This window comes from Theobroma cacao, chromosome 10 (assembly GCF_053813885.1).
Source record: "Theobroma cacao isolate CCN51 chromosome 10, ASM5381388v1, whole genome shotgun sequence".
NCBI lineage: Eukaryota > Viridiplantae > Streptophyta > Magnoliopsida > Malvales > Malvaceae > Theobroma > Theobroma cacao.
Window position 1 is genome coordinate 25,223,771 of NC_142648.1, and position 122,222 is coordinate 25,345,992.

The following is a 122,222-nucleotide window of genomic DNA, read 5'->3' on the forward strand; positions in this document are numbered from 1 at the left end:
CTATCTAGAAAAATAGGTACCATTGTTTCATTTCCTTAATTAGGCACAAGACTCTTTCCACTGCCACAAAACCTATGATTATTACCAGGCGCCAACCGTTTCCATTGCAAAATCTTTAATTATATTGATAGGGGTTGCCTCCATGCAACAAACATTAATTTAACAATTTAACCAATAATAAAATTATGATCACCAGTACATCAACCAAATTCAAGGTTCAATGCCAACCTCGAATTATGACGTAGATTATGTTAGCAGATGACAAGTAAATTTAGTGCTTTTCTTATTTAGTTAGGAGTCCTATTAGAAATTATAGGTATAATAAAATTTACTTTTTATTTTAATTTACTTGGACGATAAGTAAGCATAGGTTTAGGAATTAAGTTTTCTTGCACTTTAAGGAAGTCTAGGGTATAATACTATTTTATTTAAATTAGTTTATTTACATTCCAAGTTTAGGTCAAGTAGGATTAGGTTATTATAAATAGCACATTTAGACTTAGTTATTAGATAATTTTTTTTTGAATTATTAAATAACATTATATTTTTTCTCAAATTTGAGTGTAAGTTTCTATGTTTGAAACTTGATTATCAACTATAAAGACTCTATCCAGTGTTAGTCTTTGTTTTCACGTTAACTTACTATAGCAAATTGTGCACATCAAAAAGTACCTTATGGTTTTATTGCTATATATTGGCTATCACATTCAGCACTGAATTCACATTCTCTGTTGCGGATGCCATGGCCAAGCATGGGACGCTGCTTAACAAAGTTTAGTGACTTTTCAATCACATAGTATATTGGATGTTGTTTAAGGGAAAATTTTGAAATGGAGTTCTTTAAGTAAAGTTCTTTGAATCTCCAACTTAAAATAATTAAAAATTAATTATAGTTTAACCCCAAACTCCCTAACCTCCAACCGACAACATTTTTTGTGTTGTTTGTTTTTTTTCTTTTTCTTTGTGGTTGTTCTCGGTTGCTAGAGGATCTAGGGTATTTTCTTTGGTTTTTGTTGTGGCTAGGTATTTTTTGGTTGCTGGTTCTTGCTAGGGATTTTAGGGTTTTCGATTGCTTCGTCCCTTTTCCTTGTAGCTACAGTGTTCCTTTATATATCGGCTCTCAACCGGGTGTATCGTCTACACTACCTTGCCAGATGTAAGTTTTTGACGTCTGGCACTGATGGTGGTGCTTGACAGGGTGCGTCCGCACCCTGCCAGACGTACGTCTTTCTCTCTTTTTTTCTTTTTTCATTTTATTTCATCATTTTTTGTTTCATTTTCATTTTTCATTTTTTCATTCATTTTTTTATTTTGTTTTTTTTGTTTCTTATTTGTTGTTTTTTTTCTTATTATTTATTTTTTTGTCTGTCTAAGTAATTACGTATAAAATTAAAGTGTCTACAGAAGGGAGCAGGAAATCTCTTTGTGAGAGAACACAAGCCACAGAACAAAGAACTCAAAAGACAGAGGACATTGGCCAATATACCTCCCTTATGAACTGGGCATATTTTAGCAATAACCCCTGAAATGAAGCCAATATCGGGCATTCAAAAGGAGCTTCCCTGCCTCAAAAGAACAAAAGCATCACCAAGAATAGTCCACCCAGTCCTAGTATACGACTAGTTAGTAGCTGAGCAAAAAAAAAAAAGTATTAGTAGTTAGTAGTAAAACTACTAGTAACGAGTAATGTCCTCATTATTTAATATGGTTTATCAATTCTTCAACAATTCAGTTTTATCGATTTTTTTATTTTCTATATTTTATCTTCTAATATCAACTTAAATGTAAAATTGTGATGCATCTTTTGATGATTGAGTTAGTGGATTGGTGAAGACTATACTTGGATCATATTGATAGAAAAAAAAAGTAAAATTGACTTAAAATTAATATGAAATATAGAAAAAAATTAATAAGACTGGTATAAATATTCAAAAAAGAAAAGTTGACATAATTTTGTAATGATTTTAAAAAAGTGGATATTCAATTTGAAATAGAAAAAGTATATATTATTACATCAATTATTAGTTTAATAATTTATTTTCACTCAATAAGTAGATAAAATTTGAAATCAAGATGATATTTATATTGCATCGATCAAGAACACTTATTGTTTGTTACATATATACATATGTTTAATTGAAATTCTTTTCTACACATCATTGAAACAATATTTGGCCATTTGCAATTAATTTAAAATTTAGAAATGTTATTTATTTATTTCTCAGTATCATGTCTACTTTAAATATGTTAACTCATCACAATACTTTTTTACAATCATACCAATCATTTTAAATTACATTTCTACACATTAATTACATTTTAAATTCAACAATAAGATGTTAGTAATGTTTCTTGGTTCTTTCCTACTATCGATTACTTGTTGAATAGTCCATCCAGATATCTTGAATCTCATTATTTTCTTTTTGAAATAATAATTATAAGTAAAAGAATTTCAATTACAATCAAATAACCTTCATGTATCACATTCCATCTGTGAAAAGAATTAATAAATGTATCAACATATTAACTTAAAAGTTTTAATTCTTTTTTTGTTTAAACTTGGGAGAAGGGGATTCGAACTTTACTCTTTAAATGAAAAAATCATGTATCAACCAATAAGCTAAATTTTTAAGTACAAGTTTTAATTTAATAGATTATTCATTCGAATATTTTACTTAATAGTAGGTGTATGTATATATTCTCAAAGAGTTTATTTCCAAATTCTTTTCCTCCCTAATATATAGAAAAATAAATAAATTTTAACATATTATCAAACAATTTACAAAAATTTATTTCTTTATTTTCATTTATTGAGGGATATTAATAATTTTTTGAATAATACTATGTAATCTAACGTTATTAAATTTTGATTATTTTTTTTGAATTAGGAACTTCTTGAAACTCCACCTAAGTACTATCCATCTTTTAATATGTTGTTATCATTTATTTTTAATATAATTTTAATAATAAATCATTGTTAATTTATGCTAAGCAAGTGTTATTCTCCGTGTAACAAATTTAGAGATGAGTATGAATGATTTAGTGTTATTCTCCGTGTAATAATTTATGGCTAAAGATGTCCGTCAAACTGTACACACTATTTTGCCAGAGCAATAATGTCTAGACAGCTCGAAGGCTGAGAGCATGGTAAAAAATCTGCAAATGACTGGCAGGTATCTACGTGATGTGTGGTGATGATTACCATGAAAATACAAAACAAAAAACCATATCATGTGGCATAAAAGTATTAATTATGTCATAACGAAAAGATTTATTAAATTCAAAATAAAAATTTAAATATTTAATAAAACGTAATAAAATTGTAAAAATGTAATTGATTTTTTTATATATACAAGTAATAATATAAATAAGAATAACTTTTTTGGATTTTTTTTATTTTTATGTAAATAAAATTGATTATGATCTTCTATTTATGAATAATTAATTTTACACTTTTAAATATTTTTATTTTATATGTAATTAATATTTAAAAATAAATAAAAAATATTCAAATAAATAAAAAAGACAAGATGGGTAAAAAAGCATGTAGGACCATTCAATAAATTTGGAGAGCAACGTACAGCTACTGCCCTTTACCAACCCCACTTCAACAGTATGTTGGTCTGAGTTTCTCGGTTGTTTCCTGCTATCCACACATCTTGACTTGACGTCAACTCCAAAACAATATTCTTTTCTAATTAAATTCCAAGTAAAAATTTTCATTATAGTCAAATAATTTTCACATATCACATATTACATCCATAAAAATATTAATAAGCAAGCCAATTAATAAGTATAAAAGTTTTAGTTTAATACATTATGCATCTAAATGTTTAATTTAATAGTAATGCATGTCTCTGTTATCAAAGAGCAGAGTTTACTTTTTTTTTTTGGTATTATTGATATGAAACAAGATTTATCTAATTTGTAAATAAAAATTTTAATTATATTGAATGATTTTCATTAATTGTTTTATAAATTTATATTATAAAATCAGTTATATAGAATTGAAAAGTTAATTTTCTTCTTATATTTAATTATTATTTGAAAATAAATATTCACACGCGAGAATAAATAACAACAAGTGTAAATATTATATTATTGGAAAGGGTTGATGGGAATGCACAAAAAACTTTCCAACCAAATTAGGCCCAAAGAAAAGCACAACGCTTGACATGACTTGACTTGCTCAGCTTGTCTAGAAACTGGTAACTCTTCACAACCACATTAATTCCCTATGATTTTTTCTGTAATTCCTATCATCACCCAACCTCAAAAATCTAGCAACCGAATTAGATCCAGAAACAGTTTCCACAATCCATTTTTCTTCTAGTCCAATATCCTTCTCTTGGATTTTCTCTCTACTTCAAGTCTCTTGATTCCTTTCTCAAACATATTGACCATGGCTTTCGTTGCAGAGGCTGCTCTCTCTGCTTCCTTTGACTTGTTGTTGGCCAAGATTTCCTCTTCCGACTTCAACTTTGTCACTGAGAAGCGGGTTCGCGAGGAGATTGAGAACTGGAAAAAGACATTGGAGACCATCCACGCAGTCCTTGCTGATGCAGAGGAGAAGAAAATGAAGAACAAGGCTGTGAAGATTTGGCTGGCTGACCTCCAAGACTTGGCTTATGACGTCGATGACATCTTGGACGAGTTTGCCACTGAAGCTTTGGGGCGTAAGTTGATGAAAGCACATCAGGCCAGCACTAGTAAGGCACAAAGATTTGTTCCTACTTGCTGCACTAGTTTGCATCCAAGTTCAATCATGTTTAACTATAAGATGATGTCCAAGATCAAAGAGATTACAGGAAGGTTGGAAGATTTAGCAACAAGAAAGATTAACCTGCAACTAGAGAAATATGTTGGAAGGCCCATGACAATACCAAAAAGCAAGCCAAGCACTTCTCTGGTGAATGAAGCTACTGTACAAGGCAGAGACAAAGACAAGAAGGCAATAATTGATCTGCTTTTGAGGAAGGATGGCAATGATGCTGGAGTTTCTGTGATTCCCATCACCGGCATGGGAGGGATAGGCAAGACAACCCTTGCTCAGCTTGTCTACAATGACAGTAGCATAGGAGATTATTTTGATCTCAAAGCATGGGTATGTGTTTCTAATGAATTTGATGTTATTAAGATAACGAAAACAATTCTAGAATCGGTCACTTTCCAGTCTTGTGATATACATGACTTGAATTTACTTCAAGTCAAACTAAAGGAAAAGCTATCGAGCAAGAAATTCTTGCTTGTTTTGGATGATGTTTGGAATGAGAATTATGATGATTGGACAAAGCTTCGATCTCCTTTTGATGCCGGGATTACTGGAAGCAAAATAATCGTAACAACACGTAATTCTAATGTTTCATCAATTATGAGAACTGTTGCAGACCACTCATTGCAAATTTTATCAGATAATGATTCTCTCTGTATGCTTGCTCATCATGCATTAGAAAGAGGGGATTTTACTGGGCATCTAGACCTGAAAGAGATCGGCATGGAGATTGTGAAGAAATGTGGTGGCTTGCCTTTGGCCATTAAAACTATCGGAGGACTATTGCGCACTAAGGTGAATCACGATGCATGGAACTACATATTAAAGAGTGATATTTGGAATCTACCTGAAGAGAAAAGTGACATAACTCCAGCTCTATGGTTGAGTTACTATTATCTTCCTTCGCAATTAAAGCAGTGTTTTGCATATTGCTCTCTAGTCCCTAAAGATTATGAATTTAAGGAGGAGGAAATAGTCTTATTATGGATGGCAGAAGGTTTTCTAAATGGAGCAAACACTAAAAGGAATATTCAAGATTTGGGTAGCAAGTATTTTGAAGAACTAGTATCAAGGTCATTTTTTCAAGCATCTAACAAGAATGAATCCCAATTTGTAATGCATGACCTAATTAATGATCTAGCTCAGTTCGTTGCAGGAGAAGTATATTTTAAAAGGGAAAGGCATGATGATATGAACGGTCCAATTAATCGCACTCGCCACTCCTCTTATATCATTGGTGGTTATGACGGAGTCCAAAAGTTTGAGACCTTTTTTGAAGCAAAGTCTCTACGAACCTACCTGCCCTTTAAGATGATGCAGCAATGGAGATGCTACTTGAGCAATAACGTTCTCAATGATTTACTGCCGGCATTAAAATGCTTAAGGGTGCTCTCTTTGAAAAGGTACTACATCACAGAAATTCCTTCTTCTATTGGAAATTTGAAGCATTTACGCTATCTAAATTTCTCTTATACCAAAATAAAAAGTCTCCCTGATTCAATATGTAGTCTTTATAATTTGGAGACTCTTTTGTTGAGGTATTGTAAGAATTTTGAAAAACTACCCCTAAAAATAGGGATTTTAGACAACTTATGTCATCTTGATATGACTGATGCAAATTTAATAAAGGAAATGCCAAGTGGAATTGGAAAATTAACAAATCTTCAAGTGTTGTCTAATTTTATTGTGGGTCAAGGTGATGGATTGAATATAAGAGAGATGCAGAATTTGTTAAATCTCAAAGGTCAGCTTTGTATTTCTGAATTGCATAATGTGGATGAAGCTCAACATGCATGGGAAGCTAAGCTATCTAGTAAGCTTGACTTGGAGAACTTAGAATTAAAATGGAGTAGAGATTTCAATGAAAATTTAAGAAGGAAGGAAGTTGAGAAAGAGGTGTTGAACTCGCTTCAACCTCACAAAGATGTCAAAGAGCTTGCCATCAAGTATTATGGTGGAATAGAGTTCCCGGATTGGGTGGAAGATGATTCATTTAAAAATTTGCAAGTTTTAAGACTTGAATATTGTGAAAATTGCACATTCTTACCAGGAGTTGGAAAATTACCACTTTTAAAACATCTCTATGTCAAGGGGATGAGAAGTGTGATTAGTGTTGGCAATGAGTTCCATGGAGTGAATGGGCCAAATGTATTTCCATCATTAGAGACTTTGCACTTTGAAGATATGCCAGAATGGAAAGAATGGAAACTTTATGAAGTTGATGAACAAGGTAAGAAATTTTGTTGCCTTCGAGAACTCTTTATTGAGAATTGTCCAAACTTAGAAAGAACTTTGCTTGATCAGCTTCATTCTTTGGAGAAACTTGTAATTCGTAAGTGCCAAGAATTGGTAGTTTCAGTTTCGAATCTTCCGATGCTATGTGAAGTTGAAATTGATGGATGCAAAGAAGTAGTGCTTGGGAGTTATGATGATCTATGGTCAGTTAAAAAAATCAGTCTTTCAAACATTTCAAAGTTTGCATGTGTAACAAAAGAAATGAAGATGGTAGAGTCGATGAAAGTAGAAGTTCTCGAAATTAATAGTTGTGAGGAGCTGACGTCTTTGTGGCAAACAAAGTGGGGGTGGTTGGCGCCTTTGAGATCTCTTCGTACTTTAGTGTTTGCAAATTGTCCGCAAGTTGTGTGTATAGGAGGAGGGTTAAAGGAGGAGGCAAAAGAAGAGCTTGTGCAATTAGAAATACCGTGCAACATTGAATTTGTGAGATTACGATGTTGTGAAGGGTTAGAGAGATTATCGAAGACCTTTCACAACCTTACATGTCTTACAAAGTTAGATATTGAAAAGTGCCCGAAATTGGTTTCACTTTCAACGGACAACTTGCCTCCAACTCTTAGGACTTTGGAGATTTTTAGTTGTGAGAATTTGGAATGTTTACTGGATGACAAGGAGAATATCAATTTCAGTAGCACATCTCTTCTTCAATCTCTTGTTATTATAAAGTGTAAAGCTCTAAAATCATTATCATGGAGTGGTAAGTTACCCGTGCAACTTAAGAAGTTGGATGTTTATAAGTGTCCAGAGCTTGAATGTTTAGCACGGGAAATTGGGGATAATACTTGTCTTGAATCTATTGAACTCTCCAATTGTGGTAATATTACATATTTACCCCAAGGACTGGACAAGCTCAGCCGTCTTCAAGATATTTCTTTATGGGAGTGTCCAAATCTTGTCCGTCTCCCAGAAGCTCTGCCCAACCTCCACCATCTTCAACATTTGTCTATAGATGGATGTCCAAGGGTGCAAAATTCCATCGGAGAAAGGGGTTTCCCTACCAACCTAACTTCCCTTCAAATCTATGACCCCAATATTAGTAAGGCAGTAATGGAATGGGGATTGCATAGACTCACCTCTCTTACATATCTTTACATTGATGGTAGTAATTGCACAGATGCGACGTCGTTTCCTCAGGAGGAGATAGGAATGAAGCTGCCCCCTTCTCTCATCAATCTTACTCTCAAAAATTTCAAAAATGTAAGAAAGCTATCCTCCAACGGCTTTCAAAACCTCACCTCTCTTCAATCTTTGAAAATCTACCATTGCCCAAAGCTCAAATCCATTCCCCGAAAGGAAATGCTTCCCTCGCTTTCGCAACTACATATTAGGGAATGTCCGGTGCTAAAGAAAAGGTGCAAAAGGGACAAAGGAAAACAATGGTCCAACATCGCCCACATACCTAAAGTAACAATTGATGGTAGATTCATCTACGAATGATGAAGAGGAAGAATCAGAGCATGTCAACTTAGGTATTTTAATCCTACAACAAATTACTGTTATAACTGATTTTTTTCATGTACAAATATATCTACACAAACCATGACATGGGCGAACATTGAATTTTTTTTGCATTTAATTCTGAAATATTTTAGCATGAAATCTTGTGGTTCCTTGTTTATTTGTTTTAGCATTGATAAGTTGCAAAGGAGTAACTAACGTGTTAAAATGGAGATGGCAGGAATTATATTCTGCATATGAATTTGAGTTCCAAAAAAATTAAAATGTGATTTAAAATTCATTTCGAGAGCAATGGACAAGTATTATGCTAACTCATGATCAGTGTAGAGATCAGATAGTTGAAAGCTATTCAATTAATTATGAATTCTGGTTTTTAGTGTGAAGGTTTTGCAACTTTCAGAATATTGTTCCATGGTTCATATGAGTTTCATAATCTGATCTCACTTTTTTGAAGGAAATTCATTGCTTTCTTCATTGTGATTAATTTGATGCAGCTTGCCTATAACTTATATCTTGTTTCTTCAGTTTCGTATTGTCGGGTTTATTCTTGTAGTGATCGTTTATTTGATTTTCTATCTCACCTTCTTTGTAATATGAAATCAGTTAAAATTCCAACTTTCTTTCAGGAGAGCGTTTATTTTGTGCATGATTGAGTCTGGAAATTGTCTTCCTCTTTTGTAAAAGGGGAACAATTTCCAAATTTTGAGACTCATTTTCCATTGACAATCAAATGTTTTTTTGTTGACCATCCTATTTTCCAAATATCAAAAAATGTAGAACTAATTTTGTGAAACAAAAACAATCTTAGTTGAAGCTGAATTCAGAATTAAAACCAATACTTTTATGGCAGGTTTGGTAGACATTAAGAAGAAGCTTCTTAGCATTAGAGTATGAGCAGGCTTGAAATCCATCTCTTTTCCTCTTAATAAATGGGGTTGCAGCTTTCACTTCACTCTGCACATCCTTCAAGCTACTACAGGTGAGAACAACAATTAGAATTTTTCTGATTTCTATCTCCTTTGTGCATATGCATAATTAGTGCCTTCATTTCATATCACCAAATTATGTTCATTATAGTTGATCAAAAGCAGTATAATAAATATAGCCAGCCCACAAGATGTTCTAACAATTAATGTTATATGTTTATTGTTCTCTTCTTCCTTATGCCATGTAAGCATCACAAGTATTTGAGAATCACTGTATTAAGTTTTTTCCTACTCCGCACTAACAACAGAATGCTTTGGCCTTGTATGACAGGATGAACAAAACTCATGATTTTGTATCTCATCCCGATGCCCTGAGAATCAATGATAGAAAGTTTTCCAGGCAGCATGTGAGTGTATCATGTTGAAAGAAAATTAAGATTTTGGGTTCAACTATGATTCTAAATTGGATTTGTGTGCACTAGTGGATTTCTTGATCCTTTCTTCCCAAAAATATGATATTATAAATGGGCAGTGATGTTGATTCAAGAATGTCCAATTCCAAAGAGTTGATGGTTAGATAGCTGTATAGTGTAAGAAATTGTTACTGACTGCCAAAAGTGATTTGATGGAGGAATGGGTGGCTATGGGAAAAATGGATTAGAAAGAGAGCATCTTAGTTTAATGAACAATTAGGCATAGTTTCTACAGATAGTTCACATTTGGTGTGAGATTGTTTCTTCTTAGCACATTCATGATGAGCTAATTTGAATTCATAATGAAATTATTTAATTGTTGCCTTCTATGCTTAGACCTATACAACCTTGGGATGGATAAAGGGTTAAATATATGAATGCTAAGAGTTTAAAATGTCATAGAGAAAGCAACTCAAGTTTCTTCCATTTTCTTTTTCATTGTTGAACTTTTATGTTTCTGTTTTTCTATTTAAGGTTTTCTCTTACAGTCAATATCTGTCTCAAGTTTTAATTAGTATGCCTTGTTTTAACTTTCAGGTAGTCTTTCTCCTGCCAGGTGGAAAAGATGTGAATTGAAGACTTATGATCTGTTGTTGCCAAGAAGATAGTCAGGTAAGTTAATACTGATACGTTGACTTATTAGAATGGATATAGTAAGAGTTATGCTCTGCATTTGATTTCAAGTTCCAAAAAGTTAAAATGTGATTTCGAATTCATTTCAAGAGAAATCTGTAAAGTTCCACCAGAATTGATCTTGAGTTATTCGAGTGGAAAGTTTAACCTCTGATAGTTTCTAGCTTATTAAACTGGTTGAAAGTTTAACTTAAATTTTAAGAGCAATTTGTAAAATTCTCATATAAAGGCTTTCTTGTTGGGAATTTTGGTTTTTAATGTGAAGTTTTTGGAACTCACAGAGAGTTGTTCCATAGTTCATATGGATTTCTTACTCTGATCTAACTTTTTTAAAGAAAATTCACTGCTTTCTTTGTTGTGATTAATACAATACAGCTTCCATATAACCTATAGCTTGTTTCTTTGGTTTTATATTGTTTGTTTTGTTCTTGAAATGATCTTTCTTTGATTTTCTATCTCACCTTTCTACAATATGAAAATCAGTTATAAAATTCCAAACCCAGAGTGCATTTCTGCACTGTGCATGAGCCATGCACTCTGTTTTAGCTATCATTGATGACGTTCCATGGGTGGCGATGAATGTTTGGATGCTATCTTTTCTACAGGAGAGAAATAATGCTTCCCACCTTTATTCACCTTGCGATGAGGGAAATAACGTTCAGTGTAGTTCTTACAAAAAGGCTTTCAAAAGATCTGCATATAGAGGTATGGTGGCAGTTTTTACTTTTGAAATATATTTTAATAAAAACAATCTTTTTGCCCCAAAAAATTTGAAAATAACTTTTAATGAAAACAATGCTTCTGTCCCCATTGTAATATTTACTAAAATTTGGAATTTAGACCCTATGAAAAAAAATATCTTAATACTAATAATGCATAATTAAGTGAACTTTTTCTTCAGAAGGGAAAGCACTAGATATATCAATGCTTCATATTACCTTTAACACTTGTACTAAACCTAAACGAATGTTTCATAAATTTGAGTTTTACAATCAGCTAGATAACTTTGCCCCCATCAAGATAAAATTCTGCACTTATCCTTGTGCTGCCTTAAAAATGGAGAATACTTAATTGCCAGTCATTCATCTCTTTTCAAAAGGAGTGCTGTGTTCAGTTTGTAGCTAAATATTGTACGACTGTTCCCTGCTGAATCAATTGTTAAAAAGTCAGATAACTCTTTTCAAAAGGAGTGCTTTATGCTGATATTGATGATTGATTTATTAATTATGTATAAAAAGAAGCATGCAAGCTCTTAGGTAATACTTCCTGTTTTCCTCCTATTCACTGCACCATGTCTATTTAAAATTCCTCTCTATCATTATTAGTACAATTCTTTTTCACTTTCAAACAGTTAATTAAAGTTTTATAATTACAAAGTGCTTCCCAAACATGCAGGAATTTGAGTGCGAATTACCTAAGAAAGAATGAAATTCAAACCTTTGGACGTAATTCATTGACAACAATTAATACCAATGGTAAGTTTTCAGAGGTCAATTTTTGAATGCATCCTTAATAGAATAAAACCTTCCTCCTAATTATCATGAATGTTATTTTCTCAATTCTCTTTTTCTTTATCTTAAATTCTAAGCTTTGATACTTTGATTCCCAACTTTCAAATAATTTAGTGGAGCGAAGAAGATGATCCCAATGCATTATGAATTTGGAAGCCAGGTAACTATGTACTAATTTTCATGTTTCACAAAATATCAAGTAAAATAGAAGCATCATAATAATGGTCTTGTATTCAATATTCAAATTCTAAAATTCAACATTTCATTGAACCAAACACTAAGGTAGTCATGCTATGGTTTTTGATAAATCAGGAGTATTGTGGCAACCTTGTTATATATTAAGAATAAGATTTTTAGCATTAGAGAATCAGCAAGCTTGAAATCCATCTCTTTTCTTCTTAATGCAAAGGCTGGTGCTTTGACTTGACTCTACACTTCCTTCCAAGTAGTACAGGTGAGAACAACTGCTAGAAGTTTTATGAATTCTATCTCCTTTGTGCCTATTCATAATTAGTGCCTTCATTTGATATCACCAAATTATGTTATTTGGCTCTTCAGGAAGTATTTGTTTCTGTCATCATTCATTGGATATGAGCAGAAGCAGTATAATGACAGTAGCCACTCCACAAGATGTTCTACCAATTAATGTTAGATGGTTGTAGTTCCTTGCTTGCTTATGCCATGTAAGCATCACAAGTATATGAGAATTACTGTATTAAGTTTTTTGCTACTCAACACTAACAACAGAATACTTTGGCCTTTGTATGACAGGGATGAACAAAACTCATGATTTTGTATCTCATTCCAATGCCCTCAAAATCAAAGTTGGAAAGGTTTCCAGGCAGCATGTGAGTGTATGTTTGGGCACTAGTGGATTTCTTGATTCTTTCTTCAAAAAAAAAATCATCTTATAGAGCGCCCGTAAACCATGAGCAGTGATGTTGATTCAAGAATGTCTAATTCCAAAGACTTGATGGTTAGAGAGCTGCATGGTGTAAAGTAATAACCAACTGCCAAAAGTGATTTGATGGAGAATTGTGTGGCTAAGGGAAAAAGGGATGAGAAAGTGACCACCTTAATTTAAATGAACAATGAGGCATAGTTATGGTGTTTTAACGACTTGATGTGCCTCTAGTCTCCACAGACAGTTCATACTTGGTGAGATTGTTTCTTCTTAGCATGTTTTATAAGGTGATTATTGATGTTAGAAATTTAGTTTTTTATTGATAACTTCACGTCATATCGTTTTCTTGTACTAGAGAAGACTTTTGTAATCCTATTATTTTGAGTAGTGGAACAATTTGAACGGACTATGGTCCCGTGGTTTTTCATCTTACCAAGGGGTTTTCCACGTAAAATCTGGTGTCTCGCTTTTATGGGCCGTTGATTATTTCATTTTTTTACATTGATAGCTAATTATGAATGACTACTTTAATTATCATACAATGTATTTGACTGTTATAAGTTGTCCGGTTGTAATGGTAGACTGTAAAGACACAATGCTTAGTGCTACCTTCTTTTCTTGGTTCTACTGATTAACCTTGAGGAGTGATGTTAAAGGAATATATTCAATATGGTGGGTGTGAATTTCTATGAAGAATTGAACAAATGCATTTCCATCATTATAGATTCTTCAATGCCAAGTTGTGCCAGAGTTGAAGGAGTGGAATCTTTACCAAGTTGATGAGCAAATCAGGATCTACACTTGCCTCCATGATGTTTCTGTCAAGAAATGCCCCAAAGTATTGAGAAGTCTACTAAGTCGTCTTCCTTGCTTGGAAACACTTGTGATTCATGATAATTGGTAGTTTTAATTCCAAACCCTTGAAGGCTGTGTGAATTAGAAATTGTTGGGTGCAAAGAAGCGTGACATGAGAGTTCTCTTGATCTTTGCTTATTCAAAAAAAAAGTCTCTCAAGCATCCCAAAGGTTACTTATGATGTTAGGCTTAACAAAAACTAAATTTCTTTGAATCGGTGGTTATCGGAGAGCTTACTTATTTGATGCTGAACATCGGGGGCTGGTTAGCTTCTGCAGGTTTAGGCTTCAACATGTCAAGATATGGAGTTGCTCAAAGTTGGCCCATCTTTCATCAAGTGGCCACTTACTCGTGGGGCTTAGACACCTGCGGATTGACCTTTGCCAAATACTGGAGTCTTTTGCACAATTCTTTCACAATAACACTTGTCTTGAATTCATTTTCATCAGCAGGTGTGGAAAGATTGAGTACCTACTTGATCATGACTGGTATTGCTATCTGGAAAATTAAGTACCATTGTTTCATTTCCTTTATGTGGCACAAGACTATCCATTGTCATGCCAACAAAACCTATGCATTATTGCCTAGCGCCAACAGTATCCATTGCAAAATCTTTAATCATATTGATACAAGGGGTTGCCTCCATGTGACAACCATTAATCTAACAATTTAACCAATGACAAAATTATGATCACCACATCAACCAAATTCAAAGTTCAATATAAGCCAAAGGATGTAAAATATAAATAGTAGCAGGAAAAGGTACAGAAAAGTTACTTTACTAAACAGAAATTTCTTGTCAACTTAATCTTAATTTGCAAATGACCCTTGACATGGTACAATCTAATAAACTAATCATCAACCCAATATGAGAAAAAAAGATGTAAAATGAGATGACAAAAAGTCTAGGTGCAAAGCTCACGGACCACTACCAGCCTCGAATTGGGCACATCAACAAGCGCCCTATCGTTCCGTTGTTGCATATTGGCTATCACATTCAACACTGATTTCACGTTCTCTGGTGCGGATGCCATGGCCAAGCATGTGATGCTGCTTAACAAAGTTTAGTGACTTTTCAATTAAATAGTATATTGGATGTTGTTTAAGGGCAAATTTTGAAATGGAGTTCTTTGAGTAAAATTCTTGAAATCTCCAACTTAAAATAATTAAAAATTAACTATAGGTTAATCCCATAAATAATTTACACATAACTATGCTAGTAGTTAGTAGCTGAGCCAAAAACAAAATACTAGTAGTTAGTAGTAAAGCTACTAGATCTAGTACTATCCTTATTATGTAATATGGTTTATCCATTCTTTAATAATTCAGTTTTATCGATTTTTTTATTTTTGACTTTTAATCATCTAATATCAACTTAAATGTAAACTTGTGATGCATCTTTTGATACTTGAGATAGTGGATTGGTGAAGACTAAACTTGGATCATGTTGATAGAAAAAAAATAAAATTGACTTAAAATAAATATGAAATATAGAAAAAATAATAAAACAGCTATAAATGTTCAAAAAAGAATCATCGACATAATTTTGCAATGATTATAAAAAAGTGGATATTCAGTTTGAAATAAAAAATTATATATTATTACATCAATTATTAGTTTAATAATTTATGTTTACTCAATAAATAGATAAAATTTGAAGCCAAGATGATATTTATATTGCATGATCAAGAACACTTATTTTTTGTTTTATATATATATATATATATGTGTGTTTGTGTGTGTGTAGGTATATATACGTTTAATTATTGAAATTCTTTTCTACACATCATTGAAACAATATTTGGCTATTTGTAATTAATTTAAAATTTAGAAATGATTATTTATTTATTTCTTAGTATCAAGTCTATTATAAATATGCTAACTCATCACAATACTTTTTTTACAATCATACGAATCATTTTAAATTACATTTTCACACATTAATTGAAGGGTTTCATGCATACTCATAGAAAAAATCAAATTCATATAACGCTGCGGAATATAATAATACAATACTAAAACCACCCTTGAATCACTTAGGTAGCCCTATGGATCAGTTAAAGCAAATACAGACAAACATATATTTAGCCATATACCTTGAGAAGTGATTTTCAAAAATCACGTGTCAAAATCCCCCACTTGATTGTAAACTAAAACTTGCTTGTTGCAAACCAAAGTTGTCCATGTGTCCAGCCTCCAATGGTGATCCACATAGATGTCCATTGAAAACCTATACTAGGTTGGGATTATGTGATGTTGTCACGTTATGCTACTAGCCAAGATTTTTTTTTAAAATCTCACTTCTCAAGGACTACTTGTTTTTGGCTTGAAAAAAAGACATGAAAAATTTTTCTTAAGAAAACCATGACTATGGTCCATGAAGAGCCCTTGGCAAGGGGGAGGGGGTGGAGTTTTTTTTTTTGTCCATTTTAAGCTTCTCTTTTCTTGTTCCAACTGAGAAGACCTGAGGACTAAGGGGTGAGTTTTCTGTCAAATGATGATAAAGGTTTCTTTGGCTTGATGGTTATGTCAATGAAAGGAAAGTTGAAAAAAAGAAAAGAAAGGAATACGAAAAAAGAGTTAGAAAGGAAAAAAAGGAAATGAAAATGAAAAAAAAAAAGAGAACAAAATCAAAGAAGAAGAAAATATCAGAGAAAAAAAAAAGGAACAGAAGAAAAACATAAATAATATGTTCAAGAGCACGAACTCTTTGTGTTAGTTTTCTCTCTTTCAGGTAAAGGTGCTCTCGCTATTCGAAGAACACTCTCGATGCTTTGTGTTTTGTCTCCTAGTTGCTATGGCATGGCTTTTTTCCTGGAGTCTTCACTGGCGGGGTATGGGAAGGAGAAAGAGGGGGGTGAGTTTCTAGAGGAGGGGTGTGAGATTGATGAATTATTTTTGAGGGAGAGAGGAATCTCTCAAGTTGAGTGCCATTGAGATGGTGAGGCATTCATGAAGAGAGAGGAGGGTCCATTTAGGGGAAGGGGAGTTAAGGGTGTTTTCCTTCCCTTGTGATTATTTGATTGATTCGGTGATTAAGGGAGGAGGGAGAGGAGTGTGTGAGCTAAGGAGTTGGAAGAAAATAGTGTTGCGAGTTTGAGGTGTTGCAATTGTTTGGTTTCCCTACTATCTTGCTAATTCATTTTTACTCATCCTCTTGGGCAATGTCGTCCTATGGTTCATATGCCTCTCTTAATTAGGTGGTGCACTGCGAGCTTGTAGGACACTATTGTCAAAGGATTTCTGTCTTGGATCATGGGAGTTTTTAGTTGTTGAGTGATCTTTCTCCTTTAGGTTTATGCTGATCTGGTTGGGTTTGTTTTCATATGAATGAGATGTTCTTTCATGGCTCTATTTCGAATAGGAAATGGATGCTTGGAAATCCCTTTTTTGAGAACTCAATTCTCTTTTACCTCTAGGATTATGATGTGTTTGATGCAGTCCTGTTCTTGTTTTTTTGTAGCACTGCTCTATTTGCTCCTTCTTTTGAGTTTGGGATTTTCTTATTGATGCTTTATGGATTAGTATCTAATCACGAACGGATTCCTAAGGAGATTTTTTTTATGTGATTCTGTGGTAGATAGCCCTTTATCTTTTTGGTTTCAGCTCTTTTTCTGAAAAAAGCCTTTTGTGAATTCTTGTGGATATGCCTAGCTTTTTTTCAAGCATTTGAGTTGCTTATATTGGTAAAGAGCTACCTAGTTTTGTTTTTTGACTAGTGTGAAAAAAATTTGCTTTCAACACTATGAAACAGTTCTTTTTTTGTAATTGTATTTATGTTCTACACACAAGCTCTATGCCAGGAAAAGTCTCTAACAATTTTTGAAGACTTTAGATGTCATGGAAGCTTAGTGCTCAATAAAATCACCTTTCAAAAAAAGATGGCGACTAAGGCTTGGGTTTTTTCTTTTATTTTTTTGTCATCTTTTCTCTCTTCTTTTTTAGAAAGTGCAGCACACATATAAAATGTATTTATAGTTAAGTTAAAATGCTAATCCAAGTTTTGATTTATTGCATTTTAATCCTTCCACTTAATTAAACAATTTAATTAAGTCCATATTGGAAATTCCTAATTTCCAATTTAATACTAGTCCCATTTTAATTTCACATTGTCATCTTATTGTGTATGACTCATTAAGTCCCTAACATGTTAGTAATAAATATAAATCAATTTAATTAAGAATTTATATTTATATTTATAGATGAGCAGTATTTAGCAATACATCATGACCACCAAATGTCAAGAGAGTCAATATGGTTCGACTAACCTTTCAATGTACAGTATTTCAGTGTAATTCGATCTTTTCATCATATATCCCGAATAAATAAAAAGCTTGACTCGATGTCTACTTTATAACTTATCCATATTAGTCCTACAGCTTCCATTTTGACCTATTAAGATTGTCTTAGCCAAGAACTTTCAGTCGATGTAAGCTAAGAGCAAATAAGATATGTCCCTTTTCAAATCATTAAAGATTATAAATCCTTTATGGACTGCTCATTCATATTTGCATGCTTTATATCATACAAAAGCACTTTGTTTAGGCATCTGGTCGCCTCTAGACCCGTAAAGGTGAAATTAAAGCATCACAATTCACATTCAAGATGATTGGATATCACAAGTTTAAGGATTACTTACACTACAGACATATGAAACTATTTCTATAGATATTTGAGTGAAATACCAAATGAAACTCTTATAGCAGGTCATGTTTAGTTAACTTGTGATGTAGAATGTTTAGCAGATGATTTCTTGGAGCAGGCTGAGCGTCAAAAGTTAAAATGAAAAGCCCAAAAGTCATAAATGGGCATGTTCATAATTTTAATATTTTCTTTATTAGTTAGGAGTCTACATAGGAATTATAGGTAATAATAGAATTTCCCTTTATTTAATTTACTTGTATTAGAACTTTAAGATAGTCATGTTCTGATTAGGAATGGAATATTTATTTTATTTAAATCTCTTGTTAACTATTCTAGTTGTACTAGACAACTAGAGGTAGAGTTTTGTTAAGATATGAGCCTATAATACTATAAATAGGACCCTTAGGCTTAGTTTTTGAATCATCGAATAATATTACTAAGTTCTTCTCTCAAATTTGAGTTTAAAGTTCAATATTTGAAACTTGGTTATTAACCTTAAAGGCATAGTTAGGAGATAGCCTTTATTTCCACGCTAACTCACTACGTTAGTTGGTATCAGAATGGGGAAAACTCGTCCAATGTAATGGCAAGTGACCCAGTTATGGTAGGCGACAGTTTTCATGGTGAAGATCGGGGAACTAAGGCCTTGTGATCTATAGTGCAAGATCAAGGGGTGGTGTTGAGGGCTTTGGAGCAACGTATGGATCTCAAATTCCAGCTTTTAAAACAACGCTTTAAAGAAATTACAGATTGACTTGATGCTCTAGGCGTAGATGCCAACAATGACAAGAGGCCACGTACTGAAGATAATGTAGCTCTCGGATAGCTTGTCGGCAGACCTGTTCCTACAAACGAGCATAGACAAGAAGTTACATGGAAGATTCAAAAAATGAAGATGATTATGTTACAGCAAGATATGTTGAATATGGAAGGAATGATTATAATGACAGAGATACTCACGATTTCAAATTAAAGGTAGATATTCCTTGCTTTAATGGGAGTTTGAATATTGAAGATTTTGGATTACGAAAATAGAAAGATTTTTCAAATATATGGAAATTCCATAACGAAAAAAGATAAGACTTGTTGCTTGTAGATTGAAAGGTAGGGCTTCTGCATGATGGGAAAGGTTGCAATCTAGAAGGAATCGTAAGGGGAAAACACTAGTTAGAACTTGGCATAGGATAAAGCAATTGTTACAAAAAGATTTTCTTCCTCCTGATTATGAGTAGATTTTATTCCAGCAATACTAGAGGTGACATCAAGGTCATAAAACTATACATGAATATACTGCAGAATTTATAAGACTAGGAAAATGGAATGACCTGAGGGAGACTGAAGGACAACAGGTTGCTAGATATCTAAAAGTGTTGAAGCTAGTTATCAGAGACAAGATAGGGGTACAAGTATTACAAAATTTATCTAAAGCACGAAATATTGCCTTAAAGGCTAGATTAATGTTGCAGGAAAAGAACAGACTTGATTATTCTTACAAAAGTTACAGCGGGGATAATTATAAAGCATCCAACGACAAGAATAAATCAGTTCATGATAATTTTGCACGCAATGACTGGTATAAGGAAGAAAAGATAATTGGAAAGGAAAAAGTGACAGATGCGAAAAAAAGGGCACAAAGCTACAAATCCTTATACTAAACCAAATCCAATGAAGTGTTTCAAATGTAATCAACCTGGTCATAGATCTAATGACTGTCTTTTCAAGAAAGCAATCCATGTGGTGGAATGAAAAAAAGAAGATGATGAGATTTGTTATGGTCCAGATAGGGATAATGACGAGTATAAGGATGATGATGGTGGCCTGAACTATATGGTGAGTAGAATGATTTTGTCTCCAAAACCAGAGGATAACATTCAATGACATTAATTATTTTGAGCTAGGTGCACCATCACTAACCGTTTATTTGACGTGATTATTGATAGTGGTAATTGCAAAAATATTATTGGTAAAGATGCTGTGGAAAGTTTGAGATTTAAAGTAGAGAAACATCCTAATCCATACACTATTGGATGGTTTAAGATAACAAAGAAGATTCATGTAACAGAATGGTGTAAGGTGCCTTTTTCCATTGGTAAATACAAGGATGAGGTATATTTTGATATTATGGATATGGATGCTTGTCACTTGTTATTTGGTAGACCTTGACAATTTGATACTGCAGTACAACATGATGGAAGAGAAAACAGCTATAAATTAGAAAAAGATGGCATAAAGTTTACTTTATTACCAATGAAAGGAAGTGCCAAAACCAAAGCTTTTAAAGTGGAGGAGTGTACTTTCTTTACCCTTACTTATTAGGAGAATGAGATAGAGACTGCTTTCAAGGAGTCAAAAGAAGTGCACACTCTGATTGTGAAACAAGTGTTGTCAATTGAAGAGGATTAAAAAATAGTAGAGCATCTAGAAGTAGTCAAACCATTACTAGTAGAATTCAGTGAGGTGATGCCAAAAGATTTCTTTGATGGTTTACCACCCATAAGAGATATTCAGCACCATATTGACTTGAACCCTGGTGCTAGTTTGCACCTCGTTTCATGATGAGCCTAAAAGAGAGCGAGACTTTTAAAGAGAAAGTGGAGGAATTATTATACAAAGGCTATATCTAGGAGAGAATGAAGCCATGTGCAGTTTCTACCCTAAAACAAGATAGGAGTAGGAGGATGTGTGTGGATAATTGAGCCATCAATAGAATTACTATTGGATACAAGCTCCCAATTCTTAGGCTAGATGACATACTTGATAGGTTACATGGGACTTAGGTGTTCACAAAAATTGATCTTCATAGTGGATGCCACTAGATTCGAATTAGACCTAGGGATGAATGGAAAACAACTTTTAAGATAAAAGAAGGGTTGTATGAATGGCTCGTGATGCCATTTGGGTTGACCAATGTTACTAGTACCATTATGCGATTGATGAATCAGGTACTGAAACCTTTTATTGAAAAATTCGTGGTGGTTTGTTTTGATGATATCCTGATTTATAGTAGATCAAAAGAGGAACACCTTTTGTACTTGTGCGAAGTATTAACGGTCTTACAGAAAATTAAGTTGTATGTGAATTTGAAGAAGTGCAGCTTTATCACAAATAAGTTATTATTCCTGGGCTATGCAATTAGTGCAGATAGAATTCAGGAAGATGAAGAAAAGATTTGAGCTATTAGAGAATCGCTTACCCCAAAAATAATAACAGAAGTAAGAAGTTTTCATGGGTTGGCAACATTCTATAAGTGTTTTATCAGAAATTTCAGTAGTATTGTAGCATCTATTATAGAATACCTGAAGAAAGAGAAGTTCTAGTGGAGAGAAGAAGTTGCAACCAGCTTTTCTATGCTAAAGGAACAGCTATATACTGCTCTTGTTTTAGCATTACCAGATTTGGTACATTATTTGAAGTTGAATGTGATGCTAGTGGTGTGGGAATAGGAGCTGTTCTTTCACAAAAGAAGAAATCAGTAGCTTATTTTAGTTTGAAGCTCAGTGATGCAAGGCACAAGTGGACCACGCATAACAAAGAATTTTATTCTATTGTAGGTGCTTTGAAGAATTGGGAGCATTACTTGGTTGGGTGAGAATTTGTTTTGTACTCAGATCATGAGGCATTGAAGTACTTGAATAGTCAGAAACGAATCAATAAAGACTACATGCCAAGTAGTTTCAGTTTTTGCAGAAGTTTCCTTTCAAGTTAAAGCACAAGGCTGGAGTGCAGAATAAAGTAGCAGATGCATTGAGTATACGTGCAGATCTGCTGGTGACAATGAGACAAGAAGTTGTGGGCTTTGACACAGCCAAGGAATTATATCATACAAATCACGATTTTCACAATACATGGAAAGTGTTTCACAAATAAACCTGTTAGGGATTTTTATGTTCATGATGGTTTTTTAATACGAGAAGACCAGTTTAACATTCCTAGATCTTCATTGAGAGAAAAGTTGATTAGAGACTTGCATAGTGAGGAATTATTGGTCATTTAGGTCATGATAAAACAATTGCTGCTGTTGGATAAAGATATTATTGGCCACATCTGGGAAGGGATGTAACAAGATTTGTGTAGTGATGTTACATATGCCAAATCGCAAAGGGATAGTCCTAAAATACTACTTTATATTGCCTTTACCTGTTCCAGAAAATATTTGGGATGATTTATCTATGGATTTTGTGCTTGGTTTACCTTAAACGCAAAGGGGCATGGATTCTATTTTTATTATTGTGGATAGGTTTTCTAAAATGGCCCATTTTATCCCTTGCAAGAAGTCTTCAAATGCAAGTGGAATAGCCAAATTGTTTTTCAAGGAGTTTGTTTGTCTACATGGTGTGCCTAAAACCATCACTTTAGATCAAGACAGTAGTTTCTTGGTCATTTTTAGAGGACTTTGTGGAAGATGTTTGATCCATCCTTGAATTACAGTAGCACAACTCATCCATAAACTGATGGCTAAACTGAATCAGTGAACAAAACCCTTGGCAATCTAATTCGCAATATTTATGGTGATAAACCAAAGTAATGGGACTTCGCATTGGCACAAGAAGAGTTTGCTTGCAATAGTGCTATTCATAGTGCCACAAAAAAATCTCCATTTTTATTGTGTACACAAAGTCACCACAGCATGCTCTTGACTTGGTTGAGTTGGCTAAAGTTCTTGTATTTAATGTAGCTGCAGAAAATATGGCTAATCAGTTGTAAGATGTTGAAGTAGAGGTGAAACAGAAATTAAAGCAAGCTAATGCCAACTATAAAAGAGTTATAGATCTACACCTCAGAAAGCAGATTTTTGAAGTGGGAGATCAGGTAATGGTGTTTCTGCAAAAAGAAAGGTCTCCAGTTGGGACTTATAGTAAGTTATAGCCTAAGAAGTATGGACCATACCAGATTTTGAAGAAGATCAATGACAATGCATATGTTGTGGATCTACCAGACATAATGGGAATTTCCAAAACATTCAACGTGGTGGATATTTACCTATTTCATTCATCAGATGAACCCTTCTATCCAGATATACAAGTTAACTCAAAGTCGAGTTTTTCTCAAGAGGAAGGGATTGACGTAGAACATCTAACAAATAATTTCTTGGAGCAAGCTGAGCGTCAAAAGCTAAAACGAAAAGCCCAAAAGTCATAAATGGGCATGTTCGTAATTTTAATATTTTTCTTGTTAGTTAGGAGTCTACATTGGAATTATAGGTATAATAGAATTTCTCTTTTATTTAATTTAATTGTATTAGGACTTTAGGATAGTCATATTCTAATTTGGAATAGAATATTTATTTTATTTAAATCTCTTGTTAACTATTCTAGTTATACTAGACAACCAGAGGTAGAGTTTTATTAAGACTTAGGCCTATAATACTATAAAAAGGACCCTTGGGCTTAGTTTTTCAATCATCAAATAATATTACTAAGTTCTTCTCTCAAACTTAAGTTTAAAGTTTCAATATTTGAAACTTGGTTATTAACCTTAAAGGCATAGTCAGGAGCTAGCCTTTATTTCCATGCTAACTCGCAGTGTCAACTTGTTCCTTAACATGCGCCTACATAATATCCCCATATATTTCACATACTTCAACCTATGAGATCAATTGCTTACTTCAACCTATAAGATCAATTGCTTACTTCCAAAGTAAGGAGACTTAGTATGTACCAGTCTTTGAGCATTGTCAATGCTCTTATTCTTGATAATACAATGACCATGAACATATTTAGGAACTAGGCTTTGATGCATAAAAATCTCCTAATTATAACCTTTATAATTTCTTTGCATGGCCATTATGTTTCAAAGGTTTTATCTACATAAGTCTCTCATAACTCCTTATAAATAAACTCATGGATAAAGAAATATCTCATACATTATATAAAAATCCATAATATATTTAACATGAAATATGGCTAACTAATGTAGTGTTTTAGAAGCACAAAATTGATTGGCTTGCAGGGCTTACACTAACATTAATTACATTTAAAATTCAACAATAAGATGTTGGTCATGTTCCTTTGTTTTTTTCCTGCTATCGATTAACTGTTGAATGGTCCATCCAAATATCTTGAATCTCATTATTTTTTTTGAAATTATAATTACAAGTAAAAAATTTCAATTACAATCAAATAACCTTCATATATCACATTCCATCCATGAAAAGAATTAATAAACAAACCAATGTACTAACTTAAAAGTTTTAGTTTTTTTTTGGCACTTGAAGGAAAGGAGATTTAAACCTTACTCTTTAAGCGGGGAGATCATACACCAACCAATTAGCCAAATGCTCGGGTGCAAGTTTTAATTTAATACATTATTCATTTGAATATTTAACTTAATAGTAGGTGTATGGATCTATTCTCCAAAAATTTATTTCCAAATTCTTTTCCTCTCTAGTATATAGAAAGAAAATAAATTTTAACATATTATCAACCTATTTACAAAAATTATTTTTTATTTTCATTTATTGAGGGATATTAATATTTTTTTTTGTATAATATTATGTAATCTAACATCATTAAATTTTGATTTTTTTTTAAATTAGGAACTTCTTGAAACTCCACCTAAGTTCTATCCATCTTTTAATATGTTGTTATCATTTACTTTTAATATAATTTTAATAATAAATCATTGTTAATTTATGCTAAGCAAGTGTTATGGTCCTTGTAACAAATTTAGAGATGAGTATGAAAGATTTAGTTTAAGTAGAAAATCTCTTCTCAATAGTTAATAGATATGTTGTAGTACGTCCAATTAGAATAAGGGAGAACTCAGCTTATAAGATTGTGTGATTTGATCATTTAATTACTACTAAACAATTAACTGATCTGTATTAAAATCATATTATTCTTTTATTTTCTTTAGTTGATCAGCATACGTATAAGAGTGCTTTCTGGGATGAATATTTAGCCATGTAGGAAATAGGAAGAAGAGGATATGGAAAAAGAAAAAAAACACCAGAAAAAGAAAAGAAGATTAGGAAAGAAAGTTAAAAAAAAACAACCAAAAATGGAAAAAAAAAAAAGAGAAAAAGAAAGAAAAGAGAGCAAGAGAAAGAAAGGATATGTAATTACCTTGTGGTTGTTTCCTTTGATTGGGTGTTGTTGGCTGTCAATCCAGTCTCGGATTCTTTGCCTGCTCACTTTGTATGGGCGTGAGGGCTGCCTTCCACGGTTTGTTTTGGGTGCCTGGAAGCATGTCTTTTGTTCCTGCTTCTTTGTGCTAATCTCTTTGGTCGAAAGGGCTCGAGCTGAGTGCTTTATCTCTCGGTGTTTTTTGTCTTTAATTTAGGGGTAGGGTAATCTCTTTTATTTTTTGTTTTTTATTGATTTCTTGTTAAGCTGCCTTGAAGCAGCTGTTATTTTGCCAATTGTACATTTGTTTCGCCCGAGCCGTTCTTGATATGCCATAGGGAGTCTTTGGTAGGCTAACAATGGCTATCAATAAGATAATGTATGTTGCTTCAATTCTATTAAAGAAAAAGAAAACAAGTAGTCAGGACATGCCAGACTATGAAATTTAGCTAGCAACAAACTTAAGAATTAAGAAGAAAGAAGTAAGGATGGATTGACGTATGAAAAATCTTTAAAGGAGAGAATCAAAAGCATTAGCATTTACATTTCATACAAATCCAGCCACAAATTACCTAAACATAATTCTTCAATTTTATGCAACAATCAAGCAGCTAGTAGCTCCATTCTCTTTTATTTTCCTTTACTAGCCCTTAGACAATTCTTTTTGTCGGCACATGACGAACGGACCATGATTAACAGAGTTGAACCACAGAGTTCACGATGAAACATTTGACTTTTTAGGCTCAATAATATTTATATTTTTTCCGAATCTAGATTACTTTTCCCTCTAAAACAAGATTAAAATGAAATACAGAAGTACTCAGCGACGGTGGTATATTCCCTGATTGTCACCATTCTTGATACCTTTATTTCCCCCCGGGAGGCAGGATTTGTAAGGTATCGCCAGTCACAGGGCGACGCCTACAAAGCAGTCTACCAATGTCAGAGCCGATCAAGAACTCCAACTCCAAGTTATTGTGAGCAATAGTGGGGGTGTGATGGAACTGCTTCAATGAAGTAGCGGTTGCTCCATGTTGGGTTGTATCAAGAAGAATCATTAGCATAATTAGGATTCCTAGAGACAAATCCTTTCCCACTAGTCCAATAACTTCCATGTTTCTCTCTTTCTTTCTCCCTTCTCTACCGAATCTTATTAAATAGCTACTACATTCTGTCAATCCTAGGGAATTTCCGGTCTTATTTATAGAAAAAAAAATTGAAGTGTGCATTAGAGGTCCATATAAAATTTGGATAATACATTTGGTATTTATTGTTCTAAAAAATTATTATAAATAGTAACCTTTATTAATTTCTAATGCCTTTTAAAAGCATTTCTTGAGTACTAAAAATAAAGTTTGTGATCCTTTTGTTAATATTTTTTATTCTTTTGTGATACAATTGTTTCAGTCAATTAATTGTTCTATCAGAAAAGCATGAATACTAATTAGGTTTTCTTTATCACTAAAAATTAATCTCTTCAGTCAAAAGAATTAGGTGAATGAATAACTTGTTCTCAAATGATTTTAACTTCTTTTGTTTTCAACAGTACCTTTGGGGACTCCTTCAAGTTGTGTTAATTATCTATTTCTGAGGATAAGAATCAAAGTAAAAACACAAGATGAAATTTAAAGCATGTAGGACCATTTGATAAAGTAAATAGACAAGATGGATATCGGCTAGAGAACATGGCAGAGGAGGTGGCTGATGGACAATGCCATGGATTTCCTATAGTTAGGGATGCCAATCGATAGGGTATTTGTTAATTTTGAAGTAATTGAATTCGATTAATAAATGAGGTATCTGAACCTTACAACTATCCAACCATTTTTTAAATTTATTACACTAATTCGAACCCTAATACGTACACACTACTCGATAATTATCCGAACTCATTTAAAAAACTCAGTTATGTAAAAAATATATTAAAATGCTCTTCATAGTACCCAATTACCCGAACCCAAATCTATATCCGTATCTATATACAATAATATTTCTTATTCATATTCCATATAATTCACTATTAATTAAATTTATAAAAGCACACATACAATAAAATTTAAATTTAAATAATCAAAAACAAATATCTTAAATATCAACTTAAATAACTAAAAACAAATATTCAAACAACAACTTAAACAACATTACAAGTATACAATAAGGCAACAACATTGCAACTTTAATTAACTATATGGGTTTGTCCTTAAGTACATGAAATTAAAAAAATTATATAGCTAGTTTCCAAAACTATTCTAATCTCACAACTTCTCTTGAGGTATATATATTATAAGTTTATATAAATAAAGGTATATATTTTATAATTAATAATTTTATAAGTTATAATTTTTATGATATTAATACAAAATAGAAAGTAAATATGTTTATATTAAAAGTATATATATAATAGTAATTATATTCCATATAAGTTAACACAATATATAAAGTATATATGTATATATTAAAAGACATTATAAGTTAATTAATAATCATAGTTTTCTGAATTAATTTAATTAACAATATGGGTTTGTTATTAATTACATGAAACTAAAAAGCATAGTTAGGTTCCAAACTATTTTAATCTCACAACTTCTTTTCAGGTATATATATTATAAGTTTATATAAATAAAGGTATATATATTATAATTAATAATTTTATAAATTATAATTTTTGTAATATTAACCCAAAATAAAAGTAAATATGTTTATATTTAAAATATATATACTAAAAGTTTATATAATAATAATTATAGTCGTTCTAAATTAACACAATGTATAGAGTATATATATTAAAAGACATTATAAGTTAATTAATAATTATAGTTTCATGAATTAATTTAATTATCAATATGAGTTTGCCGTTAATTAGATGAAATTAAAAAATAACATAATCAGGTTCGAGTATCGGGTACCTGAGGGGTGATATCCAAACCTTATATAAGTAGTAAAATTATTACCCAAACCAGTCCCAAATGTTATTATACAATACCCTAATCCTATATAACTGGATCGGGTACCTGCAGATACTCTGTTACAAGATACCCATTATCATCTCTACTTATAGATACCGTACCATTCAAAACCCTCGACAAGGTATCATGTGATTTCCCTCAAAGAATAATGAGATGAAATTTAATGTGGATGGATTTGTTAAAGGCAAATCATGCCCAACTAAATGTGGAGGAGTTCGTGGGACAGAAGTGGAAATGTCATGGGCCTAATTTTCTGCGGTCCCTTTGGTGATTTAGACTCAAACAGTCTCGGGACATTGGCAATCAAAATTGTCTTACAATTTTAAGTATTCACGGATCTGTCGTTTGTCCAAGCTTACAACCTTTGAAAACCTACAAGAGGAAAATATTTTGTAATTAACAGGAGTTAGTGGCTTTGTGGAAAGGAAATGAAAGTTTTTAGAGTGAAAGCAAGAATTTCTGATCAAATTTGTCATTATATTGTGGATAATCAGTGAATTTTATCACTGTATTTTAATTTCATTGAATTTGATATTTTATTTTCAATTTTATTACTTTTTACTAACAACATTTTTTATTTGTATTAATGGAATATTTTATTGAATATTTCGATTTTGTTATTTTTTTGGAAATTTCATTAATTTTTGTTAAACAATGAACAAAATTGAAAATATAGTAACAAAATTCAACATTAACCTAATAGAATAACAAATTTGATCATATTCCCACAAAGGTACAGGTAATGAAATGAAATTTATCGTATAAATTTTTTTACCAATTTACAAGTAAAGATAAAAATTATATTCACAATCAAGTATTACATTTCATATAACTACAAATTAATAAAATAAATCAAATAGACAAATCAACCAACAAACTAATATTAATCAGATAAATTAAATATAAAATTGTATTATACCTGCTTATGATGAGATTTGAACTTGAGATATCAACATTCTAAGGTCTCGTTGTTGTCATTAAAATAACGTCTTATTATTTCAACTAAACTTATTTACAAAGTAATTTCTCTACCGTTAAGTTTATTATAGAATTCCAAACTAGGATTTAGTTTAAGTAGAAATCCTCTTCTCAATAGTGAATAGAATGGATAAACCAGCTTCTCTTTGTAGCTTCTCATGTGTGGAAATGTTGTGTTACGTTTAATTAGAATAAGGGGGAAAACCAGCTTATAAGCTTGCATTATCTGACCATTTAATTATGATTAAGGAGTTAGGCGTGATATATATTTAAGTTGTCAGTTTGAATATATATAATTCTTATCTATATCTTTAAAAGAAATTAATTTTAAAATAAAATAGGTATATATTAATTGAGAACAACTTTACTTGATGCCAGCTTGCTATCAAATCAAATGCATGTAGTTTCCACAATGGAAATTGTTATTGAGTTTCTCCTTTAGAAGACCCTGACTTGGCCTCAATTTCGAAATAATAAAATCACCAAATGTGCTGGAATCTCTAATATTTTTTCCAAATAATTGGAAAGAAATTTAATTAAACAAAAAGACTTTAATTTGACGTCAACCTTTAAAAGACTCTATTATTTAAAGGAAAAACTAAATACTCAAATAAACTCTTATATTATAAAAAAAAATCAATTAAACTTTTATATTTTTATTATATTTAATTAAATTTTAAATTTTCATTTTAAATCAAATAAATCTTCTCATTAATTATTAACTAACTGTTGTTAACTGAATTTTCCATGCATGTTGGTTTGAACACAGTTTAAGACAGCACGTTGAGTTGTCTGGACGGTAGTCAGACAGGTTAGGATATCTTGGTGTGTGGATATGGTCTGCTTTGTGCGTGCTTCGGACATTTTAGAATCGTGCGTGATTATCTAACGGGGCTATGGCCTATTTTAATATCCAATTTTCTCTAAGTTGGATAATTTTGTTTCTTAGGAGTTAATTTTAATAAATTTTATTGTCCTTGTAATCATAAAAATTCAAAATCGTTCTTGATTTTGACAATTAGTAATAAAATAATATATTTTTTTAAAAAAAACTAATTTTTGTTCATCAATGGTACAATTGATATTTTTATGTCACATCATCTTTTACGTTTAATGTTCACATGTCATTTTTATCACGTCCATACCACGTGAAAATAATAATTATCATCTAGAAAATTATGTGCTTACTTTTTTGTTCCGTCACCTATCCAAAAATAATTAAATAAGGAATTTGAAATAAATAAATAAATAAAATAAGAAAGCATCAAATTAAGTTTTTATTATTATCAAATTCAAGTGTTAACCTTGATTTGGAGTATTTAAGAAAATTTGGTAAATTATCTAAAAGAAAAAAACAAATCCTTACTTTCATTGTCCATTGATGTTGTTGAAAACAAATTTTCATTAGAAGAAGTAAATTGAAACATCAATTCGTGGAAAAGAAGTAAGTTGCTCTTTTTCAAAATTTCTGTATGTGGATCATAATTCTATGAGTTTTCATGGAGATTGCAAAAATTTTTGTATATCAGGGATTTGCTTTTGTCTTTTTCGATAATTTACTAAATTGTTTTAAGGAACCTTAAATCAAGCTTAACAATTGAATATGATAATAATGAAGTCTTAATTTGATTTTTTTTGTGTCTTTTTTAATCTTCGTTCAATTATTCACGTGATGAGGTAAAAAGATAAACACATAATTTCTAAATGGTAAGTACTATTGTCATGTGGCATTGACATCATCAAAATGACACGTCGACATATCACATGGCATAAAATTAAACTATGACTTAAATATTACTTATTTACTCTTGAAATTGATGTTTCCTTAGATCTTATCTCTAACTTTTCATACTGCACTAAGAAGCTTTAGTGTAATATTTTGGTATTGTAAGAGAAAATTATGCACAATACATGTATATTAAGTTCAATGTTTTGGAAAAAAAATAAAAAATACTTTGATAGATTAATTTTTATTAATTGATGTATAAATTAATAAATTATTAATTTATTAATTAAATAATATCTCGATTGATAAATACATTTCTATAAATTGTCATTTTTAAATTTTTTATTATTAATGCTAATAACTTAACTAATAAAAACTTTATGGTTAGGGAGCTGCATAGTGTTGATGGAGAAATAGGTGGTTGAAGGGAAAATAGATGAGAGAGAGACGATCTTAATTTAAATGAACAATTAGTCATAGCCTCCACAAATTGTTCTTATTTGGTGAGATTGTTCCTTCTTTGCACGTTTTATAAGATGATAACTATATGTTAGAAATTTAGCTTTCTAGTGATGACTTCTTGTAATATCCTCTAGTTATACTAGAAAAACTTTTACAATTCTATTGTTTTAAATGGTAGAAGATTGAATGGACTATAATTTTGTGGTTTTTTCCCTTACCAAGGGCTTTTCCACGTAAAAACTAGTGTCTTACTTCACAAATTGTTGATTATTTCATTTTTTTAACATTGATTATTTCTTTAATATATCATATAGTGAATTTAACTTTTACAAAGAGAGACAATAAATCCAAGTTCCGGCTATCCGGTTGTAATGGTAAACTGCAAAGACATGATGCTTAATGCTGCCTTCATTTCTGGGTTGTACTGATTACATACAGACTCCACAATATGATAACTAGTTCAATACAGCATTATGGTGACACAGGGAAAGAATCTTGCTAATCATCCGGCACCATAGACATGATATGGTACTGTGTTTCGTAAGTTGTAGCATCTCTGCTTTTAATAAAAACTTATTCAATTTTTCAATTTGTTTTTCTCAATCAAGGTCGATTTTTCTTATAACCCATAAAGGGTAGATCAACAAAGATCAGTTACATATGAAGGAAGAGCGTCCAGAATAAGACTATAAGCAGCTGGGAGCATGATTAACAGCTAATCACAACAAACAAACTCGTGCCAATTGTAGTAAATAAAATCATTAATATCTTACAACAGAGTCCTATACTCTGCACCCGCATAGTACTTAGGATGGCAGTAGCTACAGAACATGCTACTGTGAACTCTCCAGGACAGAGAATAAGTCTCGGAACCAATCAATCTTAAGAACAACAGCAATTCCAGTCCCCATAATTCCTTAAAGACAGGTCAATCCACAGCCATAAGCCTAGGGTTTGAAAAAACACCATTCTTGGAAACAGAACAACAAAAGGAAGCACCACAACCATAGAATGGAGCCTTTTCTCCTTCATTTCGTTGGCTTTTGGAGTGAGGAAAAGCCCATCAATGTAAAAGAATTGTATATAAAATACTTAGGAAACAAATTGAGGAGGTCTACTACCTCTATAAAAGTATGCAAATAAGATAATATTTATGGGTTGGAAAAATATATATATATATATATATATATTAAAAAATTGAGATTAAAGTCAACTTTAATCTAGTGATGGATTTATGTTAAAAATTTAGCTTTCTAGTGATGACTTCTTGGAATATCCTTTAGTTACACTAGAGAAAACTTTTATAATCTTATTATTTTAAGTAGTAGAAGATTGAATGGACTATGGTCTAGTTGTTATTGTTTACTTTCAATTATTCTGTGCCAGCTTTTAGCTAATCATTTAACTTATGAAAATTATTCAAGTTTTAGACTTATATAAAGAAAAGTATTTTTTTTCCTCTAACACTATTCAAATGCAACATTTCAACCTGACATTTTTCAATTATTATTTTAAATTTCTACAATGGGTTGTTCTGTACTGTTCGATACCAAAATACTTTTAGTTTATGTCAACCAATCAGGCAGTAATATTAGCCAGCACGAGATCTCTTTCTGACTAGAATAATTTTCCATATACAAAGACTTGAATTATGTTGAACCGTCACATCTATCAGGAATATTTAGTCCTCCATTAACCCAAAATTTTAAACGGTTGTATGCACGTCTCTTTGGCTGAAGCCGAGGGAATCTCATTTGTCAAAGTCTTAAATGGTTGTGTGCCCATGTCTCTTGAGCAATGAAATTTAATTACCGAACCCCAAAATCACAGAATTTCTTCTAGCTCAGTATCCTACTCTTAGATTTTCTCTCTACTTCAAATCTCATAATTCCTTTCTCAAAGATATTGATCACGGCTTTCATTGGAGAGGTTGCTCTCTCTGCTTTCTTTGACTCGTTGTTTGCCAAGTTCTTCTCTTCCAAGTTCAACTTTGTCACTGAGAAGCGGGTTCGCAAGGAGATTATGAACTGGGAAACGACATTGAAGACTATCCGTGCATTGCTTCCTGATGCAGAGGAGAAGAAAATGAAGAACCTGGCTGTGAAGATTTGGCTGGCTGACCTCCAAGACTTGGCTTATGACGTGGATGACATCTTGGACGAGTTTGCCACTGAAGCTTTGCGGCGTAAGTAGATGAAAGCACATCAGGCCAGCACTAGTAAGGCACAAAAATTTCTTACTCGTTTACATCCAAGTTCAATCATGTTTAACTATAAGATGATGTCAGAGATCAAAGAGATTATGAGAAGATTGGAAGATTTAGCAGCACGAAAGAGTAACTTGCAGCTAAGAGAGATTGATGTTGGAAGGCCCATGCCAATACCAAAAAGCAGGTCAAGCACTTCTCTGGTGAATGAACTACTGTACAAGGCAGAGACGAAGAAAAGAAGGCAATACTTAATTTGCTTTGAGCGAGGATGGCATTAATGCTTCAGTTTCTGTGAATTTGATGTTATTAAGATAACGAAAACAATTTTACAATTGGTCACTTCTGAGTCTTGTGATATAAATTACTTGAATTTGCTTGAAGTCAGACTAAAGGAGAAGCTATCAAGAAAGAAATTCCTGCTTGTTTTGGATGATGTTAAGAATGAGAACTATGATGATTCGATGAAGCTCCGATCTCCTTTTGATGCAGAGGTTCCAAGAAGCAAAATAATTGTAACAACACGTAGTTCTAATGTTTCATCAATTATGAGAACTGTTGCAGATTACTCATTGCAAATCTCATCGGATGATGATTCTCTTTCTACGCTTGCTCATCATGCATTAGAAAGTGGGGATTTTACTGGACATCCAGACTTGAAAAAGATCGGCTTGGAGATTGTGAAGAAGTGTGGCGGTTTGCCTTTGGCCATTAAAGTCATCGGAGGACTATTGCGCACTAGGGTGAATCATGATGCATGGAACTACATATTAAAGAGTGATATCTGGAATCTACTTGAAGATAAAAGTAACATAATTCCAGCTCTATGGTTGAGTTATTATTACCTTTCATCGCAATTAAAGCAATGTTTTGCTTATTGCTCACTACTCCCTAAAGATCATGAATTTAAGGAGGAAATAGTCTTATTATGGATGGCAGAAGGTTTTCTAAATGAGGCAAACACTAAAAGGGAAATTGAAGATTTAGGTAGCAAGTATTTTGAAGAACTGGTGTCAAGGTCATTTTTTCAAGCATCTAGTAAGAATAAATCTCAATTTGTAATGCATGATTTGATTACTGATCTAGCTCAGTCCATTGTAGGAGAAATATATTTTAAAAGGGCAAGGCATGATGACATGAAAGGTTCAGTTAGTCACACTCGCTACTCCCCCTATATCATCAACAAATATGACGGAATCAAAAAGTTTGCGAGTTTTTCTGAAGCAAAGTCTCTACAAACCTACCTACCCTTTGAGATGATGATGTCGCAGTATAGTAGATGCTACTTAAGCAATAATGTTCTCAATTATTTACTGTCAGCATTGAAATGCGTAAGGGTGCTCTCTTTGAAAAGATACTATATCACAGAAATTCCTTCTTCTATTGGAAATTTGAAGCATTTACACTATCCAGATTTCTCTTATACCAAAATAAAAAGCCTTCCTGATTCAATATATTCCCTTTATAATTTGGAGACTCTTTTATTAAGGTTTTGTGAGAATTTTGAAAAATTATCCTTAAAAATAGGAATTTAGACAACCTATGTCATCTAGATATTACTGGTGGAAATTCAATAGAGGAAATGCCAAGTGGAATTGGCAAATTAAAAAATCTTCAAGTGTTGTCTAATTTTATTGTGGGCCAAGGTGATGGATTGAATATAAGAGAGATGGGGAATTTGTCAAATCTCAAAGATCAACTCTGTATTTTTGAATTGCATAATGTGGATGAAGCTGAATATGCATGGGAAGCTAAGTTATCTATTAAGCCTGATCTAGAAAACTTAGAATTAAAGTGGAGTAGAGGTTTCAATGAAAATTTAAGAAGGAAAGAAGTTGAGAAAGAAGTGTTGAACTCACTTCAACCTCATAAAGATATTAAAGAGCTTGCCGTCAAGTATTATGGTGGAATAGAATTCCCAGATTGGGTGGAAGATGATTCATTCAAAAATATGCAAGTTTTAAGACTTGAATATTGTCAAAATTGCATATTATTACCAGCAGTTGGAAAATTACCACTTTTAAAACATCTCTATATCAAGGGGATGGGAAGTGTGATTAATGTTGGCAATGAGTTCCATGGTGTGAATGGCTCAAATGCATTTCCTTCATTAGAGACCTTGCATTTTGAAGATATGCTTGAATGGAAAGAATGGAAACTTTGTGAATTTGATGAGCAAGGTAAGAAATTTTGTTGTCTTCAAGAACTCTTTGTTAAAAATTGTCCAAAATTGGTCACAACTTTGCTTGAGAATCTTAATTCTTTGGAGAAACTTGTAATTTTGAATTGTCAAGAACTAGTTGTTTCAGTTTTGAATCTTCCAATGCTATGTGAACTTGAAATTAAAGGATGCAAAGAAGTAGTGCTGGGGAGTTATGATGATCTTCAGTCACTTAAAAAGATCCTTCTTTCAAACATTTTAAAGTTTGCATGTGTAACGAAAATGAAGATGTTACAATCAATGAAAGTAGAAAATCTCCAAATCAATAATTGTGAGGAGTTGATTTGTTTGTGGCAAACAAAGTGTTGGTGGTTGGTGCCTTTGAGATCTCTTCGTACTTTAATGTTTAACAATTGTTCTCAAGTGGTGTGTATGGGGGCATCAAAGGAGGAAGAAAAAAAGGAGCTTTTGGAATTAAAAATACCACGCAACATTGAATATGTGAAATTACAAGATTGTGAAGGGTTAGAGAGATTTTCAAAAACCTTTCACAACCTTACACGTCTTACAAAGTTAGTGATTGTAAAGTGCCCGAAATTGGTTTCACTTTCAACAGACAACTTGCCTCCAACTCTTAGGACTTTGGAGATTGACAATTGTGAGAATATGGAAAGTTTAATTGATGACAAAGAGAATATCAATTTCAGTAGTACATATTTTCTTCAATCTCTTTACATTAGAAGTTGTGAAGTTGCCAAATCATTATCATATAGTGGTAAGTTATCCGTGGGGCTTAACAAGCTGTATATTTTTAATTAGTTGTCCAAAGCTTGAATTTTTAGCAGAGTGTTGGGAATAATACTTGTCTTGAATCTATTACACTCTGGGATTCTAAAAACATTAAATATTTACCCCAAGGACTGGACAAGCTCAACCGTCTTCAAGAGATTCAATTTTTGGATTGTCCAAATTTGGTTCGCTTCCCAAAAGCTCTGCCCAACCTCCACCATCTTCAACGTTTGATCATATGGGAATGTCCAAAGATGCAATATTCCATCGGAGAAAGGGGTTTCCCTGCCAACCTAACTTTCCTTTCAATCTATGAACCCAATAGTAATAAGGAAGTAATGGAGGGATTGCATAGACTCACCTATCTTACAACACTCTGGATTGATGGTAGTAATTGTATGGATGCGATGTCGTTTCCTCAAGAGGAGATAGGAATGAAGCTGCCCCCTTCTCTCACCGATCTTTTTATCAGAGGTTTCAAAAATCTAAGAAAACTATCCTCCAATGGCTTTCAAAACATCACCTCTCTTCAATCTTTGTCGATCAACAATTGCCCAAAGCTCAAATCCATTCCCAGAGAGGAGATGCTTCCCTCGCTTTTGCAACTATGTATTAGGAACTGTCCAGTGCTAAAGAAAAGGTGCAAAAAGGATAAAGGAAAACAATGGTCCAACATCACCCACATACCTTACGTAACAATTGATGATAGATTCATCCACGAATGAGCAAGAGGAAGAATCAGAGCATGTTGACTCGGGTATTTTAATCCTGCAACTAATTATTAAATACTGATATGTTGACTTATTGAAATGGAGATGGCAGGAATTATATTTTGCATTTGAAATTTGAGTTCCAAAAAATTTAAGAAGTGATTTTGAATTCATTTCAATAACAATCAACAGGGTTGTGCAATCCATGGGAGATTACTTAAAGTAGTATGCTTTCTTGTGGAGAATTCTAGTTTTCAATGTGAAGTTTTTTGAACTTACAGAGTATTGTTCCATGGTTCATATGGATTTCTTAATCTGATCTCACTTTTTTAAAGGAAATTCATTGCATTCTTTATTGTAATTAATTTGTTCTCGCGGTGATCATTTATTAGATTTTCTATCTATCTCACTTTCTCTGTCATATGAAATCAGTTATAAAATTCCAAATCTTGTTTTGTTGACCATCCTATTTTCTACCAATCAAATATCAGAAAATATAGAAGTCAATTTTTGGAAACTGATTTTTGTGAAACCAACAGAATCTTAGTTGAAACTCAATTCTAAATTAAACCCAATATTTTTATGGCAGGTCTAATAGATATTAAGAATAAACTTCTTAGCATTAGAGTATGAGAAGGCTTAAAATCGATCTCTTTTCTTCTTAATAAATGGCGTTGCAGCTTTCACTTCACTCTGCATGTCCTTCAAACTACTACAGGTGAGAACAACTACTAGTTTTTATGCATATGCATAATTAGTGCTCATTTCATATCACCAAATTATGTTCATTAGATTTGAGCAGAAGCAGTATATTGACTATAGCAGGCCCACGAGATGTTCACCAAATTAATTTTTTATGTTTATTGTTCTCTGCTTCCTTCTGCCATGTAAGCATCACAAGTATATGAGAATCACTACAAATTAATTTCACTAACAACAGAATGCTCTTGCCTTGTATGACAGGATGAACAAAACTCATGATTTTATATCTCATTCCAATGCCCTCAGAATCAAGGATATAAAGTTTTCCAGGTAGCATGTGAGTCTAACATGTAGAAAGAAAATTAAGATTTTGGGTTCAACTATGATTCTAAGTTTGATGTGTGTGCACTAGTGAATTTCTTGATCCTTTCTTCCCAAAAATATGATACTATAGATGGGCAGTGATGTTGATTCAAGAATGTCCAATTCCAAAGACTTGATGGTTAGAGAGCTGTATAGTGTAAGAAATTGTTGCTGATCGCCAAAAGTGATTTGATGGAGGAATGGGTGGCTATGGGAAAAATGGATTAAAAAGAGAGAATCTTAGTTTAAGTGAACAATGAGGCATAGTTTCCACAGACAGTTCACATTTGGTGTGAGATTGTTTCTTCTTTGCACATTCATGATGAGCCGATTTGAATTCATAATGAAATTATTTAATTGTTGATTCTGTGCTAAGACCTATACAACCCTGGGATGGATAAAGGATTAAATATATAAATGCTAAGAGTTTAAAATGTCATAAAGAAAGCAACTCAAGTTTCTTCCATTTTCTTTTTCATTGTTGAACTTTTATATTTCTGTTTTTCTACTTTAGGTTTTCTCTTACGGTCAATATCTGTCTCAGGTTTTGATTAGTATGGTTTGGTTTAACTCTCTAGTAGTCTTTCTTCTGCTTGGTGGAAAATATGTGAATTGAAGACTTATGATCCGTTGTTGCCAAGAAGATAGTTAGGTAACTTAATACTGATATGCTGAGAAAAAAAAAACTTAATACTGATATGTTGACTTATTAGAATGGAGATACTAGAAGTTATTTCTGCATTTGAAATTCAAGTTCCAAAAAGTTAAATTGTGATTTTGGCTTGCAATGTGAAGTATTTGGAACTCACAGAGAATTGTTCCATGGTTCATATGGATTTCTTATTCTGATTTCACTTTTTTAAAGGAAATTCAATGCTTTCTTTGTCGTGATTAATACGATATAGCTTCCATATAAACTATAGCTTTTTTTTTTATATATAATCGGGGGAAGGGGATTCGAACCTTATTCTTTAAGTAAAGAGATCATGTACCAATCAATAAGTCAAATACTTAGATGTTTTCCTATAAGCTATAGCTTGTTTCTTTTGTTTTATATTGTTTGTTTTGTTCTCGTAGTGATCTTTCTTTGTTTTCTTATCTCACCTAAATTCCAATTTTCTTCCTAGAGTGGATTTCTGCACCGTACATGAGCCACGCACTCTGTTTCAGCTACCATTCATAGATGACATTCCATGGGCGGCGATGAATGTTTGGATGCTATCTTTTCTACAAGAGAGGAGTAATGCTTCCCACCTTTGTTCACCTTGAAATGAGAGTTTTTTTTTTTTTTGAGTTCAGAGTAGTTCTTACAAAAAGGCTTTCAAAAGATCTCTTACCTCAGGGATGGATCAACATATTGAGATATGGGGGCAGTTTTAACTTTCGAAATAATTTTAATAAAAGATAATGCCTTCATTTCAATCACCAAATTGTGTTTTTCTCTATCATCATTCATTGGATGTGAGCAGAAGTAGTATAATGCCAATAGCCACTCCACCAGATGTTCTACGAATTAATGTTAGATGTCTATAGTTCCTTGCTTCCTTATGCCATGTAAGCATCACAAGTATATGAGAATCACTGTATTCAGTTTTTTTTCCTACTCAACGTTAACAACAGAATGCTTAGGCCTTGTGTGACAAGAACCCTCAAAATCAATGATGGAAAGGTTTTCAGGCAGCATGTGAGTGTATGTTCGGGCACTAGTGGATTTCTTGATCCTTTCTTCCCCAAAAAAAAATTCTCATCTTATAGAGCACCCTTAAACTATGGGCTGTGATGTTGATTCAAGAATGTCTAACTCCAAAGACTTGATAGTTAAATGAACAGCCAAGAATAGTTAGTGGTGTTTTAACGATTTGATGTGCCTTCGATCTCCAGAGACAGTTCACACATGATGAGATTGTTTCTTCTTAGCATGTTTTATAAGGTGATGATTGTATGTTAGAAATTTAGCTTTTTATGCATAAGTTGATTGCATATCCTCTAGTTACATTAGAGAAGCGTTTTGTAATCTTATTATTTTGAGTAGTGGAAGATTGAACGGACTATGGTCTCATGATTTTTCCCCTTACTAAGGGATTTTTCACGTAAAATCCAGTGTCTTGTTTTAATGGGCAAGTGATTACTTCATTTTTTTATTACATTGATAGCTAATTATGAATTACTAGAATTATCATACAGTGTTTTCAACTTTTACAAAGAGAGACAAGAAATTGGATTGTAATTTTGATTATCTGGTTGTAAAGGTAGACTGTAAAGACATGATATTTAGTGTTACGTTCATTTCTTGGTTCTATTGATCACCCTGTGTCAAAGGAATAAATTCAATATTATGGTGTTGACTGTTGAGTTGTATGAAGAGAATTGAAGAAATGTATTTCCATCAATACATATTCTTATGCTAGAATTGAAGGAATGGGATTGTTACCAAGTTGATGAGCAAACAAGGATCTTTAATTGCCTGCACGATCTTTCTGTCATGGTACAGCCTAAGTAAATTAATGATCAACCCAATATGAAAAAAAAAAAAAAAAACATAAAGCGCGATAACAGAAAGCCCATGACATAGACTTAGACTTACCCCTAATACAAAGCTACAAAAAAATAAAAATAAAAATTAAGTTTAATTTAACTTAAATTAGACTTAGTCATATATTCTGTCCCAATCCCAAACTCAATTACGTTACCTATATTAGAAAAACATGGAACAACCTATGGTTCTGTTGCCGCATATTTGCTATCACATTCAACCGTGAATTCACATTCTTTGGTGCGGATGCCAAGGCCAAGAATGTGATGCTGCATATTCAATGACTTTCCAATCACATGGTATATTGGATAGTTGTTTAAGGGAAAATTTGAAAATGCAGTTCTTTGAGTAAAATTCATGAAATCTCCAACTTAAAATAATTAAAAATTAATTATAGTTTTACAACTATAATCAGAATAATGATTGGAGAAGAAAGACTTGTTATAATAGTATCAGATTTACAACTGTATGAACTTTTGGAGAACCTATTGAGCCAACCTAAATTCAGTCCTATTATGAATTTTTAGACAACTCCACACGACTTGTCTATTCCAAACTCATATTACCAATTGTCGTAACGAGCGTGGTGTGGAGACCCGACTACTAGACGTGGTTTGTTAAGGGAGTCACCATTAATTTTTTTTACTTAAGTGTGATTGGTCACCTATTAAATTTGTTATATTCGACGAAGTTCTAAATCGATTTTAAGTTCGTCTAATGAACAACAATTGGCCTATGTATTTTTATTTAGAATTAGGTTCAAGAGTACGGTTGCTCACAGGGAAGGATTAGCACTCCTATGATGCCTCGTTCCACGAACGGTACCATTTAATCATATGTTATCCTAACCCATTGATTTTATTCTTATGTTTCTTTAATTATTATTTATTTATTTTATCTTTTATTCTATTAACAAATTAAAATATTTTATTTGGTTTTACAGATTTGACATGCACGTGATGCAATTGTGAAATGCATGACATAAAATCGAGATAATGCCAAACGAAAACCTTTTATTGAGTGTACTTTTCGAATCCGCCTATTGTTGTAACGTACGGGTCTAGGAACCCGACCACCAGACGTGAGTGAAAACTTACTAAAAACTAGGAGTCGCCACCAATCTTTTTTTTAGGTGTGACTGGCCACCTATTGACTCGATTCTAATCGACGAAGTCTTAAATTAATTTTAAGCCCCCCAAAAGAATCTTAAACTGGTCTACGCTTTTCTAAATCTAGATTCGGGAGTACGGTTACACCCGGGAAAGGATTAGCACCCCCGAAACGCCCGTTCCATGAACGGTACCATTTTTAGATTATCCTATTAAGCTTTATTTTTTAAGTTCATTTTATTTCCTTAGCTATTATTCACTTATTTTTTTTTCCTATTCAACCTAAAATGGAATGCAAATGTGAAGCAAGATGAAATGCATGGTGTGAGATAAAAATGTCGGACGAATAACCTTTTATCGATGACATTCTCCCGAATCCGCCCATCATACTAGTGGGATCCAGGGACATCCTTTCACCTAGGGAATTATCCGAAAAATTTACCTTCGCAAATTCAACGAATAAATCCCATCGTTGGGGTTATCGTACGTTTTTCTTTAAAATAATGTTTTCGTGAATATGAACCTAATACGAGCGAAAGCCTTTTATTAAAGATATTTCTCGAGCCCTTCCGTCATACTAGTAGGACCCAAGGATATCTTTTCACCTAGAGAACCTTCTGAGGAATACCCGCCTTCGCAAGATCCTCAGAAGATCCCATTATCGGAGCTTAACTCGTAAACAAAAAATACTTATATGCAATAATATGCATGATGCAATATATATATATATGCTATGCCTGTACAATTAACTATTTTTCTCATTATTATTTATTATTCTTTATTATTTTATTATTTTATTATTATACCTTTTTATTTATTTCTTATTATTATTGTTATTTTTTTTATATTTTATATTTTTCCTATATTTTTCTTGATATTTTTTTTATCTTATTTCTTTTACACAATATTTATTAATCTATATCTTGTACCATTAGACATTTAATACTTAATTTTAAATTAGTTGTTGTTTTGGATTTTATTTATTTATTTATTTGTCTATTTATTTAATGTCATGTATATTGCATTTCCACAAATTAATTATTTAATATATATTTGAATTATTATTATTATTGTTTTTATTTTTTATTATTTTTTTATTTTTATCTATCATTATTTTTTTTTAATAATTTTTGTGTAGTCAAAATTTTTTATTTGTAAGAATTTCGGGATCTTGAAATCAAGGCCCTCCCATCATACTAGTGGGGTCTTAATTCGAATTCCGAACCTAGGAAAAATCAACCCGAGATTGCGACTTTTCGCGTCCCGGCCGATCATCCCATTATCGGTATTATCTAAATAATAAGTCATTATTTTGATTAGTGACTTTGAATTAAACTAAAAGCGAGTCTTTTTTTTTTAAATTTAGAGACCTAAATTAGAACTAATACTAAAAATAAATGACCCAATAAATATAATAGGCAAATAACCCAAAACTAAATTAATAAAAATTAAATGGCCTAATGAACAATAAACCAATAACACAATAGCAATCCAAACAGTAAGGTCCAAAAGAGTCCATACCAAATTTGGACTATTGAAGCCCAACGTCCAAGGAACCCAATGACTCCTCTTGGGTTTGGGTCGGCCCACTTTAGCAGTCTCCCTCAAAGATCAAAACGTCGTTGTTTCAAACGCCTGGGAAGGGATTTTTTTGAATTCTCCCAAAACTACGCCGTTTTGCCACAAAGCCTTAAGTATAAGACCATTCTTTTCCTCCTCTTTTCTTCATTTCCTTTACCATTTTCTCTCTCTAGAAACAAATCTCTTTGCCTTCTCTCTAAAATCTCACTAGCTTCCTCTCCCTCTAACAGCCACCTCAAACCGAACCTCCTTAATGGTTGGTGCCGCCGGCTACCTTGATCAACCCTCTCTCTCTCCTCTAACCGGCGCTGATCGGGTTTTCTCAAAGACCCTTCACCGGCAGCCACCACCCAGATAACTAGATCTCCTTTTCGCCGACGTCGACTAAAAATCTGGGCTTCAAATCCCCCACTGGCAGCTTAAACCCACCCCCCCCCCCCCCAATATAAATATTCTCCAAATCTCCCAAAAACAACAAATACCACTTACTCTCCTTGTGTTTTTTGATGTTTTTTTTTTTTTTTGGTATTTCTTTAGTTGTGGATTGGTTGTTCTTGGTTGCTAGAAGGTCTAGGGTATTTTTTATTGCGGCTAGGTATTTTGGTTGCTGAAATCCTAGGGTTTTTTTGATTGATTCTAGTTTTTTTGGGTTGGTAGGGATTCTTAGGGTTTTTGGTTTCAATTTTTGGTTGCTGTTGCCCTTTTTGCTACAATGCCCCCTCCCCTTTATACTCGGTTCTTGGCCTCTAGAGGGGGCACGCTCCCACTACTTTACCAGACGTGAATTTTTCTCGTCTAGCAGGATGAGGGTGGCGCTTGGCAGGGTGCGTTCGCACCCTGCCAGTCGTACATCTTTTAATTATTTATTTATTTATTATTATTATTTTTTTTTGTCATTTTCATTCATTTGTTGTTTATGATTTTTTTAATTAATAACATTTTATTATAATTTTTATAGTGTCTACACCTATCATACTGGTGAGATCTGAAGATCTTTTCTCATCTAGGGAAATACTCGAGAAACTAACCTTCGTAAATTTACTAGGTAAATTCCATCATCGAGATAGTCGTTTGTAAGTAAAAACAGTATTTTCATGAATACAAATCCCAATACAGACAAAAGCTTTTTATTAGAGATATTTCTCCAAATCCTCTTATCGTATTGGTGGAACTTGGGGTATCTTTTCACATAGAGAATTTTTCGAAGAAACTCACCTTCGCAAGCTCACTCAGAAAGTCCCATCATCGAGCATTGACTCGTGCACACCATATGTCTAATGACATTTAACAATGCAATAATGAAGTGTGATGTGCCCTTAAATTTCAATATTTGTTCCAAATTTTCCCGTAACTCTTTCATTATTTCTTTAAAAGTTATTTATTTTTATATATTTATATATCACGAATAAATATTTTATTTTTATTTCATTTCATACTTTTATATATTTAAGTATTTATCTATTTTGCTATGTATGTTTTCCATATACCCTAACGCTATTTCTTTAATCAAACATTTTATTTTAGAATTATTATTATTTGTGCATATATTTCTTATCAAACTTCTTTCCTATTTTTTTTTATTAACCTATCCTATCTTCTTTGTGGCTAACAATGGTTTTTTTTCCTTATAAATTCATTTTTTATGATTATATATATATATATATGTGTGTGTGTGTGTGTGTGTTTGCCTTTATATTTTAGCCATATTCATCACTAAGGTGAATTTATTATTATTTTGTTTTGGATTTTGATTTTTTGATAATTATTTATCATCATGAATTTCATTGTCTTTTATAATTCTATATTCTTTTATATCTTCATGTATATATTTTATCGATCCCTTTTTTGTATTCATTATTACTATTATCATATTTATTGTTATCATCACTTCCTTATTTCTTTGTTTAAGTATATATAATTTTTATTTACTTAAAATTAGAAACAGTAGAATTCGAAACTAAGACCCTCCCATGGTACCGGTGGGGTCTTTATCAAAGTCCTTAACCTAAGAAAAATTATTCAAAATTATAACTTCTCGCATTCAAAATGGACATCCCATCATCAGTACAGATCCTGAAGTAATCATCATATTTTTATATTTATAATTCCATACCAACTCATCATATTCTTTTATTTTCTTTTATATATCTATATAGAGTAGTTTGTATAATTATCATTTTGTTTCTATTTCATACCTAACTTCTTTTATTTATGATTAAATATGTGTACTTTCCTTCTCTTTTATTTCCTTTTCATTTATAAAAGCCTATCCTATTTTTTATGACTATATCTATTCTTAATTTTCTATTTTAAGTCTTTTTTTATTTTTAAAATTTTTTACTAAACATTTTATTATTATCTTTTGTACACATTTTTTTTGCCTTAGCTAAATCTATCACCCTAAATATATTTTTTATGTAAACATTTAGTTTCTATTAATGTATATATAAATTCTACTTATCTAAACTTAAAAATTTTTTATAACTAAATATTCATCTAAATCTACATTCTTTTTATACCTAATCATGTTTCTAAAAAAAATTATTATTTTTATATTATCATTTTATCGTTTTCTGTTTATTTTTATATTATCATTTATATAAAAAAATTTTATATAACCAAACCCATTCCTCAAAAATCCTCTTTTTAAAACAATTGCTTTTGGTTTTTTGGTTTTTGTTTTTTTTTTTTAATTTGGTGCTTTTGGTTTGTCTCTTTTGATTGTGGTTGCTGGCTGTCGATAGAAAATTAGGATCTTTTTTGTTTACTGGTTTTTTCTTGGTTTGAAAGCTTGGGTTCTTGTGAAATTGGTTGCTGCTAGGATTTTTGGCTACTAGGTTTTTTTGAAGAATCAGATTTTTTTTCTTTTCCGGTTGGTTTTGTTTTTGAACCCTTTTTTTTCAATCGGCCTCCTCTCTTATGTATAAGTTTCAATAGTTTTATAGAGTCAGACCCAGAAGTGAAATCATGCTCTTCTAAGCACGATTTCAACATAAATGGGTTTTAACAATACAATTTTAGCTGCACTTTTATTTTTACATCTAAAGAATTTGTCATAGTATTTGGACTTTAAGATTTAGATGCATTTTTTATTTTGCAGCTCTTAAAAAATTTAATAACTTTTATATTTCTTTGTTTTAATTAAAAAAATTAACTCGTATATCTTACAATCTTTCTTTCTCTCTAAATTAAAAAAATATCAATTATTTGTTTCTTTCTATTTTTCACTTTTCACACTAAACACAAAAAATAAAAAATATCTTTGTTTCATTCTCTTTTCCTTTACTCACCCCTTTTTTTTTTTTTTAATTTTTCTTCCTTGTTTTGAAACATTTTTTGAAAATTAAATGCACTAATTGGAGCAAAAACCTAATGTTGCAATGGTCTGAGAGGTAATGTAATACTTGTAAATTGGAGCATTCATCTTCCTAATACCCATCATTTGGGAATGTAGCCTTTGGTAGATTAATATTTTGGGTCAGTTATCAGTCCAACAAGAGCCATATGAAAATTAATTTTTTGAAAATTAATATTTTGAAAATTAATGAATAAAACAATTTTTTCCTTTCATCTATCTTTCTGCACCTCTTTCTTTTCTTCCAAAATCTTTCCCTTTCCCTCGCCGCACTTGTCCTCTCTAAATTCTAAAACCTCTTTCTTTTCTTTTTTACTTCCTTCGTTCATTGCTTGTCCTAATTAAGCTAATTTCGCTTGTAACAATCTCACCTTTTTAATCTCATCTTCTTTCCCCCAAGAAACTAGGGTTTCGGCAAATGTTACCCCTTTTGGTACAAAACCAGGGCACTCGATTCTCAAATCTCTATTTTTTTTTAATTATTATCACACGATTTAAGATTTCTTTTGTAGGACTTGATTGTTCCTTGATTTGATTCTTGCTGGCATGTTAATGACACTGAACCTATTTCAATCGTAATATTTTTTTTATTGGATTGATATGGGATTGGTATGGTTAGTTGTGTGTTTTTTAATCTCATTTTTTCTTTTGTGTGATGAGTTAGGCAAACAGGCGCACCGTTGTTTTGATGCAAATTTCGCAGAACAGAGCACCTAGAACGTTTGTGGATTTTGATTCTACCAGTCAATCTATGGACAGTATGCTTTTTGTTTACTGTTGCTTATATTACCTTTGTTTTTGTTGTTGCTTACAATATGATTTTATCAGTCAAGCTATGAATAGGGGTTTGGAGGTGGAAAACAAAGCAATCAAAATTGAGCTTTATGATAGGATACATCATACGTTTCATACATTTTATAAAATTCCTATTGCATTAGTTTTCTTGAAAACAGCTTCTATTGTGGGCAATGGACTGTACCTTTTGGAAGTTGGCTTGTGGAGTTGAGAATGATTTTTAGATTTGATCGTGCATATGTCTTTTTCTCTCAAGAATGTATGTCCAAAATTGTTTATATTTCTGAGTTGCATTAAGAGGAAATGAATTAGTGTGGTTTCAATATGATGCACTAGATGGAATCCCCTCTCTTCTTCCTTTCCATCATTTAAAAGATTTGACAATTTTAACAGTATATGCTATTTGCCGTGTGCAGGTAGATATATGTGGACTATATGAAAGGAAACTTAACAAGCTAAATCTAGCAACTCAGAACATCACGTATGACATTGGTGTTCTTTACAATTTTATTGATGGCCTTGCAAATATAATTGCCCTCTTGTATGACTCTCTCTCTCTCTTCCTCCACCTTTTTCTAGGATGTTATATTGTAGATATAAGTGCCATGTATTGTATGTTATATTGCATGTTTACTGAGTCATGTGTCAATCAAGTGTTACAATAACTGTCTTTCAAAGGCATGAATTTGTCATGTAAAACCTGACCTTAAGGAATAAGTATGTGTTTTCAGTCCATGAGTTATGATGGATTATTTCTTTTTCTGCTGAAACCCAGATGGGTTTGTGAATGAGTTTTGTCCAACTTATAACAATAGATATGTTGTATTGCTATTGATTTAGATTTTAGAGAGATAATAAGAGTTTTTTATTTTTGGTTTTGCTTTTGCTTTCTGCTTTGGAGACGGCTGTTAGAGTTCCTCTTTGTCCTTCATTGCAAAAGAACTTGTTTTTATCTATTTAGGAGAACTTACAATAGTGGCCATAGGTTAATTTGTCAATCTGTCTTCATTTTGAGTATTGTTGTGACTGCAACCTTTTTTATATGCTTACTGAATATAAGTAGGCGTTGTTACAACTATGTAATAGCATGATATGTCTTCTTCTCTGGTCAGTATTAGAGTATTACACAAATGTTTCTTGTTTCATCTGGTCTTCTCTCTGTAATTTTTAAGGTACAAACACCAAATATGCTATTCTTGAGGAGTCTTGGAATTTTTCTTGTTGAATTATTTGATACATATGACTTGAATTTGAAAATATGGTGATTTACTGAATGCTGGGATATTGATGTTGAATGATGTAAATAGTGCCAATTCATTCACCACTTTCTGGAAAAAGTTCCATTATCTTGAACTTTCTGATCCCATGATTGTCTGTTGTGGACAATTAAGATTACTGTGGTGGAATATCTAAATACTTATCAAAGATCTTGAAATTGATTGATTTTGCAGTCAAAAGGGACACTTCAAATGGATGCCTTTTCACCATGTGATAAAAGATTGTGATTCTAGGAGGACATTCACAAGGCCTTGGAGTCATTGAAGACTAGACATCAAAAGGGAAGCTTTTATTTTCTATTACAATTATTTTTTTATTTCTTTCAATTCTCAAGCTTAGTTACTTATAACAATTTACAACTTAATCAATCGCCATTGATCGGTTGCCAAGAAATGGAACAAATAATCAAACACCAAATATTTGATAATATATCTCTAAATCAGATTTATAAGGTTAGTAACTTGCAATCACTTTAAGAGTTTTTATAATTTTGAGGTTCTAATTTGTAATATGAATTAAGATTTATGATTTATGATGTCATTTTTATTTTTGTTAGATGGTGGAAGTCAATGTTCCTCAACTTCTCTTTGAAGAATAAAAGGCACAACTTTGAACAAATGAGCCTAACAAGATACTTGGAAGAATTGATTCTAAATGCTACTCTTGATGAATCCTGTAAGTCATTTTATGTTAATTAATTGATTGTTCATGGCTGGACATATTTAGATTCTTGTGCTGCTTTTTGAATTATTATTTAATTAAAATTCTTAAGGTGTTGCATAATTTATACATGAATGGAGTTTTGGATTTTTTTTAATTTTTATTTTAGAAAAGTAACAATTCTAGAAGTTTAAAACTAATGACAATGTGATTTTATAACTTGGAGTTAGGGGCTCTTATGTGCAAGTTAGATTTATAGGATATCTAGTATAGTTACTCTAGAATCATTGAGATAGCATGCATTCAAGCTATATTTGATTCATAGGAAGCCTTATCGAAGATGTTAAAACATAAGACACCTTTTTGCTTTCCAATCGCCAATGTTAAACTATGCATCATTTGACACTTGTGTAGTACCATGCTAAAAGAGAGTTAGATATGAAAGAGAACAAATAATGAATCTTTTACAATGTTAGCAGTTTTCTATGTTCTTTATTTTTTCTCCCTTTTTTGCTTTGTTTTCAAATCAAATCAAAGAGCACAGATAAATTTTTGTTAGTTGGTCAGTGAGTATGCTTTGTCTCATATTACATTATCAATTACTTGCAAATTAATATTATCTTGCAAATTAATCTCTGCAGGTAAGGAAGGCTGGGAACTGTAATGTCATATGGTTTTATTAGGTTGGAGAATGGACAAACAAATATGTACAGAGAGGAATTGGAGAGAAGAAGAGAGAAAGAGAGACTACTAAAATTAGTTGATCATTTTTAATGAAACCCCATATTGTACATGTTGTAAAGACCTTGAGGGTCCATGTTCCTAGTTGAAAATGGTTTTTGTGACATTTGACTTTTGAGGCATTAGTTGCTGCAATTTGATTTTAGAGGCACTAATGGTTTGTGAGCATTTTGTTTCTATCATAAAACTTATTGAATATTAGAAGGTTTTTGTGTCTCTATCTTATAGCTTTTAGCTGCACATTTTATATGCTGTCATATGATTAAGATTGCAGCCATATAGTATACAGCTGCACTTTAATTTTGCTGTTGAATCCCATAAACAAGTGCAGCCATACTTTTCCATACATTGGCTAAGGCTGCACATTTTGCGCCTATAGCTGCAATTTTTTTTGCAGCCAAAGGTGAAAAATGTTTTAGTGTCACAAAACTCTTGGCAAAAGGAGACTTGGGGGTGGCAGCGGGAGGTGACCTCTCTCCCCCAAATCCGGCTGCCCCATGGGGCGCCAGAGGGTGGCCATAGGCCTGAAAGGATTTATACCGGAGAGGGAGACTGAACAAACGTTCGGTCTTTTTCCTTCTCTGTTCCTTTTTTATTGTTATTGATTTATTTATATATAATTATTTTATTTTTATTTTTTATTAATTTATTTGGGGTCTTTGGGTAGGTGTCTACACCAATGAACAACTGTGTCAAATGAAACTTGCATTGTCTACTAAAGCTGGACTATGGGACAGCCCCTAAAGCCGCAAGTGCGCATAACATCCCAACTACGAGAGAAATAAATATGTCACATGTTACCACACAAGCTACACTTTCTAGTGATAGCTCACTCCTTCTCCAGTCACAACTTCAACAATGCGATAGGCTGAGTAAGCACCATTTCGATCCTCAAGTATTCTATAAGATGCCTTCCTGACTTATAACGAGAACCATGCCAATGCCCATGTTAAAACTCCATCTCATCTTAGCATAGTGGTGTTTTAACGGCTTAATGTGCTTCCAGTCTCCACAGACAATTAACACTTTGTGAGATTGTTTCTTCTTAGCATGTTTTATAAGGTATAGTGATAATTGTATGTTGGAAATTTAGCTTTTTATTGATAACTTGATGCCATATCCTCTAGTTACACTAAAAAAGACTTTTGTAATCTTATTATTTTGAGTAGTGGAAGATTGAAGGGACTATGGTTTCATGGTTTTTCCTCTTACTAAGAGCTTTTTCACGTAAAATCTGGTGTCTTGCTTTTTTGGGTTATTAATTATTTCATTTTTTTTGTTGCTACATTAGTAGCTAATTATGAATTAGTACTTTAATTATCATACAGTGTTTTTAACTTTTACAAAGAGGGACAAAAATTGAGAGCTCTGATTGTCTGGCTGCAATGGTACACTATATTTAGTACTACTTTCATTTTTTGGTTTTATTGATCACCCGTGTCAAAGGAATAACTTAAATATGGTGGGTGTTGATTGTTGAGTTCTATGAAGACAATTGAAGAAATGCATTTCCATCAATACAGATTCTTCATTTCAAAGATATGTCAGAATTGAAGGAGTTGTATTGTTACCAAGTTGATGAGCAAACAAGAATCTTCAATTGCCTACACGATCCCTCTGTCATGGTACAGCCTAAGTAAACTAATCATCAACCCTATATGAAACAAGAAGACATAAAATGAGATGACAGAAAACCCGTGACATAGACTTAATTAGACTTACCCCAAATACAAAGCTACAAAAAAATTTTGATTTGGATTTGGATGTCATATATTTTGTCCCAATCCCCCACTCTTTCCCAAAAGTTACTGGGAGAATGCGACCAAAATGTCTAGGCGCAGCGCTCACGGGCCACTCCCAGCCTCGAATTGGGCACATTGAAAAGCACCCTATGGTTCTGTTGCTGCATATTAGCTATCACATTCAGCACTAAATTCACATTCTCTGGTGTAGATGTCGTGGCCAACCATATGGGCTGCTTAAGTTGAATACCAAAGTTTAGGACTTTTCAATCACATAGTGTTTTGGATGTTGTTTAAGGGCAAATTTTGAAATGGAGTTCTTTGAGTAAAATTCATGAAATCTCCATCTTAAAATAATTAAAAATTAATTATAATTTAGCCCCATATATAATTTACACATAACTATACTAGTAGTTAGTAGTAAAACTACAAGTAACTAGTAATGTCTTTATTATTTAATATGGTTTAATAATTCTTTAATAATTCAGTTTTATTGATTTTTTTATTTTCTATTTTTTATCTTCTAATATCGACTCAAATGTAAAATTGTGATGCATCTTTTGATAATTGAGTTAGTTGATTGGTGAAGACGATGCTTAGATCATGATGATAGAAAAATAAAATAAAAGTTACTTTTTCTTGAAAATAAAATAAAAGATACTTAAAATTAATATGAAATATAATATAGAAAAAATAATAAAACTGGTAAATGTTTAAAAAAGAAAAGTCGACATAATTTTGAAATGACTTTAAAAAAAGTGGATATAAAATTTGAAAAGAAAAAGTGTATATTATTACATCAACTATTAGTTTAATAATTTATTTTTTCGTAGTAAGTAAATAAAATTTGAAGTCAAGATGATATTTCTATTGCATCGATCAAGAACACTTATTTTTTTGTTATATATATGTTAGCACAGCCTTTTCCATCCAATTATACAAGACATGCCGCGGCATATAATGAATATAGCATAATCACCTTTGGCAGCCATTTTTCTATTAAAACCAAATCCTTCATATAAAGAGACATTGTCGACAGGAATAAGCCCAATTACAGTAGAATGCTACAATCTATGCTCGACTTATTTGTATGAAATATATTAGATGTGGAATCGTCCTCAGAACAGCTGTGGAAAAGTCACTGGCCTTTTCCTTTGGTCCCCTGCGTCAAATAGTGCCGAAACATTGGCAATCAAAAACGTCTTACAATTTGATGGTTATTAACGTTTAATTGATTTGCTGGTTGTTTTTCTTGATTGCTCCGTCCTCTGATCTTGTCTTTGATTGGTTTTTCATTCTGTTTTTGTTTGGCTGCTGCGACCTTCTTTTCTGATTCTCTGGTTTGATGTCTCCTGCCTGTTGGTTTACTTGGCTCAAATTTCTGTTCTGGAATGGTTTTTCTCACTGGTGCTGTTGGTCTTGTTGTCACCCTGAAATGTTCTTATTTCTCGTTTTTTTCTGGATTCATTTTTGAATTCTTCTGGTAGTTCTTTGTTTTTGTTATTTGTGAGGGTTTGTTTTCTTGAGGAATTCTTCTCTGATTGTGTGGCTCCTTTCGAGCTCTTGGTTGTACAGTGGTTGATTCTCTGTTTCAAAAAGTAAAAAATAAAAGGTAGAAAACGTCCTACAATTTTATGCTTCCTCTCCATGGAAAGGTATTATATCTTCGGAGATTGAATCAGATTCTAGCGTTGTACTCTTGGGTGAAGAATTCGGAAGCTAGATTATGGACAATGTGGTCCGCCTTCATTTCTTGGTTCTAATAATGGAAATGCATTTGAGCAATTCTCTACACTCTACCTTCATTTCTTGATTATGCTGGTCACTCTTAGGGAGTAATGTCAAAGGAATATATTCAATACAGTGCGTGTTAAGGTCAAATAAACAGTTAAAGTTGTTGACATCATTAAAAATAATAAATTATTAATGAAACATGAAGATATTTTATACCACTTTGATTGATACCATAAATAATCGATCGTTTATCTAAAACTTGTGAAATATGAATCAAGGTTCCTTGATTGTTTCCATAGACTCAACCTTGATTGGTTCCTTGAGAATATGGGAAAGAATTCATTTGTTTAGTGATGATGATTGCTGGCTACTCCAAGTATGTCACATCGTATCGAATAATAATTCTGATCCTTTGTTTTACTTTCCAAAAAGCAGCGATATTCTCTTTATCTACTTCTTTAATGACTTTTGTTAAAGAACACAACATTACTTAAGGAATAAGGGAAGAAGGGAGAAAGAGAAGAAGGGAATAAAGGAAAGGAAATTTAATGGTTGTATACACATACGCACAAGTCTTTTTTGATAAAGCTGAGGAATCTCATTCTTCCACAATTCCTTTCTTGATTCCCTATGAATGCCGAATGCCAAAACCACAAAATTAATGTAGCAACTGAATTAGACCCAGAAAAAAGTTTTCACAAACCAAACTTCACCCCTTTTCTTCTAGCCCAATACCCTATTCTTGGATTTTCTCTCTACTTCAGATCTCATCATTCCTTTCTCAAAGTTATTGATCATGGCTTTCATTGGAGAGGCTGCTCTATCTGCCTTCTTCGACTCGTTGTTTGGCAAGTTTACCTCTTCCGAGTTCAACTTTGTCACTGAGAAGCGGGTTCGTAAGGAGATTATGAAGTGGGAAACGATATTGAGGACCATCCATGCAGTGCTCGCTGATGCAGAGGAGAGGAAAATGAAGAACCAGGCTGTGAAGATTTGGCTGGCTGACCTCCAGGACTTGGCTTATGACGTGGATGACATCTTGGACGAGTTTGCCAGTCAAGCCTTGAGGCGAAAGTTGATGAAAGAACGTGAGGCCAGCACTAGTAAGGCACACAAATTTCTTACTAGCTTAAATTCAAGTTCAATCATGTTTAACTATAAGATGATGTCCAAGATCAAAGAGATTACAGGAAGATTGGAAGATTTAGCAACAAGAAAGATTAACTTGCAACTGGAGAATTATGTTGGAAGGCCCATGACAATACCAAAAAGCAAGCCGAGCACTTCTCTGGTGAATGAAGATACTGTACGAGGCAGAGACAAAGACAAGAAGGCAATAATTGATCTGCTTTTGAGGAAGGATGGCAATGATGCTGGAGTTTCTGTGATTCCCATCACCGGCATGGGAGGGATAGGCAAGACAACCCTTGCTCAACTGGTCTACAATGACAGTAATATAAGAGATCATTTTGATCTCAAAGCATGGGTATGTGTTTCTCACGAATTTGATGTTATTAAGATAACGAAAACAATTCTAGAATCGGTCACATTTGAGCCTTGTGATATAACTGACTTGAATTTGCTTCAATTCAAACTAAAGGAGAAGTTATCGAGAAAGAAATTCTTGTTTGTTTTGGATGATGTTTGGACTGAGAACTACAATGATTGGATGAGGCTTCGATCACCTTTTGATGCAGGGATTTCAGGAAGCAAAATAATCATAACAACACGTAGTTCTAATGTTTCATCAATTATGAGAAGTGTTGCAGATTACTTGTTGCAAAGCTTATCAGAAGATGATTCCCTAAGCTTGCTTTCTCATCATGCATTAGCAAGAGGAGATTTTACTGGACATCCAGACCTGAAAGAAATAGGCTTGGAGATTGTGAAGAAGTGTGGTGGCTTGCCTTTGGCAATTAAAACTATTGGAGGACTATTGCGTACTAGGGAGAATCATGATGCATGGAAATACATATTGATGAGTGATATTTGGAGTATACCTGAAGAGAAAAGTGACATAATTCCAGCCTTATGGTTGAGTTACTATTATCTTCCTCCGCAATTGAAGCAGTGTTTTGCCTATTGCTATTTAGTCCCTAAAGATTATGAATTTAAAGAGGAGGAAATAGTCTTGTTATGGATGGCAGAAGGTTTTCTAATTGGAGCAAACACAAAAAGGGCAACTAAAGATTTGGGTAGCAAGTATTTTGAAGAACTGGTATCAAGGTCATTTTTTCAAGCATCTAGGAAGAATCAATCTCAATTTGTAATGCATGACTTGATTAATGATCTAGCTCAGTTAGTTGCAGGAGAAATCTATTTTAAAAGGGAGAGATATGATGACATGAAAGGTCCAATTAGTCGCACTCGCCACTCCTCTTATATCATTGGCAAGTATGACAGAATTGAAAAGTTTGAGGCCTTTTTTGAAGCAAAGTTTCTACGAACCTACCTACCTTTTGATATGATGATGATGAGGCGGTATGGTAGATGCTACTTAAGCAGTAACGTTCTTGATGATTTGCTGCCAAGATTGAAATGCTTAAGGGTGCTCTCTTTAAAAAGGTACTACATCACAAAAATTCCTTCTTCTATTGGAAATTTAAAACATTTACGTTATTTAGATTTCTCTTATACTGAAATAAAAGGTCTCCCTGATTCAATATGTACCCTTTATAATTTAGAGACTCTTTTATTAAGGTTTTGTGATGGAATTGAGAAGTTACCTATGAAAATAGGAATTTTGGACAACCTATGTCATCTAGATATTACTGGAGCAAATTCAATTAAAGAAATGCCAAGTGGAATTGGCAAATTAACAAATCTTCAAGTGTTGTCTACTTTTATTGTGGGTCAAGGTGATGGATTGAATATAAGAGAGATGCAGAATTTGTCAAATCTCAAAGGTCAGCTTTGTATTTCTAAACTGCATAATGTGGATGAAGCTCAATATGCATGGGAAGCTAAGCTATCTGGTAAGTCTAGCCTGAATAATTTAGAGTTGATTTGGAGTAGAAATTTCAATGAAAATTTAAGAAATAAAGAAGTTGAGGGAGAAGTGTTGGCCTTGCTTCAGCCTCATGAAGAGCTAAAGGCGCTTGCCATCAAGTATTATGCTGGACTAACATTCCCAATTTGGCTGGAAGATGGTTCATTAAAAAATTTGCAATTTTTAAATCTTGAAGATTGCCAAAATTGCAAATTATTACCAGCCATTGGAAAGTTACCACTTTTAAAGCATCTCTGTATCAAGGGGATGAGAAGTGTGATTAGTGTTGGCATTGAGTTCCATGGAGTGAATTGGCCAAATCTATTTCCATCATTAGAGACCTTGCATTTTGAAGATATGTTGGAATGGAAAGAGTGGAAAGTTTGTGAAATTAACAAACAAGGTAAGCAATTTTGTTGCCTCAGAGAACTCCTTTTAAAAAATTGTCCAAAATTGGTTGGAACTTTGCCCAATGATCTTCATTCTTTGGAGAAACTTGTAATCCGTAATTGTCAAGAGTTGACAGTTTCAGTTTCAAATCTTCCAATGCTATGTGAATTTGAAATTGACGGATGCAAAGAAGTGGTGCTCGAGAGTTTTGATGATCTTTGGTCTGTTAAAAAAATCATTCTTTCAAATATTTCAAAGTTCACTTGTGTAACAAAAGAAACGAAGAAGTTGGAGTCGGCGAAAGTAGTAAATCTCCAAATTAATGGTTGTGAGGAGTTAACCTCTTTGTGGCAAACAAAGTGGGGGTGGTTGGCACCTTTGAGATCACTGCATAGTTTAAAGTTTCAAAATTGTCCCCAAGTTGTGTGTATAGGGGCAACGGATGAGGAAGAAGAAGAGCTTTTGCAATTAGAATTACCATGCAACATTGAGTATGTGATATTAGTTGGTTGTCAAGGGTTAGAGAGATTATCTAAATCATTGCAGAACCTTACATGTCTTACAAAGTTGAATATCGTAAGGTGCTCGAAATTGGTTTCACTTTCGGTGGACAGCTTGCCTCTAACTCTTAGAACTTTGGACATTAGTGATTGTGAGAATTTGCAATGCCTACTTGATGACGAAGAGAATATCAATTTCAGTAGCACATCTCTTCTTGAATCTCTTGACATTGGATGTTGTGAAGCTCTAAAATCATTATCATCAAGTGGTAAGTTACCCGTGAGGTGTAAAAAGTTGTTTATTTATGAATGCCCGGTGCTTCGTTTTTTAGCACAGAATATTGGGGATAATGCTTGTCTTGAATCTATTTCACTCCATAATTGTATAAATATTAAATATTTACCCCAAGGACTGGACAAGCTCAATCATCTTCAAGAGATTGATTTCGATTGTTGTCCAAGTTTGGTTGGTTTCCCAGAAAGTGGGTTGCCTATTGCCAACCTCAAAACTTTAAGGTTCGTTGAGTGTGAAAAACTAGAAGCTCTACCCATCCTCCACACTATTCAACAGTTGACCATATTGGGATGTCCAAGGGTGCGATACTCCATTGAAGAAAATGGTTTCCCTACCAACCTAACAGAATTGGACATCGATGAACCCAATATTAGCAAGGCACTAATGATTTGGGGATTGCATAGATTCACATCTCTTACTAAACTCGACATTGATGGTAGCAATTGCATCGAGGTGGTGTCGTTTCCCCAGGAAGAGATAGGAATGAAGTTGCCCCCTTCTCTCACTCATCTTTCTATTGGAAATTTCAAAAATATAAAAAAGGTATCCTCCAATGGCTTTCAGAACCTCACCTCTCTTCAATCTTTGAAGATCTACCATTGCCCAAAGCTCAAATCCCTTCCCCGAAAGGAAATGCTTCGCTCGCTTTCACAACTACTTATTTACTGGTGTCCGGTGCTAAAGGAAAGGTGCAAAAGGGGGAAAGGAAAACAATGGTCCAACATTGCCCACATACCTTACATAGAGATTGATTAAAGATTCATCTTCCAATGACCAAGAGAAAGAATCAGAGTATGTCGACTCAGGTATTTCATCCTAGAATTTATTACTATTTTAACCTTTTTTTTTATTTTGCTTATTTCCTTTATCATGAAAAATTATACTCCTAGCTAGTAATTACGGCCCACGTCTATATTATACTTTGTAAATTAATTTTTTGTGAGTTAGGTCTAAATTCCTCAAAAAGATGCAAATTTTACTAAATCTTTCTATTAATACCATTTAGGCTCTAATTAGCAATTTTTTTACAACTTGAATGAAAATTTGTGAGTGCTTAATTGTCTAGCCTGTTCATCTCCGTTTTAAAAGGACTGTTTTGTTCAGTTTGCAGCTAAATATTGATGTCTCTTCCTTGAAAAATTAATTGTTAGGGAATCGAACAGCCTAATTGGGTGCCTTATGCCTACGGATTCATTAACCATGTATAACAAGAAGCATGACAGCTCTTAGGTAATGCCTCCTGCTTTGCTCTTATTCACTGCACTATGTCTACTTAAAATTAACTCTATCATTGTTATTATAATTGTTTTCTCTTTCAAACAATTAATTGAAATTTTAAAATTACTAAGTACATGCAGGACTTTGAGCTTGGATTAATTTAGAAAGAATGAAATTCAAACCTTTGGATGCAATTCCTTGACAACAATTATTGCAAATGGTAAGTTTTAAAGGTCAATATTTGAATGCTTTCCTTAATAGAGTTTCTGTTAAGAAGATGGTCATGCTTTGGTGTTAAAGGAGCTTTAAACTTCAACTATTATATTACAAATGGTACCTACACTGATTCATTAGGAGAGAAAAGGGAAAAACTATTATATTACAACGAATATAAATAAGCTTTGTTTGAACTTATTTTAGATAATTGAGTTACGGTTTTTGGGAGGATTAATTTTGTTTACATCTATTATTTTAAAATATTTATTATTAAAATATAAAAAATATTTATATTAATATTAAAAATAAAATAGTAATATTTATTATTAAAATATAAAAAATCCATATATTTTAAAATAGTAATATTTTTATACTAAAAATGTTTATATTATAAAAATAATATTATTCAAATATTAATGTTTTATATGAAAAACATTGAAATGATTAAAAGGTATTATTTATTATATTATATTTATTATTTACTATTAAAAAAATTTTACGGCAAAACAGACGGAGTCTTAATTGAAGCTCAATTAGATTTAAACCCAAAACTTTTATGGCAGCCCTAGTAGATGTTAAGAATAAGCTTATTAGCATTAGAGCATGAGCAAGCTTGAAATCCATCTCTTTTCTTCTTAATACGAAGGATAATGACAGTAGTATAATGGCATCTTTCATTGGACGTGAGCAGAAGTCGCATAATGACAGTAGCCACTCCACAAGATGTTCTACCAATTAATTTTAGATGTTTGTAGTTCCCTGCTTCCATATGCCGTGTAAGCATCACACCTATATGATAGAACCACGCTATTAACATTTTTTTTACTCAACACTAATAACAGAATGCTTTGGCCTTGTATATCAGGAATGAACAAAACTCATGATTTTGTATCTCATTACCCTCAGACTCAATGATGGAAAGGTTTCCAGGCAGCATTTGAGTGTATGTTTGAGCACTAGTGGATTTCTTGATCCGTTCATGGGCAGTGATGTTGACTCTAGAATGTCTAATTCCTAAGGCTTGATGGTTAGGGAGCCATAACCGACAGTCAAAAGTGATTTGATGGACAACTGAGTGGCTAAGGGAAAAATGGATGAGAAAGAGACCATCTTAACTTAAATGGCCATTTTAAAAGCGTGTGGTCTTCATATTAGGTAAGATTGTTTTTTTTATAGCACCTATTATAAGGTGATGACTTTTATTTTAGAAATTTAGCTTTATATTGATAGTTTGTTGTAATTTTCTCCAGAAAAGATTTTTGTAATCCTATTATTTTGGGTAGTGGAAGATTGAATGGATTACGATCTCGTGGTTTTTCCCCTTACTCAGGGGTTTTCCACGTAAAATCTGGTTTCTTACTTTATGGCTTGTTGAATTTTATTTTTTTACATGAATAGCTAAGTATGAATAAGTACTTTAATGTATCATATAGTTTATTCAACTTTTTCAAGGAGGGATAGGAAATTGGAGTTTTGGTTGTCTGGTAGTAATGGTAGACTATATGATGCTTAGTGCTGCCTTCATTCCTCGGTTCTACCAGTCACAGAACACACACAGAATGGTAGACTATAAAGATATATAGTGTCTGAAATGCTGAACAATTTAGATGGCCAGAGAATAGTTTTGCTTAACAATAGATTGCGAATCAAGCGGTTCGTTTCTTTCCCAATTAAATCTGTCCTAATTGGTTAATGCAAGCATAAAACAGAATTGAAAAGATATCGAAGAGCTGTGCTCATAGCGAGAGTACCAATGTTTTATGACATTGGGGTTTATTTGGTCACTGCTTGGTATTTCGCTAACTATACATGAAAAAGTCATGACAAAATTTATACAGGAAATGATATTAAAGCATCATTTAATCAAGTGAATCCAGGCTTACCTTCATTTAACCGGTAGGGTCTACTTTTGAAATATAACCAATGGAAGATAAAAAAAATCTCAAAGAAAATGATTCCTAACCTTTTCACCCTTCTAATTCAATAGATTTCATTAATTAATAGATTTAACTACCTTCCACATCTCAATTTCTTGTGATGGACAATACAAATCTGAAAAACACAACATCTAAACAACCCGACAAACAAAGCTTACCCAAATATACACCTAGAAATCAAAACTTACATAGATGTCTCCCCGATAAAAAACAAACTATATTTACTACCTGATTGACTTCAATACAATCGCCAAATACATAACTAAACAAATAGTTATCATGTATCAAAATTTTATTTTTTAAATATTGATTATCAATATTATAAGATATGATATAAAATTTTTTAAAAAAATTAATTATAAATAATATGTATATATTTACAAAAAAATTTAAAAATCATATATTTATTAATTAAATTGAGAAATATATTGCATGACTTGAAAAGATATTGCTTTTTAATTTGGATTCTCGTACTTAATAGTATATAGAGCTCAGAATCATAGAGACACAGGTTACCACCACCTGTCGATCAATCCCTACTTTCCCCAGTGAGTTCCCATAACAAGGATCACCAATAGGCACGAAACATGACATTTACTGGCGTGACTCTTCAGGACCACTAGATCTTGATGTACCCTCGTGCAAGTATCATAGTGAAGATTAAAGTTTAGGTGATAGCCTTGGAGGCCTCAATCTTCTAGCTGGCCAGCAGTCTGGATGCATTTCAAAATTGCTGAATTACCCATCTCTATTTCACTTCTCATAACTACTTGATCGCTGAGTTCAAAATTGATATAACCGACCATCAAAAGTGATTTGATGGAGAATTGTGTGGCTAAGGGAAAAATGGATAAGAAAGAGACCTTTTTAATTTGAATAGCCATCTTAAAAGCATATGGTCTTCATATTAGGTAAGATTGTTTCTTCTTAGCACCCATTATAAGGTGATGACTTTATGTTAAAAATTTAGCTTTTTATTGATAACTTGTTGTAATTTTCTCAGAAAATGAAGATTTTTGTAATCTTATTTTTCAGTAGTGGAAAATTGAATGAATTATGGTCCTGTGGTATTTTCCCCTACTAAAAGGTTTTTCACGTAAAATCTAGTGGCTTACCTTCATTAAACCAGTAAGGTCTAACTTTTGAAATATTTTCGAAACCAATGGAAGGTAGAGAAACCTCAAAGAAAATGATAGATTCCTAACCTTCTCACACTTCTAATTCAATGGATTTCATTAATCAATAGATTTAAACAACTTTCACATCTCAATCTCTGAGATGGACAATACAAATATGAAAAAAAGAACATCTAGATTGACAACCTAACAAACAATGCTTACCCAAACATAAATCCAAAAAGTCAAAACTTACATAAATGTCCCCCCATAGAAAACAAATTATATTTATTACATGAATGACTACAATACGATTGCTAAATAAATAACCAAACAAACAGTGAATCATAGTTGTTAACCTAGATACGTATTATTAGGGGCAGCCCAATAAGTTTAAAGGTCTAAAGCGAAATATTCAAATGAGGCTTTTTTATTGAAATTAAAAAAAATTATTAAAATTTTATTCTTTTAGCTTTTGAGATGCAAAATTTTTAATTAAACTTTTATAATCAAGTTCTTCTATTATTTCTTTTTCAATTGATAATATAGCTAATTCATTTAATCTTTCTTGAGATATTGTTGAACTTAAATAAGATTTTATTAATTTTAGTTTTGAAAAACTTCTTTCTCCTGAAGCAACACTTAATGTAATTGTTAACGTTATTCTAAGAGAAATATAGGCATTTAGAAAAGAATCGAGTCTTCTTATATAATTAAGTATGTCAATTAGATTGTTTTCTTCTTGTATAATTTCTTTTAAAATTTTTAATTTTAAAAATAAATCTAAACTATCAATATCAGAATAGTTGTTATATTTTAAGGAACATTCAAGATTAAGGTAATATTCTTTCAAATTATTATCATCTAATGACTTCAACTTTTTACTACTAAATAAAAAACTAAAAATATTTTCATATATCTTAAATTGTTCAAATCTACTTTGAAGTGAAAAAATTGCTTGATCTACTATATACAAGAAGTAATCAATTCTAAATGATTCTTCAAGACATCTAGTTATTTCATTATCAACATTCTCATCAAATTATTTTTTCTTACGAAAAATACGTGTATCACAAAATTTAGGTTCTATGTTCATTTCAAATGTAATTTCTTTAGAAGAAATCATAGCAGATGCAAATCCATTTTCTCTGTATTTTTCAAAAAAAGAAAGAAGACCTTTTAATTGTTCTATAGTAACCACAAATGAGGCTCACAGTTTTATAAAGATAATAAAAGAACAGACTTCTTATGTATTCTTTAGAGAAAATTGAAGTTAATTGAAGAAAGAGTAAATGAGAAAAGAAGATTTCAAAAATAGATATTATACATTGAAAAAAAATAATTGGTTTTATATAAAAGAAAAAAAATAGCTATTGGAAATCATTAAATGTGTTGATTGGAAGAAAGAGAAATAAGTGAGAAAAAAATAGTTGTTGGAGGTGATTAAATACATATGATTGTTAGTTTATTGGAAACAAGAGAATATAGTTGAGAATTAATAGTATTTTAGAAATAAGGAAGTAATAAAAAATTGAGATTTATTATGCACATAATTAAAAAAGTGAAAGAACAAATAATTTTATTAATTATTTTTTACTTTTATATATTTTTTAATTTTTATATATTTTGAAAATAATTAATTATATTATAATTATTATAAAATTATAAATTTTCTCTAAAATTGAGGCCTCCCCAAATTGGGGGCCTAAAGCCCTTGCTTGGGTGGCTTCACCCAAGTGCCGGCCTTGCGTATTATATATCAAAATTTTATTTTTTAAGTATTGATTAGCAATATTATAAGATACGATATTTTTTGAAAATTAATTATAAATAATATATAACATTTATAATAAAATTTTTTTAAAAAATTATATTTATTAATAGGATTGAGAAATATATAGCATACGTTAAAAAGATATTGTTTTTTAATTTGAATTCTCAACACACTCCTTAATAATATATATATTTTTAATAACACATCTATTTTTCCATAATAATATACTAATTAAAACCAAAAAAGTATTTAATATTTTTTATATATTATTTTTAGAATAAAAAAATTAAAATTCTCATTTACGAATAGCTTTAGAAAGTGCAAAGTTGATAATGCTTTGGATTTTGGTTAGCAGAGACATTATGGGTGAAAAAAAAAGTCTTAAGTGCTAAAAAGGCTTTAAGAAAAAGCTATATATAGAAAGTAGTGTTTGACTTTTTGCAATTTGAAGTCTGAAGTTTCAATTCCAAACAATGTAGCTAACTACCACAATTTATAACAAAATGTGAATAGCTTAGAATCATAGAGACATAGGTTACAACCACCTGTCGATCAATCCCAACTTTCTCCAATGAGTTCCCATAACAAGAGAAAATCACCAATAGGCACAAACATGGCATCTAATGGCCTGACTCTTTAGGACCACTAGATCTTGATGTACCACGGTGTCGATATCATAGTGAAGATTAGAGTTTAGGCGATAGCCTGGGAGGTTTCGATCTTCTAAATAGCCAGCAGTCTAGATGCATTTCAAAATTGCTGAATTACCCATCTCTTTTTCATTTTTCATAACTACTTGATCGCTGAGTTTAAGCCATGTCTTTTGTTGGAGAGGCTTGCTTATCTATTTTCTTTGAGGCCCCGTTTGCCAAATTGGGCTCTTCTGAATCCCTCCACTTTGCTACTGAAAAGCAAGTCCATGAGGAGCTTAGGAAGTGGGAAAAGATATTGAAGAATATCCAGGCAGTGCTTGATGATGTAGAGGAGAAGCAAATAAAGATTCAGCATGTGAAGATATGGCTAGCGAAGCTCCAAGACTTGGCTTACGATGTGGATGACATCTTGGATGAGTTTGAGACTGAAGCCTTGGGATGCAAGTTAATGCAAGAACGTCGAGCAGACAGAAGTAAGGTATGGAAGATCATTCATACCTTCATTACTATTTTCAATCCATATGTTTTCCTATTTAATTATAAGATGATGTCGAAGATAAAATCGATTATTGTTAGATTGCAAGATTTAGTCACCTAAAAAGGTGACTTGCACTTAAGAAAGAATGATGTTGGTAGGCCTAAAAGAAAGATAGAAAGGCCATCGACTGCTTCATTGGTGAATGAAGCTCTTGTCTATGGTACAAAAAAAGATAAAAAGGCAATAATTGATTTGCTTTTAATGAATGATAGTTGTGATGGTAAAGTCATTGTGATTCCTATTATTGGCATTGGAAGGATTGGTAAGACTACCCTTGCTCAACACAATTATGATAGTATAAAAGATCATTTCGACATCAAAGTATGGGTGTGTGTTTTTGAAGGTTTTGATGTGATCAGAAAAACAAAAACAATTTTACAGTCAATAACTTCTAAGTAGTGCAACGAAGTAAATGATCTAAATTTGTTGCAAGTCAAATTGAAGGAGAAGCTATATGAAAAGAATTTTTTGCTTGTTTTGGATGATATTTGGAATGGAAGCTACCATGATTGGAACATTCTACAGTTTCCTCTTGAAGTAGGGGGTCTAAGAAGCAAAATTATCGTGACAACTTTCGATCAAAATGTTTCATCAATAATAAGAACTGTTCCACATTACTCTTTAAAAGAATTGTCAAATGATGATTGTCTCTTCATTTTAACTCAACATTCCTTAGGGTAAAAAGGTTTCAATTATCATTTGGATTTAAAAGAAATTGGAGAACAGATTGTGAAGAAGTGTAATGGCTTGCCCTTAGTAACTAAAACCATTGGTGGCTTACTATGCACTAGAGTGGATCCTAATGCATGGCAAGATGTATTGGAGAATGAGCTATGGAATTCATTAGAAGAGAAATATGGTGTAATTCCAGCTCTATGGTTGAGCTACTATCATCTTCCACCACATCTCAAGCAATTTTATTCATATTGGTCCATACTCCCTAAAGCCTATGAATTTGGGGAGGAAGAAATAGTGTCATTATGGATGGCAGAAGGCTTGTTACAGCAAAAAAACACTAAAAGGCAAATGGACAAATTAGGTAGCATATACTTTCAAGATCTTGTGTCAAGATCATTCTTTCAAATATCTAGCAGAAATAAATATCAATTTGTAATGCATGACCTCATCAATGATCTATCTCAATCAGTTATAGGAGAAATATGCTTTAGAGTAAAGGATGATAAGCAAATTTTAAAGCGTTGTTGCTACTCATCCTACCTTGGAAATAGGTATAATGGACTCAAAATGTTTGAAACCTTCTATGCAGTAGATCAATTAGAAACATTTTTATCACTTATGCTGCTAAAAGATGGGGATTGTTTTCTGACTAACAATGTTCTTCTTGATTTATTGCCGAAACTAAGACGTTTAAGGGTGTTTTATTTGGAAGGGTACTACTTTGTTGAGATACTAACTTTAGTTGGAGATTTGAGACATATACGCTACTTTAATTTTTCCTATACTAAAATCAAAAGCTTGCTAGAGTCCATATGTACTCTCTTCAACTTACAAACCTTGTTATTAAGAGGTTGTGATCGCCTCAAACAGCTACCTTCAAATTTGAGGTTTTTAAGTAACTTATGGCGTGTAGATATTACTGATGCAAATTCAATCAAAAGGATACCATTCAAAATTGGTGCATTAATTGATCTCCAAGCACTAACCAATTTTGTTGTAGGCCAAGGTTTTGGATATCGAATAAGAGAGTTGAAGAATTTATCTAATCTTAAAGGTCAACTTTCTCTTTCAGGATTAGAAAATCTTGTCAATGCTCAAGATACCTTGGAGGCTAGGTTGTTTGGTAAGTCTAGCCTTGATGATTTAGAAATGAAGTGGAGTGCAAACTTGAAAGATGATTTAAGGAAAGAAGTGTTCAAAAAAGGGATGAATTATAAAAGCATTGAAACTTAATCAAGCCAAGAGAAAATTATGAAGACAAAGACACACTTTGTTCTGTTTTTCATTGAACATATATATGCAGTAGTTACAGAACCGAGAGAGAGAAAATACAAAAAAAAAAACCAGTACATAACTAAGCAATTTAACCACTAATAATCGTTTAGTTGTAGCATGATATTAGTGGCTGACATCCTACCAAACACAACTCAACATGGTAAATCCATGTTGCTAAATTGACATAATGCTGAAGACAAAAAACTGAAAATAACCAACACATAAACTGCTACTTTAGACTAGTCACATGTTGTTGCTCATGACCTCATCTCCACCCATTCAAACCATCATCAAGTCACCCTCCATTAAAGCTGAGATATATTCCAGTTTTAACACACCTCTTTGGAATTTATCTCGCATATTCCAAGCTTGCTCTAGAGAAAATAAAACTTACCTTTGTTCAAGCTTTTTGTAAGTATATCAGCAACTTGATCATTGGTGCTGCAGTGCTTGATTACAACTTCATCATTCTTCACAGCCTCTTTGATTGAGTGAAACTTCACTCGAATATGTTTATTTCTTGCGTGTTGCACTGGGTTCTTTGCTATCAAAATTGCAGACATGTTATCCACCCAGACAGTGCCAATAAATTGTCTAAAACCCAGATCATCAAGCAATTTCCTGAGCCATAACACATGATTAATTGCAGAAGATGCTGCTATATATTCTGCCTCAGCAGAAGAATGAGCTACCACCTTCTGTTTCCTTGAGTTCCAAGACAAAATTGCACTTCCAAAAGAGAAGCAATAGCCAGTGGTACTCTTTGAATCTCCAAACTCCCAACCCAGTCATTATCACAATGGCCTTGCAGATGATTACTGTCCTGTTTCACAAACTTAAGCCTAAATGTTGTTGTATCTCTGATGTACCTCAAGATTCTTTTTGCAGCTTTCATATGCATTTCTGATGGCTCCTGCATAAATTGAGATAGGAGACTAGTGGTAAACATAATATCAAGCCTGGTAGCTGACAAATATAGAAGACATCCTATTATACTTCTATAGAGTCGAGCATCAGTTTTAATCTCACCATCATCTTTGTTGAGTTTCCAACCCATAGTTAGTGGCGTTGAAGCTAGTTTACAAAAGTTCATCTTGAATTTTTTAAGCAAATCCTCAGTATATTTACTTTGATAGAGAAAATTTTGATCTTCCAATTGTTGAAACTCCAGGCCTAGGAAGTAAGACATCTTTCCTAAGTTGGTCATATCAAATTCAGACTTTATTTGAGCTTTGAATTCTTTCAAAAACTTATCATCAAGCCCTGTTATTAACAAATCATCAACATACAATGATACAATCAATTTCACAGCATTACCAGAGTTCTTAACATAGAGTGTAGCTTCATTGTTGCTGCGAATAAATCCTTTTTCTCGCATGTAGTTGTCAATCCGGTCATACCATGCTCTTAGGGCTTGCTTGAGTCCATAGAGAGCTTTAACAAGCTTGCACACCTTGTTTTCTTTTCCCTGTACCACATAACCTTCAGGTTGTTCAACATAAATGTCCTCTGACATAACCCCATTCAAGAAAGCCAATTTCATGTCCATATGCCAAAAGGGCCAATTTTCTTTGACTGCAAGTGCCGTTAAGACTCGAATGGTGTCATATCGAGCCACCGATGCAAAGGTCTCTTCAAAGTCCACTCCTTGAACTTGTGAATATCCTTTTATAACTAATCTAGCCTTTAATTTGTTAACAGACCCATCTGGATTCAGCTTAGTTTTAAATATCCATTTAACACCAATTACCTTTTGCCTTTGAGGTTTGTTTACTAAGTACCAGGTCCTGTTCCTTCCTATCATTTGCATTTCAACATCCATTGCTTCTTTCCATTTCTCATCTATTAAAGCTTCTGAAACTTCATTTGGTTCAATTACTGCCATAGTGCATCTACTATATGTTTCTTGGAGTGGTCTTGTTCCTCGAACAGCCAAGCTTTCATCATTCTCATCCACACTTTCCTCATCATCAAATAGATTCTCATCACCATTAGCATTATTCTCATCAGCAGCTATTTCCAAATTCCACTTCAAACCTTCATTCACATCACTAGTAGCATTATTTGACTTTGAGTTCTCAACAGCAGTAGTTTTCCAATTCCACTTCAAGTCTTCATCGAATCTCACATCACGGCTTTCAAAAACCTTCTTAGTTTTCAGGTCATACAATCGATGTCCCTTTGACAGGTTGCTGGAGCCCAAGTGAATTGCCAATTGAGACTTAAGATCGAGTTTTGTTTTCTTACCATCAGGAATCTTGGCATAACAAATGCACCCAAAAACTTTGAGGTGCGCTACTGATGGTTTTGTACCATGCCAAGCTTCATAGGGGCATTTAACATTTAAAGCTTTTGTTGGGAGAACATTTAGTAAATACACAGCAACATTAGCAACCTCAGCCCAAAATTCCTTTGGCAAATCTTTCTCAAATAACAAACAGCGTGTCATCTCCATCACTGTCCTATTTTTACACTCACAAACTCCATTTTGTTGAGGGTTATAGGCAACCGTCAATTGGTGTTTGATTTCTTTTTGTGCGGGAAACTCTTTAAACTCGGTTGAGTTGAATTCTCTTCCATTATCTATCCTAAGAATCATTAAATTGCTCCCAGACTCATTTTCCACTGCTGCAACAAACTTGGTAAACAAATTGAACACATCAGACTTGTGTTTCATAAAAAATATCCAACTGTACCTCGTAAAATCATCTACAAAAATTAGATAATATGAACTCCCATTCAATGATAGAGTCTTCATAGGACCTTCCACATCTGAGTGCACTAATTGAAGCCTTTGTTTTGCTCTTCAATTGCTAGTTTTTGGAAAAGAGACTCGGCATTGCTTACCATATTGACAAGTGCTACAGATTCTATCTGTTTGAGTCAAAATAGGGAGTCTTTCAACCAAGTTGTTGGATATCATATGCATAAAAGATTGGTAAATTACATGCCCTAATCTACAATGCCAAATTTCAAAATTAGTGGACAAGCATTGGTAAACTTTATGCTTAACCTTCATCCAATCTACAGAGAAACACTTATTTCTCATTTCAACAAAGAAAAGTTCCTTGCTTGAGGCATCAACGATAGTACAAGCATTGTTTTTAAACAACAAAATATATCCTCAATCAATTGCCCCACACTAAGTAGATTTTGAGCAACTTCAGGTACAAACATAACATTGGAAATTGATTTCATACCTGCAAGTGTATGCACCGCAACTGTTCCTATCCCTTGAATCTGCAGATTAAGTCCATTTCCAATCTCAACTTGAGATTTATAACTCTTATCCAAGGTAATAAAATTTTCTTCCTTCCTGGTCATATGATTCGAACAAGTGCTATCAATCAGCCATGTGTGCTTCTTGCTTGAAACTTCATATTTCCTTACTATGAATAAAAATTCATCAACTGTTTCCTGATGTTCCGCAATAGCAGCCTTCTCCTCAGGTCTGTTTCCCTTCGATTTGCAAACTCTCTCCACATGTCCTAATTGATGGCATGACTTGCATTTAACATTTGGACGATACTAACAATATTTTTCAAGATGTGTTCTCTTTTTGCAATGAGAACAAACAGGATACTTAGCTCTCGGCTTGCCTTATTTTCTGTCTCCAGATCTCTTGTCCTTGTCTCTCTTCTCTGAATCATTCTTTCTATTGTTGTCACTCTATTTCTCCTTTGTTCGAGTCATAAAGGCTTCTTCTACCGTGTTTTCTCGCCTAAAAACACGTCTTTGTTCTTGTGCTTGGAGAGCATTAACAAGCTCTGTGATAGTAAGGCGTGAGATATCCTTGGACTCTTCAAGTGAGGATATCTTAGCTTCAAACTTATCCGGTAGGCTTACTAGGACTTTATTCACAATCCTTTTCTCTAGAAGGTCTTCCCCAAGTAGCCTCAGTTGATTCACAACTTTCATTACTTTATCAGAATACTCCTTAATAGTCTCACTATCTTTCATTTTTAAAACTTCAAATTCCCTCAACAAATTAAAAACTTGCATCTATCGAGTCCTATCACTTCCATGGAATTCCTCTTGCAACTTGTCCCAAGCATCTTTAGGATTCTCACAAGCCATAATCCTAGTGAATATGGAGTCAGATACAATAGAGTAGATACATGAAAGGGCCTTGTATCTCTTAGCAACCTCTTCACTATGCTGCTTTAACTGTGCCATTGTAGGATTGGCGTGCCTTTAACCCTTAATCCTCTTCATCTTTGATCTTCCACAAAAGTTGAATAGTGTTGTCCTGCTTGGCTCTACTGTATACACAACCAACCCTACTATTGTTGCAAGCAGGTAAAAAATATACAAAAGTTTTTGTACAAAAATATTGCCTGCATTACAGTCGGCACTACCCAAAAGAAAAAGAAAAAGCTCACAACCAACTTACAAACAGCTACAAGAAGAAAGAAGAAGCAGCATAAATGTTACTTACAGTTTATTTTTTAACCATGCTATATTTTATTAAAATAACCATGAAATCAATTTATTCAGTAAATAGATAAATACATAAATAACTAAATAAGTAAATAAAACATTACTTTATCAGTTTTAAATATGTGTGAATATATTGTTATATTAATTTCAATAAAATATTATAACGATTTTTACTAATTTTCATTAATTTTATTAATTTTGTAAATATAAAATATTATTATAAAATTATATTATATACCAATTTATATCTAATTATCTTAATGATCATTTTCCATCTCATGACACCCATTATGCACCATTGCTTGTTGTCAAAGACAAGTCACATCGTCGGTTTTAATCTTATTGGTGCAACTCCCAATCTCATCGTAATGCTATCAACCTAACCATATCTGTTTCTATTTTCATTACTATCAATGTTATTCCTATCTATGAAATTTTTGTTAAGTTTACAATTTTAGTAAAAAAATCTTATTTTCCTTCGCTAAATATCAGTAGGATATCTATATTTGTAATTTTATGAAATCACTACCTTGCCAACAAAAGATCCTTATTTACTCAATTCTTATCCACCAATAACGTTTATTTATCATATAAATTTTTTTTTGTACAAAATTACATGTAAAAGTAAAATATTTTTAATCACAATCAAGTTCTTAAATTATAATCATAACCAGCCTAAAGAAATTTAGCTTGGAACAAATTGAGAATTAAGAAGAAAGAAGTAAGGATGGATAAATGAAAAATCTTCAATGGAGAGAATCAAATACATTAGCATTTACCCTTTATACAATCCAGCAGCTAGAAGCCCCCATTTTCTTTTATTTTAATTTGTTATCTCTTAAACAATTCTTTTTATCGGCACACAACGAGCGGAACACGATTAATAGAGTTGAATCATAAAATTCACAGTAAAACATTTAAATATTTGATTCAATAATATTTATATTTTTTCCCAAATTCAGATTGCATTCTCCAATTAAAAGTATAGACTTCACATAGAAGACTAAAATCAAATGCAAAAGTGCTCAGTGCCCAAGGTTGTACAGTCCAGGATTTTCACCTTTCTTGGGAGGTTTATTTTGATTCGGGAGACAGTTAGTGTAACGTAGCCTGTCGCAAATAGCCTGGTTGTTAGGGTCAGAAGTGCCTCCAGTCCCAATGCCAGAGCTACCAAGCACGCTACCAATGTCGGAGTCGAACAGGAACTCCAACTCCAAGTTATTGTGAGCAACAGGGGGGGAAGATGGAACTCCTCCATTGAAGTAGCGGTTGCTCCATGTTGGGTTGCATGAAGAAGAACCATTAGAGTGATTAGGATTCCTAGAGACAAATCCTTTCCCACTACTCTAATAACTTCCATTTTTCTCTCTTTCTTTTTTCCTGCTCAGCCGACTCTTAGTAAATAGCTACTACTCTCCATCAATCCTAGGGAATTTCCTGTCTTATTTATAGAGAAAAAAGAAAAAGTTGAGGTGAACATTAGATGTCCATATACAATTTGGATAACACATTTGCTGTTTATTTTTTTAAAAACAATTATTATAAATAGTAACACTTATTAATTTCTAATGCTTTTTAAAAGCATTTCTTGAGTACTAAAAATAAAGTTAGTGATCCCTTTGTTAATATTTTTTTTAACTTACCATTGTTGTATCCAACAGGGTCCATATATATTTGGATTTGAATGAGAATCCCATGTGAATGCACAAAAGTTCAAACCGAATTAGACCCTGAAAGAACGACTTTCACATGGTTGTATGCACAAGTGTCTTTTGCTAAAGCTGACAAAATGTCATTCGTAAATCTGCCTTTCTTCAGCACTGAAAACAAAATTTAAGTTTTCACAAAAATGATGTATAGACATTTAATTTGAGATGAAAGAATATTAATAGTGACTATTAGGAGCAAGGATATGTTTTCCGCATATAATGAACATAGCATAATCACCTTGGGCACCCATTTTTCCATTAGAACCAACTCCTTACAGGTAAAGAGACTTCATCCACAGGAAAAAGCCCAATTGCAGTAGAATGCATAATATGTACTCCCAAAATCTGTATATCAAACAATAGAAACGACGGCTGTTTGTTTCAGTCAATTGATTGTTCTATAAATTAATCTCTTCAGTCAAAAGAATTAGATAAATGAATAACTTGTTCTCAAATGAATTAGGTAAAGAATTACGTAAAGAACGTGATAGAGGAGGTTGGCTGATGGACAGTGCCATGGATTTCCTATAGACCCTTTGCCATTCAAGACTCTCGACAAGGGATTATGTGGCTTCCCTTGAAGAATAATGAGCCGAAATTTAACGTGGATGGATTTGTTAAAGGTGAATCAGGCCCGGCTAGATGGGGAGGAGTCCTCGGACAGCAGTAGAAATGTCATTGGCCTTTTCTTTTGGCCCCCTGGGTGATATAGACTCGAATAGTGTGGAGACACTGGCAATCAAAGACGCCTTACAGTTTTAAGGCTTTCATTGAAAAAAATTAGCAGTTAAGTACTCAAGGATCTGTCGTTTGTCCAAGCTTAGTGACAGCCTTACAAAACCTACAAGAGGAAAATTTTTTAATATCATTGAATTTGATATTGTGTTTTCAATTCTATTATTTTTTGACAAACAATACAAAAAATTAACAACATTATTTATTATTTGTATTTATGAAATATTTTATTGAATATTTCAATTTTGTTGATTTTCATAAATTTTATCAATTTTTGTTAAAAAATCAACAAAATTAAACATATAGTAACAAAATTCAACATAACCTAATATAATAACAAATTTGATCATACTCTCACAGAAGCACAAGTAATGAAATGAAATTTATCATATAAATTTTGTTTACCAACATACATGTAACGATAAAAATTATATTCACAATCATGTATTACATTTCATATAATTACAAATTAATAAAATAAATCAAATAGACAAATCAACCAACAAACTACTATAAATCAGATATATTCAATATAAAATTGTATTATACCTGCTAATGATGAGATTTGAACTTGAAATATCAACAGTCTAATTAAGGTCTCGTAGTTGTCATTAAGTTAACGTCTCATTATTTCAGCTAAGCAAAGCAATGAATATTTAGTTCTCTATCATTCTCCAGTCACAACTTCACCAATGCGATAGCCTGTATAAGCACCATTTCCATCCTCAAGTATTCTATGAGATGCCTCCCTGACTCATAACGAGAACCATGCCAATGCCCATGTTAAAACTCCATCTCATCTTAGCATCTTTAATTTTTCCAGCCTGTTGGTATCCATTGGAACACAACTGGCAATTCCCAAGAATCCTTATAGAGAGCAGCACCATGGTCTTTTGGAAACACTCGAGGTATATTGTCTGTGAAAGCCACCACCTGTTCTATGATATATGCTATTCCCTTTTCCCCTCCTTTGCTAATTAAATCTAGCATCAGCTTAACATCAGTAACAAAAAATTTCAAGACATCTGATTACCTTCAGTTTAGGTGTGTGGATCATATTGATAGGGGTTGCCTCCATGTGACAAACCATTAATCTAACAATTTAAACAATTACAAAATTATGATCGCCACATCAACCAAATTCAAAGTTCAACCTAGATCGAAGGATGTAAAATATATTAATAGTAGTAGGAAAACATGCATAAAAATTACTTTATTAAATAAAAAATTCTTGACAACTTAGTCTTAATTTGTAAATGATGCGTAACATGGTACAACCTAATAAACTAATCATCAACCCAATATGAGAAAAGAAGACATAAGACCAGATAATAGAAAACCCGTGACATAGACTTAAAATTACCCCAAATACAAAACTACAAAAATGAAAAATTGACTTAGATTTGGAAGTCATGTATTCTGTCCCTCATGTCCCAATTCCCCACTCTTTCCCAAAAGTTACTAGGAGAATGCAACCAAAAAGTGAAGTTGCAAAGCTCAGGGGCCACTCCCAGCCTCGAATTAGGGACATCGAAAAGTACCCTATGGTTCTGCTGCTGCATATTGGTTATCATATTCAATACTGAATTCACATCATCTGGCACAGATGCCATGGCCAAGCATGTGATGCTGCCTACCGTGCTGTGGCAGTGTCACGTTCATGCCCGTAAAACATGAATGTTATCGTCGGTGCCACGATAGGGACGTTGTACTTGAATTCTTATCTTTTTGCTTTACTTTCTAAAAAAGCAACATTCTCTTTATCATATTCTTTGAAGACTTTTGACTAAGGATAGCAAAAAGACAATACATCTCTCTTTCTTACTATAGTAAGTTGATAGTAAGTTTGTACGATTTTGTTGAATTTTCTACATATTTTATCATGACTCTATGCTTTGCAAAGAGAGTGTTAATTATGACTTAAAAGCAAAGCAATGAATATTTATTTTCATTTTCAAATGCTGGAGTCCATTGCACATTCAGTTCACAATAACAATTGCCTTGAATTCATTTTCACTAGCATGAGTGGGAAGATTATGTACCTGATCATAACTGGTATTTATCGTAACGTACAGGGTCGGGAATCCATCCACCAGACGTCGGGGAAAATAATTTATGTTTAGGAGTCGTCATCAATTTTTTTATATCTAGGTGTGATTGGTCACCTATTAATTCGATTCTAATCAACGAAGTCCTAAATTAATTTTAGGTCCGTGGAAAGAATGAGGACTGATCTATTTTTTTTTTTAGAGATGGGTTCGGGAGTGCGGTTACGCACGGAGAAGGGTTAGCACCTCCGTAGCACCCGTTTCACGAACGGTACCATTTAATCTTAAGTTATCCTATTATAGTCTACTTTTGATTTAATCCCTACTTATTAACTAAATTTTTATTAAATTGACTGCCTAAATCTTTTATTTGGTTTTACGTATGCACGTGATGCAAGCGTAAAGTGATGTCATGACTCGTTTATTTTAAATAATGGGGTCGGTAATCTTTTATTGAAAAATTATTCGAAGTCCATCCCAACGTTTTTGGTGAAATCTTGAAATTCTCCTCACCTAGAGATATCCCCGGAAGAACTCGTCTCTACAAGCTCTTCGGGGAAATCTCATCATCGAAATTCCCGCACCATTTGCAAAATAAATGTGGCATGCAATGACAGTATAAAATGATGAAATCTACATGATCATGTTTATTAGTTAGTTGGTTGATAATAATAACATGCTTAATAATTTAAGGTAATTTATTGACTTATTTATATATTTATCATTATTATTTATCATTTTTTATATACTATTTTAAACAACAATTATTCGGACTAATGGGTATATGAGTATAGAATTCGGATTTATCCCGACACTTCGGTGAAAATTCGTTTCGAACTCCGCATTTAAGTGACCCACCCGAAAGAGACAACTCTTTGCCCCTTTTAGGTAGTAATACTCAAATAATTGTTCCATTATATTATTTTTTTTTTGTAAATTTTTTTTTTATATTTGTATCATGAATTATTATTATTATTATTATTATTTTATTATTTGCAAGCCTCTAAATATATTTATAATATAAATATTTTTTATTCACTTATTATTATTATTGTTATTATTTATATATTTTTTTAAAAGGGAGGTAAACTAAATCTAATATATATTTTAAAACATTCTATAGTTTTTTTTAATTTTTATCTAAGCTAAGCAAATTTCTAATTAAATAAACTGAATAAACCCTAAATAACAAGTCCAAATCCACAATAAATGGGCAAGGTCTCACCTTGCTTGGGCTAGAATGATGGCCCAAGTTATCTGGGCTGCACGGAGGCATCCTAAGCCTGCTTCGTTGGTCCGTCTGGCTTTCCCCCAAACGCACCGTTTTAGGGCTCCGGGGATTCCCTCAAACGATGTGGTTTAGGCGTTGATCCCTTTTAATTCCTCACTCCACTGAAACGGCGCCTTTTAGACTCTAAACTTGGGTATATAAACCCCATTTTTGGCCTTTCTTCTCATTTTCAAATTTCATTTTCTCTCTCTAGTCGGCCACTCTCTCTGCCTTCTCTCTAAAAACCTTCCCTCTCCTCGCCGGTGCTGGCGTACTAACCCCTTTTTTCTTCTCTCTAACCGGCAGCTCAAACCTTCTCTCCCTTAAGCCGGTGCCGCTCCGGTCTTCTCTCACTACCCGACGGCTTCCTCTCTTTCTCTTGCTTTCTCGCAAACCAAATCCCAACAACCTTATCTCATCCTATAGCCGGCGACTTCCTCTCTCTAGCCACCCACCACAGATCCGACCCTCCCAAACAAAGACCGAGTCTCCTTCCTACAACCGACGGTATCTACAACCCCACTTTCTCTGCCCTCCAAGCGGTCCAAACCCCTAAAAAATCTAAAACCCAAGAACCATGCGATGAAAATGAAACCTTTCCCCTTTTTTCCCTTGATTTCCTATTTCTCTCAAATTTTTCATCTTTTTTGTTGTGGTTATCTATTGCTGGTAGTTTAGGATTTTCGTATTTGATCTCTGATTTTTTGGTTGTGCAGGTGGTGTCCTTAAAAGTTGGGTTGTCTAAAAATTTGGACAACCCAGCAATGGGGTTCTGGCACCAAGGAGTTGGTGGCTAGAGCCCCATCATGCATGGTGGTTGGGGAAGGGATGGCCGGGCATACGCCCAGCCATTTCTTTCTCTTTTTTTTTATATTTATTTTATGTTTTTTATTTTATTATATATTTTTTATTATATATTTTTTTTATTTTTTTATTTTATTTTTTTGAAGTGTCTACAGTATTGCTATCTAGAAAAATAGGTACCATTGTTTCATTTCCTTAATTAGGCACAAGACTCTTTCCACTGCCACAAAAACTATGATTATTACCAAGCGCCAACCGTTTCCATTGCAAAATCTTTAATTATATTGATAGGGGTTGCCTCCAAGCAACAAACATTAATCTAACAATTTAACCAATAATAAAATTATGATCACCAGTACATCAACCAAATTCAAGGTTCAATGCCAACCTCGAATTGTGATGTAGATTATGTTAGCAGATGACAAGTAAATTTAGTGCTTTTCTTATTTAGGTAGGAGTCCTATTAGAAATTATAGGTATAATAAAATTTACTTTTTATTTTAATTTACTTGGACGATAAGTAAGCATAGGTTTAGGAATTAAGTTTTCTTGCACTTTAAGGAAGTCTAGGGTATAATACTATTTTATTTAAATTAGTTTATTTGTATTCTAAGTTTATGTCAAGTAGGATTAGGTTATTATAAATAGCACCTTTAGACTTAGTTATTAGATAATTTTTTTTTGAATTATTGAATAACATAATATTTTTTCTCAAATTTTGAATGTAAGTTTCTATGTTTGAAACTTGGTTATCAACTATAAAGACTCTGTCCAGTGTTAGTCTTTGTTTTCACATTAACTTACTACAACAAATTGTGCACATCAAAAAGTACCTTATGATTTTATTGCTATATATTGGCTATCACATTCAGCACTGAATTCACATTCTCTGTTGCGAATGCCATGGCCAAGCATGTGACGCTGCTTAACAAAGTTTAGTGACTTTTCAATCACATAGTATATTGGATGTTGTTTAAGGGAAAATTTTGAAATGGAGTTCTTTAAGTAAAGTTCTTTGAATCTCCAACTTAAAATAATTAAAAATTAATTATAGTTTAACCCCAAACTCCCTAACCTCCAACCGGTGACATTTTTTTTTGTTGTTTGTTTTGTTTTCTTTTTCTTTGTGGTTGTTCTCGGTTGCTAGAGGATCTAGGGTATTTTCTTTGGTTTTGTTGTGGCTAGGTTTTTTTTGGTTGCTGGTTCTTGCTAGGGATTTTAGGGTTTTCGATTGCTTCGTCCCTTTTCCTTGTAGCTACAGTGTTCCTTTATATACCGGCTCTCAACCGGGTGTATCGTCTCCACTACCTTGCCAGATGCAAGTTTTTGGCGTCTGGCATTGATGGTGGTGCTTGGCAGGGTGCGGACATCTTTCTCTCTTTTTTTTGTTTTTTCATTTTATTTCATCATTTTTTGTTTCATTCTCATTTTTCATTTTTTCATTCATTTTTTTTGTTTTGTTTTTTTTGTTTCTTATTTGTTGTTTTTTTTATTATTTATTTTTTTGTCTATCTAAGTAATTACCTATAAAATTAAAGTGTCTACAGAAGGAAGCAGGAAATCTCTTTGTGAGAGAACAATAGCCACAGAACAAAGAACTCAAAAGACAGAGGATATTGGCCAATATACCTCCCTTATGAACTAGGCATATTTTAGCAATAACCCCTGAAATGAAGCTTCCCTGCCTCAAAAGAACAAAAGCATCACCAAGAATAGTCCACCCAGTCCTAGTATACTACTAGTTAGTAGATGAGAAAAAAAAAAGTACTAGTAGTTAGTAGTAAAACTACTAGTAACGAGTAATGTCCTCATTATTTAATATGGTTTATCAATTCTTCAACAATTCAGTTTTATCGATTTTTTTATTTTCTATTTTTTATCTTCTAATGTCAACTTAAATGTAAAATTGTGATGCATCTTTTGATGATTGAGCTAGTGGATTGTTGAAGACTATACTTGGATCATATTGATAGAAAAAAGAAAGTAAATTTGACTTTAAATTAATATGAAATATAGAAAAAAATTAATAAGACTGGTATAAATATTCAAAAAAGAAAAGTTGACATAATTTTGTAATGATTTTAAAAAAGTGGATATTCAATTTGAAATAGAAAAAGTATATATTATTACATCAATTATTAGTTTAATAATTTATTTTCACTCAATAAGTAGATAAAATTTGAAGTCAAGATGATATTTATATTGCATCGATCAAGAACACTTATTGTTTGTTACATATATACATATGTTTAATTGAAATTCTTTTCTACACATCATTGAAACAATATTTGGCCATTTGCAATTAATTTAAAATTTAGAAATGTTATTTATTTATTTCTCAGTATCATGTCTACCTTAAATATGTTAACTCATCACAATACTTTTTTACAATCATACCAATCATTTTAAATTACATTTCTACACATTAATTACATTTTAAATTTAACAATAAGATGTTAGTCACGTTTCTTGGTTCTTTCCTACTATCGATTATTTGTTGAATAGTCCATCCGGATATCTTAAATCTCATTATTTTTTTTCGAAATAATAATTATAAGTAAAAGAATTTCAATTACAATCAAATAACCTTCATGTATCACATTCCATCTGTGAAAAGAATTAATAAATGCACCAACATATTAACTTAAAAGTTTTAATTTTTTTTTTGTTTAAACTTGGGAGAAGGGGGATTCGAACTTTACTTTTTAAATGGAAAAATCATATATCAACCAATAAGCTAAATTTTTAAGTACAAGTTTTAATTTAATACATTATTCATTCGAATATTTAACTTAATAGTAGGTGTATGTATATATTCTCAAAGAGTTTATTTCCAAATTCTTTTCCTCCCTAATATATAGAAAAATAAATAAATTTTAACATATTATCAAACTATTTACAAAAAATTATTTCTTTATTTTCATTTATTGAGGGATATTAATAATTTTTTGAATAATACTATGTAATCTAACGTTATTAAATTTTGATTATTTTTTTTGAATTAGGAACTTCTTGAAACTCCACCTAAGTACTATCCATCTTTTAATATTGTTTTATCATTTATTTTTAATATAGTTTTAATAATAAATCATTGTTAATTTATGCTAAGCAAGTGTTATTCTCCGTGTAACAAATTTAGAGATGAGTATGAATGATTTAGTTTAAGTAGAACTTCTATTCTCAATAGTCAATAGAAATGGATAAACCAGCTTCATATTCTTTGCAACTGCTCATGTGTGGAAATGTTGTAGTACGTCCAATTAGAATAAGGGAAAACTCAGCTTATAAGATTGTGTGATTTGATCATTTAATTACGACTAAACAATTAACTGATCTGTACTAAAATCATATTATTCTTTTATTTTATTTAGTTGATCAGCAAACTTAGAAATTAACAATTGGAGTTAATATGTTTCTGTTACTAGTAATTAGAATGCTATCAATAAGATAATATCTGTTGCTTCAATTCTATTAAAGAAAAAGAAAATAAATAATCAGGACGTGCCAGCCTATGAAATTTAGTTAGCCATATCATTTTTCATGTTGAATGCTCACATGTCATTTTGATGAAATCTATGTCATGTGGCAATAATAATTATCACCTAAAAATTGTGTGCTTACTTTTTTGTTCTGCCACCTATCCAAAAATAATTGGATAAAGAATTTGAAAAAATAAATAAATAAAATAAAAAACATCAAATTAAGTTTTCATTATTATCAGATTCAAGTATTAACCTTGATTTGGAGTTTTTAACCAAATTTAGTAAATTATCCAGAAAAAAACCAATCCCTAACTTTCATTAGAAGTAAATTGAAGCATCAATTCCTGGAAAAGAAGTAAATTGCTCTTTCCCAAAATTTGTGTAAATGGATCATAATTTATGTTTTGTAAGAATTGCAGGAGGAGCATGGTTGTTCCATGAGATTTCATGGAGATTGCAAAAATTTTTGTATATTAGGGATTTGCTTTTTTGTCTTTTTAGATAATTTATTAAATTGTTTTAAAAAACCTTAAATCAAGGTTAAGAACTGAATATGATAATAAGGAAGTCTTAATTTGATTTCTTTTAAAAATTCTCGTTCAATCATTCATGTGCCGAGTTAAAAAGATAAACATATAATTCCTAAATGGTAAGTACTATTGTCATGTGCAGGTGAGTTTAAGTTGAATGTTGATGGTAGTTCAAAGCACAATTTTTAGAACGCTGCTGGAGGAGGACTTCTTCGCGATCATACTGGTACCTTGATCTTTGGTTTCTCCGAAAATTTTGGATCGTGTGATTCTTTACAAGTTGAATTGATGGCTCTGCACAGGGGTCTTTTGCTGTGTACTGTATATAGTGTTTCTAGACTTTGGATAGAAATGGATGTGAAAGTAGTGGTACACATGATTAATGAGGGTCATCAGGGATCTTCTAGGACTCAGTACTTGCTTGCCTCTATTCATAGATCCTTAAGTAGTATCTCTTTTCGGATTTCACACATCCATAGAGAGGGAAACCAGGCAGCAGATCATCTTGCGAATCAGGGGCATACACACCAAAATCTGAAGGTATTCTCACAAGCAGAAGATCAGCTCAGAGGTATTCTCAGATTAGATAGATTTAATTTACCGTATGTTCGTTTCTAATAAATGTAAAGGAGTAGTACTCCTACTTTATTTTTTCTGCTTAGTTTCTCTAATAGAATTTTGTAAAATGGACGTGTTTCAATTTTATGACGACAGTTAAAATATAGTCATAAAATGAAACACTCCATCCTAGGTGCTTTCTTTTCTACATTTTCTGTTTCAAATTCCATTCTAGTTTATGGTCTCCATGTAATACTAAGGAAAATCTATTTTACTGTTGCATCAAAAGATATGCACGTAAAATAGTTTTCCCTTACTCTAGGTTTTTTTATGAATTTTTCCTACAATCATGTAACTTGGAGGTACGGTTTATGCCCCCCTCCATTGTACTTTTACTTCGTTATTAATAAAATTTAACAGGGTAGCTGGGTCCTGCGTGAATTTTCAGCATAAAAAAAAAAGTACTATTGTCATGTGGCATTAATATCATCAAAATGACACGTTGACATACCACATGGTATAAAAATAAAATATAACTTAAATGTTACTTATTTTCTCTTAAAATTGACGTTTTCTTGGATCTTATCTTTAATTTTTTTTACTGCATTAAAAAGCTCTGGTGTAATGTTTTGGTATTGCAAGAGAAAATTATACACAATAAATGTATATTAAGTTCAATGTTTTTTAAAAAATAAAAAATACCTTGATAAAATCATTATTTTATTAATTGATGTATAAATTAATCAATTATTAATTTATCGATTAAATAATATCTCGATTAATAAGTAAATTTTAATAGTCCCAAGAAGATTAATTTATAGAGATTTAACTATATTTTATATGTAATTATTATTTAAAAATAAATAAAAAATAAGTATTCAAATAAATAAAAAGACAAGATGAGAAGTACACTCAATAAATGGTTTTTGTTTGACATTATCAAATTTTATGCTATGCATTTCACAATTGCATCATGTGCATGTCTCACCCGTAAAATTGAATAAAATGTTTTAATTCGTAAATAAAATAAAAGATAAAATAAATAAACAAGAATTAGGAAAACATAAGAATAAAATTAAAAAGTTAACGTTAATAGAATAACATATGATTAAGTGGTACTATTTGCGGAACTGGAGTCCCGGAGGTGCTAATCCTTCCTTGTGTGTAACCGTACTCCCAAACTCAACTCTGAAATACGTAGACTTAGTCTTGTTCTTCAAGCGATCTTAAAATTAATTTAAGATTTTGTCAAAAAAAAAAATTTTAATAGGTGACCAATCGCACTTAAAAAAAAAAATTGATAGTGACTCCCTTAATTTTTCACGTCTAGCGGTCGGGTTTTCGGACTTGCACGCTACAACAATAGGTACCCAAGGAGTGATACCCGAACGCGATACGGGTAGTGAAATCACTATCCGAACTTATCCCAAATCCAATATAGGATACCCTAACCCTATATAATCAAGTCGAGTATCCACGACTACCTTGTAACAAGGTACCCATTGCCATCCTTAATAGGATAGCATATTTAGTCCTCCATTACACCCTCGGTAAGTCACCAAAAATACATATTGTTATATTAATTCTTAATTATTAGATATTATAACAATTTTTATTAATTTTATTAATTTTGCAAATGTGAAATATGTTATAAAATTAGATTATATACCAACTTGTATCTAATGTTCTTAATGATCATTTTCTCTTCTCATCACACCCGTGCCATTGCTTGTTGTCAAAGACATGTTGTCACACCCTTGGTTTTAATCTTATTGGGGCAACTTCCAATCTTATCGTAATGCTATCAATGTTATTTCTATCTATAAAATTTTTGTAAAGTTTACAGTTTTCGTAAAAAAACCTATTTTCATTTACAAAATATTGGTATGATATAGATATCAGTAACTTTATGAAATCACTTCCTTACCAACAAAAAATCCTTATTTATCAATTCTTATTCACCAATAATGTTTATTTATCACATAAGCTTTTTCTTTTTACAAAATTACATGTAAAAGTAAAATTATAATCGCAATCAAGTAGTGAAATTATAGTCACAACCAGCCTAATGAAATTTAGCATGCAACAAATTGAGAATTAAGAAGCAAGAAGCAAGGACGGACATATGAAAAATCTTTAAAGGAGAGACTCAACAACATTAGCATTCACCCTTCGTACAATTCCAACGACATATTAGCTAAACATAATTCTTCAACTTTTTCTTTTCTTGCTTGATGTCAATGTCACGGTCTACATTTTTCAACCCATGTTTATATACTCAAGAACTATCTTATTTCTTATTGATATAAAATCCGTAATATTAACTTATACTTTTAAGCTAGGTGTTAGTTGACCTTTTATCCCATGATGTATAGGAATTTTTGCTTTACGCAGAACCATTGATGTCCTCTTTTAATGATGTTTGATGAAATTTAACGTTGATCAAGAAAAAAAATTTGTATTTAACCCAATTTTATATGTTGTTTTGCTACTTATTTAGTTTATTAATTTATGCTTGAATTGAATGTCATGTTAATTTCGATTTGTATTATGTAACTCCCATTATAAAATAAAAAGAAAAGAAAAGAAAAGTAAAGATAGACTTAGGGAAGTAAATGAATATAATATAATCACCTTGGGCACCCATTTTTCCTCTGAAATCAAATCAGTTGCAAGAGAATGCTACGGTATGTAGTCATAAAATCTGTAAATAAAACAATAGAAAAAAGAGCTGTTTGTTTGCTTCTACTATCTCTGTCGATCTCGACTTATTTGTATGAAATATATTCAAAGCAACACACTAAAATTAAATCATTCGACTGGAGTCAAAAGATTTTTAGGAACATAATTCAGTCAATTAATTGCTCTATCAAAAAAGCATAGATGTTAATTATGTTTTCTCAATCACTAGAACTTAATCTCTTCAGTCTAATGATCTAAAAGAAAATGAATAACTTCATTTTTTTTTCCTAGCAATACCTTCGAGGGCAGATGTTCGTAATTAGAAGAACCACAGCCGACTGCAAGTTGCTTAAATTATCTAATTCTGAGCATAAGAACCAAATAAAAAGACAAGATGAGACTTAAAGCTTGTAGGACCATTCAATAAATTCAGTCCTTTCAATTCTTAGAAGTTATGTAGGGATTATTACTCTCATATACCATGGGAAATTACACATAACCCTTTCCCATTGACAGCAATGGGAAAGTACACTGTTTTCCATCCACGGCCCAGTTGTCTCCATCGGCGACCTGCTTCTCTGTTCAACTGCTGAAGCGTAGGGACCCTACACTGTATTCGGTCTAACTTGCATTATTCAAGATGGCCCTCACTTGCAGTAACGCAGTGCTTGTTGCTTAATCATTATTAGTTTATTATTCAAGATAACGTTTCATTATTTGAAATAAATTTATTTACAAAGTAATATCTCTACTACTAGAATCCTAAATTAGGATTTAGTTTAAGTAGAAATTCTCTTATCAATAGTCGATGGAAATGGATAAACTGCTTATAAGCTTGCAGTATTTGACCATTTGATAAAACTAATTATTATCTTTTATTTACAAATAATTAATTTTATGTTTTTCATTTATATGTAATTATTATTTAAAAATAAGTACATAAGTATTCAAAAAAAATAAAAGGACAAGATGGGTCTTAAAGCATTAAGGGGCCATTCAATAAATTTGGAGAGGAAGCTATAACAACCCTTTACCAACCCCTATTCAATAATATTTTGGTCTGTGTTTATTGGTTCTTTCCTGCTATCCAATGCGTATTGAAAGAAAAATTCAATAAATTTGGAGAGGAAGCTACAACTACCCTTTACCAATCCCAATTCAATAATATTTTGGTTTGTGTTTATTGTTTCTTTCCCGCTCTTAAGGTAATACATTAAATTAATTCTTCATTATTATTAGATTGGAGTATTAATCCTGATTTAGAGTTTTTAACAACATTTAGTAAATTATCCAAAAAACAGAAAAACAAATTCCTAATTTTCTTTATCCATTGATGTCATTGAAAACAAATATTCATTGGAAGAAGTAGGTTGCAGCATGGAGAAGAAGTTGCTCTTGTCTAAAATTTTTGTATATTCGTAATTTATGTTTTGGATATTTATAGTTGAAAGTAAAAATGACAAGTAAGAACAACTTTTTTGGATTATTTTTATTTTTATGTAAATAAAATTAATTATTATCTTCTATTTATGAATAATTAATTTTGCACTTTTAATTTTTTTTTTATTTTATGTGTAATTTTATATTTAAAAATAAATAAAAAATAAATATTCAAATAAATAAAAAGACAAGATGGGTAATAAAGGATGTAGGACCATTCGATAAATTTGGAGAGGAACGTACAGCTACTACCCTTTACCGACCCCAATTCAATAATATGTTGGTCTGAGTTTCTTGGTTCTTGACTTGGCGTCAACTCCAAAATAATATTATTTTCTAACTAAATCCCAAGAAAAAATTTAATTATAGTCAAATAATTTCATATATCACATATTACATCCATAAAAAATTTTAATAACCAAACCGATTAATTAGTTTAAAAGTTTTAGTTTAATACTTTATGCATCTAAATATTTAATTCAATAATATGTTGGTCTGTGTTTCTTGGTTCGTTCTTGCTATCCACACATCTTGACTTGACGTCAACTCCAAAACAATATTCTTTTCTAATTAAATCCCAAGTAAAAATTTTAATTATAGTCAAATAATTTTCATATATCACATATTGCATCCATAAAAATATTAATAAACAAGACAATTAATTAGGCTAAAAGTGTTAGTTTAATACATTATGCATCTGAATATTTAATTTAATAGTAATACATGTATCTGCTCTCAAAGAGCAGAGTTTCAATTTTTTTTTTTTTTTGTATTATTGATATGAAACAAGATTTATCTCATTTGTAAATACAAATTTTAATTATATTGAATAATTTTCATCAACTTTTTTATAAATTTATATTATAAAATCGGTTATATAGAATTGAAAAGTTAGTTTTCTTCTTATATGTAATTATTATTTGAAAATAAATATTCATATGCTAGAACAATTCACAATTAGTGTAAATATTTAATGTATCATTATTGAAAAGGATCGATGGGAATGCACAAAAAACTTTCCAACCAAATTAGGCCCAAATAAAAGCACAACGCTTGACTTGACTTGACTTGCTCAGCTTGTCTAGAAACTGGTAGCTCTTCACAACCACATTAATTCCCTATGATTTTTTCTTTAATTCGTATCATCACCCAACCTCAAAAATCTAGCAACCGAATTAGATCCAGAAACAGTTTCCACAATCCATTTTTCTTCTAGTCCAATATCCTTCTCTTGGATTTTCTCTCTACTTCAAGTCTCTTGATTCCTTTCTCAAACATATTGACCATGGCTTTCGTTGCAGAGGCTGCTCTCTCTGCTTCCTTTGACTTGTTGTTGGCCAAGATTTCCTCTTCCGACTTCAACTTTGTCACTGAGAAGCGGGTTCGCGAGGAGATTGAGAACTGGAAAAAGACATTGGAGACCATCCACGCAGTCCTTGCTGATGCAGAGGAGAAGAAAATGAAGAACAAGGCTGTGAAGATTTGGCTGGCTGACCTCCAAGACTTGGCTTATGACGTCGATGACATCTTGGACGAGTTTGCCACTGAAGCTTTGGGGCGTAAGTTGATGAAAGCACATCAGGCCAGCACTAGTAAGGCACAAAGATTTGTTCCTACTTGCTGCACTAGTTTGCATCGAAGTTCAATCATGTTTAACTATAAGATGATGTCCAAGATTAAAGAGATTACAGGAAGATTGGAAGATTTAGCAACACGAAAGATTAACTTGCAACTAGTGAATGATGTTGGAAGGCCCATGACACAACCAAGAAGCAAGCCAAGCACTTCTCTGGTGAATGAAGCTACTGTACGAGGCAGAGACAAAGACAAGAAGGCAATAATTGATCTGCTTTTGAGGAAGGATGGCAATGATGCTGGAGTTTCTGTGATTCCCATCACCGGCATGGGAGGGATAGGCAAGACAACCCTTGCTCAGCTTGTCTACAATGACAATAGCATACGAGATTATTTTGATCTCAAAGCATGGGTATGTGTTTCTAATGAATTTGATGTTATTAAGACAACGAAAACAATTTTAGAATCAGTCACTTCCCAGTCTTGTAATAAAAATGACTTGAATTCGCTACAAGTCGAGTTAAAGGAGAATCTATCGGGTAAGAAATTCTTGCTTGTTTTGGATGATGTTTGGAATGAAAACTACGATGATTGGACGAAGCTTCGATCTCCTTTTGATGCCGGGATTACTGGAAGCAAAATAATCGTAACAACACGTAATTCTAATGTTTCATCAATTATGAGAACTGTTGCAGACCACTCATTGCAAATTTTATCAGTTAATGATTCTCTCTGTATGCTTGCTCATCATGCATTAGAAAGAGGGGATTTTACTGGGCATCTAGACCTGAAAGAGATCGGCATGGAGATTGTGAAGAAATGTGGTGGCTTGCCTTTGGCCATTAAAACTATCGGAGGACTATTGCGCACTAAGGTGAATCATGATGCATGGAACTACATATTAAAGAGTGATATTTGGAATCTACCTGAAGAGAAAAGTGACATAACTCCAGCTCTATGGTTGAGTTACTATTATCTTCCTTCGCAATTAAAGCAGTGTTTTGCATATTGCTCTCTAGTCCCTAAAGATTATGAATTTAAGGAGGAGGAAATAGTCTTATTATGGATGGCAGAAGGTTTTCTAAATGGAGCAAACACTAAAAGGAATATTCAAGATTTGGGTAGCAAGTATTTTGAAGAACTAGTATCAAGGTCATTTTTTCAAGCATCTAACAAGAATGAATCCCAATTTGTAATGCATGACCTAATTAATGATCTAGCTCAGTTCGTTGCAGGAGAAGTATATTTTAAAAGGGAAAGGCATGATGATATGAACGGTCCAATTAATCGCACTCGCCACTCCTCTTATATCATTAGTAGTTATGACGGAGTCCAAAAGTTTGAGACCTTTTTTGAAGCAAAGTCTCTACGAACCTACCTGCCCTTTAAGATGATGCAGCAATGGAGATGCTACTTGAGCAATAACGTTCTCAATGATTTACTGTCGGCATTAAAATGCTTAAGGGTGCTCTCTTTGAAAAGGTACTACATCACAGAAATTCCTTCTTCTATTGGAAATTTGAAGCATTTACGCTATCTAAATTTCTCTTATACCAAAATAAAAAGTCTCCCTGATTCAATATGTAGTCTTTATAATTTGGAGACTCTTTTGTTGAGGTATTGTGAGAATTTTGAAAAACTACCCCTAAAAATAGGGATTTTAGACAACTTATGTCATCTTGATATGACTGATGCAAATTTAATAAAGGAAATGCCAAGTGGAATTGGAAAATTAACAAATCTTCAAGTGTTGTCTAATTTTATTGTGGGTCAAGGTGATGGATTGAATATAAGAGAGATGCAGAATTTGTTAAATCTCAAAGGTCAGCTTTGTATTTCTGAATTGCATAATGTGGATGAAGCTCAACATGCATGGGAAGCTAAGCTATCTAGTAAGTGTGACCTTGATAACTTAGAGTTGAAGTGGAGTGCAGATTTCAATGAAAATCTTAGAAAGAAAGAAGTTGAGAAAGAAGTGTTGAACTCGCTTCAACCTCATAAAGATATTAAAGAGCTTGCCATCAAGTATTATGGTGGAATAGAGTTCCCGGATTGGGTGGAAGATGATTCATTCATATATTTGCAAGTTTTAAGACTTGAATATTGTGAAAATTGCACATTCTTACCAGCAGTTGAAAAATTACCACTTTTAAAACATCTCTATGTCAAGGGGATGAGAAGTGTGATTAGTGTTGGCAATGAGTTCCATGGAGTGAATGGGCCAAATGTATTTCCATCATTAGAGACCTTGCACTTTGAAGATATGCCAGAATGGAAAGAATGGAAACTTTATGAAGTTGATGAACAGGGTAAGAAATTTTGTTGCCTTCGAGAAATATTTATTGAGAATTGTCCAAACTTAGAAAGAACTTTGCCTGATCAGCTTCATTCTTTGGAGAAACTTGTAATTCGTGGGTGTAAAGAATTGGTAGTTTCAATTTTGAATCTTCCAATGCTATGTGAAGTTGAAATTGATGGATGCAAAGAAGTGGTGCTTGGGAGTTATGATGATCTTTGGTCAGTTAAAAAAATCAGTCTTTCAAACATTTCAAAGTTTGCATGTGTAACAAAAGAAATGAAGATGGTAGAGTCGATGAAAGTAGAAGTTCTCGAAATTAATAGTTGTGAGGAGCTGACGTCTTTGTGGCAAACAAAGTGGGGGTGGTTGGCGCCTTTGAGATCTCTTCGTACTTTAGTGTTTGCAAATTGTCCGCAAGTTGTGTGTATAGGAGGAGGGTTAAAGGAGGAGGCAAAAGAAGAGCTTGTGCAATTAGAAATACCGTGCAACATTGAATTTGTGAGATTAGCATATTGTGAAGGGTTAGAGAGATTATCGAAGACCTTTCACAACCTTACATGTCTTACAAAGTTAGATATTGAAAAGTGCCCGAAATTGGTTTCACTTTCAACGGACAACTTGCCTCCAACTCTTAGGACTTTGGAGATTTGGAGTTGTGAGAATTTGGAATGTTTACTGGATGACAAGGAGAATATCAATTTCAGTAGCACATCTCTTCTTCAATCTCTTGCTATTAGACGCTGTAAAGCTCTAAAATCATTATCATGGAGTGGTAAGTTACCCGTGCAACTTAAGAAGTTGCTTATTTATGAGTGTCCAGAGCTTGAATGTTTAGCACGGGAAATTGGGGATAATACTTGTCTTGAATCTATTTCACTCTCCAATTGTAGTAATATTACATATTTACCCCAAGGACTGGACAAGCTCAGCCGTCTTCAACAGATTTCTTTAAGGGGTTGTCTAAATCTTGTCCGTCTCCCAGAAGCTCTGCCCAACCTCCACCATCTTCAACATTTGTCTATAAGAGGATGTCCAAGGGTGCAAAATTCCATCGGAGAAAGGGGTTTCCCTACCAACCTAACTTCCCTTTCGATTGATGACCACAATATTAGTAAGGCAGTAATGGAGTGGGGATTGCATAGACTCACCTCTCTTACAATTCTCCACATTGATGGTAGTAATTGCACAGATGCGACGTCGTTTCCTCAGGAGGAGATAGGAATGAAGCTGCCCCCTTCTCTCACCAATCTTGCTCTCAGAAATTTCAAAAATGTAAGAAAGCTATCCTCCGACGGCTTTCAAAACCTCACCTCTCTTCAATCTTTGTCGATCTTCAATTGCCCAAAGCTCAAATCCATTCCCCGAAAGGAAATGCTTCCCTCGCTTTCGCAACTAGAAATTTGGTACTGTCCAGTGCTAAAGAAAAGGTGCAAAAGGGATAAAGGAAAACAATGGTCCAACATCGCCCACATACCTAAAGTAAGAATTGATGGCAGATTCATCTACGAATGATCAAGAGGAAGAATCAGAGCATGTCAACTTAGGTATTTTAATCCTACAACAAATTACTATTTTAACTGATTTTTTTCATGTACAAATATATCTACACAAACCATGACATGGGCGAACATTGAAATTTTTTTGCATTTAATTCTGAAATATTTTAGCATGAAATCTTGTGGTTCCTTGTTTATTTGTTTTAGCGTCGATAAGTTGCAAAGGAGTAACTAACGTGTTAAAATGGAGATGGCAGGAATTATATTCTGCATATGAATTTGAGTTCCAAAAAAATTAAAATGTGATTTAAAATTCATTTCGAGAGCAATGGACAAGTATTATGCTAACTCATGATCAGTGTAGAGATCAGATAGTTGAAAGCTATTCAATTAATTATGAATTCTGGTTTTTAGTGTGAAGGTTTTGCAACTTTCAGAATATTGTTCCATGGTTCATAAGAGTTTCATAATCTGATCTCACTTTTTTGAAGGAATTTCATTGCTTTCTTCATTGTGATTAATTTGATGCAGCTTGCCTATAACTTATATCTTGTTTCTTCAGTTTCATATTGTCGGGTTTATTCTTGTAGTGATCGTTTATTTGATTTTCTATCTCACCTTCTTTGTAATATGAAATCAGTTAAAATTCCAACTTTCTTTCAGGAGAGCGTTTATTTTGTGCATGATTGAGTCTGGAAATTGTCTTCCTCTTTTGTAAAAGGGGAACAATTTCCAAATTTTGAGACTCATTTTCCATTGACAACCAAATGTTTTTTTGTTGACCATCCTATTTTCCAAATATCCAAAAATGTAGAACTAATTTTGTGAAACAAAAACAATCTTAGTTGAAGCTGAATTCAGAATTAAAACCAATACTTTTATGGCAGGTTTGGTAGACATTAAGAAGAAGCTTCTTAGCATTAGAGTATGAGCAGGCTTGAAATCCATCTCTTTTCCTCTTAATAAATGGGGTTGCAGCTTTCACTTCACTCTGCACATCCTTCAAGCCACTACAGGTGAGAACAACAATTAGAATTTTTCTGATTTCTGTCTCTTTTGTGTATATGCATAATTAGTGCCTTCATTTCATATCTCCAAATTATGTTCATTGGATTTGATCAAAAGCAGTATAATAACTGTAGCCAGCCCACAAGATGTTCTAACAATTAATGTTATATGTTTATTGTTCTCTGCTTCCTTGTGCCAGGTAAGCATCACAAGTATTTGAGAATCACTGTATTAAGTTTTTTCCTACTCCACACTAACAACAGAATGCTTTGGCCTTGTATGACAGGATGAACAAAACTCATGATTTTGTATCTCATACCAATGCCCTTAGAATCAATGATACAAAGTTTTTCAGGCAGCATGTGAGTGTATCATGTTGAAAGAAAATTAAGATTTTGGGTTCAACTATGATTCTAAGTTGGGTGTGTGTGCACTAGTGGATTTCTTGATCCTTTCGTCCCCAAAATATGATATTATAGATGGTCAGTGATGTTGATTCAAGAATGTCCAATTCCAAAGAGTTGATGCGTAGAGAGCTGTATAGTGTAAGAAATTGTTGCCAACCACCAAAAGTGATTTGATGGAGGAATGGGTGGCTATGGGAAAAATGGATTAGAAAGAGAGCATCTTAGTTTAAATGAACAATTAGGCATAGTTTCTATGGATAGTTCACATTTGGTGTGAGATTGTTTCTTCTTAGCACATTCATGATGAGCTAATTTGAATTCACAATGAAATTATTTAATTATGGCCTTCTATACTTAGACCTATACAACCCTGGGATGGGTAAAGGATTAAATATATGAATGCTAAGAGTTTTAAATGTCATAGAGAAAGCAACTCAAGTTTCTTCCATTTTCTTTTTCATTGTTTAACTTTTATATTTCTGTTTTTCTATTTAAGGTTTTCTCTTACAGTCAATATCTGTCTCAAGTTTTAATTAGTATGCTTTGTTTTAACTTTAAGGTAGTCTTTCTGCTGCCTGGTGGAAAAGATGTGAATTGAAGACTTATGATCCATTGTTGCCAAGAAGATAGTCAGGTAACTTAATACTTAAATGTTGACTTATTAGAATGGATATAATAGGAGTTATACTCTGCATTTGAATCCAAGTTCCAAAAAGTTAAAATGTGATTTCGAATTCATTTCAAGAGAAATCTGTAAAGTTCCACCAGAATTGATCTTGAGCTATTCGAGTGTAAAGTTTAACCTCTAATAGTTTCTAGCTTATAAAACTAGTTGAAAGTTTAACTTACATTTTAAGAGCAATTTGTAAAATTCTCATATAAAGGCTTTCTTGTTGGGAATTTTGGTTTTTAATGTGAAGTTTTTGGAACTCACAGAGAGTTGCTCCATGGTTCATATGGATTTCTTATTCTGATCTCACTTTTTTAAAGAAAATTCAATGCTTTCTTTGTTGTGATTAATACAATACAGCTTCCATATAACCTATAGCTTGTTTGTGTGGTTTTATATTGTTTGTTTTGTTCTTGAAATGATCTTTCTCTGATTTTCTATCTCACCTTTCTACAATATGAAAATCAGTTATAAAATTCCAATTTTCTTCCTAGAGTTATTTTCAATCTGTTTTATATCTCACCATGCACTCTGTTTTAGCTACCATTCATAGATGACATTCCATGGGTGGCAATGAACGTTTGGATGCTATCTTTTCCACAAGAGAGAAATAAAGCTTCCCACCTTCATTCACCTTGCGATGAGAGAAATAATGTTTGGAGTAGTTCTTACAAAAAGGCTTTCAAAAGATCTGCATATAGAGGTATGGTGGCTGTTTTTACTTTTGAAATATATTTTAATAAAAATAATCTTTTTGCCCCAAAAAAATTGAAAATAACTTTTAATGAAAACAATGCTTCTGTCCCCATTGAAATTTATCAAAATTTGGAAGTTAGACCATATGAATAAAAATCTCTTAACACTAATCATGCATAGTTAAGTGAACTTTTTCTTCACAAGGGAAAGCACTATATATATTAATGCTTCATATTACCTTTAACACTTGAACCAAACCTAAACAATGTTTCATAAATTTTAGCTTTACAATCAGCTAGATAACTTTGCCCCCATCAAGATAAAATTCTGCATTTTTCCCTGTCCTGCCTTAAAAATGGAGAATACTTAATTGCCAGTCATTCATCTCTTTTCAAAAGGAGTGCTTTGTTCAGTTTGTAGCTAAATATTGTACAACTGTTCCCTGCTGAATCAATTGTTAAAGAGTCAGATAGCTCTTTTCAAAATGAGTGCTTTATGTTGATATTGATGATTGATTTATTAATTATGTATAAAAAGAAGCATGAAAGCTCTTAGGTAATACTTCCTGTTTTCCTCCTATTCACTGCACCATGTCTATTTAAAATTCCTCTCTATCATTATTAATAGAATTCTTTTTCACTTTCAAACAGTTAATTAAAGTTTTATTATTACAAAGTGCTTCTCATGTCAAACGTGCAGGAATTTGAGTGTGAATTATCTAAGAAAGAATGAAATTCAAACCTTTGGATGTAATTCATTGACAACAATTAATACCAATGGTAAGTTTTCAAAGGTCAATTTTTGAATGCATCCTTAACAGAATAAAGCCTTCCTCCTAATTATCATGAATGTTATTTTCACAATTCTCTGTTTCTTTATCTTAAATTCTAAGCTTAGATACTTTGATTACCAACTTTTAAATAATTTAGTGGAGCGAAGAAGATGATCCAAATGCATTGTGAAATTGGAAGCCAGGTAACTATATACTAATTCTCATGTTTTACAAAATATCAAGTAAAATAGAAGCATCATAATAATGGTCTTGTATTCAATATTGAAATTCTAAAATTCAACATTTCATTGAACTAAACACTAAGGTAGTCATGCTATGGTTTTTGATAAATCAGGAGTATTGTGGCAAACTTGGTATATATTAAGAATAAGATTTTTAGCATTAGAGAATCAGCAAGCCTGAAATCCATCTCTTTTCTTCTTAATGCAAAGGCTGGTGCTTTGACTTGACTCTACACTTCCTTCCAAGTGCTATAGGTGAGAACAACTACTAGAAGTTTTATGAATTCTATCTCCTTTGTGCATATGCATAATTAGTGCCTTCATTTCATATCACCAAATTATGTTATTTGGCTCTTCAGGAAGTATTTGTTTCTGTCATCATTCATTGGATGTGAGCAGAAGCAGTATAATGACAGTAGCCACTCCACGAGATGTTCTACCAATTAATGTTTGATGTTTGTAGTTCCTTGCTTGCTTATGCCATGTAAGCATCACAAGTATATGAGAATTACTGTGTTAAGTTTTTTGCTACTCAACACTAACAACAGAATACTTTGGCCTTTGTATGACAGGGATGAACAAAACTCATGATTTTGTATCTCATTCTAATGCCCTCAAAATCAAAGTCGGAAAGGTTTCCAGGCAGCATGTGAGTGTATGTTTGGGCACTAGTGGATTTCTAGATCTTTTCTTCCAAAAAAACTCATCTTATAGAGCACCCTTAAACCATGGGCAGTGATGTTGATTCAAGAATGTCTAATTCCAAAGACTTGATGGTTAGAGAGCTGCATGGTGTAAAGTAATAACCGACTGCCAAAAGTGACTTGATGGAGAATTGTGTGGCTAAGGGAAAAATGGATGAGAAAGTGACCACCTTAATTTAAATGAACAATGAGGCGTAGTTATGGTGTTTTAACGACTTGATGTGCCTCCAGTCTCCACAGACAGTTCATACTTGGTGAGATTGTTTCTTCATAGCTTGTTTTATAAGGTGATTATTGATGCTAGAAATTTAGCTTTTTATTGACAACTTCACGTCATATTGTTTACTTGTACTAGAGAAGACTTTTGTAATCCTATTATTTTGAGTAGTGGAAGAATTTGAACGGACTATGGTCCCGTGGTTTTTCCCCTTACCAAGGGGTTTTCCACGTAAAATCTGGTGTCTCGCTTTTATGGGCCGTTGATTATTTCATTTTTTTACATTGATAGCTAATTATGAATTACTACTTTAATTATCATACAATGTATTTGACTTTTATAAAGAGGGATAAAAATTTGGAGTTCTGGTTGTCCGGTTGTAATGGTAGACTGTAAAGACACAATGCTTAGTGCTACCTTCTTTTCTTGGTTCTACTGATTAACCTTGAGGAGTGCTGTCAAAGGAATATATTCAATATGGTGGGTGTGGAGTTCTATGAAGAGAATTGAACAAATGCATTTCCATCATTATAGATTCTTCAATTCCAAGATGTGCTAGAGTCGAAGGAGTGGAATCCTTACCAAGTTGATGAGCAAAACAGGATCTTCACTTCCCTCTATGATCTTTCTGTCAAGAAATGCCCGAGTATTGAGATGTCTACTAAGTTGTCTTCCTTGCTTGGAAACACTTGTGATTCCTGATAATTGGTAGTTTTAATTCCAAACCCTTCAAGGCTGTGTGAATTAGAAATTGTTGGGTGCAAAGAAGCGTGACATGAGAGTTCTCTTGATCTTTGCTCATTCAAAAAAAAAGTCTCTCAAACATCCCAAAGTTTACTTATGATGTTAGGCTTAACAAAAACTAAATTTCTTCCAATTGGTGGTCGTCGGAGAGCTTACTTACTTGATGCAGAACATCGGGGGCTGGTTAGCTTCTGCAGGTTTAGGCTTCAACATGTCAAGGTATGGAGTTGCTGAAAGTTGGCCTATCTTTCATCAAGTGGCCGCTTACTCGTGGGGCTTAGACACCTGCGGATTGACCTTTGCCAAATGCTGGAGTCTTTTGCACAATTAGTTCACAATAACACTTGTCTTGAATTCATTTTCATCAGCAGGTGTGGAAAGATTAAGTACCTACCTGATCATGACTGGTATTGCTATCTCGAAAATTAAGTACCATTGGTTCATTTCCTTTATTTGGCACAAGACTATCAACTGTCATGCCAACAAAACCTATACAGTATTGCCTAGCGCCAACAGTTTCCATTGCAAAATCTTTAATCATATTGATACAAGGGGTTGCCTCCATGTGACAACCATTAATCTAACAATTTAACCAATGACAAAATTATAGTCACCACATCAACCAAATTCAAGGTTCAACATAAACCAAAAGATGTAAAATATAAATAGTAATAGGAAATGGTACATAAAAATTACTTTAGTAAACAGAAATTTTTTCACAACTTAAGTCTTAATTTGTAAATGACCCGTAACATGGTACAACCTACGAAACTAATTATCAACCCAATATAAAAAAAAATAAAAAAAAGAACGAGATGAGATAATAAAAAGCCCGTGACAGACTTAGACTTGCCCCAAATACACAACTACAAAAAAAAATGTACTTAGATTTGGACGTCACATATTGTGTCCCCCATGTCCCAATTCCCACTCTTTCCCAAAAGTTACTAGGAGAATGCAACCAAAAAGTCTAGGTGCAGAGCTCACGGGCCACTCCCAACCTCGAATTGGGCACATCGAAAAGTAACCTATGGTTCTGTTGCTGCATATTGGCTATCACATTCAACACTGAATTCACATTCTCTGGTGCGGATGCCATGGCCAAGCATGTGATGCTGCCTGCCGTGCTGTGGATTAGTAGGTTGTCTTGTGGCAGTGTCACGTTCATGCCTGCGAACATGAACGTTATCGTCGGTGCCACGATTGGGACTGTGTAACATGTGTCGAACCCACCGAGGGATGTCACGTTGGTGACCCTAACTCGCCTTCGGAACTCGTCCCGGACAGCTACGTAGGCCGTTGCTACTAGCCGGGTGAAGACGGTACCTAAGTTGAATAGCAAAGTTTAGTGAGTTTTTCAATGACATAAAAAAATTCAACCTAATCAATAATGGTACCAGAAGCCATAAGGAAACATTACCAGAATCAATAACGGTACCAGAACCGGTGGTAGGGTTGAAAGCTAAATCACTTGGTGGGATATCAACAATTTTCCTTCCAACTCTAATTCCAATCAGATTCACAAAGTAAAGTGATGGTCTTCTAGGATTCTTCAGCAATGGGGTGTACTTGATCCTTAATGGCTGCCCAACTGGCCCAAGTCTCAATGACCCAGAGAAGTTTAGAGACCTAAAGCTAGGCAAGCAGTATGAAAATGTGGATTGGTACCAGTTTTGGGTTTGTGAGAGAAGTGACAGTGGACCTCTGCCCAGCCCCAGTAGGCCCTGCGGCGGCACCGAGTTACCGGTTGTCTTTTGGAGACAACCGAAAGTGTAGCTCGGGACAGGGTCAGTGGCTAGGGTGATTGTGTCCTGTGAGAGGTTTGCTGCAATGCTTGAACCACCGTAGGTCATGTTGAATATGCACGCGCTTCCATCGCAAGTGGGGTTTGGTACCTGAAATTATCACATGATGCAAACTGTTAGAAGAGATTCGATCATAGCCATAGAATTTCCCATGTTTCCTGTTTTGACAGGACAACTTCCCGTGAACTCTCTCGTCAGCTTTCACAAATTTAGCCAAAAATGATAAAATAGTTATGCATATTAAAAAACATATGGCAGCATGTAAAACCAATCTTTCCCACGCGCTAGTCTAGCGCGTGGCAGAAGTAAGTGACAACTGTGAATTGTTGAGAAGTGAAGAGCATTATCCTTGTTACCTGCTTGCACTGACCAGCTTGGCAGCCAAGGGTCTTGAATGTGGTTGATTTAGCATTGTCGAAAACAGTAGAAGAGCAGCCAAGGCAGCCTGAGCAAGGTAACCAAGCAGCATCATTGCTAGTATCCATGGCCATGAGCATGGTTTGAGGTGGGGTTCCAATTTTGGCCCTGACAATGTAAGTTGGACTCTGCACAATCTGCCTGCCTGAAGCTATTGGCACCACGGATTTCTTAGCCACCAGGCTTGACAAGTACTGCAGCCTGGCCTGGTCCTCGGCTTGCGTTTGGAGCACATCCTCTTCCCATGAGAGTGGCTTTGAGGGTTTGAAAGGTGAGCATGGGCTGTAAATGTGGAACACTTGGAGGTTTGAGCCATGGTCTTGGGTGTCACATTTGGGGTGCAGACCTTCGGCTAGGGAAAAGAAGAGGAAAACAAGAGAAACAAGATGGGTTTTCATGGTTTAATTTGTAGGAAAACTGAACTCAAGTTTCTTTAATGGTTTAGGAACTGAGAGAGAGTGTGGGCAGTGAGTGTATATATATAAGTGGGGAAGTATGTTAAGTGGAGTGGAGTGACATGTAGTTTAGTGGGTTGTTTGCTAACAGACTGTATTCCATTTGCTTTTGTAGGCTGGACCTCTCACCCTTCTCGTCCAATTCTACCTAGAGATAGTATCTTACTAGTACTATTTCCTTCTTTATTTATTTTTTTTTTTTTGCAATATTCTCATTACATCATGTCACATTCAGAGAGAGAGATTTGCAGCATGATTTAGGACAAGCTTAATTGGTTAATATATAAAAACTTAAGCATTATTATGAGAGGAAATAGTACTCATGGAGGGGTATATAATGTCTGAGTGAGATTGAACAAATCTCAAGATATGCTCTTATTATAGTACAAAATAAATCTTGGGGTTTTTCTTTATTCTCTTCTGTCTGTCTGCTGATCAACTGCTGCATGCCAATTTAATGGAAAAAATTGTGGGATCTGATTGGCAATTTACAAGCAGCAAAAAGTGGCTTTTGTGTTATGATTAACTATTTTTAACATTGATAAAAAAGAAAAGCAACATTAAGTCCCTAGAGAATGATTTGGTAGCATCATTTCTTACGCCTAACTTAGGGGAGGAAACTTAGGCGCAATTGAGGGGATATAAACAACAAATACTATAGTAGATAGATGCAAGACCTAGTACAAATTATTACATGCAATTTGTATCATCTTAACACAGGGATTACTAATTCTTTTGTGATCAATGATGGATTCAAGATTTTATATGAAAGATGATTAGAGAGTAATCATATTATATATCTTAAATTTTATATATAATAAAAAAATTAAAACTAAAGGGTGACAGTCATCATCTCGTCATCACTTTGACTTCGTTAATGTTTACGACATATTCTTTCTATGAGAGTGGTAGACACTCAAGAAAAAAAGTTGGATTGGAATAGGTGAGTATACCAACTCTTCATAAATGTTTTCGTTCCATATAAAGTGGATACTTAGTTGTCAAAGCTTTTGCCTTGTTGCTAAGGTTGGCAGAGAGTTTTTTCTTTCTATCTATCTTTGTTTCTCATGTTTTCAGCCAAAGGATTTTCACATCATGATGCTGAAAAGAGTCATTCTCATTACCCTAGACCTAGGCATTTTGGTGGTGAGCTGACCATGGCCTCTATTTCCTTTGGGGACCAAAAGGGTATATACTCCCTTACAAAGCCAATTGACAACTTTAAACCTAAATCTAGATTAATTTAACCTATGTTATATATGGTGATTATATTAAGGTAATAAAATGATAAAAATTAAAAATAATGTCTCTGACAAAACACTCCGATAATCAAAATTATATAATTTTAACTGTCGAAAAGAATTATCTCTTATTATATAACACAAAAGGAGATCTATGTGTATCAAAAGTACAAAGAGCATAATTAATAATAACAATGATTTTTTATTTGAGATAGATTTTGGATCTAATAATATATTATCACTCACATGCAGTCAAAATTGAACAATTAAAATATTATGAGAAACATTAGCACCCTGTAAATATTATTAATTAATTAAAGAGTATCTAGTAAATTAGATTTATTATGCATTGAGGAGATGACCGACAAGGATTTGCATTGTTTTTGTTTCTCTCTCCAAAAGGAAACCAAAGGAATTGCACTTTGGTGTCTATTTTAATATATATTATTTGCTTTCATGTGATAATTTATTTTAATTTAAAGCAAGATCATGATTTAATTCCTTTGATTTAAAAAGTACAAATTGAAGAAATATTGGAAAGCTACATGATGGAGGGGAGAGAAAAAGCTGATTTGCTTTTGTGGGCTGTTTGTATAATGGGTTATGTAGGGTTCCATCTCCCATTCGCATTGAGATTTTTTTTTTTTAAATACTTAAAAAAAATTTTAATTATTTTTTATTTTGTATTAAATTTAATTATATTTTTATATTTTTATTTTGAATCAAATAAAACTTTATGATTGACAGTTTACTTATCATTTTATGTCACATGTTAATAATATGACATGCTGAAATGATATAATGGATATTGACATATCATAGTAAATATTGACATGATATGCTTACATGACTTGATGATATGATCGTGTATTATTTTCACTTTTTTACGTTAATATAATGTTAACGTCACGTCATTACGTCGATTTAAAAATGACAAATGACGTTATAAAAACGTATTTGACTATAAACAAAAATACAAGAGTTTAATTGAATGTAATCGAAAATAAATTTTTTATAACATATAATATGAAAACAAAACTATATACTATTCAATCCCAAATAAAAAATTGAAAGAAAGAAAGAAAACAAAATATGAATAGTGAAGTCAAGCTCATCAGGTCTAGCATAGTCAAACATTTGCTGGCTTTTTGTCTATCAGACATGAGATAGGAACAAAACACCCGTTTGAAGTAGCATGTGAGCTACACTGTTTGTCAATTTTGTCACTTTGGAATAAAACAACTACACATGAATTTGGAAGATTATAAACATCTTCTCAACTCTATAAGCTGTCAGTCTCAGGTTAATTTGATACTTATTAATAAACAAAGAGAAAATAAAATTTAATAGTGCATAGATTTTTGAGTTTTTTATATTTTTAATTCACATAAATTTTTAATTTTATTACTAAGAATTTTTTGTTTGCTTTGACACTCTATTTGAGGGAAGGATGATCATGAAAATTAATATTTTGATTGATCTATAATTTGGTCCAGGTACACAATAGAAGGCAGTCATCTCTAACCCATTAATTCTCACCTTTATTTATTCTCAAGATTTGAATTTAAAACTTTTAATTTAACATTTTTAGTTCTAATCATGAAAATGTTTCTTTAAAAAAAACTTTTTTTGATACTTAAGAAATTTTAATCTCTAATCGCAACATCAACATGTTAAATAAAAGAGTATGATTAACAACTTAACAAGCGTTAAAACATGTAATTTTCTCAAAAAAAATATAACTACTTCGAGAAAAACAGACGAGGAGTATTCATTTTAATATCAACCAAAATTATCAATTTTATTGAACTTTAGTATGATTTTATTAAAATTCAGGCATTTAATTGAATCCATATCTTTCCTATAGCAGAAAACATTGAGTAAAATAATGAAATTCTTAACATTTCCAGCAAAGAAAAAATGCAACATAAACAGAAATTAGACTTTCTTTCTGCTATGACTTCACTGCTTGCTTCCTTCTAAGGAAAAGGATAAGGTTGTGTAAAAATTCTTGATAGTAGCTAAAGAAACTTTACTCAAGGAGTCCCCCCGGTGAAAAATGATTGCTCAAGAAAGTTCATATTGACAATAGTAACAAGAAAAAGTTGATTTCCAAAGGTAAATTGAGTCTAAAGACATAGAAGGATAGAGAAGTGGTAGTGATGCTAATATAAATTGAATTTATTTGAATAAATCAAGAATTAGTTCTTGAGGAAGAAGAAAAAAAAGGTATATAATACTATTATTACCAAGAGGTTGCAATATGATTAGTATATACAAAAAAGTAGATTCATACATTTTAAAATACCTATATCTCTTTAAGTTTTAATCGAAATTTTAGACGAATTCATTAATTTTTGAAATAAGCATTCTGCTCCCAAAAAAAAAATCTTTCTCTGGACACAAAGGTCCAACCGTTAACTGTTAATGTTTCCATTAATTTGATGAAGTGATAATATTGAAAAGATAATTTTACTTTTATAAATTTTAAATATTACTATGATATAAATTTTTTCGTAAAAAAAATAATTGTAATTTTTAAAATTAATAAAGAATAAAAAGCATTTTAGTTTTTTCATAGTTTCTGTTAATGATATTTACACTTTTAAAATAGATTGTCCATTTTGAAAATTAATGAATCTGCGTGGAATTATGACTAAAAGTCAAAATGTGAGAATATTTTACCATACATTTTATTATCTAAAAAAATTACATATTTTATATATAAGCCTTCAAATATTTTATTTATTTTTGTATTTTAATAATATTGAATTAGAAAAAAAAAGCAATAAAGGGCATGGTAGTATACTTACTTCTTAAGACATGGTAGTATACTTTTTCATTTCAATGCATAATAAATTTCAAAGTTCAGTCCCTTAATTGGTAAGTTTCCAAGGAAATTGGGAGGTGAACTGTTTTGCTTCAGAGTGGTAAAAAAAAAGTGCAAAGAACAACTTGACAAACACAGAGAAGAAGTAAATACTTGGCAAATAAAATCTTCTGCACCATTGATTGAAGCATCCCACCAAGTACTTTAATGTCATGAAGTGAATATGGCTTCAAAGCTAGAAACAGAGAGAGAAAAAATCTGCAGAATAATGGTGGACAAACTTTTTACCTGCAGATTTTGTCCAATTCCCTCTGTGTCCTTTTTACCTTTCCTTCACTTTTTTTGGGGTTTCATGAATAATAATGATGAAGGGTTATCACGTGAGCACATTGCCTGAGCGGTGAGGCGGAGACTGATTGCTCTCTTCTCTCCCTCTTGTTTGCTGTGGCCGACACTTTCCTCACATGCATGGTGGCCTTGTAGATTAATTGTGACCTTTGTTGTTGCCCTCTGACCTCTCACTATTAAATCCTCCTACAAACAGTGAGGTGGGGAGATCATGTTTCTATTTATAAATGGAAATTCTTTATTTATTTTGGAAATATTGTAGGGTATTTGTGGTGTTCTTGACCCAATGTTTGAGGTATAACTCCAAAAATTAAACAAAAAATCATCTTAACATATATCTGAATTTGGCTCAATGTTAAATACGTGTATCTTTTAATTAAAGGGTTACATTCGATTTCTTTTTTTTTGATAAAAATAAATAAATCAATTAAAACGAAAAACGTGATATATCAACTAAATTAGTCAAAATTTGTGATTGATTTTGATAAAACACTTATATTTATCTGAAATTCCACCTTTCGTACGTTTATTTATGTAAATAATTAATATTAGTCTTTTAACATTTGATTTAATAATAAATATATGTATATCACTTCATTCAAAGAAATGAATTTAAATTTGTTTTTCTTTAAATAAAAAATAATTTTTTTGATAAAACCCATCATATAACGAGACATATCCATTGTTGAACTTTCAAACTCGTCCTATGTATAGTTCAAGTATTTGGTTCAAGGCATAGTATGCAAAAAAAAAAAAAAAATCCAGAGATGTCTAGAATGTTTTAAATAGAGATAGATAAGAAAAGTGGGGAACATGAAAATTTGGATCTTAGTAAAAATGAAAACAACTCAATTTTAAGATATTAAATGGGACAAAATTGTAATGAAACCAAGTAGACCCTTGGCTTCACTCTTAGACCCAATGATTGGTCCAAATATTCTCTAATTCAAAGAATCGAGTTTAAATATTATAATTAATAAAAAAATTGAACAAACAAATATAATAAAATGTAACCTTTCAAGTGTAATAATTATTTTTTTATATATATCGAATTAGTTAGTAAAAAAATTTTCGAATCTCAAACAAAGCAATTGAAATATAAAAGATAATAAAAATTAACTTCATGTTATATAATTTCGATTTCTGACACAAGGAGTTTTAATACTAGTAATACATTATCATTTCAAGACGTAAAAGAGAATTAAAAATACATTTCGAAATCAAATGATATAAAGATCATTCTAAACCTTATCGAGTCATATATATATATTAGCAATCAAAAATGGACTCATAATTTGAGAGCATTCACATCTAATTGGTGAAAAAGGAATTAAAATCTTGGCCCACTGAACCACAAAATAGGAAAAAGATTTTTTTTAAAAATAAAAATAAAAATGTTGGGTCCAGTTCCATTGTGTATGGTTGGGACCATCAACCATTTGCAGCAGAATGGGATTGAATTTCCAGAAATCTAAATTCAACGCACTGGAGCTTTCACGGGCCTTCTTTGTCAGAATAATAGGCCTTGCCCGGGCCTAACATCACAAAACATAATCTAGTGGCCTGGGCCCACCATTATTATAGAAAGGGGTCTTTTCGTAATTTTAAATATTTTTTTCCCGATAGAAGGAAAAGTTTAATGATAAGACAAGACATAATACTTTAAAAAAATTTTAATAAGTTTTTATTTTTTCGTAACATTCAATTAAGGTTATATATTTTTATTTTAAATTAAATAAATTTTTATAATTAATAATTAATTAACTGTTATTACTCAAAACGTTAATTGTCATTTTTATACTTACATGATATTAAGGTGAAGGATGAACATACGACGTAATCATATTATTATATCATAATAACATATCACGTTATCATCTACTATAACATATTAACATGTCACGTAAATATCATATGACAATTTGACTAGTGACAATTAATCATAAAAACTTTGATTGAATATTATTAAAAAGTTTTATTTGAATTTTTTAAAATATTTCGAAGACTTATTTTAAGTATTATGCCTAATGACAAAATAACATCAATATCTATTTTTTTCTTTTTCACTTTTTAACACTACTAATTAAAGGAACGAAATCCTTATTGTTATTTAATTTTTCATTTTTCTCACCACTTATACTAATAAACAATATATATTTTCTTTCTTAATTTTTCATCCTTTTTTTTTTTAACCTCTCTATCAAACAAAACTTAAAAAAGCCTATTATCATCCGGATCGAGTGTCAGGGTTCATCTTAATGCAATTCCATAAATAGTATAAGCACCTTAGCCTATAATTGGTTATTAAGAACATAAACTGTCTCTATCCTTGTAAGACTCAACCAAATTTAAGAGAAAGGGATGTATCTCTACCTCTTCTACTCAATATTAAGATGTTGTCTCACTGGAGGTTGTTCCCCCATTACCTAACTCAGATTTTTTTTCTTTTTCTTTCATTATTGGGAAGGAAATTGGCCATCTAAGCAGAAAGAGACAGCCTTAAAAACATTATTATAATTATTAATGGAAAAAAACTATTTAAATATTTGATTTATTGGTTGATATATGATCTCCTTATTTATAGAGTAAGATTCAAGTCTCCCTTCATCAATTTATTTTTAAAAGAAGACAACTTTAAAAACTAGACATTAGATTTTAAGGAAATGATATTTCAAGTCAACAAATATCTTTACATGTGAAAAACTCGAAACAAATAAATTGTTTCGACTTTCGTAAAAGTGTAGATGTTGGGAATTATGTTTTTTATTGGACAATATTAAGATAAATCATTAATAAGATTCAAACTCAATATCACTTATATTGAAATGAACGAATCTTTTTTTTGATTGAATGGATTATCATTGATAAAAGTTAAACTAATGTATCAAACTTTAAATACAAGATCATCACTTATATTGACACAAACGATATTTTCGATTTAGTTCAATTATCATTGATAAAAATTGTATTAATGTATCAAGCTTTGAATACAACTTATTAAAAGGAATAAAGTGAACATCTATTACTTTATTTAAAGTGATGGATCAAATTTATCACTTATCTTTGAATAGAAGAGCTTTCAAACTTTTGATCCATGACTCGACAAAAAGTAGCATTTTATAATGGGGAAATGATTATGATGATGGGTTTAAAGTAAAAATTTTATTCTAATCAACTTTACGATGTTCCCTAGAGGATAGCATATTAAAATGGAGGAACTTTCACAAACTTTTTGTGAAGATTTTTCTTTTTGTGTGAGAGAAATTTAAAGGTGACATGTCATATTTCTTTGTAATGATTAACAATAGAGTTACGGTCACGGCATGATTTCGTTCACATAATTATTAAAATATGACTTGATTTGTTTAAACATATTAACAACAGAAAAATTATATTTTGATTATGGAATTGAAGTCGTTATTGGAAAATATTTGATAAAAATATTAGTTCTGTAAAATTGTTCCAAATTTTTAAAACTAAATACAAATATTTTTCATGGAAAAATGTTAAAATTTCCAAACATTCAGCTATTCATAAAAATAAATACTTATATAATTATCATATTTATTATTCATACTGTTTGTGAATAATCAGACAATCCTATGTTATTGTTAAAAATTTAAAATTTTTAAATAAATTACCCCCACTTTTAGAATTTTGTTTGCATTCATATCGGCTCTATTAATATTCAATATAAACACTCCGTCCAAAATCCTAAACATCATTAATAAAAATTAAAAATTGACTAAACAACCCATGAGAAAAAATTTTTTATTTTTTTATGGCAATAATACATTTTCAATTACCCAATATACTACCACTCTTATTATTGGTATTTTATTTTTTCCATTTTCTAGTGGCTATTGAAAAATGAAAAGTTAGAAAACAAAAAAGAATTATATAAAGGAAAAATACATTGTGGAGTGGTGGTGGTGGAGAAGATAGAAGAATGGAAATGACACCACATTTTGTCTTAGGCTTAGAAACTGGCTGGATATGAAATAATGCTATAAGTTTTCAACCCATAAATTCTATGAGTGTTTGACTCTTATAAGACTACTTCTTCCTGTCAGGCTCGTGACTTTGGCAACAGGATATCCCACCGACACACCCAAGCCAAGGAGAACTGTGAAAACAAAAGAGATGAACAGGAAAGCTTAAGGGAGAATGAGACTTCTTCTCAAACTAATGTAAGGGTAAATGCATTTTCATTATAATCTCATAATGATAATTATTTTTTCCTGTTGATTATTATCAATTATGGACTCCAATTCCTTGCATATGTCTTGGTTTTTTTTCGTTTTTTGTAAAATGTTGGACTAGAAAAGGAGAAAAGAAAAGTTGGATTAGATAACTCTACGTTTGGTAAGAGGGAAAGATGAAGAAAAGATATGGAGTGAAAGGAAAATAATGTTTTGTTTTTTTCATTTAGTAAGAGAGAAATAAGAGGGTAGAAGGAAAAGGGATGAATTTGCACATTTTCTTTTTTTTAAAAAAAATATAATCTTTTTAAATTAAGAGGAAAATACCCATTTTATTTTGACATAATACCTTAAAGAATCTTTAAATTATTTGAAAAAGTTTCAACACATCTTCTTTTTTAATTACGTTCAATCAAATTTTTATATTTTTATTTTAAATTAAATAATTTTTTATGACAAAAAATTAATTAATTATTGTTAATCAAAACATCACTTGTCTACGTGATATGTTAATATGACATAAACTTACTCACACGATATATTGATATGATATGTTGATATGATATAATGACGTGATTACATATGATTAGTAACAATTAATTTTAAAAAGTCTACTTGTTCAAAATAAAAATATAAAAAATTTAATTAAACATAATATAAGAATAAAAACTTATTTAAATTTTCTTAAATATTCAAGAGCTTTTTAAAATATTATACCTTTTATCTTTAATCTCTTTTTTTTTCCCTCAATTTTCCATATTTCATACCAAATACAAAATGAAAGAAAGAAATAAAGAAAAAGAAAAACAACTTTCTCTTCCTTTCTCCAATAATTCTTTCTTTGCTTTTTTGCTTTTCTTCCACTTTTTTTTTCTTTCCTACCAAACATAATGTAAAATTTTAGAGTGACAATTATTTTTTTTTCCATTGATTACTATCAACCATGGATTCCCAATCCTTGCACATTTCTTGTTTTATTTTTTTTGGTTGTGTTAAATAGTTGGATTACAAAAGTGAGCAGCCCTCTGTCATGTCTTATAAAATTATAATGTGTACTATTTGGTTCACATTTAAAATAAAATAAAAGAAATCATAAAGTTTGGATTGATTGTACATAGTCTGTATTAGAACCTGAACAATGTTATTAGCAAACCAGGTTTCACTTTCTTTGATCAGTCCATTACCTCTCCCATGTAAATCATGCAAACATAAACCTAACAAAAGGTTGTAATTCAGAATCCTTATCTGAAACATCAAAGCTTTCTTAGCTTCTATGTATATATATTGAACTGTTCTATTTCTTGCTTTAAACATTAAAACAATTGACCTGAGGTATTTGTACATCAATTTTCTAGAGTCTGCATAGATTTAAAAAAAATTGTTTCGGACAAATAAAATTTCCATACCCCTTTATCATATCCGGCATTTATTCTGTATCCCAGTTGCCGATGTTAGCCGTTGCTTCATTCACCATCTTGACAAGGGTCACCTGCAGACACAGTAATGTGGGGGTCACAACGGAAGTACAAATGCATGAACCGCAATGCAGAAAAGTGCAAGAAAGAGTCATCAATAATGGTTTAGATTAAAGAGATTGAACTCAACTTGGAATCTGCTTCGGGAAAAAAAATACTTGCAATTGAGTATCAGTATATTAACTAATATGAGCTATACATTACCTAATAGATTGGCTTTAAAATGTTTTACTGGAATTCCTCTCTAAAAAGGGCAAAAAAAGGTGGTGACAAGAAAGAGCTGTGGCCTAAAAAATATGCTTCAAGAAAGAATCCCTCACTAGCATATTCAAGCTACCTCAAACCAAACTTGAGGTATCTAATTGTTTTTCTTCAGTACAAGCTCAAGTTAGGTTTTGACCAGGCTGATCTTGAACTTATTTTGGCGGAGTCAAGCTCAAATAGTCTGCCATATGGCTTGGCTCAGCTTTACCATGCATAGTCATCGAGGAAACAAAGATCACCTCAGACCAAACATAACATGCAACATGTGCTAAAGAAGGCACAGTACAGAGAGATAGAATTGCACCCTAGTTTAAAGAAAATCTGAAATACGGGTTTCCTAAGATTGGTTGCCATTGGACAGGCAACATCCTCAATCATTAGACCTAAGGAGCAGGTAGAAGATGAGTTTAACAATCAGGTTATGCAACAAATTCACAGTTGGATAATCCACCTTAGGAGACAGACACTACGCACCAAATAACAGCCTGAATCTTAAATATTCCCATATTTTATCCCTTGGCATTCCACCAATGTACTTTATCTAACATGTAAAACTGCTATGAACTAAGAGTAAGACTAACAGTGCATCCAAAGGGACTCTTCTGAGGCCGTTCCATATCAACATCACAGTCTAAATAAAAGAAGAGAAGTCAGCCCCAAGCCAAAGTGACAAAAATAATAGAAGAAAACTGGTAGGAAGAAAACAAAAGAATGGGTGGAAAGTTTCATCGTTTATCCAGAATTTCCAAAAATATTCAAGAAATCTATATAATCAAGGTATTGTGCCAACTCCTTTTTTCACTACATGTCCAAGTTACAAATTGGGGAAGTAGCTCTGTTCACTCTTCTCTTCACTCCCGAACAAATACAAAGTTTCCATTGGATAAACTTTCAAACAAATTAGCTCTTGTCAATAACCCTCAAGAAAGATAAAATAATTTATGTTTCACCAAAAGCTTTATTGCAAGAACAAATAGGCCTCCTTGATCAATAATAAGAGGGAAAATGCTGCATGCTCCACCCAATTTGCACAGCCTGCCCATCCTGCCTGACATGGCAGGTGACAGATCACCAAAAAGTTTGATCATAGTTTTCTTCTTTTTTTTTTTCTTTCCTTTTAGAAAAAAGTTCCCAAAAACAGTCTTATCTCTCCCTACACCTTGCTCTTCTCCTTCCAATCTATTTCTCTCTGACATGAATCCATGTGTTTGCAACTAAGATGGGCATTGTGCTGTGGTAAAAACTGAGTCCAAAAGGTTTGGGTTGCAAAGTGCTAAAATGACAGAATAAAAGGCATAGGGAAAAGAAAATTAGAAAAAGTTAAAAGGGAAATGAAGCTAGGAAATGTATCTGATTGAAGAGAAGTGAAGAGAGAAGACAATGGATGATATTGCTGAGAGAGAAGAAAGAAACAGATCTGCTAAACCAGAGAGAGAAGAGACGAGCATTCAATATTGGTGCTGCATCAGGCAGGATGGGCAGACAGTGCAAATTGGCCAGGCATTTAGCATTTTCATAACAAATATATACATATATATATATATATATATATATATATATATATATATTCCGAATCCACAAATAGGAAAGACAGTTTCTGATCATTCCTTCTCAACCATATATATCCTTCCAAATCTTTTCTTCTTTGATTATCAGCCATTTCTGATTGCAGAAAGTCAATACTAGGCATCCAGTTAAGGTACACAAACCTAATTTAACAGCACATAGTCTCCATTCTCCATCATGCTTCTCATAATTCAAGGAAAGCATCTGCTCTCATTGAGTTATTCTCCCCAACAAGTCAAAACATTAAACATTCATACACAAAACAAGCCACACTTCAATACCATGAAAATGTAATGTGAATAGAACTTGATATAGATGGTAAGTTGCAGCTTATATGAACATAAGGTTTTTAAAATAAAAGTACTTCATCCAATGTAACAAGTAGCACTTCTAAATACTGATATTTATGAAGACATACCACACTTTCAGGGACCCCTGGAGGAGGCAAGGAGAGATTTCGCGGAGGTGGGCCACGTAGATATGATCTCTTGTCAAATCGCCACTCACCAATTTTACCATATGTCAACTCACCCTGAATGTTAATTGACAAATAAATAAAGTTTCAGCAATCTTGAAATAAGTTAATATTTAAAACAAAATCATGTCAGTACTCATATTTAGAATAGCAAGAACAATTAATTTAATTAAACAACTAAAAACATTTTACCTTCATGTTGTAGTCACATCCATAGGTGTAATGAATTATGAACTTTTTCCCAGTTTCCAAATCCCATGGGGGCTGAAATTTTTAAAATGCAACAAGTCTAATCAATGCTGCACCTAATCTAATCAAAACTACAGGGGAAAAACCTTCATGAAAGCCTTTGAAAAATAGGGTGCCAAACCTGCAGCATGAAGTCCTTCCGAAGAATATGTTGCACACCATGCAAAGCTGATGCCACAGCATAAGCATACCTTAGGTTTGAAAAACATGTCAGTACTAAAAATCAAGCAAATGATCTTAAATTTTCTAAAATAAACAGCCATTTAGACACCAATACTCACATTTCTAGCACCCATCCAAAAGCTTTATCGGTCTCTGGGTCATTCTTCATTTTTAAGGAAACATTCATCCAAGTAGGAGCAATCTTTTCCAGTAAATCCTGTGAAAGAAAATTCATTCAGTATAGATGCATCTCATCTAACAGAAACCCTATAATATTAAAATTGAAATCTAAGACAGAGAATAACAATAACAGTGTAAACGGAATGAAATTAAGGTGACACAAAGGAACAAATACAATCATTTGAGGATAGATACAACATAGTATCAATAGTAAATATCAACCATGTTGAAAACAAGCCCAACTACTTCAGATATTAATTGTTCAACAACAAAATTTGCATCAAGCCAAATCTATTAATTAGTTAATAGGAGATTTTTACCTTCTTGATAATGACAGGTGAATTGCCAATTGGATCAATATTTGTCACAGGTCCCATCTCCTCTGGGTAAAACTTCCTTAACAATTTTTCATTCTGAGCCGGCTTAATGTAGAAAAAGGGGAAGGCAGCTGGGTATCCTCCATGCCCCAGATTAGGCAGGGGACGGATAAATATGTGATCAGGCTCTGCCATCAATATATATCTGCATCAAGAGAAAAGTTTAACATGCTTTAAAAACTGATTAAGGTATGATGAAACTGATTATTAAATCATGACATGTAAGAACACTCACTCTTCCTCAATTGTAGCCTTTTCCAGCCACTGCACAAAAGCCCATGGCCTATTTAAGACAATGTATCCCTGAAAAGAGAGAGAATCTTTTCAGAAAACACATGCACAGCGCAAATTCTAGAAACAAAGACAGTCATAGCAATTGCCGCTGCTTTGATTTAATAAAATTAATAGACACAAAACAGAAGAATATTCAAGTATATGTTGCCAAAATAAACAAGTCATCAGCCACAAGCCTTCTATGTTCATTTCTTCAGCAGATGAAAATTTTCATTTGTAGCTGTTCAATAAATAGAGCATATATGAAGAATGCATTCTTTCAAGCCAAATTTATACTAATCTATAATTGTTTTCAGAGTCATTAAGGTTCATGAAAATTAATGAGAATGTACCCACTTTTTGAAAGGTAAGTTTTACAGCTTGTTGCAATGAGATGCAACTTGTGCTCTATAAGAAGTCACAACATCATCATAGTTCTAACACTTTAAAGGAGTTTAGAATTACAAGCAACCATTTGAAGCACACAATGCCTATTCATATGCTCTGAAACTTAAGAAAAGAATATATCAAAATTCGTTTTGCTGCTATCTATTCAATAATTAATGACTCACTCAAGAAGGCCAACGATCTGGACCAAATAAAAGATATGAATTGCTGCCTTCTTTCAACAAAACAATTCTGTTCCTCTGAAATATTATTCTTTAATTTATCTGTTAACTAACTACCGTGTGACAATGTAGTTCAATTCATCTATAAGCAAATTGAAGACTCAAACTAATAAAATGAAAATCTAAGACCATCATAAGGCTTTTAACACACGTGAAACAAGTGACAGCTCTTAAAAGGAATGAATAGCATTAACCAAAAAAAAATCATGATGCAAAAAACTCACCCGATCCAGCCCTGCTGGAAGAGGATCAACTATAACGGTAGGAATCTCATCTACCAAGTTGTCAGGACTTCCAGAGTGCAAAACACGTGTGAAACCTCCCATCTCTGACCCAGGCAAGTCCTTCTGCTTTTTATACCAATAGTACATCACACGACACTGCCATTTACTGTATGGAGCATCCGTAGCTGTTAAGGCAACATGGAAAGGCTGTTTGGCGTTGTTTGGTTTCTTCACATTTTCAGGCATCTCAATGACAGGATCAAAAAATATTCCACCATTGGAGTCGTTGACTTTCCATTTTGAAATAGATCTATTGTGCATTACCATTGTTACCAGATTATATGTTGCAAAGCAAAAGCCAAGAACTAATGTAACAAGAAGGAGTGGTGACAAACGTCCCATGTTCTTTCTCACTATCATTGATGGTTGTTGTTAAATGAGGACTACGATCCTCCAAATTATAACAAACCCTCCTGGTTCAAATTGCTTTAAAACAAGCTGTTATACTCAAAAAGTCCAAACTGGTTAATGACAAAAAAGCCACTAATTCATTTCTTTCCTAACTTGATTGAAGTTCCAGTTGACTTGCAGGAGAATGCAAGCTCCAAAAGACCACCTGCAAAAGATTTACAGTAAATCAATTTGATGCAGATGAAGAATTACCCAAGGCTACACACTTACAGCAATCCACAAGAAATCAAAATCATGCAAAGAATTATTCATAAATCAGAATATGAAGTACTTGATATCAATTATATACATTCTACTACAAAATATACAAACAGGAGCCGGCAAATCTACATAGAATAGACAAGATATTTTGTTCTAGGTTTTGCTTTGTCAAGGGGCTGTTTTTGGCTTTCGACAGCCAAGCTTTTTCTGGGTTTTGGGTTAGAGAGACATGCGTGTTGTTTTCTTCCCTTTCTCTGTACAGAGCAGATCTTTAGGAAAGGGTAAAGAGCTATCTTTTTGTTATGTAGCTCAGCTAGGGAAGGGAATTGCTATCAATTTTGTGAGCAGTTTCCCGTTGTAACTGTATATAACCTCTTCTGCACAAGCTAAAGGTCTCATCCGAGCAGAAGTCTTTAGCAACATGTTAAAGACTTCATATGGCATAGTGGCTTTATGCCAATAAAATCCCTTTTCAAAAAAAAAAAAAGGTTATTAGAGATGAAACACCAAAAAGAAAAAAAAAGGCTCACATTGCATATTATAATCTAAGAACAACTGAATTTCACAGTCGAATAACAGAATTTCTCCATAAAAGGATCAAAGAAATCCGAAAAGAACACAGTGGGATCCATATTCCATAAAACCAAACAAAACCCTCAAATTAATCAAATATTAGTCAAACAACAATGTAGTTAGCACAATTAAACACTGTTCCTACAAGGATCAAACTTCAAATTAAAAAAATTTCAAAGCACACCAAACAAAATTCAAGCCCTCCACAACCAAGCAATCTTCAGACACACCAGAACTAAAAGTGAACCAGACGAGAAAGTCAAAACAAGATACAACCAATAAACTAGAATTAAACAACCCACTCACAGGCAGCTTTGTCAAAATTCAGATCAAAAAACTAAATAAGTAAATAAATAAACAAACAAACAAACAAAATCCAGCCACTAGTCATTTCTATTTAAAGCGTTTACTAATTAGAAGTCAAACAAACAAAAAAATGAAAAGATGTATGAATGAATAAATAAAAAAACTTTGAATTTTCATGAACTTTACCTAAAGAGAGAAAATGGCTATCCATTACAATTGAGAAGGAGTGAGAATTTGACAGCAAAGCAATGATTTTTTAATGCGAAAACAGGGTAAATGAGAAAACCCAAGGCGCAAGTTAAGAACTTTGGGAGTGAATATAGTATTAAAAGCTCATTAGCTCAAAACCCATGTTCCTGGTCTCATGATATTTACAGGAGGGCATAAGACGTGGAAACCAACAAAGTTTGTTAATATGCTACTATGTTTTTTATATGCTAAAAGAGAGAGACAGAGAAACGTACAGTAGTGACGTGAGCGCAGAGAGAGAAAAGAAAAACAATCAAAGGATCTGCTTTTCTCTTTTTCTTTGGATCAAGAATCCTGTGAGGGAGATTTTAAAAGTGAAAAGTTGAAGTCTTGGTGCTTGGAACCTAGGGAGTTTTTGCCTTTTTCTTTTCTTTCTTTCTTTTTTGGTTAGTGTAGGAGGGGTTGGTATGCTTTACATTTACTAAGTATTTTCGGCTGGAACTCAAGATCCATCATCCTTCATCAAAGGAAGCCATTAAAGGAAAGGAAATTGCTTACCATTTGCTTATAATGTTCTACCGGGGTTTTTCAGTCAACAGCGCAATTAACGGAATTCATTTATTTAATCAATCATTGGGTATTATATTGAATGGTTTCCCCATTAGTACCAGAATTAAGATGTTCCCATCCCTATCCAGTGGGGTTATGTTTTGTCTTTTTCTACAATATACAGTGTGCCAAAGGAATGCACCAGGAAACATGGGATTCATTAGTCTATTCATCAGCACATTTTCTACGTTTTTTTTATAAAATTAATCTAATAAGATGTGCCATTCATGTTTACAAGTGTTTCAGGATTCTCTACTTGCTTGACAATGATGAGTTAATCAATTTTTGTTAAGATAAAAAAATTAAAATTAAAAATTTTTAAAATTAATACATTATATTTAAGTAATAATAAAAAATTCACAATAAATAATAGTTTTATGTAACATATAAATCAAAAAAATAAAAAAAAATATTTACAAAAAAGAAATACTCGACAATATTTATTAAATTCATAAAATATAATATATAAAATATAAATAAAAAAAATTTACGTCTTCTTAATTTCATACAATTATAGTGAGTGGTCTTTATTTAAACTTATAAGTTCATAAATTTTAAGAATGAACTGTGTTTGACTTACATAGAAGAGAATAAAGTAAAAATAATAAATAAAAGAGAAGAAAAAGAGAAAAAAAAAAGAGAGAGAAAAAAAGATGTGAATAAATTTAAAAATTAAGATAAAAATATTAGAGTTTATGAAATTATTTTATTTTTTATTATTTATATTAATTATTAAATAAAAATTATTTTAAAGAGTATTAAAATATGTAATAAATAAATAATTTTAAAAATTTTAAGAAGCCACTATCTCTATAAATATACTACTTTTTATGGCCATTAAAATATATATAATAATTAAAAATGTACAAAAATTTTGTGAGATTAAAACACCCATTTTACTTCATCTTCGAAGAATGAAACATGACACGATGGCATTACCCCCTCTTGACTGCAGCCACATCAGCATTTGACGTTAGCAAAGAAGACAAGTTAGCATTCAAAAGTTGTTGAAAAACTTAAAATGTTATGATCCCACAAAGCAGGTTCCAGAGTTGCATGGATGCAGGGAAGGTGGCTGCATTCTTTGGTGGGAATCAACTCTTGGCCGTGAAGCTTGGTTTATTGAATTAATTCTTGCAAATGAAATCAATTTAAGGTTCACTTCTCTTGCCATTCCATTCTTCTTACTTTGACTGATCCTTCACACATTTCCACCTTGCTTTTGCCAACAACTCTAGGGAATCAGAAAAATCTGTCAAAATTTTCCAAATTCTGCTTACCAGAATGCTTTCTTATATGACTTTGATGAGTTCTATGCATTCGAGCATTTGATTTATTAAATGATATATAATCTCTTATTTAAATAACAAAATTCGAATCCTCTTTCACCAAATAAAAAATAAAAAAAAAACTTTGTTGAGCCTCATCTTAACAGCTAGGAAGGCAGCCTCCTTCAATGCCAAAGTATTCTCATGATTGTACCTTGAAGATCTCAAGTCTTCTTTGCCAATACAAACTTCACACCTGGTTTTCCGAGGCATGTCAACAAGGAAAAGCTCTCCTTTACTTTATTTTCCATCAGAATGTTTTTCTCCATATATGTCAACAAGGATAACTAGCTAGCCCATCATCAAATTTTGTCACTCCTATCTTTCTGAATCTTAAGACAATTGCACCCACCAAACTAAACCCCTCTTTTTGTCCACTCAGAAAGCAAACACAAATGTTCCACTGTCTGATGTTCCATCTTGCACAAAGGACAGATAATAGGGCTGCTTAGAAACAAACAAAGGTGAGATTTAATAAACCAACAAATATATGAGATTTGTAGTAAGGGTTATATATGGTTTGATTCAAGTTGATTTTGAACAATTATCATGTATTAAATTGAAGTATCCCAATGTTCTGAAAAAAAAAATAATTAGATTATGGAAATATTGTACTAGGATTTTTTTTAATTAAGATACTTAAGAAATTTTAAATAAATATTTTTTTATTACGCTCAATCAAATTTTTTATACTTTTATTTTGAGTCAAATAAGTTTTATAACTAATAATTGATTAATTATTATTAATGAAAATATCATTTATCATTTTACATCTCTATAATGTTGACATGAAAAGTAAAAAATATTACGTTACCATTTCATCGTACTGTAGAAGAATGTCATATTACCATCTATTATGATATGTCAATATAACAAGTTACTATTACGAGAATTAACAATATTTAATAAATAATTAATTATAAAAATTTATTTAACTCAAAATAAAAATATAAAAATTTAAAAATATGTCTCTCGTTGTCTTGACTAAGAATAGTTTTACTTCTAAAAATAGCCTAAAATAATAAAAGAATTGAGAAAGTAGGAAAAAGCAAAAGGTGTTACCATTTGAGGGAAGGAATGTTTATTGGTAGATAAGATACGCAGAGGTTGTAAGTGGGAAAGGTATCAATTTGATTGGTACCCAAATGTTCCTTATTACAACTGGCATTTATTTTTTCTCAAAAAAATTTGAAATTTATTTATCCTAATAGAATATTTGGGAGCCAACTTGCTTTTCAACACATGCAATTTTTAAAGCTAAGCTTCAATTAAACTTGATTTTCAACTCCTTCAATAAATATAAATAATTAAGGAAGATTTATTAGCAATATACATATATATACCAAAACAAAGATGCTTCGACATAACAAACACTCACAGATTCAAATATCTCTAGCCTGGCTGTATGTCTTTCATGCTTGCATTGCATTCTCTGCAGATGACATAACAAATCTATAATTGTCCTGAAAAACATAACATTACAAAAAGATTTATCTGTCGAATCTCTGGGCAATAGAGCCACTAGCATGGCTGCTGCTGATACATATGCAGAAAACCCCTTTGTGAACCATTCCATGAAGAACTTCTGCTGCCCTTGATATGTCATTGTTTTCAAGAAACCCTTTGATCATTGTATTGTAAGAGCAACTATTAGGCATGCAACGCCATCATCCACCTCCATTTCCCTAAGCAACAAATATGCTTCATCTGGTAGCCCTTCTTTACGAAGCCATTTGATCATTGTACTATAATTGTAAACATTAGGGTGTAACCCTTTGACTATGAGTGCACCAAGTAATATCCAACTTGACACAAGTCATCTATCCATTGTTCGGCATTACACTGAAAAGTCCCAATGCATCATAAATACGACCATGCGTGCATAAGGCATCTAACAAAGCAGAGTAAATGATCATGTTTGGTACTACGCCAGGAGTACTCATCATTTGTTTGAAGAGTTCTTGTGCAACCGAAAGTCTCTCTATCTGTGACCTGCATGCCATTGAGAGTGTTGTAAGAAATAGTGTCAGGGTCCATTTTGAGCCATTTCACGAGAGAGCTCCTTTCGAGATTTACAATGTCCCCTGCGAGCCCGACCACTACTAACTATCGATTTCAGTAGACTTCTAGCCTCAGGCTCAACACCTTTTTGAATCATTCCTTCAACAATATCTTAAGCCCCTAAGGCCCTACCGTCTTTACAACGAGCCACAGACATGAATTACACATTGCATGAATTAAGGAATTAGAAGTGAGTGGATGCCTTTACCTCTCATTTCCGATGAAAGCTTCAAAGCCTCGGTTGCACGATTGTCCTTACAAAGGGCGGCAATGATGGTGTTATCTGGAGATTCTGGACCCTCTTAAAATTATAATATAATAATATTATCTAGTTAGATTAAAATATTTTATTAAAATTATATTATAGTATTGTTAATTAGATAGAATTGGACTCTAATAAAATTAAGATTAACTTCTTTTTTTTTATAATTGAGAGAGAGGGGATTCGAATTTTATTTTTTAAGTAAGGGATCATGCATCAACCAATGAACTAAATGTTTCGATGCAGATTAAGATTAACTTTATATATATACACATTATTTATTAATATATAATTTAAAATTTTTTGTAACTTATATAATTTTATATAATATAAGATTTTATTTTCTTTTAACCCTTTTTAGAATTTGTGTTCAAATTTGCCTTTTTCGAAATTAAAAAAAAATCTTATTCTAGCATCGGAAAATACTTGGTATTTATTTTTCTATTTAGAAAAAGAAACAATTTGCATTGGAAAATTTATATTGCGACTTGTAAAGAAAATTCTTAAACTTAAGTTTAATTACGACCTCTATTATGGTGCACTATTGTGGTATCAAATTGTTTGATCTCTAATTTTTTTTATTCTATTTTTATATTTTTGGATTAACATAAAGGATGACCAAATCTTAAGCAGACAATTAGAGAAAAAAGTTTAAATTGCCAGCTGTTGTCCAAATTTGAAAAGATTTTCAACTATCTTATCCGATTTTGTGAATTGAGACAAACCCTTTTTTTTCTTCTTTATTTTAATATTTTGATCATGTTCTTGCCTTTGAGTTTTGACTCAATTATCTCATATAACAAAGGAGAATAATCTATT

General features: G+C 32.4%; 5 protein-coding genes, 1 long non-coding RNA gene and 2 pseudogenes across 58 annotated transcripts; 6 read left to right on the top strand and 2 right to left on the bottom strand.

Annotated features, from left to right (window-relative positions):
- Nucleotides 1-4,149: 4,149 nt before the first annotated feature.
- LOC18587186 (putative disease resistance RPP13-like protein 1) lies at nucleotides 4,150-97,421 on the top strand. Of its 21 annotated transcripts, none has more exons than XM_088810758.1 (10): nucleotides 4,150-8,535; nucleotides 9,375-9,503; nucleotides 9,782-9,857; nucleotides 10,461-10,535; nucleotides 11,162-11,261; nucleotides 11,952-12,031; nucleotides 96,450-96,821; nucleotides 96,926-97,050; nucleotides 97,139-97,215; nucleotides 97,303-97,421. In XM_088810758.1, the coding sequence occupies exon 1, from the start codon at nucleotides 4,403-4,405 to the stop codon at nucleotides 8,501-8,503; it is 4,101 nt and encodes a 1,366-aa protein (XP_088666884.1). In that variant the 5' UTR covers nucleotides 4,150-4,402; the 3' UTR covers nucleotides 8,504-8,535; nucleotides 9,375-9,503; nucleotides 9,782-9,857; nucleotides 10,461-10,535; nucleotides 11,162-11,261; nucleotides 11,952-12,031; nucleotides 96,450-96,821; nucleotides 96,926-97,050; nucleotides 97,139-97,215; nucleotides 97,303-97,421. The 21 variants fall into 21 exon arrangements, with proteins under 21 accessions (XP_088666884.1, XP_088666880.1, XP_088666879.1 ...); XM_088810754.1 differs by having other exon boundaries at nucleotides 96,450-96,527; nucleotides 96,680-96,821; nucleotides 97,139-97,421; XM_088810753.1 differs by having other exon boundaries at nucleotides 96,450-96,527; nucleotides 96,777-96,821; nucleotides 97,139-97,421.
- On the top strand, nucleotides 33,191-37,547 carry LOC148760482 (putative disease resistance RPP13-like protein 1; annotated as a pseudogene).
- On the top strand, nucleotides 47,372-50,804 carry LOC148760483 (uncharacterized). 5 transcript variants are annotated; one of them, XR_016028808.1, is made up of 5 exons: nucleotides 47,372-47,750; nucleotides 47,840-47,933; nucleotides 48,387-48,511; nucleotides 49,422-49,923; nucleotides 50,550-50,804. It is a non-coding gene; the product is annotated as an uncharacterized LOC148760483 (long non-coding RNA). The 5 variants fall into 5 exon arrangements; XR_016028807.1 differs by having other exon boundaries at nucleotides 47,372-47,608; XR_016028806.1 differs by having other exon boundaries at nucleotides 47,373-47,933; nucleotides 49,422-49,700; nucleotides 49,805-49,923.
- Nucleotides 54,769-61,161, top strand: LOC148760484 (putative disease resistance RPP13-like protein 1). Of its 2 annotated transcripts, XM_088810607.1 has the most exons (4): nucleotides 54,769-59,105; nucleotides 59,451-59,529; nucleotides 59,658-59,737; nucleotides 60,599-61,161. In XM_088810607.1, exon 1 carries the CDS (start codon nucleotides 54,922-54,924, stop codon nucleotides 59,053-59,055), a length of 4,134 nt encoding a protein of 1,377 aa, XP_088666733.1. In that variant the 5' UTR covers nucleotides 54,769-54,921; the 3' UTR covers nucleotides 59,056-59,105; nucleotides 59,451-59,529; nucleotides 59,658-59,737; nucleotides 60,599-61,161. The 2 variants fall into 2 exon arrangements, with proteins under 2 accessions (XP_088666733.1, XP_088666734.1); XM_088810608.1 differs by lacking the exons at nucleotides 59,451-59,529; nucleotides 59,658-59,737.
- Nucleotides 65,329-67,661, top strand: LOC148760485 (putative disease resistance RPP13-like protein 1; annotated as a pseudogene).
- LOC18587200 (putative disease resistance RPP13-like protein 1) lies at nucleotides 88,498-97,421 on the top strand. 27 transcript variants are annotated; one of them, XR_016028916.1, is made up of 9 exons: nucleotides 88,498-92,819; nucleotides 93,659-93,787; nucleotides 94,746-94,820; nucleotides 95,397-95,559; nucleotides 96,252-96,331; nucleotides 96,445-96,527; nucleotides 96,680-96,821; nucleotides 96,926-97,050; nucleotides 97,139-97,421. XR_016028916.1 is itself a non-coding variant. In XM_088810759.1 (2 exons), exon 1 carries the CDS (start codon nucleotides 88,687-88,689, stop codon nucleotides 92,785-92,787), a length of 4,101 nt encoding a protein of 1,366 aa, XP_088666885.1. In that variant the 5' UTR covers nucleotides 88,498-88,686; the 3' UTR covers nucleotides 92,788-92,819; nucleotides 93,659-93,788. The 27 variants fall into 27 exon arrangements, 1 of the variants encoding a protein (XP_088666885.1); XR_016028914.1 differs by having other exon boundaries at nucleotides 96,777-96,821; XR_016028915.1 differs by having other exon boundaries at nucleotides 96,450-96,527.
- A 1,743-nt stretch (nucleotides 97,422-99,164) lies between these two features.
- On the bottom strand, nucleotides 99,165-100,937 carry LOC18587201 (aspartyl protease AED3). The gene is made up of 3 exons (XM_007010898.3): nucleotides 100,393-100,937; nucleotides 99,652-100,126; nucleotides 99,165-99,557 (listed from the first exon to the last, which is right to left on the bottom strand). Exons 1-3 carry the CDS (start codon nucleotides 100,849-100,851, stop codon nucleotides 99,202-99,204), a joined length of 1,290 nt encoding a protein of 429 aa, XP_007010960.3. The 5' UTR covers nucleotides 100,852-100,937; the 3' UTR covers nucleotides 99,165-99,201.
- A 9,833-nt stretch (nucleotides 100,938-110,770) lies between these two features.
- On the bottom strand, nucleotides 110,771-117,760 carry LOC18587202 (hydroxyproline O-arabinosyltransferase RDN2-like). Of its 2 annotated transcripts, none has more exons than XM_018129690.2 (9): nucleotides 117,419-117,760; nucleotides 115,404-116,019; nucleotides 114,513-114,580; nucleotides 114,221-114,422; nucleotides 113,840-113,937; nucleotides 113,680-113,749; nucleotides 113,502-113,573; nucleotides 113,253-113,366; nucleotides 110,771-111,018 (listed from the first exon to the last, which is right to left on the bottom strand). In XM_018129690.2, the coding sequence occupies exons 2-9, from the start codon at nucleotides 115,821-115,823 to the stop codon at nucleotides 110,956-110,958; spliced, it is 1,107 nt and encodes a 368-aa protein (XP_017985179.1). In that variant the 5' UTR covers nucleotides 115,824-116,019; nucleotides 117,419-117,760; the 3' UTR covers nucleotides 110,771-110,955. The 2 variants fall into 2 exon arrangements, with proteins under 2 accessions (XP_017985179.1, XP_017985180.1); XM_018129691.2 differs by lacking the exon at nucleotides 117,419-117,760 and adding an exon at nucleotides 117,141-117,345.
- Between the last annotated feature and the right edge of the window lie 4,462 nt (nucleotides 117,761-122,222).

Coding starts and splice junctions, on each gene's coding strand:
- LOC18587186 (XM_088810752.1), top strand. CDS start 4,403: ATGGCTTTCGTTGCAGAGGCTGCTCTCTCTGCTTCCTTTGACTTGTTG.
- LOC18587202 (XM_018129690.2), bottom strand. CDS start 115,823: ATGATAGTGAGAAAGAACATGGGACGTTTGTCACCACTCCTTCTTGTT. Junction 113,938..114,220: donor CACCTGTCATTATCAAGAAG/GTAAAAATCTCC, acceptor TTTCTTTCACAG/GATTTACTGGAAAAGATTGC. Junction 113,574..113,679: donor GGAAGGACTTCATGCTGCAG/GTTTGGCACCCT, acceptor TAAAAATTTCAG/CCCCCATGGGATTTGGAAAC.
- LOC18587200 (XM_088810759.1), top strand. CDS start 88,687: ATGGCTTTCGTTGCAGAGGCTGCTCTCTCTGCTTCCTTTGACTTGTTG.
- LOC148760484 (XM_088810607.1), top strand. CDS start 54,922: ATGGCTTTCATTGGAGAGGCTGCTCTATCTGCCTTCTTCGACTCGTTG.
- LOC18587201 (XM_007010898.3), bottom strand. CDS start 100,851: ATGAAAACCCATCTTGTTTCTCTTGTTTTCCTCTTCTTTTCCCTAGCC. Junction 100,127..100,392: donor AAGCTGGTCAGTGCAAGCAG/GTAACAAGGATA, acceptor TGATAATTTCAG/GTACCAAACCCCACTTGCGA. Junction 99,558..99,651: donor TGGTACCGTTATTGATTCTG/GTAATGTTTCCT, acceptor TATTCAACTTAG/GTACCGTCTTCACCCGGCTA.